The sequence below is a fragment of the Monodelphis domestica genome, chromosome 8, assembly GCF_027887165.1.
Source record: "Monodelphis domestica isolate mMonDom1 chromosome 8, mMonDom1.pri, whole genome shotgun sequence".
NCBI classification, from domain to species: Eukaryota; Metazoa; Chordata; class Mammalia; order Didelphimorphia; family Didelphidae; genus Monodelphis; species Monodelphis domestica.
Window position 1 is genome coordinate 214,172,233 of NC_077234.1, and position 144,179 is coordinate 214,316,411.

General features: G+C 36.6%; 2 protein-coding genes and 1 pseudogene across 2 annotated transcripts; 1 reads left to right on the forward strand and 2 right to left on the reverse strand.

Moving 5' to 3' along the window:
- Positions 1 to 16,036: 16,036 nt before the first annotated feature.
- LOC130455973 (translationally-controlled tumor protein-like) lies at positions 16,037 to 16,527 on the reverse strand (annotated as a pseudogene).
- A 7,485-nt stretch (positions 16,528 to 24,012) lies between these two features.
- On the forward strand, positions 24,013 to 75,047 carry ASMT (acetylserotonin O-methyltransferase). The gene is made up of 8 exons (XM_056808290.1): positions 24,013 to 24,415; positions 25,949 to 26,120; positions 35,086 to 35,215; positions 46,942 to 47,010; positions 47,927 to 48,045; positions 66,869 to 67,009; positions 72,839 to 72,961; positions 74,191 to 75,047. The coding sequence occupies exons 1-8, from the start codon at positions 24,347 to 24,349 to the stop codon at positions 74,400 to 74,402; spliced, it is 1,035 nt and encodes a 344-aa protein (XP_056664268.1). The 5' UTR covers positions 24,013 to 24,346; the 3' UTR covers positions 74,403 to 75,047.
- On the reverse strand, positions 37,413 to 39,011 carry LOC100619435 (grpE protein homolog 1, mitochondrial-like). The gene has a single exon (XM_056808291.1). It carries the CDS (start codon positions 38,965 to 38,967, stop codon positions 38,314 to 38,316), a length of 654 nt encoding a protein of 217 aa, XP_056664269.1. The 5' UTR covers positions 38,968 to 39,011; the 3' UTR covers positions 37,413 to 38,313.
- Positions 75,048 to 144,179: the final 69,132 nt, after the last annotated feature.

Here is a 144,179-nt window from a genome sequence, read left to right on the forward strand (position 1 = left end):
CGTTCTGCCTTTTGAAGAAAATGAAAAATGAGTCAAGATTCGAAAAATGTACTGTCACGATGAGAAATGTGCTGTAATTCTTTGCAAAGGTTCGTAACTGTGGATATGAAACACTGAATATATTTGCACAATCTGTTAGTATCCTCCTTAGTTTTGCCCTTTTCCTTTTATTTTGTTACAAGTACATCGGATGATTCACTGGACTTGGGAAGGGGAAGGACAAGTTCAGAAAGGAAGAAGATATGAGAACAAAATATATCAATAAAGTTAATTTTTTAAAAATTGCATTCTCTTGTTTAAAATTTAGTGTGAACATTCCTAACTTAACTCTGTCTTTCTTCAGGGGTTTCCAGTTTTGCTCACATCCCCTTGTGAAAAAAATGAACCTTCTTTTACTTTGAGTAAGTGTAGAACTAGTGTTGTACATAAACACTTGACTTTGAAAGTTGATGGAGACCAGAGGTTATCAGCAGAGAAATGAAAAGAATCAGAGTTCAACTAGACACTGCTAGTCATTAGAAATCAATAAATATAAATCTGGTTTTAGATACTTATTAGTTGTATGACTGTGGACATGTCCTATGCCAATGCTTGCCTTAGTTTCTTCCCTGTAAAGTGAATTGGAGAAAAAGTAATGGCAAACTACTCTAGTATTTTCTAAGAAAATCTCAAAATGGGTCAGGGAAAGTTGGACACGACTGAAAAACTGATTCAACCATAACAATGAACGAAAGGGCGTTTACTTAGCTATAGTAGCAGGGAAAGAATCTATCCACCAAGGATATAGCATTGATTTAGTTTGGTGAAACTTTTTCTGTCTCTATATTAGACCATGTCAGTATACACGTTAGAAGCTTAAGGACTTCCATACTTCTGTTTGGCTGAGATTTTGTTCTGAGACTGTCAGGAAGTTGCCAATGGACATTTTTTAGACCATTGAACCAGTTGACTAAAAAATGGATTTAATGTCTTTTAAGGAAACTGGTCCTGTGTAACCAAGGCAGCTGACAAAGACACAAATTTCTCCAGAATAATAAAGTGGCTGAGACAAGCGGCACTAAATTTTTAAGTGTCCACGACCCCTGTAGCCCATTTATTGGTGTGTCACCCAACTCTGTGGTTTATGAATAGAGCACAGGAGTAGGAAGAGATGCTGTTGCCTCTACGGGAGCACCATTCTCTTTACTTGATGTGACTGCTTCTCTTCTCTAGCTACCAGTCCTTCCAATGTGTATAAATTTGAGGCCAGTCATTTCAGAAAAGCCTAACTCTTCTTGACTGACTCCATTTTGGATTTTCTTGTCAGAGATATTGGAGTGGTTTGCCATTTCCTCTTCCAGATCATTTTACAGATGAGGAAATGTCACACAGTTAATATCCGAGGCTGAATTTGAACTCGGGAAGATGCCTTCCTGACTCTATCCTGATACTCTTTATCCACGGTGCCTCCTAGCTGCCCAGTGCTTAATATAGTAAATACTTAAGTAAATGCTTTTTAATTTGCTCATTCATTTGTATAGTCATATATTCACTTAATTTATTTACTCATTTATTCATGCCATTTCTATTCAATACTTAGCAAGGATTCCCCATTGCCTAAAATTGCTTAACCTAGCATCTAAAACTCTCCATTTTTATTTTATGTTGTTTACTTTCTCCTCCTCTACACTTTCAGCCTATCTATTACTTGCCAATCTTCATACCCATTGCATGTTTTCCTACTTGGCACAAAATAGTTATATAACAAATGTTTGTTGATGGAATAGATTAAGGGGAGCGTTTGATAAGCCCAAAGATCCTAGCTTTTAGGATAAGAACTCACTATTTGACAAAAACTGCTGGGAAAACTGGAAAACAGTACGATAGAAACTAGGTATAGACCAATGTCTCACACAAGCATTGGTGAACCTTTTCTGAGTTTGAGTGCCCAGAGGGCAAATTCAAGCTGTCTCTGAGCCTCTGCAATACTGGAGAAAGATGAGGGAGGAAATGCTTGCTTTTGGCAGCTGGACAGAGGGGTAGGGCATACAAAAAGTGTCCTTAGGCAATGGGAAGAGGGGGAATGGAGCAGATCAGTGAGGGCCAGTTTGGCACACGTGCCACATATTCACCAATGCTGCCTTATATAAAGATAAGGTCAAAATGGGCATATGATTTAGACACAAAGGGTGATACTATAAGTAAATTAGGGAAATGTAGAATAGTTTACCTATCAGATCTATAGAGAAGGAAAGACTTTATGACCAAACAAGAGATAGAGAACATTATAAGATATAAAATCAATAATTTTGACTATATTAAATTAAAAAAATTATGTACAAACAAAACCAATGTAACCAAGATTAAAAGGGAAAAAACAAACTGGGAATTTTTTTTATAACAAATTTCTTGATAAAGAATATATATGGTATCTTGATAAAGGTCTCATTTCTCAAATGTATAGAGAACTAAGTCAAATTTATAAGAAGACAAGCTATTCCCTAACTGACAAATGGTCAAAGGATATGAACAAGCAGTTTTCAGATGGAGAAATCAAAGCTAGTAGTAATCATATGAAAAAATGTTCTAAATCACTCTTAATTAGAGAATGCAAATTATAACAACTCTGAGATACTACATCACATCTATCAGATTGGCCAATATGATAGTAAAGAAAAGTGAGAAATGCTGGAGGGGATGTGACAAAATTGGAACACTAATGCATTGTTGGTGGAGTTGTGAACTGATCCAATTATTCTGAAGGATGATTTGTAACTGCCCAAAGGGCTATAAAGCAGTGTATACCTAATACTAGAGATACTAGAGCTATATCTCAAAAAAAAAAAACCAAAGGAAAGGATCTACTTGTACAAAAATATTTATAGCAGCTCTTTTTGTGGTGGCAAAGAATTGGAAATTGAGGGAATATCCATCAATTGGGAAATGGCGAAACAAATTGTGATATATGATGGCAAATGAATACTTTTTGCTGAAAGAAATGATCAAGAGGAGGATTTTCAAAAGAGCTGGAAAGACCTACATAAACTTATTGAGAGTGAAATAAGCAGAACAAGGAAAATATACACAGTAACAGCTATGTTATGGAATGATTAGCTGTGAAAGACTTATCTACTCTCATCAATATAGTTATTCAGAACAGTTCTGACAAAGAACACTATCCACCTCCAGAGATAGATTGTTGGAGATGGACTGCAGATCAAATAATATGATTTTTCACTTTATTTGGGATTTTGATTTTACATGAGTATTGTCTTACAAAAACTGAATAATATGGAAATGTGTTTTGCATGACAATAAATATGTAACCCAATCAAATTGCTTACCATCTCTGAGAGGGGAAGGGAAGGCAAGAGAAGAAGGGAGACAATTTGGATCTTATAACTTCAGAAAACTCATGAGGAAAATTGTTATTACATTAATTAGTAAAATGAAGCATCTCCCCCCGCCATCCCAATTACAAATAAATATTTGTTGACTGGCGCCATTTCCCATGCCTGAAATGCTGTTTCCACACTTTCTTCACAGCCATTTTCTGTATTTGATACTTCAAAGATCAATGATTCACATTGATATAGATATTTCCCACTGTGATCAATACAAACAACAACCTCTTTAAAAGTTAGAAAGTCTTTTAAAGTTGTGAATGAACCTGTGGTCAGGCCAGTGATTATCCTTTCTGAACCAGGCTAATTCTCAGGCAATAGACTGGACCTAAGCTCTAAATCGCTCCAGCTTGATAGAACCTTCTAGAACTTGCTATTTGAGAGCATTAGGTCCTACTCATGCCATAATATTATTGCATTAGGGCTTTAATGATGGTAGAAATTTGTATCCATCCTGAGTTTTAAACACAACACAGTTGAAGAATATGAAGTTGTTTAGACTTTAAGAAAAGTTTGTAATTCTGATTTTAATTGGTCTCCTTTTACTTCTCTTAAGCCTATCCATCTTAACAATGAATCCATAGTCCTTCATCTCTCCTTGTTTTCTAATCCTTCAACCTTTTCCTTGTCTTACTTTCCTTCTCAACGATGGCTCTTTCATTAACCTTATAGTTCTATTATCCACAGTCCCCAAGTTTTGACTCCTTTGCTTGTATGGCTTCTATTTATATATTGCTGGGTCATCCTCGTTATCTGTCTAATCTACTATTGCCAAGATTCTACATGCTACTGAAAGAAGTCATTCTGCTGTGATCACTGGATTCTCTAAAAAAATCATGTCTTAAGTGGGCCCTCACTAGCACAAAACCCTATATGTAGGAGGCTTTAATAAATGTTTATTAAATAAAATCAAATTAATCCAAGAGGAAAAGATTGTTCTTTTAAATTAGATATATGTTTCATTGGGGATTCATGGGGAATTTTACCAATCTTACTCTGCAATTTATGTTAAAAGATTAAAACTTCCTTAAGTTTTACAGGGAAGAATTACTAGACTCCTCCCTGGCACATCCTTTATAATCTCCCCCTTAAAATATTATAGTCTCTTCAAATTACACGAAGATGTCCCTGGGAGAATTGGCTTGCACACCAGTTCTGGATATCTGTCTGGAGACTTGAGCTTTCACAGATTCCAACAGCTCTTTCAATGCAATAGCTCCAGGGTCTTCTTTTCTGCAAGCCTTTCTCAATATTTTGTATACTTCTAAGGAGTCCACAACAAAGAACAAAGAGGGTCAGAGATGCCAAAACATGCATGACTTATAAAAGGAAGCACAAATAGCTATTCCTTGGTATTTGAAATACTTCAGCATACTTTTAATACCTTTCAGTATATTTTTTAATAAAGATATTTTATTTTACCAATTATGTGTAATAATGATTTTTTACATAATGTAATAACAATTTTCTACATAAGTATTATGAAGTTGTATGATCCAAATTGTCTCCCTCCCTCCCTTCCCTCTACTTTCCCAGAGATGGTAAGCAATTTGATTTGGGTTATGTATGTATAATCATGCAAGACATATTTCTATATTGTTAATTTTGGTAAGAGAATAATCATATAAAACCAAACTCCAAAATAAAACCCAAATAAACTAAAGTGAAAAATAGCATTCTTTGATCTACATTATGTCAGTCTGCTTCTAAGATGTTCATTCTGAAAGACTTTTTTTGGAAGGCCTAAATTTTTCTCAACCAGTTTGATTAAAATTATGTGTTGGTCCCTATGTTATTTCTTGCAATAAATGAGCTTCCTCTGGCAAGAAACATAAGCTATAAAAAATATTGAATTTGCAACATTTATGTTGTTTAGAGCAACAGCTTTATTTGATTGGTTGGGATATATGGTATCTTGCATAGAGATTTCATTCATTCATCTTGTAATGTACTTAAGAAGAGTGCTTCAGGAATGATAGATCCTCTGCACCTCAAATATTGATCTACAGTTTATATTGCTTGTCTATTCAACACTGAATCTCATTACTGGAAGTAATCTCCTTAGTTGATTATCCTGAATAGACAACAGCAACAGCTGTTCATTTAGCTACTGTAGAGCATTGCTGTTTATTTTTAATTAAATAAGTGTGATTTATTGTCTATCCCTTAACTCTTCCTGGATTGCTTTGAAATACTGCTCTTATTTTTAGGTAATTTTTATGTTGTCTTACAACTACAGTTTCCTGAATATAATATTTGAATTAACATAACCCAATTAACTTAAATATTAATTGCTCAAAGATTTTGCAATTCTTTTCCTCTCTATAGGTATAAATGAAAAAAATATTGGTGGTAAGCTTCAGCATTTAATGGAAATTTTAAGCTTTTGACATGAATAAATTTGTTTTTCTTCAAGGTTTATCTCATGATAAATATATCTGATTTTTCACAGCATCCTAGAATATCAGAAAGGATCTCAGGGGCCATATACTTCAACCCATAACTAAAAAAAGTGCGTTCTTTCCAATATTTCCAGTAAGGGATTATTGAGCCTTCACTTGAAAACCTTCTCATTAGATGTCCATCCTACCTTTGGGCAGCTCTAATTGTTAGGAATAATTTCTTATCCTTAGCCTAAATTTGTCTCTTTGGAACTTCTACTTATTGCCCCATGTTCTACTCTCTGGTGTCAAAAAACAAACAAAACATTAACCTAACTCCGATTTATTTCCTCTTCTATATGAAAGCCCTTAATATTTTTTTAAACCCTTGCCTCATAAGAATTAATACTGTGTGTTGGTTCCAAGACAGAAGTGCAGTAAGGGCTAAGCAATGGAGATTAAGTGATTTACCAGGGTCACATAAGTAGGAAGTGTTTGAATCCACATTTGAACCAAGGATCTCCCATTTCTAGACCTGGCTTTCAATCCACTGAGCCACCTAGCTATCCCCTTAAATTCTTGATGATAGTTATCATGTTCTCTCTGAGCTTTCTTTTTTCTCCAAGTTGAATTTCCTTCTACTGATTATGATATAGCATGGACTCAAGTCCATTCACCATTTTGGTTGCCTTGCACTAGATGGTTTTCACCTCATGATGTCCTTCCTAAACTGAGATACACAGAAATGAATACAGTTCTCTAGATATGGCCTGATGAGGCTGGAATACAGAAGGGAAAATGGCTCATTTAACTCAAGGTTACATTACCATTTTTGGCTGCCATTTCACCCTGTTGACTCACATTGAGCTTGCGTTTGCTAAAACACTATTGACTCATTTGGATCTTGTTGTCTAGATTTTTTTTTCAGGTAAATTGCTGTCTAATCATGCCTCCACAATCTTATGTGTATAAAGCTGATTAGAATTAAAAAAATCAAAACAAACCCTTAAATCTAGGGCTGTGGATTTAATCCTATTATAGTTCATCTTATTAGATTTAGCCCAGTGATCTGGTCTGTCAATACTTTTTGAATTCTAAATCTGACATCCAGTGTGTTAGCTGTCCTAAGAGGGGAAAACTAGGAAGCTTTGTTTAAATTAGATAAGGATGCCATCTATGCCTTGAACCAAGTTGATAACACAGGAATTAAATAGCACAGGCCTATGCACAAATCTCTGGGCTACTCCACTGGAGACATTTTTTCAAGCTGACACCCAACCATTAATGACTACTCTGAGAATCTATCTGTTCAACTAGTTCTGAATCCATCTAATTGTATTATCATTTAGCCCACATCTCTCCATCAATTGGAGAATGACTAAACAAGTTGTAGCATATGGTTGTGGTATAATACTGGAAGATTGTGAAGGAAAACACAAGAAATTATGATTTGGATAATTTAAAAAAACCCATGGAAAAGAATACATAAAATTATGAAGAGTAAAATGAGGAAAACCAAGAGAGCATTATATGCAGCAACAGAAATATTATTTGAAGAATAACTTGTATATGTCTACCTCCAGAAAAAGAACTGATAAACAGAAACATGCAAAACATTTTTTATGTATATATATATATTTTTTTTATGTTGTTGTTGTTGTTAAATATTGCCTTCCCCCATGTAGGGAGGGGAGAGAGGGAGGAAGATACCTGGAAATTTTACTGTAACTAACAAATTAAAAAATTACTAACATTTAAAAAAATAAAAATCAATTTTCTCTACAAGAACAACATGAAACTCTTGATCAAAATGCTTTTCTAAAATCTAAGTAAGCTATATCTTCAGGATTGATCTGACCTATCAGTTTAACAAGTCTGTTCAGAAAGAAAATTAGTTGAGTCTGTCATGATTTTTTTGAAGACTGGTAAGCCATATTTTTTCCTACATCTATTTATTAATAAAATATTTTCTCAGAATTGAAGTCAACCTCACTGACCTAAAGATAAAAGATTTTTTTTTTTTAAATCAGGACATTACTGAAAGGATGTCACAATTGGGGAATGTCTGAACAATCAATAGTATATAAATATATTGTGCTATAAGAAATGATGAAGGGGGTGTTTTTAGAAAAGACCTGAGAAGACATATGAAATGGTGCAAAGTCAATTCTGAAGTATTCATAATTCCAGATAGAGACTTGAAGGACTCATTGTCCAGATTGAAGTATATATTTATCCTTCCTTCCTTCCTTCCTTCCTTCCTTCCTTCCTTCCTTCCTTCCTTCCTTCCTTCCTTCCTTCCTTCCTTCCTTCCTTCCTTCCTTCCTTCCTTCCTTCCTTCCTTCCTTCCTTCCTTCCTTCCTTCCTTCCTTCCTTCCTTCCTTCCTTCCTTCCTTCCTTCCTTTCCCCCTCCTGGATTACTGTCTTTTCATAATGGAGAGGCTTGTGTAGTTCAATGAAACTATGAGTATGTAGGGTTACTAAAGGTGGGCATGTCATGGTGGAGAGTTCTAGCAAAAGGTGATCCACTGGAAAAGGAAATAGCAAACCATTCCATCTTTGCCAAAAACCCTCCATGTGCAATATGAAAGGCCTGACATGCTATGGTCACAAAGAGTTGGATACTACTGAATGACTAAACAACAACAATGCAAACATATCTTTTGCATGACTTCCTATGTATAATGAGTATTTGTATTTCTTGCTCTCTCATTTGGCTTAGGAAGGGGGAGAAGGGAGGAAAGTAATTTTGACAGAAAATAAAAATAAATTGAATAAAAAATTTAAAAGGAAAAATCAGAATATTTGCTTTTTTCCTGGTTCTAAAAATTTCTTTTCCTTGAGATCTTTAAAATACCACAAATAATAGCTTAGTAATAATATCCATTGATCCCCTGGCCCCCCACCGAGTATTTGCAGATGTAATTCACTTAGGGCAAATTACTACTCTTTCAAGTGTAAAGGGTAAATTTAGGGTTGAGACTGAATATAATCTTAATTGGTTGCTAGGGATTTAATTAAATAGGAAGTATTTAAGAATGAGAAAGAGAGAGAGAGGAAAAAGAGTTAATTTAAACTGCTCCAGCATCTAACTGGCATCCAGGCCTCCCCACAGGAAGTGACGAGAACTCCAAAGGCCGTTCTCTACATCACTTCCTGCATCTCACATGGTGGCTCAAGCTTGGTTTAGGACAGCCCAGGAGACAGTCAGTCGTTTCTGATTTGTCACTTGCTAGCACATGCCAGTGTAATGTGGGTGTATACATTCTTGGGTGCTAGACTAAGCAAAATGGAGAAAATCTAAAAATCACATTCCCTCCTGATGATGATTGGGGGACTAGTCTCCCCAATTGGTCACTAAACATAGGCATTCTGTACCCCAAAATTTTCTAACTGCAGGTGCATACAAAATTTTATCTTCTAAGAGGAAAACTACAATAGTTAAGAGATAAGAGGGAAATAGAAGAGAGAGACTGGTGGTATTTTAATTTAAAATCCAAGATTTTTGATTTTTTGTTTGATTGTATTTTTATAAAAATCCAAGATTTTGAATTTTTTGTTTGAGAAAAGATCTTCAAGGAAGAAGCTTGATAATTCCTAAGTCCAGAGAATGAGCTGTTGCAGAAAGATGCCAGGAAACCCACACTATATTAAGAAGATGAAGAATGAACTTTTGGTGTGGTTGATTGAACTGAAGTTTGATTGAACATTTATTTGTAAATGTACACTTTTATGCCAAGGGGACTGCCCCTAATTTGGCTTTCTGTCAATGTGTCTAGGAAAACATTGGTTTTGCTTTCTTTATTTTCTATTCCTCCCTCACTACTGTAATTTCCTCTTAGAAAATTGAATATTGTATACATCTGTAGTTAGAAGTGCTTTAGCACTACAAGATGATTATGTTAAATGATCAATGGGGAGAGGGGGATGACTAGTCTCCCAATGATCATCAGGGGGGATTGTGAATCTTAAACACTGCTCAGACTGTACCTTAGAAGATTTGGTTAAGCTATTCCACATTTTGCTCAGAGTGTACCTTAGAAGATTTGGTTAAGCTATTCCATTTTATTCCATATTATTCCATAATATCCATATTATTATTCCAAGTACCTCCATTTTAAACAATGCAGGTACTTGGTCAGGAATGTATTGAGTACTTTAAAATTACTCCACCCTGCTCAAACAGTGCCTTAGGGGAAGATAAAGTTGTAAGATTCCTTACCGAACAATGAAAAGTCCCCAACTCATAGTGAAGCAAAAACCTTAAGCTAGGTCTATTTTTAGATCTAATACAAAAGGGTTGTAAGTACCTATAAAGGTTAAATTAATTAATTATAATTATAATTATAAAAATTAATTAATAAATTAAATTAATCACTAAAATGTCAAGCAACTTACAAAGGGCAAGCTTAGCAAAGAGATGTGATACTCAGAAATACTCAGAAGATGTAATCTAATCAGAGAAGGTGATAACAAAAGAAGATGTGAACTAAGAATGGACAGTCCTGGGAAAAAGCATCTACTGTGATTGGCAGATGTGAAAATTTAGGGGAGGTGACATAAGAGAAATTTCTCTTTAAAAAGAGCTCTCTGAACTTAGTTCAGGGAGTTCGCCATGGAGGTTGGAGTTTGGAGTTAGTTGGAGGAGCTGGGTCTCTGAACTCAGTTCAGGAGTTGAGGATTTCAGTGAAGGACTGGAGTTTTGCTTGGGACAAATCTTGTGGTGAGTGATAAAAGACTGACTAGTCTCTCTTAAGGCTCAGGCCTAGGCCATTTTGCCTAGGCCCTTCCTATTATTTCTCTCTCTCCCTTCCCTCAATTCCTTCATTTATATTAATTAAAATCTCCATAAAACCCAGCTGACGGGTATTTTTTTCATATTTGGGAATTTTCTCATGGCAACCACTTATTTTTAATATGAAATCAAGACACTAAAATTATCTTTACAGTTTTGGCAATTCACAGTCTTGAAAACCATATTTTTGTGGTCACAGACAGCAAAACCAATGTTTTGCTGGGCTCATTGACAAAAACCAGTTAGGGGGAAGTCCCCTTTTGGCATAAGAGTGTACATTCAAAATAAATGTTCGATCAACCTTCAGTTCAATCAACTGTACCCCAAGGTTCATTCTGGATCTTCTTGATGTAGTGTAAGGGTCTTTCTGCAAATAATTAATTCTCTGGATTTTAGGAGTTATCAAGCTTCTTCCCTGAAGATCTTTCTCGAACAAAAAATGTAAATCTTGGATTTTATGAAAATACAATCCCCTCTGAAGAGGGTGAACTGGGAGAAACACCCAGTTCAGCTCAGGATGCAAGGTTTAGTTATGAGGTGTGTGAGTTAATTATCAAAAGAATAAACAAAAAAAGACAAAAAAAAACACAAGAAAAAAGTAATGGAAGAAAAATTAAACTTTTTTTTAAAGGAAGAATTCAAAATCAGTATCAAAGTATTGAAAATCTATGTATACAAAATTTTGAGTAAGCAAGAATAAATTTCTAACAGACCCTTGTTTTAGGGCCCAATTAAAATAATTTCTAATCCTACAAGTCTGTAGGACAGAATGCAGTAATATTTCACTTACCCAATTGCAACCAAGGCTACAGGAAGTTGCCATACGACAGTAGAGAAAAAAGGATCAGATTTTTATTTTGATAGGGAAGTGTCATTCCCTGGTCTGATTTTACCTTCATTCTCAGGGATAGGGGGAGCCAGGATGATAGCCAAACTTTGGTACTTGTCGTATTTTTACAAAGTGTGTGGATACAAGGAAGGCCTACGTCTTAACACATGTCAAGCATTGCAACCTCGAGTCTCACACTAGGTTCATGTCCTTTGTATTGGCTTAGAAGTGCATGAATCCTACTGGATTGGTTTCTTTTTCTTTTTCTTTTTTTTGACCTGTGTGCTCTTTTTTGCACTATTCAGGTTAATTCTGTGCTCCTTTTTGATCCCGTTTCCTAGAATCAGACACAAACATTAATCACAGTCCCATAACAATTATCAATAAATGGCAGGTTCCCACAGTCTAAAGCTGTTTGGGTATATATTAATATTATAGCAAGTATATATATATATTAAACGTATATTATTGTAGAATAAAGTTAATATTGATTGTATGTACCTTAAGTACAAGAAATGAGAAAAGGGAAAAATCAAATATTCTAATCAAAATAAAAAGCAATACTAAAAATAAGGAGAAAGAGAAAAAATTCAGGAATTCAATGTGTTAAAAAACAGCATCTACTTGTCAATGGATTATTATCTCCAATGCATTTATAGGATATAGTCAATCAGTCTCAATAGAAGATGCTCTCTTTACATGTGAGCAATGAATCTAAGAGTCCTTCTCTCCAACCTTTATGGATGTTGGAGTCATTAACAATATTTGGAATGGCCCTTCCCAGGAAGGCTGAGTTGCTCCAGTACACTGGAAGTTCTTTATACACACCTTGTCTCCTGGGTTTAGGTCATGAAGTGAAAAGTCTAGTGGTCTGGCTTATACTGCAGCTCCGGATTCATGTAGCTCACGCAGTTTGTGCTGTAATTCCTGTATATAGAAAGTAATAGAAGTATCTACCCCTAATAGTGATGTATATGCAGGGGAGAAAGGCTTAGCCTGTATAGGCGGATGTCCAAAAAGCATCTCAAATGGTGAGATGTGTAGGTCTCCCCTGGGCCTGCTTCTAAGATAAAATAGGGCCACACTCGGAATTGGAATGAAGACAGACACTCAGATAGATGAAGGGAGTCACTTGGAGTGAATACACTTGGAGTGAAGAGGGACACTTGGAGTTTGAAAGAGATACCCTTGGAGTGGAGCCTCCTGGAGTTGAAGCTGATAAAAGAATCTGCTGATTGAACTGACAATGTGAGTATAAAGACTGACTTCCTTCCTTGCCCTTTCTGGAAACATGAGCCTCTGGGAAAGACCAGGAGTCTTGAGACTCCTTTCCCCTGGCTGGGGCCTTAGAATTTCTACCTGGTGTAGAGAAAGCTAGAGCTCTCTCTCTCTCTCTCTCACTCTCTCTCCCCTTTTCTCTCTTCCCTAATATCTTCCCTCTATTGTAAAATAAACTACCATAAATTCCATTTGACTTTAGTAATTCATTTTTGTGATTTAGTAATTAACTCTCTGGCAACCAATTAAATATTCAGTCTGACCATAAATTTAACACTACCTATTCTGTTTCTTTCTTCATTGATATTTATCTAAACATTCTCCAAAATGCCTTTTCTATCCAGAATTTCCCTGCATGAGTGTCTTCTTGGTGTATAATATGACCATGGATCTTTTCATCATCATAATTTTTAAATTGTTTGATGTTATGGTTTGGTGATAGCATTCTAATATGAAATCACATGGGCTAAGTGATACTAATAACTACAAAACATATAGACAAAGAGACTAGATTGTCTTTTCCCACTATTCTGAACTATGTTTAACTCTACATCAGGCAGTTAATGTTCACAGCTTCTGAACTTGTGGCCAACTCTTGGTAACTCTCCTAATTTCTTGTCCTGAAAAAGAAACTCCTTCTACCTTTACCAAGTTCAGTAATGATAAATGACTCTAAGAACTTCATTGCATCTTGTGGTGGTTATGATTTTCCCCTTCCAAATCTGGCCCTGATTGTTCTTCAAGCCTATTTTTAGGGTAGGTGACTTCTCCATGTGAATCCCAACTTTGAACATGTTCTCTCCCTGACATGTTTCCTTCCCTTTCATGTTGGATGAGTTTTGGGAATCTATATTGTCATATAGTATATGGTTGATTATGCTTCTTCTCCTCCTCCTCTTCCTCTTCCTCCTCCTCCTCCTTTAGTTTGTATGTGCTTCCCAAGTACTGATTTTGTGTAAAATTATCAAATTTAGGTTTTTCCTTTAACTCAAGCCACAAGACCATACAAAGCGGGTTTCCATTTGCTCTTCCTACCTTTTACCTATTCGGTTTCTAGAAATACAAATTTCATTTTTTGACATTACCTACTTGACCAGCTCTTTATTCACTTCCAAAATCAGACTTCATAGTTTTAAGCAACATTTTTTGGTTCCTTTGGTAAGTATAATTTTTTAGCTTTATAATTCACCAAAAACAGGCCACATTTATCTTATTCTATAAGTTTGTGGAGATTTTCTAACAAATGTGACTTGCAGGTAAAGACTCCTATATGTGTTATTTCCTCTTAATATAGAAACTGTGTTGCTTTTCTGTCTGCATCCCTGGGACTTAACACAGTACTATGCACATAGTGTATGAAGTGATAAATTCTTTGTTTATTCGCTCATTTTGGAAACATGCCATAGGATGAAAGGAGATCCTTCTATTATCATTTCAACAAATAACTGACACAATATCATTTAGAAGATTATGATTAACTGTCATTCACTATTCATCTTCTTCCTCTGGTCCATTGGATGATATCTTATCAGATAGCAGGAGAGAATGTAGAACAATTATTGCTTCCTTTTCAGAACCAATTTATCTTTTCTTCTAGGAGAATGTGGAGGTATATATAGAGGCACTTGCTATCTTCCCTCACTTGACCTGAGAAATTCCATTTTTATATGGTTTCCATTTTGGTGTAAATGAGGAGATGACCACTTCTCTATGTCTATTAGATCTCTTACTCAAGTTCTTTCATTAAGATTGACCACATTGCAAAACAAAGTTGGCCTGTTTTCACTACCTTGAGGTTAATGACAGTCTAGCAACCCTCTATGTTCTCTCTCCTTGTACAAAACATAACTACTGTCTCTCTTATTTAAAGATCATCTGCAGACAGATTGTGATCCAGAAAAACAATCCTTATTTTTCTCTTCATTTTGTGTGTTTATGTGTTTATAGCTCACTTGGATGAGAGAGAAAACTATTAGAAGATTTTGTCAAAGGAAACTATCAACCAGTGCCTATCTCTACCATGACTTGTTAAAAATATGAATAAAACTTTTATTTAATTCATGCTCTCAACTTGAACTGTGGACTTTTAAAAAAAGTGATTATCAGAAAGGAAAACAGCCTAGTCTTTGAGCATATACAGAATGCTAAGTTCAGGGCATTGCAAAATTCTCCCTCTTTTCCAAACTTACTCAGAGGTCCCCAGTCATTGTTTTTTCCTTTTAGAGCTTTCCTACAGGACTATTGTGGCAAATTGCTCTTGGATGATTTTGGCCCAAGAGTTGCTATTCTCCTCTCCTCTTTGACTCCTTTTTAGCACTTTGATAGCCCTCTTTAGAATTCTTGTTGTTCAGTCATATTTAACTTTTCATGACTGCATTTGGGGTTTTCTTGGCAAAGATAATAGAATAGTTTGCCATTCCCTTCTTCAGCTCAGGCTTATTTTATAGATGAGAATCCTGAGGGAAAAAAAGATCAAGTGATTTGTCCAAGTTCACAGAACTGGTAAGTTTCTGAGGTTGTATTTGAACTCAGATCTTTCTGACTCCAGGTCTAGTGCTCTATCTGCCATACTACTTTTCTTGATACCTTGACAATTATATCAATATTGCCTTCCATTAAAACTTATTTTTTATCTTGTTTTATGAATTACTCACTCCACCTCCTTGAGACCTTATCTTGGTCTTTCAAATCAAGTCTTCCTCTTCTTTTTGAAAAATATTTAATATATCTTTTTTAATCACTTTCATTTCCAAATAGATTCTTCTTTACCCCTTCCCCAGAAAGCCATCCCTTATAACAAGAATAAAAGAGAAAAAAGAAAAAAAGTTCAGTAAAACTCTCTCTCTGTGTCTGTCTCTCTTTCTAATAAAGGCAAATAGATCAATACAAGTTATCATTTTGGAGATATTGACCCATAGAATGCCTTGCTCCTGAAGTAATCATCTATTTAAGGACCTGCGCTGTAAGCAAGAGCTCAGGATTCACTCAGGTGTTATATAAGTGTAACATGGGGCAAATATGCATAACAGGCAAGATTGCTTATTTTTATACAGCAGTTGGTTAATAATGTGTCTACCTTGCACAAAGGTCTTCTGTGAATTGTCCTTTAGATAAAATATTTAGCTTTAATTTTAAAGCCCTTTATAATCTGACTCCAATATCGCTTTCTAGATTCATTTCACATTGCTCTCTTTCCCACATTCTTATTCTTGTTCTTCTTTTTGGAGGGGGAGTTAAATATGTTTTATTTTAGACAACCTATGTGACATTAAAAAAAAATAATGCCTCAACTCCAAATAAGTTCAAGATGACATCAATTCAAGTTAGTCCAAGTCCTAGTGTTGTGTAAATGACAAAAAACAATAGCCATTTATGATGACAGGTGATCCAAAGTAATCAGCTGAATTTGTAAACATTTCTTCATTTCTAAACCATCCTTAAAGAAAATCATGTGAGTCAAATCATCTTCACAGAAGTCCAAGAGAGTCACCATAACATCTAGATTCATGTTTTCCCTTATGAAGAGCTGATAGTTATTAAAATTAGCAAGGATGTTCAATTTGTTCTATAGCTTCTGTCATTCAGTTTTAATCTATCTGACAGAGTCCACCTTTTGACAGATTTGATGTAGTCTTTGATGTACTTAAAAAAAAAACTTTCTGTCTTAGAATCAATTCTGTTGGCATCAATATTACCTTTAGCAGAGGCATTTCCACTGATGAGTGAATCATCAATGGTACCTTTTGTCCTGCTATCCAGATTCCTCTCCATGTCCAGGTACAGACTGTTTCTGATCTCCCAGATCTTGTAAATGTTGGGCAACATCTCAATAAGGCTGATGAGATCCAGCTAATTGATCATGGCAGCAGAAGGAGGGAGACAGCAGGGGTGGCTCTGGTTCTATTGGTGCCAGGAGCTTGTGTGAGCCTGAAGGAGCCTGAGTAGGACTTGGCTGGGAATGGGGGTTGATAGAATAAAAAGTCTTTCTTCATATATGCTATGGTCTAGGAAAACTGGCTTACTAACTGTTCCTCTAAGTCAGCATCCCATGTCCCATCATTATCCCCTGTACTGGCTTTCTGGAATGCCTGGAATTTACCCCTGCCTACTTGGGCTATTTAGAATCCTTAGCTTCCTTCAAGGCTCAGTCTAGGTGTCACTTCCTATTGGAAGTCTTTCTGATCCTCTAGTTATTAGTGTTTCCTTCTTCCTCAAAGCATATTAAATTTTTAAAAAATCTGAAATCAGACCATTCAGAATTGATTTAGTACTCAAAATTTGCTAAAAATATTACTGAAGTCTAGACATTTTAAATTTTGTTCTGCATGGTAATGTGATTTGTATGATTTGTTACAATTGAAAGTGATGTTGTTTTGTCTTTATCTATAATATTTATTTCAGGTACAAGTACAAACTGTGAACTCCAAGAGTTCAACAAATTCTAACTATGTCATTGTTGGTGAAACATATAGGTGGAAGTTAATGATAGCAGCTATTATTTTTAACTCTTTGTAGTTGTTATTGATCTTGTTAATCATGGCTATAGGAATACAAGATTTAGAACAGGAAGTGAATTCAGAGATAATCTAATATATTTCTGTCATTTTACGGATATAAAAAGGGAGGTTGAGAGAAGTATAGGGATTATTGCCATGCAGGTAGTAACTGGGATTCAGGTCCTATTTATCTAAACGTCCAATACAATTTTCCAAGATACTACATTGGAACTTATAGTGTATAAATACTATATTATAAAACATTACTTTTATTTTGAATTTAACAATGACCAAAAAAGAACATTTCTATATTTAAAAGCAGGACAGAAAAAGAGGACTATCTGTAAAAAATCTTATTATATAAAGCTTGCATATCTATATCTATATCTATATATCTATCTAGCTATCTCTATATATATACATACATATCTATATCTCTCCAAGATGATGGATTAGAGGCAGCCATCCATCAGAATTTTCCCAATGTTTCCTTCTAAACAGCTTGAAAATGAAACCTCAAATAATGGTTGGAATGAAACATTGTTCTGGCCTAAGAAAACTTAAGAGATCAGTAGGAGAAGTCTGTTATACAGGATGGTGATTGGTCCGAATCTCACATAGATGGTGGTGGCAACATGGCCACAGTGGAAGCAGCAACTTTAGCAGCTTTCACACCAAAGGTGGTAAGAGGCCCAGACAACTGGTCAGAAAGAGACTACAAGAAGTCCTTTGTTGGCACTGGGTATATCTGACACTGATTGGTGGCTCTATTACCTGTAGGCAGTTCTGTGCAGTTCCAAGGAGGAGAGAGTGAGGGATGAAAGGGAGCAGGGGATCTCATCATTGTTTCAAAGAGAAATATACCTAGCAGGTACAGGGATTGAGGGGATTTTCCTGACGAAAGGCCAGAATTCAGACTAGGGGATCAGTGACCACACCTTCCCAAGATCACATCACCTTGGAAACACCAAAAACTTGCCAACCACTAGAATGAGCTTTAAAAATGAAAAAGCCTGAAGCTTGGGATAGTGCCTCCCCATTCCAGGTGAGCAAAGCCCAACTTAGCATGAAATTCAAAGTAAAAAAAAAATAGACTGGAAAAAGGAGCAAATAACAATACTAATAATAAAAAAAACTTGATCATAAAAAGCTACTACCATGATAGAAAAAAAACAATGTAAATATAGCTATAATCAAAGCTCAAAGAAAAATCCTAATTTGATCCAAGTCCAACAAGAATTTCTGGAAGACTTAAAAGAAAAAGATAATAGGGTAGAGAAAACACTGGGAAAGGAAATGAGTGATTTAAGAAAATTATGAAAAAAGAATTGATAGTGTGGTAAAAAAAGGTACAAAAATACTGAAGAAAATAACTTCTTAAAAAACCCATAATTGGCCAAATGGCAAAAGAGTCACAAAAATCTACTAAAGAGAAAAAAATTTTAAAAAGACAAATTGGTCAAATGGCAAAGGAGGTTAAAAAAATCACTGAGGAAAGGAACTCCATAAAAAACAGAATTGGCTAAATGGAAAAAGAGGTACAAAATCTCACTGTAAAAAATAATTTCTTAAACATTAGAATTTTGAAAGTGACAGTTAATGATTTCATGAAACATCAAGAAGCAATAAAACAAAATCAAAATAATGAAAAAATAAAAGAAAATATGAAGTATCTCATTGCAACAATAACTGATCTGGCAATTAGATCAAGGAGAGGTAATTTGATAATTATTGAACTATCTGACAGCCATAACCAAAAAAAGAGCCTCGGCATCACATTTCAAGAAATTATCAAAGAAAATTGCCCTAATACCTTAGAAACAGAGGGCAAAATAGAAATTGAAAGAATTTACTTATTATCTCTTGAAAGAGATTGGAAAATGAAAACTTCCAGGAATATTATAGCCAAATTCTAGAGCATCTAGGTCAAAAAAGGAAATATTGCAAGCACCCACAAAGAAACATTTCAAATATCACAAAGCCATAGTCAGTATCACACAAAATTTAGCAACTTCCACATTATAGGAGTGGAACACTTGGAATATAGTATTCCAGAAGGCAAAGGATTGAAAAAAAAAGAATAACCTATTCAGTAAAACTGAGTATAATCCTCCAGGGGAACAATGGATATACAGATAGAGGACTTTCAAGTATTCCTGATGAAAAGATCAGAGCTGAATAGAAAACTTGATATTCAAACATAAGACTTGAGAAACATGAAAAGGTAAACATGAAAAAGTAATTATAAAGGACTCAATAAAGTTCAAAACTATTTATATTCTTATATGGGAACATGATACATGTAACTCCTAAGAAGTTTATCATTGTTAGAGCAGTCAAAAGGTATTTACATAGACAGATGGCATGGATGTGAGTTAATGATATTGGAATGTGCTCCAAAGCAAAGAGTTGAGAAATAGTGATGCACTGGGGCAAGAGGAAAGGTAAAGGTAAAGTGGAGAAAATTTTCTCACATAAAAGAGTCATGCAAGGAGGAACTTTTACAATAATGGGAAGATGAGGCCAGTGGGCAATGCTTGAACTTAATTCTCATTGGAATTGATTCAAATTTTTTTTCAAATTAAAATTCAACTTTATTTGTCCAATGTGTTCAGTTTCAACATTATGGTGGAAATGCTTAAAGTGTTATCAAATCTGATTGAGTTCAAACATCCTTAACCCATCCTCTCACAAATACCCTCCCCAAATACCAATAATAATGTGTCCTTATTTACTGCATCAAGTAGGCTTTGGACTCCACCTTGTATGCTTGGAAAAGAACCCACCATTCACAGAGTTATGTGCATTTTTAAAAATTCTAATAATTTTAATTACAGTGCTTGCTTGACAAAATGAAAACTGAAAACAAATATATAAAATAGTTGATTACTAATTGTGTATTGAAAGCAGTAAGAGTTTCCACAGCACCAAACAAATCAGTTCTGAGTTTTTCCTGAGGTAAAGTTTATCAACTTTAACAAGAAGCTAGAGCTTCTTTATTATTTATCAAAATACAAAAGAGTATATACACACATTCACTTGTGTATAGAAATTTAACTTAACCAATAGGAAAGTAGGAGAAAGGTAAAAAAGAACAGGAGGGATATTAAAAGTGAGGGCAGATTAAGAGGGGCAGTGGTTAGAAGAAAACGTCTTTTGAGGAAGGACAGGATAGAAAGAGAAAGAGTAAGGAGAAAAAAGAAAATTGGATGAGAATAAATACAGAGTAATCCTAACAGTGAATGTGAATGGAATGAGCTCACCCATAAAATGGAAGCAGATAGAATAATGAATTAGAAAACAGAATCCAACAAAATGTTGTTTTCTTGAAACAGAAAGGCATATACAGAGTTAACAAGCTAGAACAAATCAAATATGAAGAAAAAAAAGTAGGGATAGTAATCATGATCTCAGATAAAGCAGAAGCAAATATAGACCTCATTAAAATTGATAAACAGGGGAATTACATCATGGACTACATTAAAGGACTAATAGCCAATGAAGTAATATTAAACTTTTTTGCAGCAAGTTTCTCTGACAAGACCTGATTTCTCAAATAAATATTGAGTATAGAACTGAGTCAAATTTATAAAAAATAAGAGCCCCTCCATTGGGAAATGGGCAAAGGATATAAACAGGGAGTTTTCAGAAGAAATCAAAGCTACAGTTTATAGACATGTAAAAAAAATGTTTAATTAACTCTAAAAAAATAAACTTTATCTTTTGTCTTAGACTCAAAACTAAGTGTTGGTTCCAAAGCAGAAGAGTGACTTGCTCAGGGTCACACAACTAGGAAGTATCTGAGGCCAGTTTTGAATCCAAGAGCTCCTGGATCTTCAGGCCTGGTTCTCTAACCACTGAGCTACCTAGCTGCTCCTCTAAATCATTCTTGATTACTTATCAAAAATGACAATATTGAAGGGGATAAGAGGAAAATAGATACAGTGTGAAGATTGGATTTAGCTCTCCCCTGATGGTAACAATGAAGGTACTTAGCTCTTCCTTGATTGTGAAGATTAAATTTTAATCCTCTGTCTATTTTTAGATTTTAATCCCCCCAAATGTAAGCACAGTACTTAAAGTTTAGTATGAAGATCTACCCATTTTGGATTTTAACCACAAAAGGTGTGAATACCCATTTCATACACTAAGTGGGAAGTCTGTGACCCACATATTGTTAAGATTAAAATTGCCAAACTATGGCAGGTAAAAATTAGTTTCTCTGCTAGAAGTATTATATTTTATGAGGTTTATTAAAAGTTAAGAATTAAAGAAAATACAGAGTAAGAAAGCACGTGTCTAGGCCCAGAGAGCCCATTCACAATCACTCACATTTTGCCTGCTAGGTGGAGAGCCATGTCTGCTCTGAAGAGGAAGTAGGAAGAGAAATCAGTAGGCTTTTACAGCCAGTTAAATAGAAATTTTGATCTTGCCCAGGTGAAAATCTCAGTGAGATTAGAGGGCATCTTGGGAACTAGAGCAAGGACTTCTGGGGATTGAAGTCCAGGGTTCAAATCTCCATTTTTACAATATGAAAGAGTGGATAGTCCTGGAGTGGAGCTGTTAACTGTGATTGGTAGACATAAAATTTAGGGGAAGTGATACAAGAGTAAAAGGTCTTTAAAAGTGGAAATAGAGACACACAGAGACACATGGAGTGATGGCACTTGGAGTGAAGAGGGACACTGGGAATGAAGAGACACTTGGAGTGAAGAGACACTTGGAATGAAGAGACACTTGGAGTGAAGAGACTCACTTGGAGTGAAACCTCCTGTAAGAAGCAGTTCTACTGGAATTGAGGCTGATAAAGAATCTGCTGATTGAACTGACACATGGTGAGTGTAAAGGCTGACTCCCTTTCCTTGACTCCTTCCCCTGGCTGGGGCCTTTAAATTCCTACCTGCAGAAGCCAAAGCCCTCTCCCTCCCTCCCTCCCTCCCTCTCTCTCTCTCTCTCTCTCTCTCTCTCTCTCTCTCTCTCTCTCTCTTTCTCTCTCTCTCTCTCTTTCTCTCCCTCCCTCCCTCCCTCCCCCCCCCTCTCTCCCTTAATATCTTCCCTCTATTGTAAAATAAACTAAATTCCATTCTGACTTTTGTAATTCATTTTTGGGAATAAGTAATTAAATACCTGGTGATCAATTAAATATATTCAGTCCAAACATAAAATTAACAACAGTAATGAACTACTGATGAGGTAGTGAACTGGCCCAACCATTCTGGAGACCAAATTTGGAAGTATCTTCAAACATACCCTTTGACACAGCAATACCATCAGTAGGTCGGTAACACAAAGAGATCCAAGAAAAATGAAAAGGACCTATAAGTACCAAAGTATTTATATCAGCTCTTTTTTTTTGTGGTGGCAAAGAACTAGAAATTGAGGGGATGCTCATCACATGAGGAATGAATGAACAAGTAGTGGCATATGATGGATTTTTATGGAATACTATTGTGCCATAAGAAATGAGGGAGTGGTTTCAGACAAATACAAAAAACATTGCAAGACCTATATGAACTGAAAGCAAAGTGAGGTGAGAAGAATAGGGAGATCATTAACAGCAATTCTTATACTGATGATCAATAGTGAAAAATTTGGCTATACTGATCAATACAATGATCCAAGACAATTCCAAAAGACTCATGATTAAAAAGTGCTATCTACCTCCAGAGAGATAAGAGATAAATTCTGAAAGTAAATTGAAATATAATTTTCTTCATTTTTCTCATTTTTGGTGGTGTTAGTAAATAGGACTAGAATGGAAATGTTTTGCATGATTTCACATATATAATTGGTATCATATTGCTTGCTTTCTCAGTGGGTGAGAGAGGGCATGAGAGGGAGGGAGAGAATTTGAAACTCAAAATTTAAAAAGAAAAATGGAAAAAATAAATAATAGATGAAAATGCTAAAAAGGAGTATATGATAAATTGAATATACTATTTCCAAAGTTGTCCTGCTTGTCTCAGTTCCCCCTTTAGCTTAATTTTGTTTTCTGTTGTTTAAGGAAAAAATACCTTCACTTAATCCAAATCTTCTATTTTCTAATGAGGAAACTGAGTCCCAGTGAGTTTAAGTGATTTAGTCACATAAGTAGTAAATGAAAGTTAGAATATGAACCCAGGTTCTGGCTTCACATCCAGTGATCTTTCCACTATGCGTTCATAAGGTAAATAAGTTCAAATAGAGCAGTGCTTAATGAATACTATTTATTTTTTCATTTATTGTCTATTCAATATACCTTGAATCAGTCCTTTGTTTTTCTGTAGTACTTACAAGAGTTTTCATCAGAGGCTACTACTGTCAATTAGACTCTTGGCTTCTGAAGAATGATCAACTCTATTGGTTTCTGGACAGAACAGAGGGTACTCTGGATTTTTTACCCCAGAGGTTTTATATAATTTTAGTAATTACCAGGAAATGTACTGCATCTTTAGAACACAATGTTTGACTATTGTCCCTTTTTGCACAGTGTTGATTTGTTAGTGGTCAGTGGTACTTCCTCCCTCCCTGAATGCAACCAATACATATTTAATCAGAAGTTGCTAATGATAAGATTTTTGCGTATCCATGTCCTTTTCTTCCTCTCTTCTCTTTTTCTCTGCCAATATTTTGACTAGTTCTCTCTGCTTGTTAGCACATTCCCCATAAGTGGCATCCTCCTCCCCTCCCCCCATTAGAGAGGAGGGATGCCAATATGTCAAATGCTGCTTCTGATTAATACCTCGGTTTAAAGCTAATGACTAAAATGAAGTTGGAGGATTATCAATGGATTTCATTTATCCCTGTTATCCCTAAGCTTTGGAGGACATCTTGGCTGCTGTGACAGTCTCCTCAGTCTTCAGACTGTTTTCAAGAACTTTTCTCCTTGCGTAACTTTCCCTCAGGGAGCCAAATTAATTCTGCTAATGAAGCAACAACGTTATATGCATGATAGCTTAAAGGACACAGAAGCAGAAAGGACAATTGTATTGTTGGAAATTAGTTCAAGGAGAGCCAGTGTGTGCCCCTTATTAAGGTACATGGAATCCTCAGAATTATCTGCTTATGACTAACCCCCATGTGTCAGTGGGCTTTTGGAAGCAACCACAAAACATTTTGCTGGCACGTAACCTTCTCATTCCAAGAAACTTATTGAAAGAAGGACAAACAGGGCCTTTGCAACCCTGGCTAGTTCTGAGAAAAAAATGAGTTTAGCCGAGGACCTTGACTATAGCCTTTTCAATGACTACATAAATGGTTTCATGATGTCTAAGGTAAGAATGTTACATAATATAACAAGTTGTTGGGTTTGTAACCACAGATTTGCTAAGATGTATCAGCATAACTGAAGAGTTAATGATAGTCATTCTATAATGATGATCTTGTTATTTACTACAAATAAAGCAGATATGTGCTTAGTCAGCTTTGGAGCCTTTACTCAGATAGTGAGGCATGTTTTAGCTATTATCTGTTCCAAGGGCCTTCAGTAAATTTGACTCAGTTACGGTGATAAGACCAATTTGTTTTACTATGGATGCCAGAAAATCTGTAAATATTTATTAAGTGCCCACTATGTGCCAGGCATTGTACTAGGCACAAAGGATACAAGGAAAGTCAACAGACAGTCCTTGCCCTTGGGGAGCCCCCAATCTAATGGGGGAGATAACATACAAACAACTATGTACCCACAAGAAATAATAAGAATAAACTGGAGATAATCAACAAAGGGAAGGCACTAGAAGAATTAAGAGGGATTGGGAAAAGCTTTTCATAGAGAGTTGGGTCTTCAAGGAAGCTAGGGAAGCCAGGTTGAGGAGGGAGAGCATTACTTGTATGAGGAATAGCCATTACACCAGCAGTCCTGAAAGTTGTGTATCCCTAGGAGTCCACAAGGTTAAACTCATTTTCACAATAACACAAGGCCTTTAAATTTCTAATAGAGAAAATGTTTATAGACATAGCTCTTTGACATAAACAAAGGCTCTTTGGGATCCTTCATAATTTTTAAGAGTGTAAAGGCATCTTGAGACCTTTAAAAACTTGAGAAATGCCATCTTAGATGGTTTCAGGAATTAGTTAAATGCTACCAAGGTTGAAATATAGAGGGAAGGTGACAGGAGAAAATTTGCTTCTTACGACTCCTTCAGGCAGGGGGTGTCTGGATATCTCAGACACTTCCTAGCTGTGTGACCCTGGTCAAGTCACTTAACCCCCATTTCTTAGCCCTTACCACTCTTCTGCCTTGGAACCAATACACAGTATTGATTCCAAGATGGAAGGTAAGGTATTAAAAAAAAAAGACTCCTTTAGCTGCTTAAACTTCTCTTTGCTTCTCTTTTCCTGTCTGTCCCTTCTCTCCCACATTTATTACTGCAAAGGTTTTTATTAGAAAGATAATAGTAAATAAACTTCTCCCTGATCTTGGCCTTCACCTATCCCTGTTTTCAGTTCTAGACATTAAAAGGTAGCAAGATGTAATGGAGAAAATAGTAAACTTGGAGTTGGGAGACCCCTATGTGACTACTGTCTTTACTACTTGTTAACCATATAACCAAGAACTGCTATTACTTAATCCCAAAACTAAGGATGACCATCGTTCTGCATAAATAAGAAAAATTGTTGAACATTTCTGTTACCTCCATTATTCACCCTCCCCACTAATTGATAACCCCATACTTTATGGGACTGATTCGTTCTTGGAGAATGTAAGAGAGCTTTTCATTGCATCTCTTATCTAAACTCCCATTGCATATTTTCCTCAGAAGAATAAACCATCCTAACTCTTTTTTTGCTTTGCTTGTTATAAGGTTATGTTCACCGCTTGTGAATTAGGAGTGTTTGACCTCTTGGAATCTGAAGAATTCCTCACCTTTGATGTCATTGCTGAACGCTTGGGCACCAGTTCCCATGGAATGGAGCAATTACTTGATATCTGTGTGACTCTGAAGCTACTAAAGGTGGAAATGAAGAGAGGAAAAGGTAATCAGAATAGAAATAGGGTCCCCAAAGGAATATACTTGTCATTTTAAATTATAGTGCCTTAGAATTGGAGAAGCAGCATGGTACATCAGAAGTACAGGTTCAGGAGTAGGAGGGTAGAGTTTACATCCTTTGACTATCTGTGAGACTAACAAATTCACTTAGCCTCCCTGTGTCTCACTTTTTAAAAACTATTATATGAGGGAATTAGACTACATGGCTGAGGTTCCTCCTTTTCTGATCTATGATCCTATCATTTGGAAGGGCAATTTTTGCTAAGCCAGAAACCCCCTCTACTGAATCCCCAATGGGTTATCATTCTACTCCTAGTTTGGCATCAGTAGTTTTGGGAAATTAAAAATCTTTAAAAGAAGTGGAATAGATGAACTAAAGTGACACTTTTTTAAGTTTTAGGAACCCCTACTAAAAGCTTAGAAAAGTTCAGATGAGGTTTAATATTGGTGAAAACAAGATTATTTAAAATAAGAAATCAACACATACTCAAGTCTTAGAGAGATCTCAAACAAATGGGAGGAATGATGAAATCTGCTTTTTAGCAGTAGCAATGGGAATCTAGAGCTTAAAAATGGGGCTTATAGTTTTTGAGTTACTTATCTTCTAATTGCTGGACTTAGAACCAAGATAATTTTGGACAGGATGCAGATGGACTAGCTTAGACAATTGTATATTATAGGCTGAATTTTCATTCACTTAAATTTCACATTATCAAAGAATGCTATACCTAAAAGTGGCAGGGCTATCTTGAGGTAAGTTCTTAAAACATCCTTTGAAAATATGTGTACAAAGTATGGGGCCGAATTCTGTGAATTCTTGCATTATTTGCTTTACAGGGTAGTTGTTGGTAGAGTGTTTTATATTCTTAAAAGTAGATTTCATTTTCTTTTTTCTTTCTTTTTTCATTTTTTCATTTTTTCAATAAACAAAATTCTGTTTCCCCTACCCCTCTTTCCCCCCTTTTTCCCAGAAGGAAAAAAGGAACAAATCCCTTAAAATATACCTAATTGGGATCAACTAGATGATGGCTAAAATATATATGTTTCATTGTTCATATTGAACATCCTCCTCTCAGAAGATCTTCATCCCTAGTCTTCTGAGATCAAGGCTGGTCATGGCTTTGAGTAGGAGCAGCGTCTTTGTGAGAAGTCCTTATTTGAGTCCCTCAGAGTAGGTTATTGAGAGATATTTCTTGAAATTGAAAAGGATTAAAATAGCAAGGTTCTATTGGGATGAAGGAACTCAGGAGAAAATGTGAGAAGTTCTTAATTTGTTTGGTGGCAGCTGCTCTCTTAAGATAAAATAAATCCATATTACTTGAGTGCTGGGTGGTACCAACCAAGCACTCATTCTACTACATTTCATCTTCTTCTACAGGTTTCCTAGGTTTCATGGATGTAGATAGAATGGTGATTTCCTCTTTTTGCCTTGATGCTTATGCTTATGCTGTGGAGCTACTTGACCACTGTTATTGTAAGAGTCCCTAGAATCAATTGGGCTCCGAGGAGAATTCTACCCAGGGACAGACAGAATGGTGCCATATACTTGGCCTTCTTGGACTTTGGCTTCTACCTTTTAGCCTTCTGCTTCTACCTTCTGGGCTCCTGTCCCTGTCAGTTTTGGCTTTGGCTTCTGCTTCTGCTTCTGGGGACTCTTCTGCCTTGAGGGACTCTTCTTTTGCCTCTTCTTCATGTCCATATTGTTCCGTTTCAATGAGATCACTCATATTTCTATGAGTACTTAAAACTCCCTGCAGCTATGGCAAGTGCTTGCCCAGTAAAGTATTTTATAAATTGTAGAGTAGCTAGGTGGTACAGTGGATAGAATGTCAGCCTGAGTTCAAATCCAGCATCAGGCACTTACTAGCTTTGTGACCATGGGCAAGTTGCTCAACCCCATTTGCCTCAGTTCCTCAGCTATCAAATGAGCTGGAGAAGGAAATGGCAAACCAGTCAAGTATTCTTGCCAAGGAAGGCCCATGTGATATCATGAAGAGTAGGACATGATTGAAAAATGACTGAATAACAATATGTGTGAACCAATATATTTTAAATAGGAAGTTGGTTATTTGATATCTGAAAGACAGCACAGTAGTTTGGTTAGAAAGACAACTTTGTCCTTCGGTGTTTTTACTCCCACCGTTTGTCCTCTGCTTGTGGATAGTGTTTTTTCTCCTAGATCCCTGCAGGTTGTTCAGGGACATTGCATTGAGACTAATGGAGAAGTCCATTACTTTCAATTATACCACAGTGTATCAGTCTCTGTGTACAATATTCTCCTGGTTCTGCTCCTCTCACTCTGCATCACTTCCTGGAGGTCGTTCCAGTCTCCATGGAATTCCTCCACTTTATTATTCCTTTTAGCACAATAGTATTCCTCACCAACATATACCATAATTTGTTCAGCCATTCCCCAATTGAAGGGCATCCCCTCATTTTCCAGTTTTTTGCCACCATAAAGAGCGCAGCTATGAATATTCTTGTACAAGTCTTTTGCCTTATTATCTCTTTGGGATACAAACCCAGCAGTGCTATGGCTGGATCAAAGGTCAGACAGTTTTTTAGCGCCCTTTGTGCATTGTTCCAAATTGTCTTCCAGAATGGTTGGATCAATTCACAACTCCACCAGCAATGAATTAATGTCCCCACTTTGCCACATCCCCTCCAACCTTCATTACTTTCCTTCACTGTCATGTTAGCCAATCTGCTAGGTGTGAGGTTCAAATCTTTTGATTTGCACCTCTCTGATTATAAGAGATTTAGAACACTTTTTCATGTGCTTATTAATAATTTAGATTTTTTTGGCTGAAAACTGCCTATTCATGTCCCTGCCCATTTATCAGTTGGAGAATGGCTTGATTTTTTTGTACAATTGGTTTTGCTCTTTATAAATTTGAATAATTAGACCTTTGTCAGAGGTTTTTATTATGAAGATTGTTTCCCAATTTGTTGCTTCCCTTATAATTTTGGTTACATTGGTTGTATTTGTACAAAAACTTTTTAATTTGATGTAATCAAAATTATTTATTTTATATTTTGTGACTCTTTCTATTTCTTGCTTAGAAAGATAACCTTGGAGTCAGGAAAACCAGTAGAGTTCTATCTTTTTGTCCCAGTAGTTGAATTATGATGGTAGGCCACTTTATCTATTAGAGCCCCAGATAACTCTTTAAGACTATAAGTTATAAGTAACTTGTTGATGTACATAGACATGTAAAGTTGTACAGGTCCAAAAAGGAGAGAAAGATGAAATTTAATATAAAGATACAGTAAAAAAAAAACAACAAAAAACTTCCCACTAACTGTCTTTGATGAATTCAAGACATCTGGCTCAGATGAATTATATCTTCAAATACTGAAAGAAATAATTGATATGACTGCTAAGTCATCATCAGTGACATTTGAAAGATCATGCAGAATTAAAAAGGCAACCCAGGGTTGGAGATGGGCACATTTCTGATTTTCAAAAAAAAAAAAAAAAGAGAAGAGAATACAGTTTGCAAAATGTGGGCTATTGAATTTGACTTCAATTCCTGGAAGAATTCTAGGTAGGTAAAGAGATAGTGAACTATTAGAAACAGAAGTGGTGCTTCAGCAAACATAGATATATGTGAGACTAAGCTGATTTCCTTTCTAAATTGGTAGTCCAAGGCAATGTTAAATTTATGTTTTATCTAGTTTTTAGAAAAGTATTTGATAAAGAATATCATGCTATTCTTATGGAAAATTGGAGTGATATTGACTGGATACTCTAAGATGCATTAAGAACCAGCGGGATAGTCAGACTCTGAAATAGTCATGAAGAGATCAATGCCAACTTTGAAAAAACTTGTCAGAATTCTGAGGGAGCCATGCCTGACTCTCAGCTTTTAAACATTTTTTATTAGTGACTTAGATAAAAATATAATTGGGATAGTCCTCACATTTTCAATGTCACAAAATCTGGAGAAGCTTTGAATGGTATGACATAGGATAGTAATGGTGAACCATTTAGAGACAAGTGCCCACACTGCAACCCTCATGCCACATGTGAGCCCTCCCACCTTACCTCAGACAGGAGAGAGAGAAAGTGCTCCTATTTGGTTGTTGGGCAAGGTGAAGTGAGAAGTATACTCAGCCATAGAGAGGGGGAAGGGAGCAGCCCTTTCTGATACACGTGCCATAGGATTGCCAACACAGACATAGGATGACAGGGCTCAAAAAGACCTTTACTAACTATAATTTGGGGTTAATCTAATGAAATTAAATTAAATCCCTTAAGTTTAATAAGGCTAAATGTAAAGTCTTATAGTAATGCTAGAAAAATCAAATTAATAAGTACATGATGGGAGATCTATGGTTGGACAGTAGTTTGTCTAAGATATTGAATGTCTTAGTAGAATAAAAACTCAGGAGGATTAAAATGTGATATGGCAGTCAAAAAAGAAAAGTGATATTGGGCAATATTAAAAGATGAATATATTTAAAAAATAAGGAAGTGATAATCCATATTTTTTCTGGCGTGGTCAGATCAGATATGAAGTGTTGGATTCAGTTTCAAGTACCATATTTTTGGAAAGGCATTGATAAACTGGAATGTAACTAGAGGAGAGCAACTAGACTAGAGCATAGGCTAAGGTTCATAGCACAGGAGGACTTCTTGAAGGAACTATGGATGTTTAGCACAAAATATAGAAGACTTTTGGGTACATGATAATTTTCTTCAAGTAGTTGGAGTGTGATAACATGAAAAAAGAGTTATATTTGTTTTTGTTTTTTTTCTAGTTCCAGAGGAGGAACCAGAAACAATAAGTGAAAGTTGCAAAAAAAAAAAAAAGATAATTTAGCCTTTATGTACCAGAAAATTTTGTAACATTTAGAGCTACCCACAATTGTTCTGTGTTGTCTGGAAAGGTGGTGGGTTCTCCCTCACTGAAGGTCTTCAAGTAAAGTTTGGATTTTCACTTTTTTGCCATGTTGTCTTGGGGCTTATTCTTTGTGGGTATGATTTGGACTACATGTCCACTAAGGTCCTTTCCATATCTGAAATTCTCTATTTGATAATAATATAAAGTCATTATATGATTAATTGGTTTCTGTTCTAATCCTGTGAAGACATACTTCAATTCATTATGATAAGCATTTAAGAGAAGTTTTCTTAAAAATCATGCCTTCAACTTTATAGTGAATTTATTAAAGGACAATTATTAAAGCTCTAGTAAGAGCTAGAATGTATGGCCACATGGCATAATGGAAAGAATGAAGAATTTAGAATCAAATCTTGCCTCTGATATTTTTGAGGTGTTTGATCATAGCCAAATTATTTATCCATCTGAACCTCAGTTTTCTCATCTTTAAAATGGGAATAATAGAGTTAGTTAAGGGGCCTTAGAAATAATCCAAAACATTAATATCTATAGTCCTGCCTCATAGGGATATTGCAATGATTAAATTAGATGCAAATTGCTTTGCAAACCTTTAAATGTTCTATAGTTGTCTGCTATTATTATTAATCTTCCTTTCCTCATTCTTTAATCTCTACAGCTAGTACACTTGCTGGTTCAGTCTTTGCTAATTCTAAGGCACTTAGTTTATTCTTACTTCACCCCTTTTTTTAAACCCTTATCTTTTGTCTTAGAATTGATACTGAGTATTAGTTCCAAGACAGAAGAGAGGTAAGGATTAGGCAATTAGGATTTAAGTGACTTGTTCAGGGTCACACAGCTAAGAAGTATCTGAGGTCAAATTTGAACCCAGGGCTTTCTACCTCTAGGCCCATCTCTTTCCACTGAGCCACTTAGTTGCTTCTCTACCCCCTTTGTAGAACTTGAGGCTCTATAAACATGGGAAAAATCTTTGGGTTGAATCTTGGTCTTTATACTTAATTAAGCTGACAATATTCAACACTAATTATGGGCACTTGATTACTTAGTTTTGTAATAGTTAAAGATACTTTTGCTTCCAAAATAATTTCTAATGATCTCCAAAGCTTCATATTTTCTTGGTATTTTGAAATATTTCAGTTCACTATGTCCAGTGGGTTCAGATAATGGCCTTAAATAATTTCTGCTCATAACTCCTTTCCACACCAACAAAAATGTTTCTTTACATTAAGCAGAGACTATATTCTTCAGAATTTTTTAAACATTCCTATTTATCCCGAGGAAAGTTAATGTTGAATTACATTATTTATTAGTAATATTTCCTTGTGAAATCATTTCCCTAAGCTTCTTAGCTTCACAAGATCAGGCTGAAACAGACAGTTTTCTGATTTATTCCCAGGCCTCAAGATTTAACATTTTGTCTTTTGTTAAAGCTTTGAAAAAACTTACAGCTTTTCTTTATTTGTAAACAAGAACTTTCTCTAAGATATCTGAGAGCATAAGCCCTCTTTGTCCTGACTAAATATGTCATTTAGATTTGGGGTGATCAGATGCCTAAATAGGGAAAAGTTTCTGAAAACATGCTCGAGTCAACTTATATTTTTAAACCAAAGTTTGCTAGAAGAAGCTATGCTTCATAAGTTCCCTAACATTCAATTTCTTAACATGCAAGAGAAGTGGCCATGTTTCTCTAGCTGTTAAACTTTGACCCACTTGAAAGTAAGGTAGGTCAGTCACTTTACTTTGGCTGATGAAAGGGGTGTGTGTGTTGACATTTTCCTCATTTAGGCAAAGACCCACTTTCCCTATGATGAAGTTGAGATTTCTAAGTTCACCTCCTCTTTGAAATATCCACCAATGGGTACTTCTAGGGGAAGTCTATGGGAAGTATTTTCAGGACAATCAGAAAGAGGACACATCTTCCTATAAAGGCAAAAGTCAGGACTCACTTGGGGTCTTTTGCTTAAGGAAGAGGCAGGAAAAAAATCCATTCTTTATTAATGGGCATGCATGCTCCCGTTAAAAAACAATGTTATTCTCAAGGAAATGGCTTCATATTCTTTATTGGTTAAATTCCTGGTGCTACAATAATTTGCTCTATTACTGATATTGTACAGATGGATTTCCCACAAAAAGTGTTCCTTCAGACCCCAATCATGACAGCAGTTTTGGTAAAACATCTCAGTATTAAATCTTTTCTATAACTATATCTCCAATAAACATCAGAATACCTTTCCCAATTAGTACAACAAATGTTAGTAGTTAATACTATCTAGAAAGACAAAGTAAACATTTTTTTTAAAAAGAAGGTAAGCAGATATGCTCAGAGAAAAAAAGTTTGAGTCTCCCATCAAGGAGATAATTATGGTAAGATGAAATGCCCACCTTTGGATCCAGGAGTATGTTAGCTCATAGCTTCTGTCCCAATGCAGACCATATTGATCAGTTCAAGCAGTCTCACTTACAGAGGCATAGCCCCTTTCTTTTTGGTAGTTTCCCCTTTCTGTACTTCTCTGCATCTTGCCTGCTCCCTGAACTCAGCGAACTTTTCAAAGTCATCCAGTGCTGTGGCCTATCATTCTTTATCCTTTATTGCTTTCTTTCTAATTCACTAAAGGATCTAATTTGCACTTCATAAAGGGATCACCTGGTGAGGCTAAATTTTTATAGTTAATTTAACAACTCATTATCTCCTTTCTTTTCTGTGATTAGGTCTGTGAAAAATAAACTTCTTACAGTTACATCGAGGTTCTTCTACCAATTCTGTTTCCTTATAGGTTCATAGAATTTTAGATCCGAAAAGGACCTCAGATGTCATCTAGTCCAGTGGTTTCATTGTTCAGTTGTTTTTCAATCTTGTCCAATGCTCTATGATCCTGTTTGGGGTTTTCTTGGCAAAGATACTAGAGTGGTTTGCCATTTTCTTCTCCAGCTCATTTTACAGATGAGGAAACTGAGGCAAAAGGGTTAAGTGATGTGCCCAACATCACATGACTAGTAAATGTTCAAAGACAGATTTTAACTCAAAAAGATGAGTCTTCCTAATTCCAGGCCCAGTGATACTAAATCGGGGCCATTAAGCTATATGAGGATCTCAGTGTGTATATTGAGTTGTAAGAACCACATATTAAAATAATCTATGCTTTATTGTTTTTTTATTTATTTTGCTAAATATAGTCCAATTCCATTTTAATCTGGTTTGAATAATAGGAGTGTCGGGAGCCACATTCAACCAATGAGATATATTTTTACCCTTATGATCTCTTCCACACTTCTTTAAAGATGAGCAAATTGATGTTCAGAGCATTTAATCAATGATTCATGGTCACACAACTAGATGATATCAGAGCAAGAGCTACGTTCCTGGGCTTCTTACTCTCAATTCAGTGCTTTTCCAAAATGAACTTATTACTCTATATAGACTTCTGCTTCATAAGCTTGACAATAAAAACCAGAAGAGTTGTGCTACCTGTAAGACTGAGATAAGCACTTTCTGTCTTTAAGATATTTTATATAATTATTAAGTATCTAGCTACTCTTATCTAGAAAATATTTATTTTCTAATTTAAATTTCTTATTGATACATGTTAAAATGCCTTTCTTTTTTTAAAAATAACTCTTGCCTTCTGTCTTAGAATTGATACTAAATATCAGTTCCAAGGCAGAAGAGCTGTAAAAGTTAAGCAATTGGGATTAAGTCACTTGGCCAGGGTCTAATGTACACTCAGGACCTCTGATCTGCAGGTCTTCATCTCTATCCATTAAGCCACCTAGCTGGCCCTATTGGTTTTTATTCTTGAGCCAACCCATTTCATTTTTTAGAAACAGTTTTTTAAAAATTAAAAAAAAGTTAAACCCATTAGTTTTAACTTGTTTGCCTGTTTACTTACCCCCTCTTTAGAAAGTCTAATAAATTGATCAGGCATGATTTTTCTGCTAAAACTACAAAACTATACTGTTGGTGCTAAATTATCCTACTCTTGTACTATGTCAGCTTGCCATTTGAGGTCATCTAAATGCTCAATAGAGATAAATGAACACTATGTACTTATGATGAGCCTAAGGGTAATAATTTTGTTTCCTTTTCAGCTTTATATCAAAACACAGAACTTGCCACCTTGTATCTCACCAAGTCTGGCAGTAAATCCCAGTACAATATGTTACTTTACATGTCCAAAACTACTTACTCATGCTGGAATCACTTAACTGAAGCAATAAGGTAAGTTCGACACAACACTTCAAGTAGCTTGTATAACTTATTCTCCAATGTTTTATTCAGGCTGATTTGAAAATACTTGGAAAGAGAAAAAAATTGCTAGGCTTCTTTCAGAAATAACCTATTAAACCTTTTAATTTGAATTTGATTTTTATTTTTTTCAGTTACATGTAGAAACAATTTTTGACAAATGTTTTGTGATTCAGATGCTCTCCTTTCATTCCTGCCTTCCTGAAGTGGTAAATAGTCTGATATAGGTTAAATCAGTGCTTTCTTATAATACATATTTTCATATTTCCCTTGTCGTGACTGAAGATACATGTCGCATATAAAATAAAAGACTGATGAAAGAAATAAAGTGAAGACTAGCATGCTTTGATCTGCACTCAGATTCCAACAGTTCCTTCTTAGCCTGTGGATAGTTTTTTTTTTATCATGAATTCCTTGGAATTATCTTGGAACCTTGTTTTACTGATAATTCTTTAGTCCTTCACAGTTGATCATCATACAATAGTTCTGCTGTTGTGTATACACTGTTCGCCTGGTTCTGCTCACTTTGCTATGCATTCCTTCATATGACTTTCCAAATTTTTCTGAAATCATCCTGTTTACTATTTCTTATAGTGCAATAGTTTCCCATTATAATCATATACCACAACTTATTCAGCCATTCCTCCATTCCATCCACCCTCTCAGTTTCCAATTTTTGTCACTACAAAAAAGAGCTGCCAAAAATATTTTTGTATAAATAGATAAATTTAATAAATAAATATACAAAATAATTTTGTATATAATATATTATTATATTATCAATTCATTGAAAAGTAATAAGTAATATATTATATAATGGCATATAATAAATATATAATAATTATATATTACAGTTTTCAAAAAATAACCTATTAAATTAACTTAAGTTGATTAAAAACAATAGTTTACTTTTTCCTATAGTGGCACTTTGATGGCATTCATTAAACCAAAACTAGAAGAAATAGGACACAAATTAAATATAGAAACATTGGCATTACCTGTCAATAACTAGAAAGCTATGCTAGTGGAAGTGAGTGATGATGCAGTAGTAGTAGTCTCTCGGTAACCAAGGATGACGATTGTCTTTGTACGTTTTTGTGCACAAAGACACTTTTGGGTGAAGATTTAAGTGGAAAAGTCGATGCACAGAGACAGTCCCACTCTCTCGGTGTTGGAAGCCTGGGTCCATTGGCACGAAAAGTCGTTACACCTGGAGACTTCCTCAGCTTCATTGGATGGCTGTGTTGTCTTTTGTGCTCCAACACACCCTAAGCATTCCACAGTGCCTTGCTGCATCGCCATCTCAGCCGTTGAACCTTCTTGTTGGTTTCTTTTGCCTGTTCCGCCAAAACAGTCTTCACATGCTGGGTGAGCAAAGCCCTAGTTCACCAGGGGTCCACGACAACCCGATGGCTACCCTCACAAGGTTTAGCCGGCTTGTCAAAGCCGTTGCCTAGGGTGTGGCCGCTGCCGCGTGCTAGCAGCTACTAGGAGCCACAAGTGAGAGCTGGGTGTTAGGTGGGGGTCAGAGGCTGGAGAGCTGCCCTAGGAGGGCACGACAAGCCCTCCATACCAAAGATATTACTCCTCCCTGAGTAAAATGGGGTGGGGTGGGAAGAATCCTAAAATATTGCGTATGGGCTTCTTAATTATTTTGTATATGCGGCTAGATCATGTAATGGATAGAGTGTAAGACTTAGGAGTCAGAAAAATCTGAGTTCAAATTCCACCTTGCTTACAAGTGTCTTACTAGTAAGACACTTACTTTCTGTGTGATCCTGAGCAAATCACTTAACTCCTTACCCTCAACTTTCTTATCTATAAAATGGAGATAATAAGGTTATTGTGAGGATCAAATGATATAACATGTGTAAAGCATTCTAAAGTTCTTTATAAACTCTAGTTACCCTAATTCTGATTCTATCATAGTTCTTTTTTAATTTGATGAGTTTGTAAGGAAATCTTGTCTCATCATGGTATGGAGGTAAGCCATGGGTTCAAATTATGACAAATTATGTCAGCAAAGCACAATATCTGGGATTTTATTATGCTGGAAAACTTCAACTACAATTCTAACAGATGGAGCATTTTCTGAGGACCAGCTTAGCTAAATATAGAGAACTACAGTAGGCTGACCCTTTGGCGATGGATTCTATGGTTATTGCAATTCTTTTTTTTTTTTAGCACAAGTTAGGGCTTTAATTCTTTTAAATAATAAATCCAAACAATGTTTTAAAAAGCACATCCAGCACTTGGTTCAACTCTGGGAAAGCAGAGCTTACTAAGGAATGTAAAATTAAATACATTTGTTGAGACTATTTCAGACACTGATTTCAACATACTGCTTTAAAAAATAACACTCCAAAAAGCTGCAACCATTTCCCCAGATTTTGAGGGCCAAATCAAATTACTTAACAGAAAATGATAGCAGTAAAAATGAAAAGGACTACTAAACTGAAATAAAATCCAAATCTTGGGGAAAATAGTAGTGGTCACTGGATTATATATAGTACCTGGATACTGTTTAAATAATTCCTTTTTTGAAGTTCACATAATGGTTCAGAATAAACAGCACTGTATACATACCAATGTATCCCAAGGAAAACTTTTTGTAAATTTCAAAGAGCTTTTCTCATAACTTTTTTCATAGTAGAAAAGAAAAAACTCCAGGAGGAGAAACAGTAAAAAACAAAAACAAAAAAAACCAAACCCATAAATCTTTCTGGACAATCACATTGTAGAATTCCTGGAGACATTTTATTCTTTGAACACAGCTTTTAAGTAGCCAGGGTTTTTAAGAGATAAAACATTATTCAAGATACTATACATGTACAATAGTGCCTCAGAGGCTCTGTTCTTTAAGTATCCAATACTAAAATCAATTTGCAGACCTTCCAAATTATTCAGTTCATTAAATAATGCAACTTTGAGACTGGCTGAATTTTTCTGTTGAGCCACTGGTTACTTTAAGTCTTCCACGAAGGGTGGGGGAAATGTGACAAGTGAAGGAGAAAGTATCCGTTTAATAGCTGAATGGCATTTGAGTGGAGGGGAAGAAATGAGTTAGGTTGTTACGGTTCTTTAACAACACCCACCAAAGCAGGTCTCAAGGTTCGCCCGTGTAGCTTATACCCAACTTTGTTTACTAGTGCAACAGTGCCAGGCTCCTTCCCCTCTATTGGAGTATGGAACAAAGCTTCATGTTCATAGGGATCAAATTTGTCACCAAGAGGATTTAATTTGAGCAAACCATGTTTTTTGAACACTTTTTGAATCTGGACTTCAGTCATAACAAGACCCTCATATAGGTTCTTCAAATGAGGATTTTCTTCCTTTATTTCATCTTTTGGGACACTTTCTGTAGCCTTTTCCAAAATGTCAGCAACTTCTAGTAAATCCTTACAGAAACCTTGAATACCATATAATTTTGCCTCTTCTACCAATTTTTGGCTCCATTGCCTCAAGTTCTCTGTATCTGCTAAGGCTCGCTTATATTTCTCCAAAGTTTCTTTCAGCTGTTCTTCTAATTTGACCTTTTCTTCAATTAATGTCTTCTCTGTAGAGGTACTGTCTATCTTCTGTTCATTTTGACTAGAATCCTCTTCTAAGTTCTGGCCATTATTTTTCTGTTTTGTTGCTGTACAGAGCCGTCTAGAAGAGGTTCGGAGGGAGAGGGCTATGGCTGGGAGAGTCCGTCGCACCAAACCCGAGCACTGTGCCGCCATGACCACCCCTCAGTTCAGCGTAACCCCTGATAGTGAGCACGTGCAATGGCACGCACGCTCTTACTCGCAATTCTTGAAATAAATGTAAATATAAATTGTTTCCCATTCTTAGGTTTCTGCAGTGATAATAGAAAAGAGGTGGAGAAAAGGGTCAGGGACCACTTCAAAAGTAAGGAAAAGTTTTTAGATTGACTCCAAACTTTAGTAGTTGGTGTTCCACATGTGATTTTTGTCCCATGACTGAGGGAATATAAGGAAGGGGATTTAAGGAAGTAGGAAGGCCTAGATCATAATAATTCTTGACATTCTCACTAGAAATAAAAAAAAGAAAGAAATTGAAGCTGGTTGGAAGGATGAATTTCAGCTTCTCATTTTAGAGGCAAATACAAAAATTAATTGAATTGCATTATTGGTGTGACCAAAGATAAGAAAATCATTTCATGGATATTTGTTAATTCTTTATTGCAAATATACAATAGCTATTTGTGAAAAGCTCACCATGAAAATTATAGTTCATGAACTAATATCTTTTGCAGAGGATGAGGAGGTAAAGAAATTCCATGAAGAACTTTATAGAACCTACCACATTAAATCAACATATACTTTGATACTCACTGCTTCAAAGCAAAGATAGGAATAGGAGAAGATGACAAGAAATATTTTGGAAAACAAGAGTATTGAATCAAGTGTAAGGAATGAGGAAGTCCAAAGACTCGTAAACTGCTTAGTAACCTCTCATACTTATGTATGGTGAATACCTTCTTCCAAAAAACAAAACAAAAACAAACAAATAAAAAATTGGTTGGTGAAGAACATGGAGAACAAAAAATAACATCATAAAACTTTGATTACATGTTTAAATTATTTTCATGATTTTGAACTTAACAAGGTCTTACAATCAGAAATATTTTAACATAAAAAAGAGCAAAAGAGCATAGTCTGAAACTATGAATCTCCATTTCCTACAGTTTGCTTTTTAAGTATATAATAAATCCAGCATGGATTCAAAGCTGTTTCTCTTGCCTGGGTTTCCCTTTTGAACTTCATATCCATTAATGATGTCCACTTCTTACTTTTATTTTTTTGGGTGGGATGCACTATTATAGCACAGGTGTGGCATTGGGTACTAACTCACAGATGCAAGCAATATAGCTTTCCAATATAGTATCCAATTTGGCATCCCCACTCACTTTGACTTTCTCTGGGATGGCTCACTCACTCCAACCACCTGGATACTAGTACATCTTGGAGTTTTTCCCAGAATGAGACCTACCTGAGTCACCATGATTTAACTACAGTTCATATCCTGTCAGGGTGCCAGGGGCATTCTGGGTATGGGAAGGAAATGCTATTAGTACTCAAAACTAGAACGCCTGAGACCCCAATAATATAATTTCCAATTACACAGAATCAGAAACAAAGATACCTTTCACTTTAAAAAAAAAAAAAACACTTACCGTCTGCCTTACAAGGTAGAGAGTGATCAGAGCTAGGAAGTGGGGGCTAAGTGACTTACCCAGGATCACACAGGTAGGAATAAGGCCAGATTTGTACCCTGGACCTCTTGTCCCTGAACCTGGCTCTGTATCCACTGAGTTAGCTAATTGCCTCATACCATTGACTTAGTAAAAACCCCTTACCTTCTGTCTTGGAACCAATACTGTTTATTGGTTCCAAGACAGAGGAGCAGTAAGGGCTGGGCAGTGGAAGTTAAGTGACTTGCCCAGGGTCACATAGCTAAGAAGTGTCTGAGGCCAGATTTGAACCTAAGATCTCTTATCTCCAGACTTAGAACTCTAGCTACTGAGCCACCTAGCTGTCCTTACATATAATTTTTAAGAAAACAATTTCCTTTCTTTTTTTTTAACCCTTACCTTGCATCTTAGAATCAATACTGTGTATTGATTTTTTTTTTGAAACCCTTACCTTCCGTCTTGAAATCAATACTGTGTATTGGTTCCAAGGCAGAAGAGTGGTACGAGGTAGGCAATGGGGCTTAAGTGGTTTGCCCAGGGCCACACAGCAATGAAATGTCTGAATCTAGATTTGAACCCAGGACCTCCCATCTCTGGACCCAGCTCTCAATCCACTGAGCCACCCAGCTGCCTCCTAAGAAAATAATTTTTGCATTTATTGAAGAAAGCTCTATTTGAGGGTCTTAGGAAGGGACATATTGCCTTCAATATTACATAACACACTACATCTTTATTATCAGGTAATTTTGGGAAGTTGTAGAGAATACAACAACCCTTTGTGCTTATTTAAAAAAAAATTATTTAATTAGTCAATTCAGAATATTTTTCCATGATTACAAAAATTGTGTTCTTTCCCTAACCCTCCCCCCAACCTCTCCCATAGCCGACGTGCAATTCCACTGGGTCTTACATGTGTCCTTGATCAAAACCTATTTCCATATTATTGATGTTTGTACTAGGATGATCATTTAGAGTCTAAATCCCCAATCATATCCCCACCAACCCCTGTGATCAAACAGTTATTTTTTCTTCTGTGTTTCTACTCTAATAGTTTTTCCTACTTTGTTCGCCATTCTGAACACAGTGTTCATGATGGTGAGTTCGAACTCTGAGCATGTGCTGAGTAGCAGTAGGCTGTTGTTCATTTTGCCCACGCTGTGTTTGCCGAGCACTCCTTTCCATCTTTCATGGTCCTGGCCAACACGGGCGTTGAAGTCTCCCAGTAGTATCAGCTTGTCATTTGTGGGCACTGAGTGCAGGACGGCACTCAGGTCAGAGTAGAACTGCTCGATGGTCTCCTCTGTGCTGGTCAGTGTTGGGGCATATGCGCTGATGATTGTGGCATACCATTCTTTGCTGAGAGGCAAACGGATCTTCATGAGCCTCTCGCTGATGCCCACAGGCAAGTCTGGCAGCTGTTTGAGCAAACTGGTCTTGATGGCCAGGCCAACACCATGGATTCTGCCTTCATGGATTCTACCTTTCCAGAAGAAGGTGTATCCAGTGGTGGGTTCGTTGAGTGATCCCTCTTCTGGTAAGAGTGTTTCGCTTAGGGCTGCGATGTCGATGTTATATCGCGCCAGTTCTTTACCGATTAGAGCTGTTCTTCTCTCAGGTCTTGGGGTATTCTCTCTATCAAGTAATGTTCTGATGTTCCATGCTCCTAGTAGGAGTTTCTTTGTATTTTTAATTTGATTTCGACCGCTTAAAGGGATGACCCACCAGCTGCGGTGTGCTGACCGGGTGTTTGTAGGGCAGGCAATGTTTGGGACACCTTTTCTAGTCCCCTCCCTTGATTAGGGTGAGCAGTGCTGTCCGAGGGAGGGCTGCTCAGTCGCCCAGTATGCTGCCAAATATCCCTGCTGCCCTACAGGGCTGAGCGATCACTGGTCCATGGGCCGCCTATGTGCAGGATCGTGACTACAACTGCCAGTGGTCACCTCCACCTGTTGCGTCGCCACTCCCCCAACGCTGCAGGTATCTCATTGACTACATCATTGTATGCCAGCGAGACATCCAGGATATAAAGATCACCAGAGCCATGAGAGGAGCTGAATGCTAGACAGACCACCGATTGGTTAGAGCGACTCTTCAAATGCGCATTGCGCCTCGCCATCCAAAACGTGCCCAGACAGTTCGCGCATTTTACAACATGAGTCGTCTTAGAGATTCATCTTATTTGCAAACATTCCAGTCCTGCCTGGACGACAAGCTGTCTGCCTAGGGACCACTCACTGGAAGCTCAACTGAGAAATGGAACCAGTTCAGAGATGCAGTGAAGGAAACATCAAAGGCAGTTCTAGGCCCAAAACAACACAACCACCAGGAGTGGTTCGAAGAGAACAACACTGCAAGAAGCAAGAAGAACAAAGCCTTTATGGAGTGGCAAAATAACCCAAACTCTGCTCCTAAAAAGGACAGATTCAAGTCTCTCCAAGCCACGGCGCAGCGTGAGATCAGGAAGATGCAAGACTGATGGTGGGAAAAAAAGGCAGAAGAAATCCAGCGCATTGCTGATACGAAAAACTACAAACAATTTTTCAGTGCCCTCAAGACTGTCTATGGGCCATTAAAACCCACCACCATTCCCTTGCTATCCTCTGACGGTGACACTCTCATAAAAGATAAAAAAGGCATCAGCAACAGGTGGAAAGAGCACTTCAGTCAGCTTCTCAACCGACCCTCTTCAGTTGACCAAAGTGCCCTTGACCAGATCCCCCAAAACCGCACCATTGAACAACTTGACATCCCTCCTTCAATAGAGGAAGTCCAAAAAGCCATTAAACAAATGAGTGCAGGCAAGGCACCCGGTAAAGACGGGATCCCAACCGAGGTGTACAAGGCCTATGGAAAGGCGCTCCAGGCATTCCACATAGTGCTGACTAGCATATGGGAAGAGGAAGACATGCCCCCAGAACTCAGAGATGCCTCCATCGTAGCCCTATACAAGAACAAAGGCGCACAAGCAGCCTGTGACAACTACAGAGGCATCTCACTACTCTCCACTGCTGGAAAGATCCTCGCCCGTGTTATACTCAACAGACTCCTGTCATCTGTTTCAGAGCAGAACCTGCCTGAATCACAATGTGGCTTCCGACCAGATCGCAGCACCATCGACATGGTCTTCACGGTGAGGCAAATGCAGGAAAAATGCCTTGAGCAGAACCTGAGTCTCTACATTGTCTTCATAGACCTGACAAAGGCGTTTGACACAGTGAACAGGGATGCATTGTGGGTGATCCTCAGCAAGCTCGGTTGCCCAGCAAAATTCGTCAAACTGATCCAGCTCTTTCATGTCGACATGACAGGGGAAGTCCTATCTGGTGGAGAAACTTCTGATCGCTTCAGCATCTCCAATGGCGTGAAACAAGGCTGTGTCCTCGCTCTGGTACTATTCAACCTATTTTTCATCCAAGTATTTCGACATGCTGTGATGGATCTAGACCTGGGCGTCTACATCAAATACCGACTGGATGGCTCACTATTTGACCTTTGCCGCCTGACTGCAAAAACAAAGACAATAGAGAGACTCATCCTGGAAGCTCTCTTTGCAGATGACTGTGCTCTCATGGCCCACCAAGAAAATCACCTTCAAACCATTGTGGACAGGTTCTCTACCACGACAAAACTGTTTGGCCTGACTATCAGCCTCAGCAAAACAGAGGTACTGTTCCAACCTGCACCAGGGAGGCCAACTAACCAGCCGTGCATTACAATCGATGGCACACAGCTTTCTAACGTCAACACTTTCAAGTACCTGGGCAGCACCATCGCCAACGACAGGTCCCTAGACCACGAGATTAATGATCCAAAAGGCCAGCCAGGTACTCGGGCGGCTGCGCTGCAAAGTCCTCCAACACAGCAGTGTAAGCACTGCGACGAAGCTCAAAGTGTATAACTCAGTGGTCCTCAGCTCGCTCCTGTACGGCTGCGAGACATGGACACTGTACCGGAAGCACATGAAACAGCTGGAGCAATTCCACCAATGCTCTCTCTGGTCAATCATGAGGATCCGATGGCAGGACCGAATCACCAATCAGGAAGTCCTCGACAGAGCCAACTCCACCAGCATCGAAGTCATGGTCCTCAAAACCCAGCTACGATGGTCTGGACACGTCCTCCACATGGACCCACAGCGAATACCAAGACAGGTATTCTATGGTGAACTGTCAGCTGGACTCAGGAAACAAGGCCGACCAAAGAAAAGATTCAAGGATCAGCTAAAGTCCAACTTGAAGTGGGCTGGCATGACACCAAAGCAACTAGAACTCTCTGCCTCTGACAGAAGCAGTTGGTGAACCCACATTCACCATGCCACCACCACCTTTGAAGATGAGCGACGCCGACGTCTTGTTGCTGCGCATGAACGCCGACACCAGGCCACAACCGCACCTCCCATAACAACTGGCGTCCCATGCCCCATGTGCCACAAACTGTGCGCCTCAGTCTTTGGACTCCAAAGCCACATGAGAGTACACCATAGATGAAACTGCACAAAGACAATAGTCATTCTCGATCACTGAGAGACTACCACTACTATAGTTTTTCCTATGAATGTGGAGAGTGTTCTTTCTCATAAATCCCTCTGAATTGTTCAAGATCACTGCACTAATAGCGAAGTCCATTACAACTGATTGTACCACAGTGCATCAGTCTCTGTGTACAATGTTCTCCTGGTTCCGCTCCTTTCACTGTATCAATTCCTGGAGGTTGTATCAGTTCACATGGAATTCCTCCAGTTCATCATTCCTTTGGACACAATAGTATTCTATCACCAACATATACCACAATTTGTTCAGTCATTCCCCAATTGAAAGGCAGCCCCTCATTTTCCAATTTTTTGCCTCCACAAAGCGTAGCTATGAATATTCTTGTACAAGTCTTTTTTCTTATTATCTCTTTGTGGTACAAACCCAGTAGTGCCATGACTGGATCAAAGGGCAGACAGTTTTTTAGCACCCTTTGGGCATAGTTCCAAATTGCCCTCCAGAATGATTGGATTGATTCACAACTCCACCAGCAATGCATTAATGTCCTGACTTTGCCACATCCCCTCCAGCATTCATTATTTTCCATTGCTGTCATGTTAGCTAATCTACTAGGTGTGAAATGGTATCTCAGAGTTGTTTTGATTTGCATTTCTCTGATTATAAGAGATTTAGAACATTTTTTCATGTGCTTAATAATAGTTTTGATTTATCTGAATATTGGCTGTTCATGTCCCTTGCCCATTTATCAATTAGGGAATGGCTTGATTTTATTTGTACAATTGATTTAGCTCTTTATAAATTTGAATAATTAGACCTTTATCAGAGGTTTTTGTTATGAAGATTTCCCCCCTAATTTGTTGGTTCCCAATTTTTCCAAAGCATTTTCCCAATGCTTTGTTGCACTGGTTCTGTTTGTACAAAACTTTTTAAATTTAATATAATCAAAATTATTTATTTTACATTTTGTAATGTTTTCTAACTCTTGCTTGGTTTTAAAATCTCTCCTTTCCCAAAGATCTGACAAGTATACTATTCTGTGTTCATCTAATTTACTTATAGTTTCCTTCTTTATATTCAAGTCATTCACCCATTCTGAGTTTATCTTGGTGTATGGTGAGATGCTGATCCAAACCCAATCTTTCCCACACTGTCTTCCAATTTTCCCAGCAGTTTTTGTCCCAAAAGCTGGGATCTTTGGGTTTATCATAGACTGTCTTGCTGAGGTTATTTACCCTAAGTCTATTCCACTGATCCTCCTTTCTGACTCTTAACCAGTACCATATTGTTTTGATGATCACTGCTTTATAGTATTGTTTGAGATCTGGTACTGCTACACTACCTTCCTTCACATTCTCCCCCATTATTTCCATGGATATCCTTGACCTTTTGTTCTTCCAAATGAACTTTGTTATGGTTTTTTTCTAATTCCCTAAAAAAGTTTCTTGGTAGTCCAATTGGTATGGCACTAAATAAGTAAATAAGTTTGGGTAGGATTGTCATTTTTACCCTCTGTGCTTATTGTATGATTGATTTGAGTTATAAGAAATGCTTTGGTAGGGCAAATGGTATCTGAAAGGCTATCTTTCAATAATAAATCTTTCATCCAAACATCACAATTATTCAAGTATCCTTAAAAGGTATGGTAATTGAGATCAGCAGCTCTCTTTTCATAAATATCAGGTAATGGGTTAAACCAGAAGTGTACCTGCCAAAGATGTTCATGACAATAATAGAGATATCTCCCATGACTTTCCATTCATCATATGTTTTCTTTAGATTGTTCTTAAGAATATTTTTAAAACTCTTTTATTTTTTTTAGTGGTCTCTTAATGAGTATGTTCCTTGGGTCAAATGGAAGAACAGTGCTTGTTCAGGGAGCAGACAGTTGAGCATGTGTATTTATGAGCTCATTAAGAAAGGGTTTATATGTACTTAGGACCTTGGAACATCTAGTAATATGCTGATGCTTAGTAAGTACACATAAGTAATAATAGATTTTTCTCCCTCAGGGAAGGAAAAAATCAATATATGAGGACATTTGGTATTCCATCAAATGATCTCTTTGAAGCTATCTACAGGTAAAATTAACCACTTTAATGTTCTGTTCTTCTTATTTATAATTACTATAAGGGTGAATAAAGAAGTACAAGAACACAAAGTGAAGCTGAGACTTGTGTGATCATCCAAACAATTTCAGCAACATAGATAGCCAACCTTATAATTCATATAATATCAAATCATATTTGTGTCCTAAGTCATGAATATGTACACTAATTAAACCCCTAATTGCTTCATTTTCAGTTTACAGACACATTGTCTAAGACCTAAGTAAACAACTGAGACAGCTAGGTAACTTATTTGGAGCTAAATAATCCCTAATATTATTCCCTTTGTTTTGACATGAAGATCTACCATTAGTGTTTGATTAATACTTTGATATTAAACTTCTATAAAAGTATTTAGTCATTTGATGAAATGGAAATAAATCTTTTTCAATGGTAATAAATATGTTTCATTATATAAAACTCATCAGGAGAAAGTTATGGAAGGTCGATTATATCATAAAATCTAATAAGACTAACAAATGGATTTTTAGAAAAAAAATGATTAAGGTTTATTCCCTAACCTAGGCGAAATCCAATCCATTACAATGGATTCAGAGATTCCATTTTTAAAAAGTATATTAGTTAGGGATTGCCTTTAATTACTTTTCACAGTAATTTATAGGGTAGTTAAGATAGCTTTTCCTTTTTCATCTTGTGTGATTTCATCAGTTCAGTATATGACACTCCTGAAAAAGAACATCCTCTTTGTTGATAGTCTTTGATAATTATTTGGGGGCACTGAAAGATTAAGTGACTTCCCTAGAATAACAAGGCCAGTATTATTAGAGGTGAGATTCCAGGCCTTATTGACTCCAAGGTTGGCTTTCAATCCACTACTCCATATTGCCTTTAGATTTAACATTGACATAAATATTATTTCAACTAATAGGTCGGAAGAAGAACTGACAAAATTCATGCATGGCTTACATGAGATTTGGAGTATTAATGGCAGAGATGTGATTACTGCGTTTGACCTTTCAACTTTCACTCTCATTTATGATCTTGGTGGTAAGTATTAGTTAAAGAATTAAGACTTGCTTCAGGGGAGTCTTGAGAACCAAGGCCTTTCAGGAAGGATGAATAAAAATTATACATGAAGATTATAATGATTCTATGGAAATGTAGGAAGAAAATAAGTATTTGTGTAATTCCTACTGTAAACCTCAAAATTCCTTAGACTTATAAATGTTGGAAATTTCACCATTGGGATATTTCATACTTGGAAAATTTCTTACTGATAGTCTATTGGAATGGGAACTCCATTGGCATGGGAGGTTCCTTCTCTTCCCTTCTTAAGATTACTTTAGGACAGAAACCCTTTGCTGAACAATGGAAAGGGCTTTGACCTATGCTTGAGCATAGAACAGGAATTTCTTTGAGTCTTGATTGATTTTAGAATTGATACAATGGAGATACTCCACCCTATTCAGTCCTAATAGGATTGAGTAAGGGCTGCAGCCTAGATCAAAATTTAATTATTCCAATCTCTACCATACTCAAGTTAACAGGATTTAGAAAGGGCTGTAGCAAAGGAGTATAGATTTAATCATTTGAAAATATGACCTTCAACAGACATGTGCAAAAGCCAGAAACCTCTGGGCGGTCCTGGGTTAAGCTAGAGCCTCCATTGACAGGGAAATTGATGAAGAGTGATTGGTAGATGTGAGGACTGAGGGGAGGCAACTTGGATGGTGTCCTTAAAGATAGGAGGGTCTGGAGACAGGGAGGGGATTTTTTTTTTTGGTCGGTGTGGTTCCTGGGCTCTGAGGAAGCTTGCTCTGAAGGAAGCTGAAGGTGGGGGCCTCTGAGACTGTTTCTCCATTTTGGACACGTGAGTGAAAGGGACTGATCTCTTTTCTTTGCCCCAGCTATCTAAGGGCTTGGGCCTTTTGGCCCAGCCTAAACAGAAGGGGTATTTAAGCCCTATTCCCTTCTCTCCCCTTTCTCTCTCTCTATATATCTCTAATTCCTTTCTTACTCCTATTGTAATTAAACTCCAAAAAAAGCTGACGGCTGACTTGAGTTTTTCATTTAGGAAGTACATAGCTGATTCCTTGGCGACCTTAAATTAATATATATCAGTCTTTTAAGGTGATTCCCTTGTAACATTGTGGCTGACCACACGGGAGTCTAAAGAATCCTCTCAATAAAACTTTTCCCTTGCCTTTTTACTATACTGTTTCACCACTTAGTCCTTTTTTTTAAAAAAAAAAAAACTTGGCTTAAAGACACAGCTGCTAGAACACGTGAGTATAAAAAACTTTTTCTCTTTTCTCCTTAAGTTAAATTGGAATCAGCAGTTTTTTCTTTTTCTTCCCTTTAATCTTAAGGGACAGCTGGGTAGCTCAGCGGATTGAGAGCCAGCCCTAGAGGCAGAAGGTCCTGGGTTCAAATCGGACCTCAGATACTTCCCAGCTGTGTGACTCTGATAGACAGAAAACAGCTGTTTTTAAATCTCAGCAACAGGACTCTAAAGTCCTGGCTGGAAGAACTGTTTCTAAATATCCTTTCCCTTAAGGAACAACTTCCTGGATTAAAAAAAAAAAAAAACCCTGTGGAAAGTTTGTTGCTTTGCCCTGCTCCCCACGTATTTTGTGAAATTACAAAATATACATATAAAAATGAGTACTACATTCTTTGACAATTATATGGCAGCTGAAGAAGTAGGGGCATTGAGGAATGAAGGATACCTCCAAATTTTTATATTAATAGGTACTGTCATTTTTGTACTCCTCAATACTATATTTAGAGATGAAAAAATAAAAAATATTGAGGATAAAATAAAACAAAATGAGGATAAAATAAAACAAAATGAGGATAAAATAAAACAAAATGAGGATAAAATAAAACAAAATGAGGATAAAATAGAAAATATTGAGGATAAAATAGAAAATGTTGAGGATAAAATAGAAAAAAATGAGGATAAAATAGAAAATATTGAGGATACAATAGAAAAAATTGAGGATACAATAGAAAAAATTGAGGATACAATAGAAAAAATTGAGGATAAAATAGGAAATATTGAGAATAAAATAGAAAAACTTGAGGATAAAATAGGAAATATTGAGAATAAAATAGGAAATATTGAGGATAAAATGGGAGATATGGAAGATAAAATAGGAAAAATTGAGGAAAAAATGCAAGCCCAATTAGAAGATCTAAAATGTTTCTTACAGGATCAATGGGCAAACACCCACTCTACCAGAAACAGACCTGTTTCTGAACCTTTGAATGAGGAAATTTCCTTCCCTGAAATAGAGATGGAAAACACCTTCCCTATAGCCCAGTTAACAGACTGCTTCTCTCGTGCAGTGCAAATCTTGTCTGAATTTAATCCCCAAAACCCTTCCCCTGCAATCCCAGCTTCTCATGTTCCTTCTCCTACAGAAAACCAAATTCCAATGCAAGGGAGATCTTGTCCTCCTAGAGAAACCTGTCCTTGTCAAACTGACCCACAGGTGCAAAATTCAACTAGAGGCCTGTTTCCTCTAAGAGAAGTACCTGAAATAGGACGAAATGGGGATGTGGTGACTTTAAGACATAGGATACCGTTTACTCCCCAAGAAATAAATGAATTTACACGAAATATCCCCACATATGAACAAGATCCTTTTCTAGTAACAAAAAAGATGGGAGACATATTTTTTCAATATAATCCGTCTTACAAGGACGTTGAGAGCTTACTACAGGCTTTTTTAAGTGAACGTGAAAAAAATAAAATAATTGCTCATGTCAACAAAACCCGGGGGCGTAATGCAGCACATTGGCCATCTCAGGATCCCGAATGGGACTATAATAATCCTGAGGACTATCTACAACTATACCGTTGTAGAGAGGCCATCCTCACGGCCATGAAGGAATGTGCGGACAGTACAGATAAGTGGATGGAACTGGAAAAAATTAAGCAAAAGGAAAACGAAACACCCTCCAGATTTATGGACAGAATTATCGAGTTTGGGGACAGATACTTAGATTGGGACTTAAATAAAGAGAATAGTTTAAGACAAGTTAGAAGAATCTTTGTAAATAATTCTTGCAAAGTAATTAAAAATTATTTTAAAACACAATGCCCAAGATGGTCAGATATGGACCTTGAAGAATTGCGAAAAACAGCTATATATGTTTTTAAGGGAAACGAAGAAAAGGAGAAAGAGAATAATGATGACATGGAGGAAATGAAGAAAAAAATGAGATGTGTAATAGATAGGATAACTAAATTAGAAAGTGGGCATGATAATGAACCAACGACAATTGCCCCTCTCCAGAAATCCAATTATCAATCCATTACTTGCCACTTCTGTGAGAAGAAGGGCCACAAAATGATGGAATGTAGAACCTTTCTTAAGATGTTTGGAAGGAATACACAGTTTAATAATGGTTTTAGAAATAATAACTATAGAAATTATGATAATGGTTATAGAAACCAGAATTCTAGAAATTATAATAATGACTATGGAAATAACTATAATGAATATAGAAATAAGAACTTTAGAAACCAGAATTATAGAAATAGGAATTGGGAAATTAATGACAATGCTCAAATTGAAGAAAATTTTAATGATAATACTCAACAATATATGAGAAATGGCGCTCGTCCAAAAATTACTCGAGGTGCTAATGATCCTCAGAGAGGTGCCCTTCAGGAGGGTGCCCAGGGAACTTCCCAGTATAATAAAGATGATTCTTAGATTGTATTGATTTTGTTGATATTAATTAACCTTTTTCAGTTTTTTTTCTCCTCTCCAAATAGTAGGAAAGATGAATAAAGAACTTAAGACTATGATTGGCAAATTATGCACTGAGACCCATTTAAAATGGCCTGAAATTCTCCCTCTGGCCCTATTTTATCTTAGAAGCAGGCCTAGAGGAGACTTACATATTTCACCATTTGAGATGCTTTTTGGACATCCGCCTATACAGGCTAAGCCTTTCTCCCCGGCTTATACATCGCTATTAGGGGGAGATATTACTATTGCTTCCTATATACAGGAGTTACAGCACAAACTACGTGAACTTCATGAATCTGGAGCTGCAGTACAAGCTGGACCATTAGACTTTTCTCTGCATGACCTGAACCCAGGAGATAAAGTTTATATCAAGAATTTCAAGCGAACTGGAGCAACTGAACCTTCATGGGAAGGACCATTCCAAATATTATTAACTACTCCAACATCTATAAAGATTGGAGAAAGAGACTCTTGGATTCACTGCTCACATGTGAAGAAAGCATCTTCTGCTGAGACTGATTAACTCTATCCTATCATATGAATTGTGACTCTATCTTATCATATGAATTGGAGATAATAATCCATAGACAAATGGATGTTTTTTTTTCAAGAATATATTGAATTACTGATTTTTTCCCTTATTTTTTCTTATTTCTTTTCTTTTATTTTTTATCAGAATATTTGATTTTTTTTTCTCATTTTTTGTACTGAAGGTACACATAATTAATATTAATATTTTTTTCCCTGCAGTAATACAAGTTAATATATATACTCTTGCTATAATATCAATATATGCCTAAAAGCTTTAAACTATGGGAACCTGCCATTTATTGATAAAATATTATAGGACTGTGATTAATGTTTGTGTCTGATTCCAGGAAAAGGGATAAAAACAAGGAGCACAGACTAAACCTGAATAGTGCCAATAGAGCACACATGAAATATTAAAGTGAGACTCAAGGTTGCGACGATTAACTTATGTTTAAGTCGTAGGACTTCCTTGTATCTACACTCTTTTCGAAGTACTCAAACAAGTAAAAAGCTTGACTATCATGCTGGCTCCCTATATCCCTGAGGAAAAATCAGACAAGGGAATGACATTTCCCCATCAAAATAGAATTCTAATTCTTTCCTTCTTATATTATGACAACTTCCTGTAGTCTTGGCTACAAATGGCTAAGTGAAATATTACTGCATTCTGTCCTACATACTTGTGGGATAGAAATTACTTTAAACTGGACCTATACAAGGTCTATTTTGAGTTTTTCTTATGTTTTTGATGATTTTTTCTATTCTTTTGATAATTGACACATACAACCCCATAACTGAACATTGCATTCTGAGCTAAACTTGATATTTTTTTTTAAATACTTACTTCAGGGGGGATTGTATTTTAATTTAAAATCTAAGAATTTTTGAATTTTTTTTGTTTGAGATTTTATTTTTATAAAAATCCAAGACTTTTGTTTAAGATTTTACTTTTATAAAAAAAATTCAAAGATTTTGATTTTGTTCAAGAAAAGATCTTCAAGAAAGAAGCTTGAAACTTTTATATCCAGAGAATGAACTGTTGCAGAAAGATGCCAAAAACCTACACTTCATCAAGAAGATCAAGAATGAACTTTGGATGTGATTGATTGGACTGAACTTTTGATTGAACATTTATTGTAACATTTATGCCAAAAGGGACTGCCCCTAATTTGGCTTTCTGTCAATGCGCCTAGCAAACATTGGTTTTGCTTTCTTTTCTTTTCTATTTCCTCTCTCACTATTCTAATTTCTCTTAGAAATTGAATATTGTGTATATCTTTAGTTAGAAGTGAATTTAGAACTACAAAATGATTATATTAAATGATCAATGGGGAGACTAGTCTCCCAATGATCATCAGGGGGGATTGTAAACCTCAAAATTCCTTAGACTTATAAATGTTGGAAATTTCACCATTGGGATATTTCATACTTGGAAAATTTCTTACTGATAGTCTATTGGAATGGGAACTCCATTGGCATGGGAGGTTCCTTCTCTTCCCTTCTTAAGATTACTTTAGGACAGAAACCCTTTGCTGAACAATGGAAAGGACTTTGACCTATGCTTGAGCATAGAACAGGAATTTCTTTGAGTCTTGATTGATTTTAGAATTGATACAATGGAGATACTCCACCCTATTCAGTCCTAATAGGATTGAGTAAGGGCTGCAGCCTAGATCAAAATTTAATTATTCCAATCTCTACCATACTCAAGTTAACAGGATTTAGAAAGGGCTGTAGCAAAGGAGTATAGATTTAATCATTTGAAAATATGACCTTCAACAGACATGTGCAAAAGCCAGAAACCTCTGGGCGGTCCTGGGTTAAGCGAGAGCCTCCATTGACAGGGAAATTGATGAAGAGTGATTGGTAGATGTGAGGACTGAGGGGAGGCAACTTGGATGGTGTCCTTAAAGATAGGAGGGTCTGGAGACAGGGAGGGGATTTTTTTTTTTTGGTCGGTGTGGTTCCTGGGCTCTGAGGAAGCTTGCTCTGAAGGAAGCTGAAGGTGGGGGCCTCTGAGACTGTTTCTCCATTTTGGACACGTGAGTGAAAGGGACTGATCTCTTTTCTTTGCCCCAGCTATCTAAGGGCTTGGGCCTTTTGGCCCAGCCTAAACAGAAGGGGTATTTAAGCCCTATTCCCTTCTCTCCCCTTTCTCTCTCTCTATATATCTCTAATTCCTTTCTTACTCCTATTGTAATTAAACTCCAAAAAAAGCTGACGGCTGACTTGAGTTTTTCATTTAGGAAGTACATAGCTGATTCCTTGGCGACCTTAAATTAATATATATCAGTCTTTTAAGGTGATTCCCTTGTAACACTACTATGTGTCAAGCACTGTATCAGGTGCTTTTACAAATATCTCACATGGGTCACAGTGACCCATGAGATCCATTTTACAGTTGAGGAAACTGAGGCAAACAAATTAAGGGATTTGCACAAGGTCACACAACTAATAAGTGTCTAAGGAAGCATTTGAGCTCAGGTCTTTGTGACTACAGGCTCAACATTGTATCTACTGTATCACTAGCTACCTCCAGAAGTCAACAAAAGGTAACTTTTGGCCTTCCAAAGGAAATTATTTCCAAATCCTCGAGCCCAAAACATTTCTTCCACTTGGTTGACTCATTTATTAGGAATTTTAGACAGGATAGGGTGAACAGAATTTGGACTCTGGAGACCTATATTTGAATCCTAACCATACTACTTCCTAGCTATATGATATTGAGCCTTAGTTTTCAGCCTCAGTTTCTTCATCTGTAAAATGATCTGGCTTCAGATCTGGAACTGGAAGATCCCTTCCAGTTCTAACCTCTATGCTCCTGTGATAGCTTACCTTAGGAACTAAGGCAGTATCTATGATTTTATGATCCAATGACCTTACCCAGAGTGACTCATAGGCAGTAACATTTCTCCATGGAAAATTTCTTTTTTTTTTGTTTTTTTGTTTTTTTTAAAATATATTTTATTTGATCATTTCCAAGCATTATTCGTTAAAGACATAGATCATTTTCTTTTCCTCCCCCCCAACCCCCATAGCCGACGCGTAAGTCCACTGGGCATTAGATGTTTTCTTGATTTGAACCCATTGCTTTGTTGATAGTATTTGCATTAGAGTGTTCATTTAAAGTCTATCCTCTGTCATGTCCCCTCAACCTCTGTATTCAGGCAGTTGCTTTTTCTCGGTGTTTCCACTCCCATAGTTTATCCTTTGCTTATGAATGGTGTTTTTTTTCTCCTGGATCCCTGAAAGTTGTTCAGGGACATTACACCGCCACTAATGGAGAAGTCCATTACGTTCGATGATACCACAGTGTATTAGTCTCTGTGTACAATGTTCTCCTGGTTCTGCTCCTCTCGCTCTGCATCACTTCCTGGAGGTTGTTCCAGTCTCCATGGAACTTCTCCACTTTATTATTCCTTTGAGCACAATAGTATTCCATCACCAACATATACCACAGTTTGTTCAGCCATTCCCCAATTGATGGGCATCCCCTCGTTTTCCAGTTTTGGGCCACCACAAAGAGCGCAGCTATGAATATTTTTGTACAAGTCTTTGTGTCCATTATCTCTTTGGGGTACAGACCCAGCAGTGCTATGGCTGGGTCAAAGGGTAGATATTCTTTTGTCGCCCTTTGGGCATAGTTCCAAATTGCCCTCCAGAATGGTTGGATCAGTTCACAACTCCACCAGCAATGAATTAATGTCCCTACTTTGCCACATCCCCTCCAGCATTCATTACTTTCCTTTGCTGTTATGTTAGCCAATCTGCTAGGTGTGAGGTGATACCTCAGAGTTGTTTTGATTTGCATCTCTCTGATTATAAGAGATGTAGAACACTTCTTCATGTGCTTGTTAATAGTTTTGATTTCTTTATCTGAGAACTGCCTATCCATTTCCCTTGCCCATTTATCAATTGGAGAATGGCTTGATTTTTTGTACAATTGATTTAGCTCATTATAAATATGAGTAATTAAACCTTTGTCAGAGGTTTCTATGAAGATTTTTTCCCAATTTGTTGTTTCCCTTCTGATTTTAGTTATATTGGTTTTGTTTGTACAAAAGCTTTTTAGTTTGATGTAGTCAAAATTATTTATTTTACATTTTGTGATTCTTTCTATATCTTGCTTGGTTTTAAAGCCTTTCCCCTCCCAAAGGTCTGACATGTATACTATTCTGTGTTTACCCAATTTACTTATGGTTTCCTTCTTTATGTTTAAGTCACTCACCCATTTTGAATTTATCTTGGTGTAGGGTGTGAGGTGTTGATCTATTCCTAGTCTCTCCCACACTGTCTTCCAATTTTCCCAGCAGTTTTTATCGAATAGTGGATTTTTGTCCCAAAAGCTGGGATCTTTGGGTTTATCATATACTGTCTTGCTGAGGTCGTTTTCCCCCAGTCTATTCCACTGATCTTCCTTTCTGTTTCTTAGCCAGTACCAAATTGTTTTGATGACTGCTGCTTTGTAATATAGTTTGAGGTCTGGGACTGCAAGGCCCCCATCATATGTGTTTTTTTTCATTATTTCCCTGGATATCCTTGATCTTTTGTTCTTCCAAATGAACTTTGTTATGGTTTTTTCTAAATCAGTGAAGAAGTATTTTGGTAGTTCAATGGGTATGGCACTAAATAGATAAATAAGTTTGGGTAGGATGGTCATTTTTATTATATTGGCTCGTCCTATCCATGAGCAGTTAATGTTTTTCCAATTGTTCAAGTCTAGTTTTAGTTGTGTGGCGAGTGTTTTGTAGTTGTGTTCATATAGTTCCTGTGTTTGTCTTGGGAGATAGATTCCTAGGTATTTTATTTTGTCTAAGGTGATTTTGAATGGGATTTCTCTTTCTAGTTCTTGCTGCTGAGCTGTGTTGGAGATATATAGAAAAGCTGATGATTTATGTGGGTTTATTTTGTATCCTGCAACTTTGCTAAAGTTGTTGATTATTTCAATTAGCTTTTTGGTTGAATCTCTAGGATTCTTTAAGTAGACCATCATGTCATCCGCGAAGAGTGATAACTTGGTCTCCTCCTTGCCTATTCTGATGCCTTCAATTTCTTTATCTTCTCTAATTGCTACTGCTAGTGTTTCTAGTACAATGTCAAATAGTAGAGGTGATAATGGGCATCCTTGTTTCACTCCTGATCTTATTGGGAATGCATCTAGTTTATCCCCATTGCAGATGATATTAGCTGTTGGTTTTAGATACATACTGTTTATTATTTTTAGGAATGACCCTTCTATTCCTATGCTTTCTAGTGTTTTTAATAGGAATGGGTGTTGTATTTTATCAAAGGCTTTTTCTGCATCTATTGAGATAATCATGTGGTTCTTGCTAGTTTGCTTGTTGATGTGGTCAATTATGTGGATGGTTTTCCTAATGTTGAACCAGCCCTGCATCCCTGGTATGAATCCTACTTGATCATGGTGAATGATCCTTCTGATCACTTGCTGGAGTCTTTTTGCTAGTATCCTATTTAAAATTTTTGCATCTATATTCATTAGGGAGATTGGTCTATAGTTTTCTTTCTCTGTTTTTGACCGGAAAATTTCTTTTGAGAAAGTAGAAGGAAAAGGTTTTTTTTTTTTTGTTGGTTTTTTTTTAAAGATATCATAAGGTAGTAGAAGTGCCCACTCAAAAGAGTTAGCATCCAAATTCAAATGCCCTGATATCTTTGGCTCTGGAAATCTCTCTGTCATCAGGGAAACTAAGTTAATGAATCAATCAAACAAATAATATTTGTTAAACATCTCTATGTACAAAACATATTTCCATATTCTTCTTCTTGTGGAAGAAGACACATCTCATAAAAAAGCAAAAACAAAATAAAGTGGAAAATGGTATGTTTCTGTCTGCCTGAAGATCTTTCCAGATTTTTCTGAAAGTTTCCTGCTGGCCATTTCACAATAGTTTTCTATTACAATTGTATGCCACAACTTCTTCAGTCATTACCCAATTGATGGATATCCCCTCTATTTTAAATTCTTTGCTAACATAAAAAGAGCTGCTATAAATATTTTTGTACAGTTAGGTTCTACCCCATCCTGATTTTCTTTTTGGATCTCTTTGAGCCTGAGCTGTTTCTTAAAGGAAGAAAGGGAATCTATGAGGAAACAGAAAGGAGAGAGTGCATTTTAGGAAGGGAGGACAGCTAATGCAAAGGCACGGATTTTGGGAGATGAAGTTTTGTGAGTGAAGAATAGAGAGAAGGCCAGTTTAGTCAGAGTGCAGAGTATCCTAAATAGAGTAAATCTCCGATGAGGTTGAAAAATAGGGTGAATTTGTTTAGGGTTTTAAAAACTGAAAAGGAATTTAAATTTTATCCTATAGGCAATGGGAAACCCCTAAAGTTGGTTGAGCAGGGGCTCACACTGTCACATCTGTGCTTAAGGAAAATTACTTTTGGTGCTAAAGGGTAGAATGGCCCGGAGTGAGGCAAGATGGTCAATTGGGAAGCTGTTACAATAATGAACAGAAGAATCTGGATGAAGGAGATGTTATGAAGGTATATAAGATTTGGTGAATGATTGGATATGTGGGGTGAAGGAAAATGAGGAGTACAGGATAATACTGAAATTATGAACCTGCAACACTGGTAATGATAATCACAGCAGAAGAAACAGGGAAATTTGGAATAGGTGAGAGCTCAGGGGGGATAATAGACTCCTTTTTAGACATGTTGAGTTTGAAATGCCTTTGGGAGATTTAGTATCTATTCTCCAGTAGACAATTTGCTACCTGGAACTGAAGTTTGAGAGAGACTGGGACTAGATATAGAAATCTAGGAATGATCTGCAGAGAGATGATACCAAATAAAATAAAAAAAACCCCATGATTAAGGAGCATCACAAAACATAGTGTTGAATCCATTTTAAAACCTCCAGTATATTCTTCCTAGTTTGTAAGTTCAACTACTACATGTTTTGACATTTAAAATTGCTTACAAAAGAACTATCCATACTGCCAGCAGAGGGCCCCTTACACTGACTGTCAATAATCCTTAGCAAAGGAAACAGCTCCTTCAATTGTTTACCAAATAGCTTGAACTGAAGAACTTTCAGAGCAAAGTACTCAATGAATGGCAGTGAGAAAGAGGTGGTGGTGGAGAAGCTGATCAGGAACCTTCAATCAGTTTATTTTCCACCAACTTAATACAAAAATTTCCACCAATTTAATACAAAAATTTTTAAATTTAATATCATCAAAATTATTCATTTTAATTTTGTAATGTTCTCTATCTCTTGCTTGGTCTTAAATTCAGAAGGGATTTCTTTTTTTTTTTGGTGAGAATTTGTTTTTCTTGAATAGGCATATGGTTTATTACATATTTATAACAAATTATATATTATATTTTTTGTTACAGATTACATACATATAAAAAAGGTAACAAAAACCATTGGAAAACAGCCTGTAAAGTTCTTCATGAATGAATTTCATTTATTTTCTTTTAACAAAATAATATGTTTTTTGCCACTATACTTTATTTATTTATTTGTTTAAATTAATTTATTTAGTCAATTTATAACATTATTTCTTGGTTACAAGAATCATATTATTTCCCTCCCTCCTTTGCCCCAACTCTTCCCATAGCTGATGTGCAATTTCACTGGGTATTACATGTGTCCTTGATCAAAACCTATTTCCATGTTGTTGATGTTTGCACTAGGATGATCATTTAGAGTCTACATCCCCAATCATATCCCCTCAACCAATGTTGTTTTTCTTCTCTGTTTCTACTCCCACAGTTTTTCCTCTGTACGTGGATAGCGTTCTTTCTCATAGATCCCTCCAAGTTGTTCAGGATCACTGCATTGCCATTAATGGAGAAGTCCATTACGTTCAATTGTACTACAGTGTATCAATCTCTGTGTACAATGTTATCCTGGTTCCGCTCCTTTCACTCTACATCAATTCCTGGAGGTCATTCCAGTTCTCATGGAATTCCTCTAGTTCATTATTCATTTGGGCACAATAGTATCCCATCACCAACATATACCACAATTTGTTCAGCCATTCCCCAATTGAAGGGCATCCCCTCATTTTCCATTTTTTTTGCCACCACAAAGAGTGCAGCTATGAATATTCTTGTACAAGTCTTTTTCCTTATTATCTCTTTGGGATACAAACCCAGCAGTGTTATGGCTGGATCAAAGGTCAGACAGTTTTTTATCACCCTTTGGGCATAGTTCCAAATTGCCCTCAATTCACAACTCTACCAGCAATGCATTAATGTCCAGACTTTGCCACATCCCTTCCAGCATTCATTACTTTCCATTGCTGTCATGTTAGCCAATCTGCTAGGTGTGAAGTGATACCTCAGAGTTGCTTTGATTTGCATCTCTCTGATTATAAAAGATTTAGAACACTTTTTCATGTGCTTAATAATAGTTTTGATTTCTTTAACTTAAAATTGCCTATTCATGTCCTTTGCTCATTTATCAATTGGAGAATGGCTTAATTTTTTGTACAATTGGTTTAGCTCTTTATAAATTTGAATAATTAGACCTTTGTCAAAGGTTTTTGTTATGAATGGTTTCCCAATTTGTTGCTTCCCTCCTAATTTTGGTTGCATTGGTTTTGTTTGTATAAAACCTTTTTAATTTGATGTAATCAAAATTATTGATTTTACATTTTGTGATTTTTTTCTAGCTCTTGCTTTTTAAAATTTTATTTATTTTATTTTATTTTTTAAACTCTTACCTTCTGTCTTGGAGTCAATACTGTGTCTTGGAGTCAATACTGCATATTATCTGAAAGGCAGAAGAATGGAAAGGGCTAGGCAATGGGGGTCAAGTGACTTGCCCAGGGTCACACATCTGGGAAGTGTCTGAGGCCAGATTTGAACCTAGGACCTCCCATCTCTAAGCCTGGCTCTCAATCCACTGAGCTACCCAGCTGCTCCCTCTTGCTTGGTTTTAAAGTCTTTCCTTTCCCAAAGATCTGACATGTATACTATTCTGTGTTCACCTAATTTGCTTATAGTTTCCTTCTTTATATTCAAGTCATTCATCCATTCTGAGTTTATCTTGGTTTAGGGTGTGAGATGTTGATCCAAACCATACTCTCCCATACTGTCTTCCAATTTTCCCAGCAGTTTTTATCAAATAGTGGGTTTTTGTCCCAAAAGCGGTGATCTTTGGGCTTATCATACACTGTCTTGCTGAGGTCACTTACCCCAAGTTTATTCCACTGATCCTCCTTTCTGTCGCTTAGCCAGTACCAAATTGTTTTGATGACTACTGTTTTATAGTATAGTTTGAGATCTGGGATTGCAAGGCCTCCTTCCTTTGTATTTTTTTTTTCATGATTTCCCTGGATATCCTTGATCTTTTGTTTTTCCAAATGAACTTTGTTATGTTTTTTTTTTTAATTCAGGAAAAAAAATTGGTAGTTCAATGGGTTTGGCACTAAATAAGTAAATTAATTTGGGCAGCATTGTCATTTTTATTATGTTAGCTCATACTACCCATGAGCAATCAATGTTTTCCCAATTGTTTAGATCTAGTTTTAATTATGTGGAGAGAGTTTTGTAGTTGTGTTCATATAGTTCCTGTGTTTGTCTCAGGAGATACATTCCTAAGTATTTTATATTGTCTAGGGTGGTTTTAAATGGAATTTCCCTTTCTAATTATTGCTGCTGAGATGTGTTGGAGATATATAGAAATACTGATGACTTATGTGGGTTTATTTTGTATCCTGCAACTTTGCTAAAGTTGTTGATTATTTCGATTTTCTTTTTGGTTGATTCTTTGGATTCTTTAAGTAGACCATCATATCATCTGCAAAGAGTGATAGCTTGGTCTCCTCATTGCCTATTTTAATACCTTCAATTTCTTTTCCTTTTCTAATTGCTACTGCTAGTGTTTCTAGTACAATGTTAAATAATAGGGGTGGTAATGGGCATCTTTGTTTCACTCCTGATCTTATTGGGAAGGCTTCTAGTTTTTCCTCATTGCAGATGATGATTGCTGATGGTTTCAGATATATACTGTTTATTATTTTTAGGAAAGACCCTTCTATTCCTATACTTTCTATTGTTTTCAATATGTGTTGTATTTTATAAAAGGCTTTTTCTGCATCTATTGAGATAACCATGTGATTTTTGTTGGTTTGCTTGTTAATATGGTCAATTATTTGGATGGTTTCCATAATATTGAACCATTCTTGCATTCCTGGTATGAATCATACCTAGTCATAGTGGATAACCCTTGCAATCACTTGCTGGAGTCTTTTTGCTAGTATTTTATTTAAAAATTTTGCATCAATATTCATTAAGGAAATTGGTCTATAGTTTTCTTTCTCTGTTTTTGACCTGCCTGGCTTTGGAATCAATACCATATTTGTGTCATAAAAGTAATTTGGTAGAACTCCTTCCTTGCTTATTCTGTCAAGTAGTTTGTATAATATTGGGATTAGTTGTTCTTTGAATGTTTGATAGAATTCATTTGTGAATCCATCTGGTCCTGGGGATTTTTTCTTAGGGAGTTCTTTGATGGCCTGTTCAATTTCTTTTTCTGATATGGGGTTGTTTAGGTAGTCTATTTCTTCTGCTGCTAGTCTAGGCAATTTATATTTTTGTAAATATTCATCCATATCACCTAGATTGCCATATTTATTGCCATATAATTGGGCATAATAGTTTTCAATGATTGCTTTAATTTCCTCTTCATTAGAGGTGAGGTCTCCCTTTTCATTTTGGATACTGTCAATTTGGCTTTCTTCTTTCCTTTTTTAAATTATATTGATCAGTACTATGTCTATTTTATTTGTTTTTTTAAAAAGTATCAGCTTTTAGTCTCATTTATTAAATCAATAGTTCTTTGACTTTCAATTTTATTAATTTCTCCTTCAATTTTTAGGTTCTCTAATTTAGTCTTCATCTGAGGCTTTTTAATTTGTCCACTTTCTAGTTTTTTAATTTGCATGCCCTATTCCTTGACCTCTGGTCTCTCTAATTTGTTAATATGTGAACTCAAGGATATAAATTTCCCCCTGAGTGCTGCTTTGGCTGCATCCCATAGATTTTGAAAAGATGTCTCACCATTGTCATTTTCTTCAATGAAATTATTAATTGTTTCTATGATTTGTTCTTTAACTAACTGATTCTGGAAAATCATATTGTTTAATTTCCAATTAATTTTTGGTCTGACTCTCCATGTACCCTTACTAAGTATTATTTTCATTTCATTGTGATGTGAGAAGGTTGCATTTATTATTTCTGCTCTTTTGCACTTGTTTGCAATGTTTTTATGACCTAGTACATGTTCAATTTTTGTGAATGTACCATGTGCTGCTGAAAAGGTGTATTCTTTTTTGTTCCTATTTATTTTTCTCCACATATCTACTAACTCTTATTTTTCTAAGATTTCATTAACTTCTCTTACCTCTTTCTTATTTTTTTTTGTTTGATTTATGTAGTTCTGATAGAGGAAGGTTCAGGTCCCCCACTAGTATAGTTTTTCTATCTATTGTATCCTTGATCTCCACTAGTTTCCTCTTTAGAAATTTAGGTGCTATATCATTTGGTGCATACATACTGAGTATACTGCCTTTTATCAGGATGTAATTACCTTCCCTATCTCTTTTAACTAAATCTATTTTTACTTTGGCTTTTTCAGATATCATGATTGAGACTCCTGCTTTCTTTCTATCAGTTGGTGACCAATAGATTTGGCTCTATCCTCTTACTTTTACCCTATGCGTTTCTACCTTCCTCATGTGTGTTTCTTGTAGACAGCATATGGTAGGGTTTTGGTTTCTATTCACTTGCATTTTATGGGTGAGTTCATTCTGTTCACATTCAGAGTTATGATTACCAGCTGTGTATTTCCCAGCATCTTGATTTCTACTTCTAGTCTTGCCTTTTCTTCTTTCACTATTTCCTTCTACACCAATGTTTTGTTTTTAATTAGTTCTGCTAATTCCCACCCTTATTTTACTTCCCTTTCTACTCCCCCTTCTTATTCCCCTCTTATTTTCATGACAGTCTTTTAAAAACTATCCTACCCTCTCCCTCCTTTGTACTCCTTCCCTCTCCACCAGTCCATTTGTTATCCTTCTACTTCCCTATAGGGTGCAATTCAATTCTCTGCCCCAGTGGAATGGGTTCTTCTTCCCCCTTTGAGTCAATTTCAATGCATGTAAGAGTTGAGTATTTCCTGTCTCCAACCTCTTTACCCTTCCCGTGTATTGATGTTCTCCCCTCTCCCGCCATGAGCTTTTTTGTGACATATAAACTTACCCCCTTTGTTTCTTTTCCCATTTATTTTAGTATTAACCTCTATTTTTAGCTCTAGTTGCATATACATATATATACACACACATATATATGTATTTATGCATACCTATATCTCTTTACATATTTATGTCTTGGCATTTCATCCCATATAGTTTGTCACTGTTCCCTTTAAGTTCTGGCTGCCTAGGTGGTAATAACAATTTTTAAGAGTTATCAATGGCCTTTTCTTATAGGGATACATATCATTTTAATTCATTGGGTCTCTTTAAAAAGTTGTCTTTGTTTTTGGTTTTGTTTTTCTTGTTTCCCTCTTTCTTAATTACCTTTTGCTGATTCTCTTGAGTTCTATGCTTTAGTTTTTTTCCAGAATTTTCTGTTTAGGCTTGGTCTTTTTTTTACAAATGCTTGGAATTCTTCTATTTTGTTAAATGTTCATACTTTCCCCTGTGAGAATATGATCAGTTTTGCTGGGTAATTGATTCTTCGTTGTAGACCTAGTTCCCTTGCTTTCCAGAATATCACATTCCATGCCTTTTGGTCCTTCAGTGTAGATGCAGCCAGATCCTGTGTTATCCTCACTGTGGTTCCATGGTATCTGAATGACTTCTTCTTAGCAGCTTGTAATATTTTTTCAGAAGGGATTTTTTTTAAATGAATCATGATGGATCGATTCTTCCATTGGATAGAGACATTTACATTGCATCCATCAAAGAGCAGGACCTGTCAGTCAAGGCATGAAATTGGAAGTTTATAAGTTGAATAGTGTTATACCTGGCCTGCAGAGAGGAACAGTCCTAGTTTACCTAGCTGATCGAGTTGTCTGTCAGAGGGTTTTCACAAGAGGAACAGCAAGAGAACACCACTAGAGAAAGAGCATTAATGGGTATAGTACTGGAGGAAAAATTTTCCTTGGCTATGTTCTCTAAGTGTATGCTTCTGAAATAGTTCACTTTATGAATGAATAAATAAAAATCATTTCTTAAAAATTATTACGCACCAAGCTTTCTATTTATAATAGAAAAACCCCCCAAGATATTTCAAGTATTTCACACTGGGGCAAATAAAATATGTGAGAGTCCAGTTGCAACAGGGATGAAACAACTTAGAAGCCCCAAGAGTCCAGCAGCTTGTAGGATGAATAGCCAGACCATGGGGGAATTATCAGGTAGGATGGCCTGGAGAATCTGGAGGGCAATAGTAAAAGGCCAGATTGTAAGAAATTTTAGTTTTTTTTTAGGGTTTTTCGTTTTGCTTTGTTACCAGAAGGATTTCTAATCATCCCATTATGGACTTTAAGCTCATCCAAGGAAGGTTACATGTGCTGGAGTTTCTACTTTTTCTCATTGATGCAGTATGAAATTGTGGGAGAATGCAGCTATAGGTTTATGAGAGGAATTCATTATTATTGCTTATATTATGTCATCTCAGCAAATACTTTTGGTTTGAACTAATTCTGCCTACTGACTAATTAATTAAAGGTAAACCAACTGTAGTATTTAGGAGTGTGGATCCACAGAATACAGTGTGGGTCCATACTGTACCTAAAACCTGAGGTACTTGTCTCCCAGAAGACTTAGCCTGTGAGTGAACATGAGTTAGGAGAGATAACCCAGAAAGATGCTACAGGAAACTAAAGAGAAAAAAAAAAACCAGAAATTTACACCTTTCTAAAATTGCGATTGTTTATTGTATATTATAATATTATTCTCTTTGCAGCTATAACCTGCTTTAAATTCATACACAGAGGTTGGATCACCCAGAGGACCTAAGTTTAAAGCATTCTGTGGGTCCTCCACCAATATATTTATCTCAAATAGTCTTTCAATGGACAGTTACTTCAGAGAGCAGATATTTACTATGGTATGCAGGGTGAAAGGATATCAGGGTTGGGAGTCTGAAGATGGATTCTAAATCCAACTGTGGTAGATACTACATATGTGGTATTGATTAAGCCATTTGATCTTTCTAAGATCTCAATTTCCTTATCTGAAAAATGAGAAGCGTTGAACCACATAATCTCTGATGTCTTTTATGGTTTTAAATACATAATTCTATGAGGAGGCATCTATGAAAGCAAGGGAAAGATATAATTAGGCAGGGATGGGATGGGGGCCAGGAAGTACATGGATAAGGAGAAATTTTCTGTATCCTGGTGCTAGTGAGATATAAAATGACAAAAGAAAAAAAAGAAGCTAAGAAAAGGGAGAAGGTAAAGATCCTGGATAATTAATATCCTAAATGAAGGGCTCTTGGGGTCTGTGATACTGATTAGTGATGTCTGTGATACTGATGTGACCTCCATCTTTAGCTGGAAATTTTCCTTGGTTTTTGTTTTTGAGGGTGTTCAGGTGCCCTAGCCAAGGAATGTATCACCATATATCCTGAATGCCAAGTGACAATCTTTGAAAAAACAGAGGTGGTTCAAGTGGCAAAGAAATACTTTCCATTCCTAGAGGAACCTCGTATTAACTTCCACATAGGTAGGTATGTATGTGTTATTTTAGTCTATAAGTCTCTTTCTTTCTTTCTTTCTTTCTTTCTTTCTTTCTTTCTTTCTTTCTTTCTTTCTTTCTTTCTTTCTTTCTTTCTTTCTTTCTTTCTTTCTTTCTTTCTTTCTTTCTTTCTTTCTTTCTTTCTTTCTTTCTTTCTTTCTTTCTTTCTTTCTTTCTTTCTTTCTTTCTTTCTTCCTTTCTTTCTTTCTTCCTTCCTTCCTTCCTTCTTTCCTTCCCTCCCTCCCTCCCTCCCTCCCTCCTTCCTTCCTTCCTTCCTTCCTTCCCTCCTTCCTTCCTTCCTTCCTTCCTTCCTTCCTTCCTTCCTTCCTTCCTTCCTTCCTCCCTTCCTTCCTCCCTTCCTTCTTCCTTCCTTCCTTCCTTCCTTCCTTCCTTCCTTCCTTCCTTCCTTCCTTCCTTCCTTCCTTCCTTCCTTCCTTCCTTCCTTCCTTCCTTCCTTCCTTCCTTCCTTCCTTCCTTCCTTCCTTCCTTCCTTCCTTCCTTCCTTCCTTCCTTCCTTCCTTCCTTCCTTCCTTCCTTCCTTCCTTCCTTCCTTCCTTCCTTCCTTCCTTCCTTCCTTCCTTCCTTCCTTCCTTCCTTCCTTCCTTCCTTCCTTCCTTCCTTCCTTCCTTCCCATATGCACCATCTGCCCAAGCCTTTTGTATTAAAGAAAAGGAAACTGAGGTCCAGGAGTTAAAGTAAAATGTATCCTACTGTATTAATTAATTAAGTAAGTAATTAAGTAAGTAAGTAACTGCTGAGGTAACATTCCAACTCAGGTCTTCTAACCCCAGAGTCAGCACTTTTGATAAGGCTGTCTCTTTTAGAAGGTTTTGTTTTTTATCCTAGATGAAACAGGAAGCCATAAAGATTTGTTTTTTTCTTAATACGTTTGGACAGGTTTTACTTCCCCGAACATCTTTTTACCTGTAATGAACCCAAGATTTCCCTTTCCACCTTGATGAAGGAAGAAATTCTGGAGAAGACACTGTAAATTGAGTCATCCTGTAGTAGTAAGACCAGTAGTAATGACCCCAATCCTCTTTCCAGTCTGAATATCAGCTAGTGGTCCATTCCCTAGTATTCTTTTCTTCCTTCACCTCTTACCCTCTCTGTCCTGGCTAGCAAGAATTAGCAACAGTTCCCCCAATGCCTAGTCTTACTGGATCCATATAAGAATTCTATGAAAGCACAACAAACTCAACTAAGGACAGGGTGCCTCATTCCCTCTGAGGCCCTAGGTATCTAGCAGGGCTGACTTGTCCCTTACTAACTTCATATTGTTAGCATGTCCCCTTATAAAACTAGTTTGTTTGTTTGTTTGTTTTTTACTATCTTATATGTTCAATCTTGCCTTGTATTGGGCATTTGGCATTCAGAATCTTCCTAAGAATATAGTAAAACACCGCCACATACATTTCCTAGAGCCTTTTGTTAAAATAAACAAACAAACAGAAATGTACTATAGAATGATTCTCTGGATAGGATAGAATATGGAATCAGCTAAGTGGGAACTGGGCTGGAAGTCAAGAGGACCTGAGTTCAAATTTGGCCTCAGACACTTACTAGCTACGTAACCCTGGGTAAGTCACTTAACCCCATTTGCCTAAGCTTCCCTTAGCTGAGAAAGAAATGTCAAACCACTCCAGTATCTTTGCCAAGAAAATACTAGATAGGGCACAAAGAGTCAGATATGAATGAAATGACTAAATAGCAACTGGATAGAATATGAATCCACTTCAGGAAGGAACTATTCTGCCCTGGGCACAGTGCTTTGCATATGATAAGAAGTTACCAAATTTTCATTAGGTTTATTGAACTTCAAAACCTGTCAAACTTTTTACATTTGCATAAAAATGGTTAATTCTCTGAGTTAAGGTAAGCACCACTTATAACTGGAATCAACAGATTCCAGAGGATACCATGAAAGCAAATCACAGAGGAAAGAACCAGTGATCTTATGCTCGGGATTGAAGTTATATTCAGAAAGTTTACAGGGCTCCTAATATGATTTTATATCATCTATATTGTTGCCTTATTAATTTTCTGTTGTCTTCCCTAATGGCTATAAAATCACAAAATGGGGGTGGGACTAGATTTCATGGGAGATTAGGGAGAAAATGATGGTATGGTTATGAACAGGGCTAAGAAATATTTTTCATTGTTTTGTGCTTGAAAATCAAGCTGAAAATATAAGTGAAATTGAATAAAAACTTCATCATTTAATCATCAGATTATGACTTTTCAGTTTTGAAATTATGACTCAAGGGATAAATAAAAGTAATGATATCTTACATTTATATGATACTTTGAGATTTCCAAAAATACATTCCTTAGAAGTGAAAGTAGTTTAAATATTATTATACCTATTTTATAGATAAGGAAACAGAAAGCATAGTGCAGTGAAAAGAACAATGGATTTTGAATCAGAAGGCCCAAGTTTGAGTTCCTTTTGCTGTTATTTATTTCTTGTGTAACCAAAGGTAAATTACACACTCACTATGGACTTCAGGTTCCTCCCTTATGAAAAGAGAGGGTGTACTAGTTGGTTTATAAGGCCTCTGCCAGTGCTAAATCTCATGATTATCTTCCTAAGAACAGAATAATTAAACAATTTACCAAGGGTCTGATGGTCAGTGGGTGATCTAGTAGGTACATATAAACTACATGAATCTTCATCTACATTTAGAAGTTGGAATTTTAATGCATGAAAGCACTGGTATAACCTATATCAGTCTATTTACTGCCTTGGGTCAGGTGAAGAAGGAGGGAGGGAGAGAGAATTCTAAAATGTCAGAAAACACTTGTCAAAAATTGTTTCTACATGTAACTGAAAAAAGAAATCAATTTAAAAAAGAAACTCAGAAATGCACAAAATATATGTATAGTATGGTATAGTAATAATAAAAAAAGTTGAAATTTAAGTACCTTTTTGAATCCCCAGCATCTTGGATAGCGACTGGCTCAGAGTAGGCACTTAATAAATGCTTATTGATTGACTGATTTCTTGAATTGGAGTAATTTCTTTGGAGTTGACCATGTCCTCATGCTCCTTCTGATAGGCCAAGTATTTTTGTTCACTTGCAAAAGGACATGGTCTACTTATATCCTCATAGTTAGGGATAGTGACAAAGAGGATTGGCTACTAATCCAGAAGGAACCAACCCCCAGCAAGCTATAAGAACTGTAGAAAAATTCCACCCTCTCTCTTTGTTGAGTCCTTCCTAGCATTGTTAGAAAAACAAAAGCTGACTTGTTTTGAGTTACCTATCTATTTCAATAAACTCCAGTCCCTTTCTGCCTACTTCTCAAAAGGACCATATTTTTTCTTCCCCCTCCCCATCAGTTACAATTTTAAAAGCATAGCAAGTAGTTTCTTCAGGTCCTAAATACTAAAGTGTTTGAAAATATCAATTGTGGACTACATCAAAATGGAAATTTATTGAGAAAAGATAGGGGAGCATTTTAATGAGAATTTACTACTCTTCTCTTCCTCTACCTTTACTTACTAAAACCCTAGAAACACCTTCTCTTTTCTTCCCTACCCCCTTGAATCTTCCATGTTAACCAGGGGTTTTAATAGGGAGTAGAGATAGTATTGAGGTTTCCCATAATTGGGTGTGTCTACATCTTTCTATTATGAAATAAAGTTCAATTTAGTTTGTACCTGTATCTCTGGCCATCACTCTCTGCTTCCCCCTTCTGGGAAAATTAAGTACCAGCCAAAGAACATAATATACCAAGGACTCCCCTACAGTTACAAATGCTAGCACTCCTCTTGGTCCTGGAATTGTGACTCGATCCCCTGTTTTCCTGCAGCCACAATGCTAGTGTTCCTTTCTGCATTGGAGCTGAGCCTGGGGTCCCTGCTCTCTTTTGACTGGCCATATGCACTCTTTTCTGTCTTGGAACTGAGCCTAGGACCTCTGCTTTTCTGTAGCCACAAATGCTAGAGTTCTTCTTGGCCTTGGACCTATAAGTAAGGTCCCTACTCTTCTACAGTCACAACTGCTAGTATTCCTCATATTCAAACTCCAATCCAGACCTATGTATGTGTAATTCAAAATAGTCTTTTGTTCAGTGCCAGCAAAGGGTCCCTTGTAATCTATTTCTCACCAGTTGTCTGACACCCTTTACCATCTGTGGACTGAAAGCTCCTAAATTTGTTGCTGTGGCTGTTGCAGATGTCTCTAAGGCCTATTTGCTAACATGCTCACTGCTTATCTGAATGCCTTTACCAAGTTCCTCTAACATATGATGGCAGCATTTATATAGATGGAGAATTTTTGCATCTACATACATTAATATTTTCACAATTTTGTATGTTCAGATGCTGTAAAAGAACCATATTAAATTACCACCCTTGGACTTTTGTGTCACTGAATGTCATCATATTTTCTAGTATCTAATTTAAGAATTTTCAAATGGATCCCTTTGTTTAAGAATACTAGGAAATACATGATTTCTAGAATCTGAGACAGTATTTAAGAAGACATTGAAAAGCAGTCCAGTGTGAGGTCCAGTAGACGGGGAACTGGGCTGGAAACAATGAAGAATATGGGTTTAATCTCTTAGTACTTTAGGTTTCTCATGCATAAAATTAGGGGGTTGGATTAAATATCTCTATAGAGTCTCTTCTAGTTCAAAACTCCTTTAGGTCTTCATGGTTGTCTTGGAAGAGTTAATGAGTTTGAATAGCTGACATTACAACTTTGTGGCTTTGTCATTGTTCTTTTCCTTTTCTTCACTGCAAAAAAGGTTCAATGTGTAACTGAACTAATTTTGAAATAAGTTCCCTTAATATAGTAGGGATTGTTTGCCTTGAATGATATAATAAGGTGAGTTGGTTGTTTATAAATGCATGTTATTCTGGATATGATGGATGTATGAATCACAGTTGTGATTTGTGGGCACTTTTGTCTTAAAAAGTCTTCTATTTTATTTTATTTATATATTTTAAGCCCTTACTTTTCATCTTAGAGTCAATATTGTATATTGGTTCCAAGGCAGAAGACCTGTAAGAAGTAGGCAATGGAGGTCAATTGACTTGCCCAGGTTCATATAACTAGGATGTGTCCAAGGCCACATTTGAACCCAGGAACTCCTGTCTCAGCCTGGCTCTCAGTCCACTGAGTCACTTAGCTGCCCATGAAAAGTCTTCTGTTTCAGATAGAGAATTCAAATTCAAGTTCTGAAGAATACTCTGTCTCACACATTTTCCAGCAGTTTTCCGTTCTTAAGGAAAAATAGTCTTCATTAGAATTTTAACTTGTGCAGGATGATTGAGACTTTGCCCCTGCAACTGAAACTTAGAGAGCACTAATAGAACTGTCTTAGAGTTTTATCTCTTCACAAGCTCCTTCCTCTTCTGTGACCACACTCCAGGTGAACTCCTTACCACCGAGTCCCACCTGCTAAATGATTTTTGTCTCAGGTACACTTTGGTCTCCTCCACCACCTTAGCAGTCCTTAAGCAAAATAAAAATCTGGTGGAGTCATGTGATGCTTTTTTCCTTCTGAGTGGCAGCACCCCAAGTGATCTCTCCCCTCCAACTACTTCCTCTTTCCTCAAGGTACAAAAATTCCTAGTTATAACTCTGATCTTTATACTACAAATAGCTTTATTGTTGCTCAGTATTTTCAATTGCATTTATTGAGGGTTTTGACTCTTCCTCAGCAGAGACATCTCAACAAAGAGTTATATTTCCCATGTGTCCATGTAGTTGCTTTAACATAAGATTCTTTGACATAGTTCAGGTTTGTCCAAGTGGAATTGAATTATTTACTGGATGACTTCAGACTATTTGCTTTGTATTTCAGGGGATTTTTTCAGAGATCCTATTCCTGAAGCTGATCTGTATATTTTGGCTCGGGTCCTCCATGACTGGGCAGATAATAAGTGCGTACAATTGCTAAGGAGCATCTACCAAGCCTGTAAACCAGGTATGTGTGTTTTTGTTGGTTTGTTGTAGATATTGTGAACTAAGACACATTTATATTCTGTATGGTGTCCTAAAAATAGCATTGGGACTTTTAGGCAGGAGGCATAGGTTAAGAGATAGCTAGCCTCCGACATTGAGCAGTCCTATGATCTGGGGCTTATCAACTCTGATAACCTTAGTTTCCTCTTCTTAGGGTAGTAGAGGAAAATTAAGGGAATTTGGAGTCAGAGGACCTGAGTTAAAACTCAACCCATTGAATCCTTATGTGATCTCTGACAAATCACAATCTGTAAGTCTCTGCTGATGAGGTTGAACTAAATTATTTTATGCTCTTTTGATCTATTAAAAGGGATTATTATATTGTGAAGTCTTTATACAAGCCAATCTTTCTGAGCCTCAATTTCTTCACTTATAAAATAGGAATATTGAAAGTACATTAGGTCAATATAGTTCACTAATATAATTGTTTTTTTAAAGGCAATATATTATGTATTGTTATATAAAGGCAATTTGTTTAAGTAGAAGGATCAAATAAAGTACAACAAAATAATACAGATCCAACAATAGGGAAGTCTTATCACAATCAATAGTTGAATAAAATCAATAGTCAATTATTCATTATCAACAAAAGGTAATCATTTTATATGGCTACAATGAATCCATGAGTCCCTCTCCTCAATTTTAATCACTGTTGGTATAGTCAATAGGACTTGGAAAGGTCTGTCATAAGCAGGTTCAGTTGACCCAGTACATTTGAAATTCTTTATGTAGACGTGATCATTGGGGTTTAAATCATGAAGTGAGAAATCTATGGGGCCTGCCTGAACAGCAGCTCCAGTGTCATGGAGTAGACATATTACCATGTGGAGGACTGAAATAATATGCAAGAAGAGGAGTGACCTGAAATTGTCTCTTTCTAGATAGAACTAGTTAGTATGGGCAATATATTCTTGTTGTGTTGCTGATTGAAAGAGCTTAGGCCTTGCAAGTACTTTAAGTTCATTGTTTTATTTTCATGCTGAAAGGAGCTTGATATTTTCATTGCATCCAGACTTAGAATATGGGAAGGACTGATGCCTCTGTTCACCTGAAAATTGGTGCCTATTCCTTGTAGTTAGCTCTGGAAATGGTCCCACTAAAGGGAAGGTGGGAGGTAAGAACAAGAGACAATGAGGAAGAAATTTGTTTTACTCTTTTGCCCAGTTAATACCTACTTTTGTTTCTTTTTAGGCTGTGGTGTTTTAGTGGTTGAAACCCTTTTGGCTGAAGATAAGAGGGGGCCTTTGACAAGTCAGCTCTATTCTATGAACATGCTGGTACAGACTGAAGGAAAGGAGAGAACTCCAACAGAATACCACAAGCTCTTCACTCAGGCTGGTTTCCAAGATTTTCAGTTCAAGAAAACTGGAAAAATCTATGATGCTATTTTAGCTAGGAAATAATTATTTCCTATTCTACAACTATTTTCAAATATGTTAAATAATTTAGTCTTTGTGAACATGCAATATAACCTACAACTTGTTTAGTGAATGATGGCAAAACTCTGCAGGAACCAAAGGGAAGCAATATAATAATATAATCTCAAATAATAGATTTTCAGAGTTGGAAGAGAAGGTGGATATTATCTAGGTAAATCATTGCCTGAAGAATAGGTACATTATTCTTGATAGGAAGCTACCCATTCTTATGTGTATCCTGTTTATCTCTCCTCTACCTCCTACAAAGATATACAAATAAATGGAAATTTAAAGGTATTATAGAAAAAAGTGAAGTCAAATTCTAGAGTTGGAAGATCTCAGAGGCCAGTCATCCAGTCCAATGCATACCTGAATAAGAATACTTTGTGCAATTTATCTGAGAAATCATTTATTCTTTACTTTAAGACCTCGAATGAGAGGAAACCCATTATCTCCTAAGGCAGTCTATTTTACTTTCAGATAACTCTGATTATTGGGAATCTGGTCTTTAACTCTTTTATTTAATATCTTCTATACTTACAATTAACATCTTTTTTGATTTAGATCTCTCATTTGGAAAAAAAATCTTAGCCTATTGAATAAAAAACAAATAAAGCATTATAGGTACTATGGATTCTTTCCCTTTAATCTTCCTTTGTACCTGTAGTAGAGAAAATTAAGGCAGGGTTCAGAGAAAGTTCAATAACAGAAGATATAATGCATATGTAAAGGAAAATCTGTTTCTTGCTTGTTTTTTACTCAGAAATCAGGGATAGCCAATTTGAAAGAAAACTCCCCGGTGCAAAAAATTGTTTTTCCTTCAGTTTTGAAGTGGGTCAGTGATATCATGGGATGATATCTTGACTTGTACAGGAATTGGATTTAAGCAAGGCAGAGTTGTACAAAGTCATCACCCTCACACTCTTCCAGATTCATGGGAGTCTAGTGATAAGACAAAAGTCAGGTGATGGCCTGGGATGCACTGGATGACCTTGGCATCTTCTATGTCTGATCAAGGTCTAAGCTTTCCACAATGCCTACTTTCTCTGTCTCCATGGCTATTGGAACAAATTGTTCTCATCTGCCCATTCTGCAGGAAGAAGTCTTCATATGATTGGGGTAGATATCCCCTTAACTCATTGGAAGATTTTTGACTATTGGTCACCCTCAATGTGGTTTAGCACATCTGCTGAGTTGGCTTACCAAAGTACCTGCTGTTTATACTACGGTTTCTTAAAGCCATAGGTTGAGAGTTTAGTGCCAGGTAGACACAGAAGGTAGATAAGCAGTTCTAAAAATGGATCTGCAAACCCTCATACTAGAAATGTAGTCCTCCTTGAATACACATACAGTTTTACATATATACATATACACACACACACACACACACACACATATATATATATATATATATATATAGTGAAGGGTGACAATATAACTTACAAATATGAACTTGTGGCCATGAAGTCTAGCCCCCTTATTTTACAGATGAGGAAACAGAGGCTGAGAGATATTAAGTAACTTGTCCAAGTTCACATAACTAGTAAATGTCCAAGATAGAATTTAAACTATGGTCTTCATCTCTCCAAATCTAACACTCTTCATTGCTTCAACTACTTAGGGATGGAAGGATAGGAATTGATCAATAAGCATCTTTAAATGTGCTATTTGCCAAATACTGTACTAAATATTCATGTTACAAATACAAAGAATGAAATAATCTCCACTCTCAAGGAGTTTATAATGTATAAGTCATTTATTTACCAAAGTCATTGACTTAGAGAAAGATAAGAACTATGAGGGTCAACCTACCTCACAATTCTAGAATAAGAATTAGAAAATATATTTAATTCAAAAACCAGTAAGCTCAAAACTGGAATAAGGGGAAATGATATTGATTTAAGGATGGGCAGATTACCTAATATCTAGTTAAGTGTTGTTTGAGAATGTTAGAATCACATGGGAGGTAAAATGGGCAACTTTGTTGACTTAAACTTAAAAATGTTCCACACAAACAATTCCAGTGCAACCAAAAGCAGTAGAAAATCAGGAAGGGGGGGGGGGAGGTTGCAGCAGTTTTCTCTGATAAAGGTTATATTTCTCAAAGATATAGAGAACTGAGTCATCTTTACAAAGTTAGGAGCCACATTCCAATTGATAAATCGTTAAAGTATATACATAGTCAATTTTCAGAGGAAGAAGATTAACCTATCAAAATGCACATGGAAAAATGCCCTGTATAACGAATAGAGAAATTCAATAAGAACAACTCTGATGTACTATGTCATACCAATCAGATTGGCTAAGATGACAGAAAAGGAAAATGACACAAATACTAGAAGGAATATAGGAAAATAGATATTGTTGATACTATTGTAAAGCATTTTTGGTGGAGTTGTGTGTTCACTAGTCCAATCTTTCTGGAGAATCATCTGAAATCTCAAAAGACCAGAAAACTGTGTGTATGCCCTTTGACCCAGCAATACCTCAGAGAAAAAGGAAAAGAACTTATATATACAAAACTATTTTTGTGGGGGTAAAGAGTTAGAAATAGTGGGGATGTCCTTCCCAGCTGTGTGACCCTGGGCAAGTCACTTAATCCCTATTTCCTAGCCCTTATCACTCTTCTGCCTTGCAACCAATACACAGTATTGATTCTAAGATGGAAAGTAAAGGTTTTAAGAAAAAGAGAAAATATCTATCAATTAGGAAATGTATGAACAAGTTATGGTATTTGAATATTATAGAATTCTGTTGTGTGGTAAGAAATAATGAAAGGGACAATTTCAGAAAAAAACTGGGAATATTTATAAGAATTGATTCAAAGTGAGTAGTATCAGGAAGACAAATTACATAGTAATAGCAATATTGTAAAGATTGTAAATGGTGAAAGACTTAGTAACTCTGATCAATATCATTATCTACCATAGCTCCAAAGGATTCATGATGTAAATTGCTATCAAGCTCCATATAGAGAACTGGTGGACACAGAGTACAGATTGAAGCATATTTTCCCCTTTCTGAATTTTTCTTGCTTTTTTGGGGGGAGGGTATGGCTAATGCAGAAATATGTTTTATATGACTTCATATTATATATAGGGTATTATGGTTCTTGCCTTTTTAAGGAAGGGACAAGAAGGAAAGGGAGAAAGAAAACTTGAAACTGAAAATAAAAATTAAACAAAATTAAAAAACAAAGTTCCCAAATTAGGTTTTTTTTAAAGGTAATAGTTTTTCTCTGTTCCAAAATTCAGAGCTCAGATTTAAACTAATTTTTTATGAAGTTATCCAGATGAGATCACGCTTTGGTGAATTGATTCATGAAATCTAAACACAAAGAAGCTTATTTGTAACAAAGAGTGATAATTTAAATTTATAGTTAGAATTCTTTCAAGCAGATTATATTCTTTTGTTGATTGCTAGTCAACACACTTTCTTCTTAGGTGAGAAAAATACTTGCAATACAAACTATGATTAGAAAGGCTTAATGCAACAACAGTAGCACCATCATCATCATCAACAACAATAAAACAACCAATCACTTGAATTAAGAACTTGGAACTCAGATCTTCCTGGACTTTAGATCAACTCCCTGCTTTATTAATTTCATTAAGTGTCTAATATGAATTACTATGGAGAAGACTTATTTTTTAGTGGGGTGGAGAGTTTCTGAAATAGTAGTTTTCTTAGTGAATTCTTCAGTCTCTGAGAGACAGACAGGTTAAATAATTTGCCCCTTATCATATAGTCAATATGTGCTAGAAGCAAGATAATCTTTCTGTCTCTCCCTCTAGCTTCTATACCAAACTAGTTCACATCAGGATATGTACAAAAATAAAAATTTACCCACTGTATGAGTTTGTCTGCCCCTAAGTTTATGAGCCAAGATGATAAAAATAGGAATTTAAAGGCTTTCTGGCAAGATTGATAGAATACAAGTGAATCTGTACCAAATAAACACTAAATAAACAAATGCACATTGATTTGCTGATTGAAAAGGCCTTTTTAATTGATGACCCATGAGTGACATAGACCAGAGGATGAAGGAATAGAAAAATCTTGAGGATATGAGTTTAAATATAAATATGTCCCATTTCTTCTCTTCCTGCTTGGAAATTCATGTGTCCTGGACAATATAGTTTTATTCTTATTTTCATCACTGATTAAATATGGAACTGAATTTATGCCCTCAGTGGACATGTGTATGCCTTATTTAAATAATAGGAAAAAGAATGCCACACATAGATTCCATGAGTAATACTTGATAAATGTAACACATTAAATATAATTTATATTTCTATATATGTGTGCTTGATGTTATTTTCTTGCTCATAAATTTCTGGTAACTTCTTATCTCTAGGACATGATCCAAGTTCTTCAGGTTAGCATTTAAAGGTCTCCACTATTTAGATTTCTTTTATCATTCCAGTCTTACTTCATGCTATCCCCTGTTCTATACTCTATCTTTCTAGCATTCTACCATTCTAGAAACCATCTTTGGAACTTTGCAAAATCTGGGTCCTATGCCTGAAGTATGCTCTCCTTTCTCTCTTTTACCCCTTAGAATTCCTACCTTCCATCAAGGTTTAACTGAGGAGCTAACTTCTACTCAGTCTTCCCTAAGAACCTAACTCCTTGCTAGACCTTTTCATATTGCTTTTTAAATTATTTCTGTATATGTTATACTCACGTCATCCCCTGAGGCTGAAAATTCCTTGAGAGCAAAGATCATTTTATTTTTGTTTGTTTATCTTCAGAGCTAGGCAGAGGAATTTGGATATAGTAGGCACTTAAGATTTGTGGTTTTGGATTGAATATGAAAATGACTTTGGGTTTTTCAAAAGCTATGCCAATAGAATACTAATTTTGGTATATTCTATTTAGTTGAAAAGAATCTGAGGAATGGACCAAAAGTGTCTCTTGTTTGGAGACTAATCATATGAGACTATCACTAGCAGGTTGGCCATGAGTTAATTTTTTTTCATCTGCAAATGCTAAAATCTTTCAATTATGGCATAGTGAATGTCTTCACAATGATATAATCATTAATCCTTGGAGTTTTAAAGTGTAGTTCTTATAAATTCTGAGGATCCTCATCTTAACTCCTAATTCTAGGTCCCCCCCCCCCCCCCAGCAAGGCTAGTTGTATGTCTTCTCAGGGTTCTAGGAGTATCTCTACCAGATTGGGAGATATTTTCTCTATATTATTGTCCTTAGCTTCCATTTGGGTAGGTTCTTTCTAATATCAATCACCCATGATCAGAACCAATTAATATCAATTAACCAATGAGTATCAATTAACTTTTGTAAAGGGATATTTATTAAGAAGACATAAAAAGAAGAGAAGTACAAACATTTAAGCCATACTCTTCTCTATCTTACCTCAGTTCCTGGGGAGAGTAGGCTTTAACTTAAACTATATAATAAAGACAAAGGTGGGTTCTTCAAGTAGAAAAAACAATGAGGAAATATCTTTACTCAATATGTATGCACCAAATGACAGAGCATCCAAATTTTTAAAGGAGAAACTAGAGGAGCTCAAGGATGAAATAGATAGAAAAACTATACTAGTGGGAGATCTGAACCTTCCCCTATCTGAACTAGATAAATCAAATAAAAAAATAAATAAGAAAGAGGTGAGAGAAGCAAATGAAATCTTAGAAAACTTAGAGTTAGTAGACATATGGAGAAGAATAGGGACAAAAAGGAATACACCTTTTCAGCAGCACATGGTACATTCACAAAAATTGAACATGTACTAGGGCACAAAATCATTGCAAACAAGTGCAAAAGGGCAGAAATAATAAATGCAATCTTCTCAGACCATAATGCAATAAAATAATAATTAGTAAGGGTACATGGATAGATAAATCAAAAATTAATTGGGAATTAAACAATATGATTCTCCAAAACCAGTTAGTTAAAGAACAAATTGTAGAAACAATTAATAACTTCATTGAAGAAAATGACAATGGTGAGACATCTTTTCAAAACCTATGGGATGCAGCCAAAGCAGTACTCAGGGGGAAATTTATATCCTTGAGTTCATATATAAACAAATTAAGAAGGGCAGAGGTCAATGAATTGGGCATGCAAATTAAAAAACTAGAAAGTGAACAAATTAAAAATCCTCAGATGAAGACTAAATTAGAAATCCTAAAAATCATTTAACTTCTCTTTATCTATTTCTCATCTTCGAATTGATGGCATAACACCTCTTATAACCTTCCTCATCACTGACTTTAGAGTTAGAAGAACCAATTCAACTCAGTTCGACTGAGTGTAACAAATATATTTTAAGCACGAATAAGGTCCTAAAGTCCTGTACAATACCTTTTGGCCTTTTAGTATAGGAATATGATGTGTAAACACTGAGGAAGGAAAGAAGACAATATTAACATCAGCTATTATATTACCATGACAGAATAATCTAACACAATAAGGCTGCCATGGTTAAGAGGTTAAAGTTTTGTTATCTTCTAAGTATTTGGAGGTTGGGTAGAAAGAAATGATAATAGGAACTCTCTTCTCCAACTTTAGAAAAAATTAGGTTTTTGCTAAAAGCAAAGTGTGTCCCATAAGACTATAGTAGAGAGGCAACATTTTTTTCTGGTGTTATCAGAGTATGACCATATCCAGTTCAAAGCAATATGTTCCTTAAAACTGGACATCATTCCCAATGACCATGAAATCTGACATAGAACTTTAAATACAGAAGATGTAATTTTGTCTCCTATTCTCATAAGGAACTGAGAAACAGGTAGTAGAGAGCCATGCAAGTGGGAAAGTAATTTTTGCTATACTCTTACAGATGACCACACTGGAAGCAGTAGGAATGATATAGGGACAAGGCACACATGTCTTCCCTTTTTTTCCTCGGGAAGGCAGAAGAGAATCTCAGCTCTGTTTCTGTTTCTCTAGCTTTTTTTATTTCTTTCACTCACCTTCTTCCCACATGCACAAATTTATATCACGTAAGCATCATGAGTTCCAGGAAGGGTTCTAATAGATCATATAATTCTGTTTTGAAGGAATACTTCTGTGTCTATTTTTAGTGTTATTGTTAAAATCATGTCTTAAATGTATAGATACTTTATGATTGTTGTTCAGTTGTTTCAGTTGTGGCTTAGTCTTTGGGACAGCTTTTGAGTTTTCTTGGCAAATATAATGGAGCGGCAAACTATTTCCTTCTCCAGCTCATTTTACATTTGAGGACGGGAGGCAAACAAGGTTAAGTCCAGGGTCACATAGTAAATTTCTGAGGCTGGATTTGAACTCAAATCTTCCTAATTCCAGCCGTGTACACCACCTACCCACTCTGCCTTATGATAGACTTCCATATTTGTGTGGTGCTAAAAATTTTCCTGAAATTCCATGTGCTTATAAGTTTTTATGTAATATCTCATTCCTTTCTTCATTCTCCAGGAAAATCACATATATTTTATTGTGTGAGATGTATGTGTTTAGTCAAAATGATCTTGTTTGATTTGGGCATCAGATATTTATTTTTCTATAGGTGAATTTTGAAATGAATTAGCCAATTGGCAAATTATATAAAATAAACCCAGCCCAATGACAGCAATAATGAATTATAGAATTATATAATTCTAGAGTTGGAAGGAATCTTAACTCTCTAGTCCAAAGTATTCCTGAAAAAGGATTCTTATTATAACATTCTCAAAAAGTGATCATTCTCTCTCTGCTTAAAGATCTCCAGTTCAGGGAAACCTATCCCCTATAAAGGTAACTCATTCTACTTTTGAATTAAGATTTTTTTAAAGTCAAGCTTAAATTTGCCTTATTTGCCTGGTTCTACTCCTCAGAACCAAACAGAACAAGTATAGCCCAACAAGAAAGCCCTTCAAAAAATTGAACAGAGGTATCATGTTTCCTAAGGCTTCTCTTCTCCAGGCTAAATATTCTTTGATTTCCTTCAGCCAATTACCCTATAGCACAGACTCAAAATCTTTTATTTTGGTTGCCTAACTCTGCCACTCTCTAGTTATTAATGTCCTTCGTAAACTTCAGAATCCAGAATTGACTCCAAATGTGGTGTGACTAGAGCAGAGCACAAAGAGAGGGTCATCTCTTCATTCTTGTCTCTCTAAATGTCATCCTGAATTCCATTAGCTTTTCTGTCTGGTGCATTACACTATTAATTCATAGTGAGCTTGTAAAATTGATTTTTGAACCTGAAGTGTAAGGACTTACTTTTATTACTATTTTCTGTCTTTTAGTATATTAATTTTTCCCTCTGAGCTTTGCATCATATGCAGATTTTACAAGCTTGCCATCTATACCTATATCCAAGTAATTGACAAAAATATTAATAAGCACAAGACTTAGAAAATATCTGCAGAGTACTCTACTATTGATCTCTTGAGAAGCTGACCCTGAAATGTTAACAACTGTTTCTTAAGTTTGGCCATTTATCCAATTCTGAATTAATTTAATTATGTTACAAATAAATGTAGAAATACCTGGATTGGACCATTACTAAACTGTACCTTCATTCTAATTAGAAGCTGAGTGAGAATTTCAAATTATAATTCACAATTAAATACATAACTGAATCATGTTTTCTTGATATTGTTTATCCCATTTAAGCAGTAGTGTGCTCTCAATTTTAGTATCTTTCTCAACGGAATTAGACTGTATTATTTGTTTGATTACAAGACCCATTTTATTGTGCTCTTTAGAGAGTGCTTAGCAGAATTGTTTCCTCCACTCCTTCCCTAAATGGATATGAACAGGAAAGAGATGCTTATTTGTTTATTCACACCTCAGGATTTCTGTAAGGAAGGCTATTTGTTGATGCATTGATTACATTGGGTCCACTAGGCTTGATGTAAAATATTTCCCCAGGATACATTTATAATTTTTTTTTTGGGAAACTATGATATAATTTGATGGTTACTTCAGGAATAAAAACTTGGAACTTGAATGTTGATGAAGAAGGCTTCCACTATTCAAACTCCAGGGAAATCTACATTTCTACCCAGTTTAATATAATCAAGGTGGAATATGGGAGAAGGAAGATGAAAATATAATATCGCATCCAGGTAAGAAAAAGTTGCAGAAAAAGATCACATTAGCCAAGAAATATGCACTAAGTTACAATATCCAAAAATTGTCTGGTAGAATGTGCTTAGCAGACTGTCATCTAGGTAAATAGTATGACTCTTTTAATCCTTCTAATTAGGAACTGCCTGCTTCATTTTGTTGAAGACCAGTTCTAATTTTATTTTATTTTTCTGTGGTTGGAGTGCAGGTGGGGGCAGGGGGTGAGTGGGAAGGAAGAAGGGTCTTTTTTTCTGGGACTCTATCATGAACTCTACAGCACTAGTTTGGGAAAAGAATACAGAACCCAACCAATTTCCTTCTAGCAACTAGATAACCACAGATATGTGATTTGATTCTGATCTGCTAGATAAAATTATTGTCCTTAAATGACCCAAGAGGGGAGGATAACAGATCTTTTCACACTGAGGAAAACCCATTCAGACAAAAGGCATATCCTGGGCTTTCAGAGGGTTTTGGCCAGTGATTAAGAAGTGACTGACAGTATAGTAAGGACAAAAATATCTTTTGCTGTTTCTTTATATAAAAAGAAACATCCATTATCTGACTGACTCCTCTTGGATTTACCTTTTGTAACTGGCCCATTTTATTTACTGCTGTTCATTGGCAGATTATAGTTGAACCAAGCAGAAATCTGGAACAAGGCTAAATACTGAGCATTCAGAAGTCACTGTTCAAGCTCTTTTTTTTTTTTTCAGGGATATTCACACATGGAGTCTCACTTTTCTCTGCTGTTCCTGAACACTTTATTAGAAGATGGGGATCTAGTGGTCTTTGCATTTTTAATGTAGAAAGGATCTGGTCCCTCACAAAGTAAATTTAATTCCTGCTTGTGTAATTCAAGGAAAAAATGTATGCTCATTCAGTCAACCACTCAATAAGTATTTCTTTTTTCTCTTAAGCTAATATTTCTTATTTCTTAAGAATCAATACTGTATATTGGTTCCAAAGTAGAAAAGTAGTAAAGGCTAGGCAATGAGGGTTAAGTGACTTGCCCAGGGTTACACAGTTTGAAAGTGTCTGAGACTAGATTTGAATGCAGGACCTCCTATCGTTAGGCTTGGCCAGTGGATAGCTGCCCTCTTGGTCTAGATTATTTTCAGCATCTTTTCCTGCTTTAATATTTTATGAAGCTATTGTTGGATCACTTTTTTTTTTTTGACTTGGGATTAACGTGTAAAGTACTCCTTAAAGAAATCATCTTCTGAATCAATTTTTATTCATATGAGAGAGAGAGAATATTGGCATGAGTATAAGATAAGAAATGAAAACCTATTGTTTCCTTAGTTAATTCCTGCATTTTTCTCATAATGTGACCTTCTCACCCAGTGTTGTTCTAGAACTTCCTCTTCTTTATACTCACAGATGGACTTCTGCTTAAACTTGTAGAGCTTGTAAGAGGGACAGTCTTGCTCAATCTTCCTAGTATTCCTGGTCAATCGTTCAATAAACAGTTTTCAAATATGAGCCATATGCCGGGCACTGTATTAACTGATGGGGATACAAAAAGACTTGAAAGACAGTTCCTGATCTCAAGAACTTACCATCTATTTGGGGAGACAACAAATAAGCAAACATGTATAAACAAGCTATACACAGGATAAATCAGAAATATTTAAAAGAGAGAAGACACTAGAAGGCCATCTAGAATCTTTCTATGTTCATTTGCATCTCCTTGTGTTTGCCTCATGATAGAGCAAACAAGAAGAAAAAGTTATTTAGTAGGATGACCATCAATATAACCCCCTCCAAATCATCATTTTCCCTGCCAAATAAATCTCCACCCCTTTTTGTTTTCCATTTGAGAAGTTATGTTTCTTCCCTACCTTCTGATGTATAATTTAACTGGGGTATAGGGAAAAACCAAATGAATATTCAAGTGTTTCCATAGCAATTATTACAGATTCACATGCTTTCTGATAGAGATTGCTGTCATTTAAAGAAACCATAGCCTTTTTCTAGCTGTAACTATTTAAAATGCTTTTCCTTATGGGTCATTTAAAAGTCTTCTTAAGGGTAATTATCATTATATGTGATTTTAATCTTAAATGCTCATTGACTTTAGTAACCTAACTACCTCATAATGGTATAACTCCCTCTGCATATATGATGAGAATTAACAAGGAAGTATGCAAAATATGTGGTTTTTGGGTGTAAGGGGAGAATAGGAATAAGAGGAAGAATAAACTGAATTGAAAAATAAATTAGAAAGTATAAAATGTTGACCAGTAGAAAACCCATAACCAGACTTATAAAATCTAGTCAGGGAATGTCAGGTTCCTTGGGTTTTACCAGAACATCAGATTCTAAGGCATATCCAACCATTTTGTGTGGCAAGAGGCAAATAATTTAATTGCCCCAAGACCAGGTGTTTTCACTTGTAAAAAGGGTGTGATATTATCTGTAATCTCACAGGGCTGTAGTTGCTAGGAAAATGCTTTGTAAACTTCAAAAGGACATAGAAACAAAAGTAGTTTTAGTGTTGTTATGAAATTTCAAAGAAGTAGTCCTACTCAGGAAGTTAGCAGTATTATGAAGGAATAGTCAGATAATTTACTACATTAATTATTGGCAATCAGCAATACTAATTGGGTATATTTTAATAGATATTCAACTTTACTCTGTAATCACATATTACTTGGGTTCAGTTGGGAAGAAATATGGCTTGAGCTTCCATTCAATACCTACTGTACCAAATAAGCAAGAAAGAACCATAAATCATAGCAATAAAAATAGCAAATTATCCAATTAGAACAGAATAGTGGAGTAAATGGCAGGAAAAATCCTAAAGTATGATAAATCTCAGTCCCCCATAATGAAATATATAGATTCTTACACTAAAGAGAAAGAAAATAGTTTTCTAGAAAACTTCTTTGTTGAAGTAAAAAAATGCTTCACAGAACCACAATTATAGAATTTCAGAGTTGGAAGGGACCTCAAAAATCAGGAAGTCCAAACACATATACAAAAATAATTTCTTTAGTATTCTTGAAGAGGCTTCATCTAGCCTTTCCTGGAAGACTTTTGTCAAGAAGGCAGCTTATTATCTCCTGAGGCAACCCATTCTACTTGTGGATAGTTCTGGGAGGAAGATTTTTCTTATATAAAAGCTAAATTTGCCTCTTTGCAATTTCAGCCATTGCTCTTATATCTTCCTTTTGGGGTCAAAGAGAATGAGTCTGATCCTTCTACATGATAGCTTGAAGAAAGTTATAATCTGTTCCTCGAGCCTTCAGTCAATCTTCATTTGGTCCATTTTCATAAACCTCTACCATCCTAGTTACTCTTTTCTAGGTACTCTTTAATTTATTAGTGTCCTTCCTGAAATGTGGTTTTGGGAACTGAACATAATACTCCAGATGTAGTCTGATTAAAGCAGAGTTAGAACAGGGCCATCCACTGCCTAGTCCTGGATAATTCTGCTCTTTAATCCCAGTATTTAAATGGATCTGTGATCTGATTGATTTGAGAGTCCTATTGAGATACAGATTACAACCCATCAATACTTCTAATCACAATTAAATGTTGTCCACGGTCTCCAAAAGATTCACTACAAGAGGATCCACCATTATATGCTGAAGACTTTGAACACTTATTTCTGATTATTGAGAGGGTACCACTGGATCATTGTGACCTTTTATCTCTTACTTTTGCTATATAAGTAGCTCATCTTCTTTTCCCATTATATAATACCTTGACTACATCCTTTATTCCTGTTCTTCAGAGTTCTTCATTAGTTAGGTTTCACACAAACGTTGCATCTCTCCATTACTTTCTATGTGATGCTCATTTTTAGTTCTTCATAGGCAGGGGTGTTCCCTGTTTTACTGTCCTATAAACACACCAGTAAAATACTGTGATTTAATTTTGCATTAGTCTTTTTTTTTTTGCAAAAATATTCTGTTGAATCATATTGAGATTGCAACCCACTAAAATTCCCGGATCTCTCTGTTAAACTTTCTTTTAAATTTATTGTGAAGTTAAGAATAACAGCAATCACACATATTCCAAAATATGTAAAACAAACAAATATATGAAGCCACAGATTTTTGTTGCATATGATTCCATTTATTCATTTATTTATTTATTCATTCATTTATTTATTTGTTTGTTTGTCTGTTTATTCATTCATTCATTTATCTATCTATCTATCTATCTATCTATCTATCTATCTATCTATCTATCTATCTATTTAATTATTTATACCCTTACCTTCTGCCATGGAATCAATATTGTATATTTGTTCCAAGGCAGAAGAGTGGTAAGAGCTAGGCATTGGGAGTTAAGTGACTTGTCCAGGGTCACACAGCTGGGAAGTGTCTGAGGCCAGATTTTAATCTAGGACTTTCCATCTCTAGGCCTGGCTCTCAATCCACTGAGCTACCCAGCTGTCCCCATATATGATTTATTTTTAAAGATTGTATGTTGGATTTAACAAGGAAGTTACAAAGTGGCTCTGTTGTGTGCTCCTTTGAATTTCTTTTTGTTTCATTATGTGCATTTTAAAACATTTTATTGATTCTATTTTCTTTCTTTTGAATCTATTATTTCCCTCTATCTTCCATCATCTACTCCACGTAAAAATCCCTCCTTGTAACAAGGATGGAATCCTATCTGAGTCTACTCACTCAAATTGCAATTGAACTTGCTGATTGATTACCTAAAAATGAACTGAATGCTTGTTCCCCTCATCATTTTTAGGGCTACCCTGAGAGGTTGTGGGTTTCATGACTCATCTTCAGTGTTTTGTTCAGTGATTATCAGACTAACTTAATAAGCTTTTATAAAAGTGCTGTCAACCTCTGCAGCAATCTTGTTCTTGTTCTTGTTCTTGTTCTTGTTCTTGTTCTTCCTCTTCCTCTTCCTCTTCCTCTTCCTCTTCCTCTTCCCCTTCCCCTTCCCCTTCCCCTTCCCCTTCCCCTTCCCCTTCCCCTTCCCCTTCCCCTTCCCCTTCCCCTTCCCCTTCCCCTTCCCCTTCCCCTTCCCCTTCTTCTTCTTCTTCTTCTTCTTCTTCTTCTTCTTCTTCTTCTTCTTCTTCTTCTTCTTCTTCTTCTTCTTCTTCTTCTTCTTCTTCTTCTTCTTCTTCTTCTTCTTCTTCTTCTTCTTCTTCTTCTTCTTCTTCTTCTTCTTCTTCTTCTTCTTCTTCTTCTTCTCCTTCTCCTTCTCCTTCTCCTTCTCCTTCTCCTTCTCCTTCTCCTTCTCCTTCTCCTTCTCCTTCTCCTTCTCCTTCTCCTTCTCCTTCTCCTTCTCCTTCTCCTTCTCCTTCTCCTTCTCCTCCTTCTCCTTCTCCTCCTCCTCCTCCTCCTCCTCCTCCTCCTCCTCCTCCTCTTCCTCCTCCTCCTCTTCCTCCTCCTCCTCCTCCTCCTCCTTCTTCTTTCCCTGTCTTCAATTCCAAGGCAGAAACTTCTGGAAACTTCTACCAAAAATTGGTAGAGGTGGCCATGTTTTCATAGTCTCTCACAGAGGTGAGAGATAGGGCAAAATTGTTCTCCTTTGACTCCCTCAAGGTATTAGCCATGAATCCATTTTCCAGATAGAAGGCAGAAAATCAGAGTGATGTTTCTCCTTTCTTGGGTGGTCTTCAGTTTGCTTTTGTTATGTCTCTCTAAGTTATTAACTGGATGATTTATATTCTACTGATTCAGTCTCTCCACTAACAGGGTCAGTGGGGGAGAGATGGAATGTAATATCTACTCCTGACTTCACTCTCCCCACTTTCCTTGCTACCCTCTGGTAAAGGTGTAAAGGGTTTGGCTCTTGAGCTCCTGAAAAAAAATATGAATTTCCAGATTTGGGACATTATACTAATGGATTGAATGAATGATGGACTCAATTGGTGTCTTTATATATTGACTAAGGGGCATGGATGACTCTTAGCCAGTCACCAACTATTTCCTATGTGATGTGCTTTGAAAGCTCTCAGAGCTCTATCATTTTCTCAATTTATTTAAGGACTTAAAAAATTCATCATTAAGAAAATTCTTAAAAATTTAATTTTTAAAGTAGTTTTCCTTACTGATTCTATAACTATCCCTATTGAAATTTAGGGTTCATAAATTGAAGTGGGAAAGGTGGAACTCCATCCCTTACAATATTTGAGGAAAACACATTTTTAAAAAATGGTCATATCTCAAACTCCAGAGAAAGAATGCTAGAGTTGGAATGTACATCAAAGCATACTATTTTTCATATTAGTTTGTGTTTTTATGTTTTGGTTTTATATGAGTATTCTCTTACAGCAATGACCAATATGGAAGTATGTTTTGTATATAATACATGTATAACCTAAATCAAATCGCTTACTGTCTCCAGTAGGGAGGAAGGGGGGAAATTTGAATTTTATGATTTTGTAAACTCATTATTACATGTAATTGAGAAAATAAAATATCTTAAAAAAGAAAAAAAGAGGGAAGCTAGGTGGCTCATTGGATTGAGAACCAGGCCCAGAGACTGGAGGTCCTGGGTTCAAATCTGACATCATTCACTTAACCCCCATTGTCTAGCCCTTACAACTCTTAGGCCTTAGCAATACCCAGTATTAATTCTAAGATGTAAGGTAAGGGTTTTTTTAAAAAAGAAAGAAAAAAAAGGCTATATGTGAAAATCTGTCTTTGAATTTCCTTTCCATTTTTTCTTTGCTAGGAGGTGGTGGGTAGAATGCTTCATCATCAGTCTTCTGAAGTCATTATTGGTTGTTACATGATGAGAGTTCTTTAGCCTTTCAAATTTGTTTTATTTTACCTTATTGTGACCATTCAGTAAATTGTTTTCCTGGATTTGGTATCAGTTTATACAAATCCTTTCAAATTTCTCTGAATTCTTCATAGCTGTCATATTTTCTTGGTATATTCATACTCCATAATTTATTTAGCTCTTCCCTAAATGATTAATACCTACTTTATTTCTAGTTTTTTGATACAAAAAATGCCAAAATAATTTTTTTATACATATGGATTTTTCTCTATCTTTGATCTTTTAACACAAAGTCTTTTATAGATGAACTGATGCTTATATGTAGAGCTCCAGGTTTGTGTATGTGGAATTGGATTTCTGATTCCAGCATAAGACTTTTTATTTAACTCTATTAAATTTAATCCCTGCATAGAGTTTGGTGAGAACTTTTTGTATCTTGTCTTTGTATTTGCTATCCTTTCTTGTCTCTATGACATATATAAATTAGATAAATATGACACTTTTTCTTTGCATTAAGTAAGTATAGTATAAGTAGAGATTCCTAAGCATCATATTAAAGTACCGTTTCAAGCTGACATTGATCCATTAATGACAATTCTTTTGAACCAATAATTCAGATCAGTTTCAACTCTGTCTAATCACACAATCCCATCACCTCCATCTTATATTTTTTTTTAATAAGAATAGCATAAGACATTGTCAAATACTTCACTAAAATCTGGGAAAACCATAATTGTAGCATTCTTCTGACCTACAGTTTAATAACCATGTCAAAAATGAATAATTGAGGTTAGCCTGGAACAACCTTTTCTGGATCTCTTTGGATCATCTCTACTTCCTCTAGAAGTTCACAAATTTTCCTCATAGGATTTTCCCAAGGATTGAGGGAAAGCTTGCTAACCTCTAGTTTGTAGTGTAATCTCTTTTCTCTCTTCTTTTTTGAAAAATCAGGATGTTTGCCTTTAGATTGTAGGAAAATCTATAAAAAAGTATAAAAATCCCCTCTTCTTCTTCATGCTTTCAAAGATCACTGAAATGACTCAGCAACCACATATTCCAAGCCTTTCCATACCTTACGATAGTTAATTTGAAACTGCTGACTTAAACTCAGAGAAGACAGGTAATGACTATGTAAAGCACTGGATTTGAAGTCAGGAAGCCCTTATTTCAAATCGTACTCAGACACTTAGTAATGTCTGACCCTAGGCAAGTCATTTCAATTTGGTCTTCTTCAGGGTCCCTCATTTATAAAATGGAGGTTAACAATAGCATCTGCTTTCCCAAGTTTTTGTGAGGATGAAGTGAGGTATCTGTAAAACTCTTCAAATAGAGAGAATAAGATTTTCTTGAGAGGCTGATTTTTCTTAATTTTAAAATAATTTATTAATTGACTGGTCAAGACATCCTAATTATGATCAAGTGATTTTCATAAAAAAAATGGAAACTTCTGGTCCCAAGAACAAATATACTTTTTTGGGAGCTCATTATTTAGCTCCTCCCTTGAACATCCAAGACATCTTAAATTGGTGATAGCTAATTAGGGGGGGGGGTCCATCAGACCCTCAGCCCATCCCCAAACTGACAGGTGAGGTTTCATATGCTGATGTATTTTTATAGAACTTTTCCTGTCAGCCTGAGTCTGGGAAAGGAGCACATTCCTCAGGACAAGGAGAATGCACAAATCTATAGACTGAATGGAACCAGGTCTGAGACCTGGCTCAGAAAGTCTCCTTAATGTAGTTTCTATAACCCAGGGCTTTGATATAAAAAATAATACAAATTTAAACAAATTTGTTAAACAAAGACAATATTTAAATGAATAAATTCTCATAGAACATAGTAGGTGCTTAATAAATGCTTATTTCCTTTCTAGATATTATTATTGACTTTCATATCCATATTATCAATTTTTATTTTATATTTTGTGGTTCAAAGATGACTTTCCTTAGTGAAGAAAATACAAGTGAGATAGGAATTAAACCATTTTATCTTTAGTTCCTTGTATTATTATTGTCTCATCCTCTTTGATCAACTCTGCAATGTAGTTTAAATGTATATTTATATAGATGTATTTGCATAGTTTTCTTTGCTCATCTTAGCTCATTCTGAGTTCCTACCTTTTCTACTATCCTTTGAGGCATTTGACTGGTTGGATCTGCATATGAAAGATCCAAAAATATGACTGATTAACAGGCAAAAAATCTTATTCCATAGAATCTTCTGCCAAGCCTCAAAGTTAAATAGCATCTGACATGCTCCAGTAATGCCTGCTCATATTGTGACTGGGAAGACCTTGTCTCACATCTCAGGCTTTTGGCAACCCACCATGTCTTTCTTTTGCCACTAACTGCCTATTCCAGTCCTTTCAGTTCCTAAGGTCTTCTAGTTCTCTTGCCATTTCTTCACCACTCCTATCTCCTTTTGCTCTTTACAGCCCAAACTTTATCCTCTGCAGCCCCTTTCATGCAAGTTTTATCCACTGCTTCTTCACCAGGCTGCTGCTATAGTTTTTTTTTTGTTTGTTTGTTTTTTGTTGAAGTGACTCTTTTAAACTTAGCTTCATCTTTCACTGGTTCTGCTGCTTTTTTAGGGAAAAATCCCTTGTATTTTTTCAGACTGTCTCTGTTTGCTTTTGGCTTTAGGGAATATCATGCTTCTGCTAGGATAAGCTGATCACTTAAAAACTTATCACTTTGCAGATTGATTCAGTATTTGATACTCAACATCTTTTCAATTCCCTCAATTGCCCCTGGAAGGAGGACTAGAAGGTAAAGCATTAAAATCATACTAAATCCTTTCTTTATAGAGAGCTTAGGACTTTTCCAACAACTTTCCTTTTTCCATTAGTGGCTCTGCTTCGTTTTGACTTCATGGCACATCATTCCCTCCCCTTCTGCCTCAATATAGTTCTTAACATACAGCAGGCAGTAAAATGCTTATTAATAACAAGAGAAATCAAGCTGCCCATGGGTATACACTTTTGTTTAAAGATCAACAACAGAATGAAGAAGCAAGACAAAAACCATTTCATCCGTGGAAGTGAATGTCTAAATATTTTACTTTTGTTAATGAGAAGCTCAAAGAATAGACTATATCTCTATTATAACAATGCTTTTCTTTATAAACTGTAGTTTCAATATATAAAAAGCAAGTGAGCTTTGAAAGAAAAGTTCATTTTAAGACTCATTATCATGGCTTAAAGGAATACAAAGCATGTTCAGGCCACAAAAAACAATGAGGTATTGGGTAGATGGTAAAATCTTGGAGATGAGAAGTAAGACAAAATATATATGATTATTTGAAATTAAAATTCACACCAAGATTGAGGCAGATGGTCATATTCAAACTTGCTAAAGTTGAAACCAAGAAAATATGATTGGTCAAAAGAAAACCAATAATATACTTTAGCTGGTCTGTCATTGTTACTGTTTGGAGGCTCACTGCCCACTATACTTTTTTTGCTTGGCTGAAATGCTCCATTTGTACTAAATTTCTTGACAAAGGATGACTAATCTAGCTTGTATTAAAAGAAATAGTTAGTATGAAGTAGAAATAATCACCTGGTTTCTTTGGTAAAGATTGGAGTTGAAGAACTAATGTAATTCAAAACTTGACAGTCAAGGAGTAAGCCCAGTACTTGGCAAAAGTATTAATTCCCTATACTTTCATCTTTATCATGTATGAAACTGGTTCCTTGAAGTTATTAAGCCACACTAACCAATCACACATTTAGGAAGTTTCAAGGTGGGATCAGAAGTCAATCTTCCAGGATGGAACTCTATCCACTGTACAACCCCAGTCTCCAAAAGTAAGAATGAAGGGGATATAAGACTATAAGGTTTCAAAACATACTACAAAGCAGTAGTTTTCAAAACATCTTATTCCTTGTTATATAGGAATTGATCAGTGGAATGGATGAGACTCCTTCCATGAGTGTAGATTTAGGAAAGAGAAAAAAACCAATGCTTGAATATTTGATAACTGGGAAACAAAAATATATAATTTTAAACAAAGAAAAATTGAAGAAATAGGAAGAATAGCCAATTATGTACATATTTGTGTTCTGGATTTATGGTCAATGTTTATAGGACATATTTTCTGATATAGTCTCATCTGTTATACCTATTGGCTTTACTTGATTGAGTGTATGAGAAAAAGAATTTCCAAAAAGAATTTAAAAAATCAAATCCAGTCCATAGAAATTGAGATCACTAAAAAAAGAAAGAAAGAAAGAAAGAAAGAAAGAAAGAAAGAAAGAAAGAAAGAAAGAAAGAAAGAAAGAAAGAAAAGAAACAAACTTTTTGGAGGAAACTGAGAGAAAATGAATCAACTGGGCAGTTCCAAAATTTCAGGAAATATAACCTGAAACAAGGTATAATGGATTTCAAAAGATTATAAATATAGTGGTAGTAGTGACCTCAGAAGAGAAGTATTCTAGTCTAACCCCTTCATTTTACAGATATGAAAACTGAGTTCTAGGGAATTTAATTAACTTGTCTAAGGTCATTCAGCAAAGGTGGAATTTGAATCTAGGTCCTTTAACATTAGAGTTAGTGCTTATTCCACTGTAACTCCTTTGATTTCATCAAGAGTAGAAGGAAAAATCAGCCTTGGACAAATCCCTTAAGTCTTGAAGTTTTTAACCAGAGATTTGTTTGAGAAGATCCTGGGTCACAATCTGATAGTAGATTTGCAAATAGCCAAGGCTTGGGATGGTATATTCCAAAGGGCTCTTTCTTCACTCTTAATAGATAAAGTAGGAAGATGACTTACAGTCCTGCATCAGTAGTGTAAGGCACATGTAAACACAGAAAATAACTATTAAGTCTAGCACGTGAGCTGAAGAGAGCTCTAGAAAGGAAGGACCTGAGAGATTACCAAGTCTAAAACCTTCAGTTTTATAGATGAGGAAACTGAAATCCAGAAAAAGGAAGTAAGTTGCCCATGATTGTAGAGGTGGCAAATAACAAAGCTGAGAAGGAACTGCTGTCTAATATTAAAATATTATGGAAAAAAACCACGATAGTCTTTTTTGTTACTATTTTAAATATGTATAACATAATATGTAACAAAATTATAAAAAAGATTTATGATAAATATGTAATAAATTATAATAAATATGCTTATCCAAGAAAAACAAAGTCTCATATTCTCTCACAGTTATGTCCAAAAATCTGCTTTATTCTTTTTTTCCCTTCCCTTCCACTCCTCCTTTCTGCTCGATAAGGCAGGTAGTACAACATAGAGTTAGACCATAAGTTGATGAAGAAGTGAACTCACTGTCATGAACTCATGCATTTTCTTCTTATTGTTATCTTATTATCTCTCTGTCATTCCTCTGACCCAAGCTGATTTAAAAGGTCTAATTCAAATGCCCCACTGTTGATTTCTATTAAAAAATGCACACGCTAAATCACACTCATATTTCTCCACAGCACATGCTTTCACAGACTAACATCTTTCAGTCTCCCTTTATAATTCTCTCTCTCTCTCTCTCCATTCTTTTCTAAGTCCTCTGAAGTGATGACCTAGGATGATGGGAAAATATTTTCTTAATTCATTGAACATTACACTGCTTCTGTAGTTTCTGCCCAAATGGAACAACTGTTCTAGAATGAACCTCATAAGGGTCACTTCATAGAAGGCTGGTTCTGTTCTGGCTACACTATATGTGTGTGTATTTGTCTATATCTATCTGTATATGATATGTGATATATATGTATATAAACACATTCATCTACCATATATTATATAACATTAACTTCTATAGATGCCAACCACACATATTATATAACACATGATGTTATATAATAATATATAATATAATATGTATACTCTGTGTGTTTGTATATAACATGCTGTATATCTGTATGTGTTCATGTGTATATGCACACAAACACACCTTATGCTATCTGTTTATAGGCTCTTCTTTTTATGGGAAATTTGGGTTTGCCTAGGGTATAATTATAGTACATCTTTTAAACATGAAAAATCCAGGTGAGATTAATGTTTACTTCTCTCCTTAAGCCTCAGCTCAAACTGAAGGGGAAATAATTTTACCTGTTCCTTTAAAGCAGAAATTTCTCATATGTGTAGTACTCAGGGGTGGGTGTGGGTGTTGTGAACTTGGATGGGAAAAATATTTATTTTCATCAGCCTCTCTAGCTGAAATTTTACATTTCTTTCTCTTATATATGTAGGAAATGGACATCATTTTGGGAAATGGTCCATAGGCTTCTCCAGACTGCTAAAGAGATCCAAGAGGCAAAATAGTTAAGAAACCCTGTTAAAAAGCTTTGTTCTTTAGATGATGTCATGATCAGTCACACCAGACAAGTATTTGGTAACTGTATAATCGTCTTATTTACAGACCAATCAGTATGTGGAGTGGAAGGACAAGTAGATTTAGAATCAGAGGAACTGGGTTCAAATCCCAGCTCTCTGGTCTTGAAAAAGCAATTTGTACTTTCTGAGATTTAAGTTTCCAAAACCAAAATGAAGAGTATGGACTACATGGTCTCCAAGACAACCACCAGTCCTTAATAAAATAATCTAAACTTCTTACCTTTTTGTTAAAAAAAATAATAATTGTACTCAGGAGAACAGGGTGATGTTTTTTCATGACCACAAGAATAAAATAATGATGGATGCGATTTTTATTTGTACTTTTTTTAAATTTTTATTTGTATTTTGTATTTGTGTATTTGTATATTGTATTTTTATTTGTGATCCTTAAAACAATCCATTGAGTTAAGTAATCTTATTATCCCCATTTTATAGGTAAGGAAACTGTAACTCCAAGAGATTTTTACCTGCTCAGGATCACACATAGTAAATGTTTGAAGTGGCATTCAAACCAGATTTTTCTAACTTGACTCTTAACTCCTTCCCAGAGGAAAATGCCTCTCCTCTGATTCCTGGGAGTTCTGAAGAACAAACCAATCAATGTTTCTTTAAGCTGGACTTGGTGTTAAATAATGGGCAGTTCTTGGATTTCAGAAGGCGAGGGCTCCCAGGACTCAGAGCAGTGAATAGATCCCAACAAATTAAAAATCCAGTTTTGTCCTGATTTGCTTTTTATTAGTCTACTCTGCTTCTGAGAAACTGCTTCACCTCAATAAGACCTGAAAACCTGGTATTAAAAATGTTTGTTGAAAGGACCCATTGGTACAAAAATAGTTATTGCAGTACTTATAGTTGTAGCAAAGAGAACCCAATTAGGTACCTGGAGAATAGTTGACAAAATTTTGTAATATGAACATCATATAATTGTGACATAAGAAAGATAAAAATGATAAAATGAAGGTACTCTTCATTTTAGAGTTTTGAAAACTTAGTCTGAGCTGATGCAGGGTGAAGTGAAGTGAAAACCAGGAGGGAGAAGTTAAGAATGACTGTGATATAAATGTTAAACAACTTAAAAAATTTAATTCTGATGAATTTAGTGACAAGTGATGACTCCAGGGGACTGATGAAGCATGCTTTCCATCTCTTGGCAGAGAAGTAGTAGATCATAGGTACAGAATGAAATATACATTTTTAAGTCATGTGAATTTGTTTTGCTTCATTATACTTGTTATAAGGAAGGGTTTTAATTTTGGGGGGGATGGGGGAGCATTAGAGGGAGGATGATATTAATACAAAAAAGGAAAGAGAAGACTATCAGGAAAAAATTTAAAATACATTGAAGAAAGAAGAAGGAAACTTACAATGGAACACATGAGCAAAGCAATTTTGATTCTATCTAGTTGAATTTGATAGACATTTAAGAAAAAAATGAAAGTATTATACAATAAAGATTCATGGTTTCATTCACAAGCCTCTTTTTCTATTTTTCATTATATATGGACATGTGTTGATATTTGTAATGTTTATATTAAAATGAAAATATATTTATTTTTTGTTATGAAAACACAATGCATACACATTCATCAAAATACCCAATAGCATTTCTCTACCTTTTAGTACCACTCATCTATTATATTTTTAATACATTTAGTACCATTCACTTATTGTTGCTTTTGGGGGGGGGGGCGTGGTAGGTTTAGTATGTATTACAAGGCAAGATCAGGAAGGAGTAAAAGGAAAGGAAAGGAAGACACCTTGGCTGCCAGGACAAAAAGATCACCTCAAGATCAGGACACTGTCCAAGGTCAGGTCAGATGGGGGAGAAGGCTAAATATTTAGCAGCTAAGGAAGGAGGGCAAAGGAAAGGAGGGAAAAGACAAATGGGTACAATTAATCTCTTTCACTTCTTCTCATTCTCCCTTCATGTAAATTCAAGAATTTCACAAAAACCATTGGTTTCTTGCAGTCAAATTCTTCCATTGTCTATTATGCAAGTACTACTTTGACAAGGGTTTTTAAAAAAGTCAAATGTTTTTTGTTTTGTTTGTAAAGCACTTTCCCATAGAAAATGCTATATAAATGCTAGCTATCATCATCACTATTATTATTGGTTAATGCTTACTGCATGAGGGGAGGAGTTGGTGAGAGCTAAAAAGAGGAAAGATGTTGGGGCTGCTGGCTTCCACCTTCAAGAGAGAAGAAACTGCGTTCCAAATTCTCTTTTGGGAGATGTCACTGAAAGGAAAGAAATACTCCAGGGCTAAGTCAACATGCAGAGGAACCAATGTTTTAATCATGTCTCTATCCCCAGCTTACTACACTAGAGACTTCAGGAAACTTCCCCTTGGGTGAGATTTGAAACTTTCTCTCATAGTCAAGTTGAGATATTTCCCTTCTAAGGAGACTCTTTCACCTTGTGTATTGTTTGCAATATATAAACTTGTAGAACTTCTCTGAATTCTGTTTTTTTATCAGCTTAGAAAAATAGCTTTTGATCCTATTTGCCTTTGTGTAATTGGAATTTGATGAGGAGGAATTTAAGCCCTTGCCTCTATAACTTGGAGCACTCCATTTCATTTAAAAACAGGGATTTTAAGAATGGCTTTGAATTATTTTCTATACATAAATAATATTTAAAGAGACTTAGCCCACTACTCCTCTCTGGGAGCATCAAAATGACCAGCCTTGTGGCCTTCATCTTCTGCTCCCCTCCTGGCAGGAAGTTTCCTTGGGAGAAGGGTAAGCATAGGAGGCTAGAGATTTCTATTCATGCCTTTGGTGAGCTACATCTAGACTCGTGTTGGCAAACCTATGGCATGTATGCCAGAGGGGGCTGCTCCCCTCCCCGTCTCCAGGTATGCCGAAGGACATTCCTTTCATCACCCACCCCTCTGCCTAGCAGCCCAAAGGGAGCACTTCCTCCCTGCCCTGGCTGGGATAAGTGGGGCGGGTTACATGCTGCTTGAGGGTTGCAGTTTGGGCACTCAGTCTCTAAAAGGTTCACCATCACTGATTTAGACATATCCATGTGTACTACATGGTCACACAGACTCAATATATAGAGAAGAGATTCTTGAAGGTAATGGGTATGTGTTCATCTCATTTTTCCTTCATTTTTATTGTCATGCAAAGCACAATTCCATATTGGTCACTGTTGTAAGAGCAAATTCATACATAACTAAGCCCCCCAAATAAAACCATAAACACTGTATTCATTTCTACTCTCAAAGTCTCCCACTCCTGACTTTTCTCAATCTTCTCACACATCTACCTTCACTCCATATCCATCTCCAGGCTGCCATTGCCACATGAACTGGACTTTGACCCAAAACAATCAAAAGAACTTTTGGTGACTATATTATGCCAAGGAAAAGAATCACTGAGAAAGGGTTTGACAATGGGTTGCTGGTTCCCTGGACTTCTTTTATGAATTTGTTAAGATATCTGGAAAAATTGATGCAATTTGGGGCCTGTTGACTAGGAGAATTTGGGAGGGAAGATGTGAAAGTTTAGACTTTGTGATCCAAGTAATGGAGGAAGGAGAGAAAACAGAGGAAAGGAAGGTTAGCGTCATCCTCAACCTTGGAAAGGAGAAACAAACCAAAACAGTTTTAAGATCTTGTTCCTGATAGCTACTTTTTCTTCTTCATCTTTTTAAAACCCTTTCCTTAGGTCTTAGAACTGATAGTAAGTATTTGGATTAGGATTAAGTGACTTGCCCAGGGTCACATAGCTAGGAACTCAGATTTGAACTCAGGAACCCTCATCTCTAGACCTGGCTTTTTATTCCCTGAGCCACCCAGCAGCCTCTGACCTAATTAAATATTTAGAGTTGTTTGTTTTCCATAGCTTTAAATGGTGCAAGAGTTCTTTGATTTACACATGGCTCTTCAACTCTTAAAGCTGCTATATGTGCTAGGAACAACTACTCTGAATTATAGGTGTTATTGAATGCACAAGGTCTGAAATTTGCAAACCTAAATTCAAGGGTGAGATGACCTAGAAATATGTCACACATGGGAGAATTTTTCAAGATATAGTTCCTGGAGCAGAACATCCTGACTAGTATCCTCTGAGGCATGAAAGATGGGAAATATGAACAAGTGCCAACAAAACTTTAAAGTGTGCAAGTTTTGTATCCTCAAAAAAATGAAATTAATTCTTGTAATCATCTATTACTTTTATACACACTTATTTAAGAATAATTTGAAGGTAATGGAGTCAACATTCCTTCATTTTAAAAATTTGTTTATTTTCATAAATCCTTACCTCCCATCTTAGACTCTATACTAAGTATCAATTCCAAGGCTGAAGAGTGGCATGGGATAGGCAACTGGCGTTAAGTGAATTGCCCAGGGTCACACCATTGGGAAATGCCCCAGGGAGGATTTGAACCCAGAACCTCCAGGGTCCAGGCCTAATACTCTATCCACGGAATCACCTAGCTGCCTCCAATATTTTTTTAAATTTAAAGATCTTGTAATACAACCCAATCTTGAATGAAACATTTTAGTGTTTTGAATATATATGCGTATCTATAAATATAGGTGTATAATTTCTATATATGTAAATATAGGTATTTGTTTATATATAGGTGATATATGAAAATGTAGGTGATATACAAATATAGGTGATATATAAATAATGGTGATATGTATATAAATATAGGTGATATATAAATATAGATTATATATATATATATATGTTGTGGGAGAAACATATCCAAGTTTGTAGTAGTAGGCTGTTGACCCAAGGATGGGAGACTCAAACTCTGTTCAATGCAGAAGTATGAAAATAATTTTCTTGGCAGAAGAAGAGATTTAAGGTTGGGAAATAATCTGGGGGCTAATTAGGTATCCCTAGAGCTGATGGATTAGCCCAGGGGCTAGTAAAGCATCCTCTCTGAAACTGATGGACTAGCAGCTCTCCAGGCGTGGAGTGGTAGCTCCAAGTGTGGAACAGCAGCTCCATGTTTAGAGTAGCAGCTTCCACAGTCTGTGGATCAGGTTGGCATATTTATTAGGGTCTGAAGGATAGCCATGTCCCATTCCAGAGGAATCTTCACCTCTCTCGAAAACTCTGGAAAATGGCCAAATTCGGTGAAAATATGTATGCCATAGAGAATAAGGAGCATGCACAGGTTTGGGGGAGTCTTCGGAATGGCAGAATCCCCAGTGCGCAGGTCCCTTGCTCCCTATTGTCTATCTTGTCATCATTTCTCAGTGTGGGAGGGGACTTACTGCCCTTGTGGGATGACACAATGGCAGGGTGGGGGTGGAGGGGCAGAATGAGGATTAATTATGTCTTACAGTTCCGAACTAAAGTAAGTACAGAACAATACGAGTCATCAATAAAACAGATTAGGCACAAAGCTGATGTCCAGTAAGGAATATTATAGATCCAGTACAGGTGATTGATGATAACTAATCAATAATACAGCTTTTGCAGTTCATGCTTGACTAATGCTGCAGTTTGTTTCATTAGTGCTGACTAGTGAGAAGTGCAAGACTTCAGAGCATGAGGGTCTTGTTCCTTTTACTGTTTATTGTCTCCATCATATACACACACATAAACACACAGTGTGTATACACACATGTAAACACACACATGTGTATACACATATACATATACACATGTGTATATATGTATATATAGGTATATATGTGTATATATGTAAACACACATGTGTATACACACATATATACATATACACATGTGTATATATATGTATATATGTATATATATGTGTATATATAAATATATAAAAATATATAAAAAATATATAAATATATATATTTATATATATATTTATATATATAAATATATATATATTTATATATATAAATGTATATATATAAATATAAATATAAATATAAATATAAATATAAATATATATATATATATATATATATATATATATATATATATATATATATATATATATATATATATATAATCCAAGGCTCTGTTAACCAGTCTTGAACTCATCACAATGCTGGCCCATCTCCCCTCCCCTTTTATTTCTTATTTTAAGAAGAAAGAGAATTCTGGAAATAATTCACCGGGATTTATACAGGGCTATCTAGTTTCCAAAGCATTTTACAGATATTATCTTGTTTGAACCTCACATCAATCCTTTAAACTAAGTATATATGTTATTATATCCTTTTTGAAGATGAGGAATGTAGTGGAGGAAGAAGAGAAATGGGTTGCAAACAGGTGAAAGAGGGAGGTTTTGAAGAGGGTTGCGGGCCCTGACGGCCTGCTGTGGAACGGATGAGGCTGTGTTCTGGAATGCGGGGAAGGGGGTAAAAGTGAGCACTGTCAGTGAGTGGGAGCTCCTAGACTGGGATGGTCTGCAGCTGGGACTTCCTGTCCATCTCGGTGAACTGAGGAGGTTCCGGTTTCCGATCCCCTGAAGCCAAAGATCCCAAATCTGGTGTTTCTGTCGGGAGAAAGCCTTCGTTACTTGAGATTCCACAGTGTTTCCTGCAGCCTGAAAGTGTTCCCGACTGCTCTGAATGTGACAGGTTGGCCTCTACAAACTGCTGTGGTGGGAAGGCCAGAAGCCAACAGAAGGCCTGACTCTACTAGGGTTGAACCCTGACATAAATGGTTCACCCTGAAGCTACTCCGAAGACCTGTTTATCCTTCTAATGTAATCTGGGAGGATTAAGTAGTGTCAGGTAGCCAGTCAGCCTGAGGAATTCAGATAGAGAGTAGGGATTAGGGAGTTTGGAAGAAAGGAAGATATCTCCATGTGGTGATTAGCTAGAACCCTTAGAGCTAGGGAATCCTAATTCCTTAATCCTCCCCTCCTTATGACCATGTTTCCAAAATAAATCCCTGTCCTGTTTTTAAAATCTGTCTGGGAGTCTGAGCAGCGAACTGGTCTGTGTGAGGAGGCTCCCAGGCCTCCTACACTGTGGGGTGCCAAAGAACCAACCCAACCTCGGTATCTTGGCATTATCAACCTCATATCATTGAGGATCTGCATCATTTCAGGAAACCACCTCAGAGTGCTTAAGTGATTTGCTTGGGGTCACACAACTAGTAGATGCCCAGGCAGGATTGGAACCTAACTAAAAATTGAGTTGTTCCCAGTGGTCTACCAAGCATCAGGAAGCGGCTGAATTCTTGAATTTCAGGAAGCTTTAATGGCCCAAACAAAATAACTGACTCAGCCCTCATGGAGGGGGACTTTGGACTTGACTCTGTTTAACCTTGTGGTTTATGCCTTAATAAAAAAGCATCCAGTGGGAGGCTGAATGGCCATCATTTCTGTGAGGTTCAGGAAGCTTCAGCAGTTTTAAGGACAGTTCATTTTGCTTAGCATTTCCTGGCTACTCTTCCTTCATAATGATGAGTTTGATGATGATAGTAACAACATTAAATAATTATATGTGTGCCAGGCATTGTGCGAAGTAATTTACAATTACTATCTCATTTGATCCTGACAACAATCCTGGGAAGCAGGTCCTATTATAATCCCCATTTTTACTGATGAGGAAACAGAAGCAAAATAAAAGTTAAGTGACATATCCAGGGTCACACAGCTAGTAATTATCTGAGGCAGAACTGAAATCATGTCTTTCTGACTTCACACCTAGTGCTCTACCCACTGCACTACCTAGCTGTCTCTTGTTCTATGCATTATAGAAGGGTGGATAATGTGAAGAACCAGCTCCTATTCCCTTCCCTGCCCCCCCCCCCATAGAAACCCTGCAGGCAAGTCATCACATCCTGACATATGCCAGGAGCGATAATGACCCCAACTCCAGAAGTTCCTGTCACTCCCCCTCCTGATGTATAACAGGAACTGATAATGGTCCCAGCCCCAGAAGTTCCTGTCAAGTTTCTGTTCACTCCCCCCACCCCCAGAATTCCTGTGCAGAAGTTCCTGGTCACTCCAGTATATAAAAGGACCTTCAAGTCCCAGAATCAGGGCTCGAGCCAGTTTTAGAGTGCCAAGCCCAGGCTGCAGTTTGTTTAATAAACTCCCTCTTGTGTTTTACATGTTGGTCATTGTTTCATCCTTGGGATCGATTCACCGAGTACTTCAAATGCAACACGATTATTAGATAATATTTGACTCAGGCTATCCAGCAGAGTCCATCATCAGGTGAAGACTCCTGGTCTCTGCCCTTGGTAATCAGTCATCAGCTTCTCCTCTCTGTGGCATGGAACACAAGTCTGGCTACAGACTGAACCTCCTAAGGGTGATGCTTTTGCATGAGGTGCCCATTCACTGGCAGAGAGGTCCAAATGCTTCTCCTGGCAGCCAGCTCATTGCTTATGGAAAAGGAAGAGTGAATGAAGCAATACAAAATTCCACAGATGAAGATCCACACAGAACAAGCACTTGCTATCATTCCATGCTGGTTTCCTCTCTGACTCTTGAGTTGTTAGGTTCCTGTATGGATGGTCAGAATATTCTTTTAGTCTCTGAGCCCAATGACCTTGTCTCTTGCTTCCCTGTTTGGCTACCTCTCTTTGCCCACTTCCTCTCTTATTCTCCATCAGCAGCCATAGCAGAAGGGAAAGAAGAGAGGGGTTATAGAAGCCTTACATAGACAAATAATTCTAGAACAGATTTTCAGTTAAAAAATAAAAAGTCAATGAGGAAAAAAAAATCATGAATTCCCTTTATAACCCAACCTCCCATTTGACCAGTGTGTGGAGTTCTCACAGGAAATAACTGATAGATGTAGTAATACACATCAAGGAACTGTTTCTAAAGTGGAACGAAGTGGATCATTGTTTTTAAAAAAATATTTTCTATAAAGTAACAACGAGACTTTGGACAGCCTTCATCCTCTCTCATCTCTGAGCATTTTCCCTGGCTGTCCTCTCTGCCTAGAACCGTTTCCCTTTTCATTTCTGCTTCTCAGTTTCTCTTTCTTCAGAGCTCAGCTGAATTCTCACTTTCTGCAGAAAGCCTTTCTCAGTTCTCATTTACCTTACTGCCTTCTCTCTGAGATGATCCTCAATAGATTCTACAAATAGCTTGTCTATACATAGTTGTTTGCGTGTTCTCCCTTCCATTAGACTGTGAGCTCCTTGAAAGCGGGGATTCATTTTTTAAAAGTGTTTTTTCCTCTGTATTCCCAGTATTCAAAGCGGTGCTAGGCACATAGAAGACCCCTTAATAAATGATTGTTGACTGACCTTGGCTTCTTTAAGGAGTTGGGAAGAGTTGAAGTTTTCATTCTGGCCATTAGATGGAGCTATGGTTTAGCGTTATAAAATGAATTCATTTCTCACACAGTTAAACAGACTTGAAGGGATATATTGAGGTCATTTTTGTCCAGCTTTGAAAGAACACAAGGAAATAATCCCAGATAGATGAGGAGTTACATATATTAATAAATATTTATACAAATCTCTCTGTGTATATACATATGTATATATGAATCTCTATATATCTGTGTGGTTGTTTTATTTAAAAAAATTTTTTTAAATAAAGGACTAATCTGGAAATAGATTCTATACCCTTCTTCAATAATCCATTACAATGCTTCTCACTATAGGGCATTTTCACCAGTATCCTTCCCAAGTCCCTGATCCCCCTCAGTTTCTGGAATTTACACTGCATGGTAATCTGCATGGAACTTGCCTTCTTGAAGATTATTCTCTTCATGAGAGACAGTTTTTGTTATCACCTATTACTGTGTCAATATTTTCATTTAGTCAGCGAAATGACCGAATTCCTGATTTTCAAACATATTTGAATGTGCTTTCATAAACTTCATACATAGATATTACATTAAAAATGTAAAATGACTGGATCTCTTTTTTTCTGGAGGAGTTGGAGAACTGATGATTCATTCCTGCCAGACAGAGCCACAGACTAGGAAAATGAAAGGCGATAAAACAGATGGACAAAACTAAGTTCATTTTTAAAAAATGGATTTTTATATTATTGGCTCAATTCACATTCCTTCTCTGTTTATTCCTAGATTTATGAGAAGTCACAGCCATTGTGTTCCCAAATATAGTTCATATATGATATATATAATGTAAACACATTAAATTGCTTACATATGATAAATGATGCATACACTACACATACAGCTTAATATTTATATGTCTGTATTATGCATATTTAATTTTAATTGCTGCTGTAAAGTCATTTTTTTTTCAGTTGTGTCTGACTCTTTTTAAGCTCATTTGGGGTTTTCTTGGCAGAGATGCTGGAATGATTTGCCATTTCCTTTTCCAGATCGTTTTACAAATGAGGAACTGAGGTAAATAAGGTTAAGTGACTTGCCCAGGGTTGCACAGCTAGGAAGAGTCTGAGGCCAGATTTGAACATCAAGCCCATCATATACAATTTCTTGATTAATATATGAATATACGATTCATATTATATATTATGCTTACAGTATTTTCATTGCTGTATATTCCTTGAAAGGATCATTGTCCTTATCTAATAGAAAAGAATAAGACAAAGAAAGTAGTTGCCAAGTAAGTGTTCCAAGGTGGGGTTAAAGACTTGGGAATTTTTGCTTCTTTATATATATATATATAGGGGAGCTTGAGGCAAACTTCTTAAAATAAAAAGTTTATCTTCCCTTTTTTATCCCCTTAGATTGGCATTAGCTTTCTGACATGAATGTTCTCCTGTCCAGAACAAAAATTAGTATGGAGAAACTGGGGCTTTGCTTTGGGGAACTGAAACTTAGAGTATCTCACAGCCCTTATTTTCTTTTATTAACATATAAACAGGTTTGGCATACATTTAGGAGGAATTATTCCTTAAATGAACAAGTTATTAGATGCTCTAATTCTACTCCATTCCCTAACTCTGTATCCCCTTGATATGTATCCCACCTAGGAGTTTTTCTCACCCTCTATATCCCATGTAGGAGCTTTACATCTCTAGATCCTTATCAGCCCTTTCTTATCAACTGAATTATTTTTTAAAATGTAGATTTGAACCTATAGCTCAGTGACGGTGAGCCTATGGCATAGGTGCCAAAGATGGCACACAGAGCACTCTCTCTGGGCATGCAGCCACTTTCCTATCCACTGGAGTTCATTACTAGAAAGGTAGAGAGTCTCTGGCAGAGATGCTCCCTTCTCCCTCTCCATTGTGTCTGGCAACATTTTTTCACATTCCCCCACCCCTCTGCCCAGCAGCCCAATGAGAGTACTTTCTCCCTTCCCTGTGTGGGGTAAGGGGGGTGGGGCAAACCCAGCACACAATGGCAGGGGTGGGGTGGGGGTGGGGTGTCCGGCACTCCATCTCTAAAAGGTTTCCCATCACTGCTATAGCTCATGTAACCTTCCTCAGGCACCAAAATAACTAGTTACATTGATGACTCTCATTGTCCTATACTTCTCTCTCTGTCTCTCTGTCTCTGTCTTTCTCTCTGTCTCTCTCTGTCTCTGTCTCTGTCTCTGTCTCTGTCTCTGTCTCTGTCTCTGTCTGTCTGTCTCTCTCTCTCTCTCTCTCTCTGACTCTCTGTCTCTCTCTGTCTCTGTCTCTCTCTGTCTCTCTCTCTCTCTCTCTCTCTGACTCTCTGTCTCTCTGTCTCTCTCTCTGACTCTCTGTCTCTCTGTCTCTCTGTCTCTCTGTCTCTCTCTCTCTCTCTCTCTCTCTCTCTCTCTCTCTCTCTCTGTCTCTCTCTGTCTCTCTCGGGATTAGATTCCTCAAAAGGAAACTACTTCATCAAGGGGAACCCAGATCTATATGTTCTTAGTGAAGTTATTTTCTTCTCCACATGTTGATAAAATGAGGAGGTTGCAGAAGGTGATTGCTAAGGTACCTTCCACCCTGAAATTCTCTGACTGTGCAGAGCTCAAATCTCCAGTGAGGGTATTTCAGTTTCAAGCTTCACTTCTAATTGTGGAATAAACTCCACTCAATTCACAATGCACCAATCAGGTAGAAGGCACTAAATTAGGACCAAGAGTTTTAGACTTAAAAAGGAAAATTTAGGGGAAGGACCACCCTTGAAATCACTTTCTCTACATAGTCAAGAAGCTCTGTTTGCACTCAGCCTGTCCTTCAAGCCCAAGGCAAAGCAGTGGCCTCAGAGGCTGCAGTGCATGCTGGCTCCCTGCCTTGAAATATAGGATTTGAAAGCTTCACTATGGGGCCCCTAGGATTCAGCAGCATGTTAAGCTCGAGCAGCGATCCTGCTCGTAGCGATTTAATTAGAACAGTGATGGCTCCACATGCTGCCTGGCATATTTCAAGCCCTCTCCAAGTGCCAGAAGAGAGATACTTGTGGCTTTCTGGAAAGCATACTTGGACAGGCAGGCTTTGCCACAGTTTGGATTTTGATCAGAGATTTCTCTGGAGTACTCAATCCCTCCAGCAGTGGTTATGCATGAGACTATGTTAATCACAGAAGAAAGGAGCACTGTCTTTTGGTCTCTTTCCTAGATTCCCTTTTAAATTGTCTTGTTTTGATTAACAAACTTTTTTTCTTCCCTCCCATCCCCATCTCCATTAGAAAAAGAACTATGTGCTGTATACATATTTACATAGTTTTTGAACTATGTACTTTTGAGTGCTTTCTAGAATGGTTGGACCAGATCCCAATTCTACAAATATTGCATTAGTGTCCCAATTTTCCCACATCCTCTCCAATATTTATCATTTTCCTTTTCTGTCAAATTGGCCAATCTGATAAGTTTAGGGTGATACCTCAGAAATGTTTTCATTTGTAGAGGAAGTAGCTGGTAACAGAAGATTTTTAGCATTTCAAGGAGTGACTGGGAAAGACTGCCACCAAAAGATGGCATTTTAGCTGAATCTTACGGGCAGCTAAAGATTCTGAGAATTGGAGGTGAGGTGGTCAACTATTCTAGGCACAGAGCAAAAACATGAGCATTGAAGATGAAATGTCTTGTAAAATGAACCATGAGTAGCTCAGTTGATTATGATGTGTGGGCAGGAGTAAGGCATAAGACTGGAAAAGTTGTCATCAACAAACATAAACAGGATCATCAATCTAAACTCCAAGAGACCTAAGGTTAGAGACCATCTAATCAAACTTCCTTTAATTTATAGATAAGGAAACTGAGACTCAAAGAGGTTAATTGACTTTCCCAAGGTTACACAGTCAGCAAGTTGACAGAGTTAGTATATAAACCTATGGCATCTGAGTCCAAATCCATCACTTTTTCCATAGCCTTTTGCCACTCATTTGAAAGATAAAGAACTGAGGTATAGATAGGTAGGCATATGACCTGCTTAAGGTCACAAAGCTAATGATAGAGGTAGACCAAAACTGAGTTTTGTGACCTTATCCAGTGCTTGCACTGACTTGTGATCAAAGTTAAGTTCTAATAAGGAAACATGGATTTAGGGAGCTGGTAGGCATACTCATATTAGACTAGCAATAATAAAGCTAGAAGGAAAATTTTTTGATTCTTAACCATTAAGTGACCCAAGGGTACTGAAATAAAATTCTATTCTTGGCGCAATTTTAAATATTTCAAGGTTTCAAATAAAAGCCTTGTTCTTCTTTTAGCTTGTTCTAGATGCCATGGAGTTGGACAATGTTTATTCTACTCCTGACAGTTATTTAATTTTTGAAATTATGCTTTTTTCTTAAGAGAAAGATTTGGATTAGAAGTAATTTGAGATAATAGGAATATTCCAAAGAGTACTGCATTTAGGGTCTCATGAAATCATTTTGAAAGTCTGCTTTGCAACTTATTACATGTATATTTCCTTGGGCAAATAATTTAACATCTGTGGATCTTTCTTTTGAACTATGCTCAAAGTATGCTAAAACTGTCCATACTTTTTGAGCCCACAAAGAGATAAAAAAAGGAAAAAAATAACCTATTTGTACAAGAATATTTATTGCAGATTTGGAAATTGAAAGGTTGTTCATCAATCAGAGAGTGGCTAAACAAGTTGTGATATATGATTTTAATGGAATATTATTGTGCTGTCAAAAATGAGGGACAAAATAATATCAGAAAATCCCTGGGTCTCATCATGAGAAATGCCATATGCCTTCGGAGACAGAACTGGAATCTGAATGCACACTAAAGCATACTATATTTCCTTCCTCCTTCCTTCCTTCCTTCCTTCCTTCCTTCCTTCCTTCCTTCCTTCCTTCCTTCCTTCCTTCCTTCCTTCCTTCCTTCCTTCCTTCCTTCCTCCCTCCCTCTCTCCCTCTCTCCCTACCTCCCTTCCTTCCTTCCTTCCTTCCTTCCTTCCTTCCTTCCTTCCTTCCTTCCTTCCTTCCTTCCTTCCTTCCTTCCTTCCTTCCTCTTTCCCTCTCCTCCTCCTCCTCCTCCTCTTTGTCCTCCTCCTCCTCCTCCTCCTTGTCCTCCTCCTCCTCCTTCTTCCTTTTTCCTTCTTCCTCTCCTCCTTTAAAATCTCTTCCCAAAATGACTATTGGAAAATGTTTTATGTGATTACTCATGTAAAGTCTATATCAGATTGCTTACTGTTTTGAGGAGGGAATATGTGGGTGGTGGGAAGGAGGGAAAGAAATTGGAATTAAATTTTTAAAAAATGAATGTTAAAAATATTTTTACATATAATTGAGGAAAATATTAAAAAAAACTACTTTCTTTCCAATCTTTGTAGATCTAGCTTGTTGTTTTTGTCATTCAGGCTTTTCAGTTGTGTCTGACTCTTTGTGGTCCCATCTGATGTTTTCTTGGCAAAGATATTAAAGAAGTTCAATATTTCTTTCTACAGGTCATTTTACCAATGAGAAAACTGAGAGGAATGTCTAACATGACTCCTTAGGGTTACAAGGATGAGGTGGTACAGTGGATAGAGTTTTGGGTCTGGAATCTTTCAGAGTTCAAATCTAGCCTCAGATACTTACCAACTGTATGTGGAGCAAATCATTTAAAGCCTTAGTTTCTTTAACTGTAAAATGGGGATAATAACAGCACCTACTTTACAAAGTTGTTGTGAGGACAAAATGAGATATTTGTAAATCACTTTACAAACCTTAAAATGCTATACAAATGCTAGCTACTATTATTATTAATATGATAATCATTAAAAAGCAGTGAGCCTAATTGTACATGGTGCTGTGCCAGGAACTATAGAAAGTATGTTAAATGGAGGGAATGTCTCCTCTCTCTTTATGCTCATAATGAAATCTAATAGTGACCCCCCCCCCAACATACAAAAAGACAGATAAAGAATAAAAACATGAAGTCAGCATAGCAGCAGGCAACATATATGATCTGTGGTCATAAATAATGAGACTGATTTTTAAAATAACTTGTATTTTCTGCCTTAGTATCAATTCTAAGACAGAAGAACAACAATGTATGGGCAATAAAGGTTAACTGATTTGTCCAGTCACATGGCTAGGACATATATGAGGCCATATTTGAACCCAGGTCCTCCTAACTCCAGGCCTGGCACTCAATCCACTGTGCTACCTAGGTGCTCCAAGACTGACTTCTTAACAAGTACACAGAACCACAGAATCCTCAAGCTTGAAGGGAGCTTAGAAATCGTTTTTTGCCAATACTTCTGCTATACAGATGTGAAAACTGAAGACCAAGGAGGTTCACAAACTTGTTAATGAGTTACTTAATGATACCTATTTAGTGGCACAGCCAATACCTCAGCCCAATTTTCCTAACTTAAGGGACAGTGCTCTTAGAATCCAGCATATCCTAGAATGAATATAGCCAAATGGTTGTCCTTCATCTTTGATTTCTTAGTCCCTGTAGAAAAAGATGTCTATTTATTCTAGCAGAGTTGCCACTTTTAGAATTCTAATCCCTCTTCTAGAATTGCCATCATAGCCAGTTTAGGAGTCTTACATAAAAATAGCCTCATTACTTTATACCCACCTTTTCCATACCAAGCAAGATTATAGAGTTTTATCATCTACTTTATTTGCCAGTCTTGGTAGAATTGTAACTAGGTCAGGGCCAACGGGCTTTTATCCCAGATCACAAAATGTAAAAAGCTCCAAATTTAGCAATTCAGTTCTCTAACAGAACAGACAGAGATCAGGGGATCTTGAGTTGAGGCTTTGATCAAATAGTGGAGAAAATGAAGTTTGGGTTCTGGAAAACTGTGGGGCTCTTAAATTGCAGTCTCTTCACTCTCTTTCTTTGATCCTCCAAAGAAATTCCCTCACTCCATCTTTAACCTATCTCTGATACTTCATTTCTCTTCTTTCTAGGTAGACCAGCTTATCACCTCCCTGCAGTGATACTTTCCCCTCTTCCTAGAGAGAGTCAGTAATAATTGCTGTGCTATATTCTGTCCCATATACTGTGTGGAAAGAAAATCTTGACAAGGCATCTCTGGTGGAATGTAAATAGTTTGTGAATCTAAATCCTATGGGATGGACTAAATGATGCCTTCAAAATCTGAGATTCTATCCCCTCGGCCACTATAGCAATTAATTCTCTGTCCTATTCAATGGAATCTTTCATAATTACTTGTATTAATTTTACTTCATGAAGTACAAAGTTGATTTGAGGGCATCTTTGATACCATATGTCTCAGTTGGTGCTGTTTGCCTTGGGTAACTCTTGCCATAGAATGCAAAATTGTTAGTTACACTTGAGTATCTTGGTTCAGAATAACTTCTGTCTGTTCCCAAACATCAAATCAGCCCTCAAAGGATAAAGATTTGCCACTCCAGAAGATATGTGAAGAATGTGCCTTGGACTCTGAAAGCACCTTTCAACGTTGAGCTTCAAAACATTGGGAGCTATATTCTAAGAATCAATGACTGATGTTAAAAGATGGCTTCTTGAAGGAGATGTTCATTTGGTTATAAATAATATCACTTAATACAAACACTTTAAAGTTTATAAAACAGTATAGGTACATTATCTCCTTTTGAGTCTCAAAAACTCCATGAGGTAAGTACTTATAAGCGTGGTTTTCTCCATTTTATAGATGAGGAAACTAAAATTCAGTGACTTGCTTAAGGTTGAACATCTGGTAAGTGTCAGATAATTTGAACAAAGGTCTTCTGGACTCCTACTCTATCTAGGGTGTCCATTAAACACAAAATAAATTAAAAACATATCATTACTTTAATAGCCAAAAACTATTTAATTTAGGCTAGATGGCATAATGAATAGAGTACTGGGCTTGAAATCAGGAAGACCCATTGTTCTTAGTTCAAATCTGGTCTCAGACACTTACTAGCTACGTGACCCTGGGCAAGTCACTTAACTCTGTTTACCTCAGTTCCTCATTTGTTAAATTAATTAGAAAGGAAAATGGCAATGGAGAATGGCTGAACAAGTTGTAATATATGATAGTAATGCAACACTATTGTGCCATAATGTGATAAATAAGGTGATTAAAAAGACCCCTACAATCTAGGAAGATTTGTATGAAATGATGTGAAATGAATCAAGAGGAATCAGGAGAACATTGTACACATAGAAGCAACAATGTATGATGATCAAATGTGAATGAATGAACTATGCATGCAAAGATCCAGGACAACTCAAAGGGACACATGACAAAAAAGGCTATCCTCTGCTAAAAAAAGGAACTGATAGAAATTAAATGCAGACTTAATCACATCATTCTTCATTTTATTTCCTCTGTGATTTTTTCTCTAGTGTAAGATATGTGTTTGCTTTCACAATATGATGAACGTGGAAATATGTATTGTATGCTAACACATGTACAACCTATATCATATTACCTGCCATCTTTGGGAGGGATGGGAGGGAGGGAGAGAACATGGATAGCAAAATGTCTGAAAATGATTATTAAATATTGTATCAAAATATAAAATTTTTAAAAAGAAGGAAATGACAAGCTATTATAATATCTGTGCCAAGAAAACCACAAATGGGATAATGGAGAGTCAGACATTACTAAAAATGACTGAAAAATAACATCTATATGGTACTTTAACATTTACAAAGTGCTTTACATATCTTCTCTCATTTGATCCTTACAACAACCATGTGAGCTAAGTTCTATTATGTATTTATTTTACAGATGAGGAAAGTAAGACTCAGGGAGTTTAAGTGATTTGACTCAGAGTCACATAGCTAAATGTATGAGGCAGAATTTGAACTCAGATCTACCATGTATTTAAAATTATTTTTTATTTTAAAATATTTTTTCATGTTACATGACTCATTTTTTCCCCTCCTCTCTTCCCTCCCCCTTCCCAGAGCCAACAAGCAATTCCACTGGGTTGTACAAATGTTATCACTTGAAGATCTACTATGTATTAGAGATGGCCTTTTCACATCTGTGAATAACAGGATCCCCCAAACTAAATATTTCTCTTGACTATTCAAGATTAGTGGAGATAATCCAGAATTTTATGTTTTCGATTCTGAGATATTTATCAAAGACCCCATGGTTCAGGTAATTCTAATGAGTAAGCCCAGGGGCTTACCATATATATGACGGAGAAGGGAGCTTCAGCCATGTCAACTAGTTTCTTGAATTTTGAGAGTTCAGTCAGACCTGATCTTTGAAGTTTTAGGAGTATCAGAGAGTTTACTATAGATCATTTCCCCATTTTCTTTGCAGTTTTGGCTGCTCAAATGGTATATTACAAATTAGTTTGGAGAGCCTCTGGATACCCTAAATATTTGATGATGGCTGAAACTGTGATACAAAGGATGAATGCAGGAAATAATCATGGGTAAAGACACAAGTTCACTTAAAAAGAAGTACTTTTATGACTCCATTTTGGCAAAACTGCTATGAGCAATAGAATAAAACAATCATCTTGGTTATATGCTTTTAAAGGACCTGTGATACTACTCAAAAGTCTAGTTAGTGAAGTCTATGTTTTCATAGGATTGAGGGCAGTGTCCAATAGAGAGGGGAAATTTTAACAAATTGGGGTTCTGAATTGTGAGATAATATATGACTCTTGGACAGAAATGAGGTGTGAAGAAAATAGAACCAGATATTTTCCCTTCCTTCCTTCCTTCCTTCCTTCCTTCCTTCCTTCCTTCCTTCCTTCCTTCCTTCCTTCCTTCCTTCCTTCCGATTGCATCCTGGTGTCTTCCATGCTATATGGATTAATTTAGAATTTTATAGGAGGCATCATTTTAGTAGTTGATTGGTTGGCATATTCAAATGCAGAGAGGATCAATGTCAGGTCCTCCTTTTTTCAACACAGTGACTACTTTCATCTTGGCTAATTTTCTAAGGAATTGACAGTTTTCAGCCCTCCATAATCCTTGATGAAGATATTCCCTTCACTGGTGCAGATTGTACTCTATTCATATTTTTTCTTCATGTGTGATTTTTATCCAGGTCCTTCTATAAGTTCCATCTTATGTGCTAAAGACCTCCCTCTAGATATTTTTGTAGTTTGTGGGTACCAGTGCTTCACTTGGGCTGTCCATCTGTTATGCCACACTCTCATTACATAACTATCTCACCTCCTTTACTGATAATATATTTTCTGGATGAAATACTTTTTACCCATCTTGAAAGTAGGCCATTTTTAGAAACATGTTCTAGTTTATGTATACCCACAATGTATCTCTTTCTTTTGCTCTTTGGGTACCCTACAACTTGGGTTTCTCAGATTCTGTGATACTTCAGGATTTGCAAATATACAGTATCACTGAAAGAATATTTGTATTAAAATGACGAGTTTTGTGTCAGAGTTAAGTGCTGGCACTTGAAAGTACCCTGAAGGTTTTCAGATTGAATTAATCTCAATTCAAATTTTCTGTTTCCATTCTGGGCTCAGGACTAGACAAACCAACAAAAAATTGCTCCATCAAGGCAAGTGAAGTCTAAATGAAATCCTTACCTTGGTCGTTAGAGAGGCTGACATACTTTATCATGGCCTCTTGCTCCTGCCTGAACCAAAAGATGCAATGGGTGGCTATTTTGAAAAAAATGGAGATGCATTTGAACAAAGAGTGAGTGCTTTGGGACTGATCCCTAGAATTACCTCTCTTGCAACCAAGTTCCTAGGCTAAAATTTGGATAGGTAATCTCAGTAATAGGAGATTTTGTATGGCACAGAGCTGTATTTGAATCCCTCTTTAATTTTTTGTTGTTGTTGTTCTGTGGCTGTAGACAACCTTTCTTAGCCTTCATTTTTTCCTCTTGTAAATTTGAGCAAGATACCTAGAGTGGTTATATCACAGGAGTCTTCAGAAGATCAAGTGAGATAAATAATGTAATTCATTTTCCAAACCTTAAGCTATATAAATGTCAGTTATTACTGTTACTCCAAAAGCTTTTATGTTGAGGGTGAGGATGACTGACTCCTCCTGGAGGAGATCTTCCCATCCCCACCCTCACATCCTCATTAAAAGGTACAGCATTTTAGACTAGAAGAAGCCTTAGGCATGAAGGCTAATGAGGGGTTCAGATGAATCATAAGATCTCATACAAATAAATATAATTAATGTAAACACTCAGGGTAAGAGGATGAGTTGGCTACAAAACTCTCTGGGATTTGTAGTTTGAGGAGAGATGAAGGTAATGTGCGAAAAGCCCTTAAACTGGGGTAGGAGAGAAGACATTTGACAGACTACTACAAATCATGGGGAATGTGCGGAGAGAGGGCAGAAAAGCAGACAGTAACAGTGTGACTAAGTGATCAAGATACCTGCAGTTTCCTTTTACAGAACTATGAGATATGATCTCTTTGTGAAACAAGTAGAGAAGTGTATGGCCATGGGAGGTTTTTGTAGGGTGCTCATTTCAGTAGCAGGAATGTTGAGGGAAAACCAGATAGTGGAAAAGGGGGGTTTCTTCCCTATCTTATTTCTAATTGTTTTTTAGAAGACTAAATTTGTTGGATTTTTAATATTAATTGTATGGGGTGCTCAGGGAGGGGTAGTATCTCTGGTAGGGAGGGCTTGTCGTGCCCTCTTAGGGCAGCTCTCCAACCTCTGACCCCCACCTGACACCCAGCTCTCACTTGTGGCTCCCAGTAGCTGCTAGCATGAGGCAGCGGCCACACCCCGGGCAATGGCTTCGACAGGCTGGCTAAACCTTGTGAGGGTAGCCATCGGGTCATCGTGGACCCCTGGTGAACCAGGGCTTTGCTCACCCAGCATGTGAAGACTGCTTTGGCCGAACAGACGGAAGAAACCAGTAAGAAGGTTCAACGGCTGAGATGGCGACACAGCAAAGCACTGTAGAGTGCTTAGGGCGTGTTGGAGCACAAAAGACAACACGGCCATCCAATGCAGCTGAGGAAGTCTTCAGGTGTAATGACTTTTCGTGCCACTGGACCCAGGCTTCCAACGCCGAGAGAGTGGGACTGCCTCTGTGCATCGACTCTTCCACTTAAATCTCCTTCACGCACAAGTATCTTTGTGCACACTCATCTATCCTAACCCTGTCTACCCTCTTCAAGACCTGCGGCGATGGGGGAGTGACGACACAACAGGTGGAGGTGACCACTGGCAGTTGGAGTCACGATCCTGCACGTAGGCGGCCCACGGACCAGTGGTCGCTCGGCCCTGTGGGCAGCAGGGACTTTAGGCAGCATCCTGGGCGACTGAGCAGCCTGCTCTAGGACAGCACTGCTCACCCTAATCAAGGAAGGGGACTAGAAAAGGTGTCCCAAACATTGCCTGCCCTACAAACACCCAGTCAGCACACTGTGGCTGGCGGGTCATCCCTTTAAGTGCTCGATATCAAAGAAAAAATACAAAGACACTCCTACTAGGAGCATGGAACATCAGGACATTACTTGACAGAGAGAATACCCCAAGACCTGAGAGAAGAAAGCGACATCGACGTCTTGCCGCTACGTGTGAACACCGACACCAGGCCACAACCACACCTCCCGTCACAACTGGCGTCCCAGGCCCCATGTGCCACAAACTCTGGGCCTCAGCCTTTGGACTCCAAAGCCACATGAGGGTACATCAATAGATGAAACTGCACAAAGACAATTGTCATTCTCAGTCATCGAGAGACTACCACTACTACTACTTGCAAATGATCTTGTTTTTAGGTTGCCTGGTATTCTTTATTTGCTTTTCTTAGAGCAAGGAAGGGACTTTTAATACTATTTTATTTTTTCCCTATTACATATAAAAATTTAATATTCATTAAATTTTTTTGAGTTCCAAGTTCTTTTCCTCCCTTTCACCCCCCCCCCCACCCCTTTTCCTTGAGATGGTAAGCCATAAGTTATGGACCTAACATGTAATCATATAAATATTTTTCTATGTTGAGTATTTTATGGAAGAAAATTCAAAAAATAGAAAATATGAAATATAATATGCTTTGATCTGCATTCAGATTCCATTCCATCAGTTCTACCTCTGAAGGCAGATAGCATTTTTAATCATGAGTCCTATGAGAATGTCTTGGATCACTGTATCACTGAGACTAGGTAAGTCATTCATAGCTGTTCATCATATAAATTGCTGTTACTGTGTATGATTCTCTCTTGAGTCTGCTCGTATCACTCTACATCAGTTTTTATGTAAGACTTTCCAGGCTTTTTTCTGAAATTTGTCTGCTCTAAGTTTCCAATAGTATAATAATATTCCATTATAATCATATACTATGTATACCAATCCTCGATGGATGGGCAGGGAACAGCTTTTTTAGTAACAGGGCTAAAAGTTAAAAACCTTGCCTATTGTTATTCTTCTATCTAATTGTAGCCATATGCATTGACCATTTCATAAGTATGGAATTGCTACAAATCTGAGCACCATTGCATAAATTTTCTCATAGATTTGAGCCAACATACAATAGGATCATAAATTTAGAGCTGGAAAGAATGAAAGGAAATAAGTATTTATTAAATACACTTTTCAAAATATACCTCATTTTATCCTCAAACAACCCAATGAGGTAGGTGCTCATAGGGAAGGATGAATACATATCTATGGAATTTTTGTTTCCTTCTCTTCAAGAAAGATTTTGATTCCTGCCTAGAGCAGAAGAGGGGACTAAGGTCAAAGGTTGACTCTTTGGCTCTCCTCAAAGAGAGAGGGTTATGGGCTAGAACTATTTCTATCTGCCCCTTCTAAAGATTTTATGTCTAGGGAAAATAAATTTGTTTCATGCTGCTTTCTTTGAATGGAAAGGACTGCTTCAGATTATATCTAAAGACTTGACTAATTTCTGACGAAATGCTAATTATGCAAAAGCCTATTGCAAATAGTGAATGGCAACAAAATCCATCTCTGAACAGATATTGAACTAGAGTCAGAAAAGTTATACAGATTAGACTACACCAGACAATTCAGAGTGAATAAGCTCTCCTGGGAGTGAGATATGTCAGCTTAACTGAGAGAAAAAGGCCTCTATCTCACCAAAGGTGAAATTTCCCAAAGTCCCTAGGGAGCACACAGGAAATTTTGGATATACTGAGGTGCTGGCTGCTCTATATATTGGTAACTTTCCAAAGTTTTTTCTTTCTGTTTCCAAGGATCTCTCCGAAGAGAACCTAGAATTATTTGTGTCCTCTAGAAGTTAGTAGGGAGAAAAAAACTCTTTCCTTTCCCATACTTCCTATAATTATACCTTTTATATAAGCACAGAGTGGAAAATAATTATTCTCTACACCAATGAGGAGAGTCTTTTATAAATGTACTAGGCTTCAAACCCAGGTTTTATTTGTTTGGAGTCCCAGAATTTAAAATAATAACACTGATCAAATTTGCTTTATTATTAAAAACATTTTTAATAATTATTCTACTTTTATTAGAAATATTCACTGCTATCATTAGTAAGCACACACCATTTTAACACAATTGAGAATGGGGGTAGGTTATGTGTGTTCTTTTACCCATTTCATTGAAGAATAAATGAATAAAAGAAGATGAAATGAAGAAAATAAAAAAGAATAAAAATGATTTTTACAACAGAATTATGAATGTAATTTTGAATCTCTAGGGTTGTCTTATTTTCGGGTTACATAACTGCCCTCCAGGGGTTTCCTATAATTCTCTTCCTGTAACACACACACACATATTACAGGTTAGAAAAGTTATATTAAAGATATGGTTCAAGTCTTATCTTTCCATGAAACTTTATCTGACATCTCTAGCCCTTTTGGATCTCCCCATCTCTTGAATCTTTGAAATACTTACAAAACAATTTACTAGCTAATCATCTACTATCTGATGGCAATAGCTGATATTTCATACTTTTTAGTTGAATTTGTCTTACAAACTAATTTGGCAGCGTCTTGGAGACATAGACCTGGGCTTATGCTGCTTCTTGATTCCTTAAAAGACATGCCACTATACTAAGGAACTAGCATCTATTCATCATTAGCTGTTAACTGGTTGAAGGCCATAAGGCAAATGTATGAGTCACTGAGAGAGGTACAGATTAAAATTTTAAACAGGAATAAAGGTCATCAAGGAAATCTTCCATTTTGTTACCCTGAGAATTCACCCTCTTTATTACACAACATATATGAACATATTATGATGGGATCATGCTAATTGGAGGGTCTTTTTCTGAGTCCAGAAATGATCAGTGCTGATTCGGTCTTGTCCAAAGAATTGATTGATGACTCAAACTGACTCCATTTTAAGGAAATAAGCGTTATTTTAAGAGAATATAGTGACAGAGTAACCAGTATAGTAATTAATTAATTAAGGTAAGGTAAGGAAGGTGGCATGGTGACTAAAATGAGGCATTTTCTCATACTTGTGAATCTAAGCAACTCATATGTCTTATATGAAATGTAGCTCCATTCTAATCAACTTGTTATTGTTTCTATGTTCTTTTGATTGTGTACAATTACTTGGCAGTGTTTGTGGGACATTTCAGCCCACATCAATCATACATATTCTCCACTGAAGTCCTTGCTGTGATCTAATGAGATGATCACAGAATCTACTCAGGGTCATTGGATAACTGATGTATTAGTGAGGTTGAAGTTCTATAAGGCTGGGAAGGTCTCAAGTACAGACTCACACAGAGTTATCATCTATGTACCAGCCTAATTTCGACAAGCTGTCCAGCAGAAGGTTGACTACCAGATGGTAACTTTTTTGACCATAGTTACCAGAGGAATTTCTATTCCTAAGAAAAGGACCACATACCACACCCAGAGTACAAAATGACACTCAGATTCCCTTGGCAAAAGTCCCAGCACCCAGAATGGAGACTACTTCCTGGGGAGTCTTACTTTGAGAGTAGGTATTGAACAATGATCTCTTTTAATTGATTATTTTTGCTAACTAGTTGTTAAGCTCAGTTTTCTATGCTGCCAATGGATGGATAAGTGTTGTTAGCACCCTCTAAATTAAACTTCTTTCCTTTTTCAGTCTTAGTCATATCAACCTATTTATGACTGACACACTCATGAAGACCATCTGCTAAATCACAATCACTCTCAGTGGAGAGACAATTCATTTGGTAGAAATTATGGATTTTTGGAACACTAAATTCCTACTCCTTTTATATAGGCATACCTGTTACATACAAAGAGATATGTATTATATATGAGGAATTAATGTTTCCAATAAGTAAAGGTGGTTTTTAATATCAGTAAACATTCATATCCCTATAATAAAGATGAGAGCTATCTCACTTAAAGTAGTCTTTAGTTGTGACGAGGACTTTCTACCCTAAATAAAAATTATAGATTGTTTAAATTTAATCCATAGTTTGTCAGTGGGTGAGTGATCAGTGAGATCCCAGAAACCCAGCTGCATGTCCCAATCTTCAGCTCTAAACAACTTTAAAGTAATGCCTCAAATTAAATATTGGAGGGACAGAGCCAACAAAAGGACAGAATGAGACATTTTTTCCTAGTCTAAGAAAACTTGGAAAATTTGCAAGAGATGTCTGTACATAAGGATAGGAGGACAGCAGGGCATCAGTGATGGGCATTTGAGGTGGCTGCCATAGCAGCAGCAACATCACCAGTAGCTACAGTAGCTTTCAAGTCAGAGACTGTAAGAGGATGAGACAACTGGTCAGAAAGAGATCACAAAGAACCTTTTGTACCACACACAGTTTCTGAAATGCAGTTCCAAGGTAGAGAGGAAGGCTGGTGGTTAGTCACAAGGGATCAGAGACCTTGGTTACAGTTTCAAGGAAGAGAGAAGAACTGCTTGTGTCTATAAAAGAACAGGGACCTGCTTACAGTTCCAGGACCAAGAGGAATGCTAGTGCTTTGGCTGTAGGAGAGCAGGGGCACTTCTTCTGTAAAGCCAGATTGTAGAAGAGTAGAGCAGTGTCTACATCTCTCCACAGATTAAACCAGTTTGGAAATATTGAAAACTTGTAGATGACCAGAACTAGCTCTGAAAACAGCAGCCCATGATAAAATTAGCCTAATGCTTGGGACAATGTGTTCCCCATAGGTAAGCAGAGCCAAACTTTAACATAACATTCAAAGTCAAGAATTAGGATAGAAAAAGGAGCAAACAACAAAAAAGGAACTTGACTACAAAAAGCTACTACTGTAGCAGGGAAGACCAAGACAGACTCAGAAGAAGACAATTATGTGAAAACAATTACAAGCAAAGCCTTAAAGAAAAATCCTAATTGCATTCAAGTTGAACAAAATTTCCTAGAAGAGTTAAAGAAAGAGATAAGAATGCTAGAGGAAAGATTGGGGAAAGAAATCAGATTGATGCCAGAAAATTATGAAAAGAGAATTAATAGCTTGGTAAGAAACACCAAAAATTCTAAAGGAAATAGCATCTAAAAATAGTATTTGCTTAATGGTAAAAAAGGTACAAAAATACACTAAAGAAAAGAAGTTCTTAAAAAGTAGAACTGGCCAATTGGAAAAGGAGGTACAAAAGCTCACTGAAGAAAATAATTCCTTTAAAATTAGAATTGGGCAAATAGAAGCTAATAACTCCATGAAATATCAAGAAACAATGAAACAAAGTTAAAAGAATGGAAAAAATGGAATAAAATCTGAACTATCTCACTGGAAAAAAACACCTTTATTTAGAAAAGAGATTGAGGAAATATAATTTAAGAATAATTGGACTACCTGAAAGTCATGATCAGAAAAACATCCTAGACATCATATGTCAAGAAATTTAAAAGGAAAAATGCCCTGATATCCTAGAACTATAGGATAAAAAATAGAAAATGAAAGAATCTACTGATCAACTTCTGAAAGAAATCCCTAAATGAAAACTCCCAGGAATATTATAGATAAATTCCAAAGTTCCCAGATCAAGGAGAAAATATATCAAGGATCCAGAAGGAAACAATTCAAATATAATGCTAGTAATGATAATGCTGGGTCAAAGAGCATGTACAGTTTTATAGTCCTTTGAGTGTAATTACAAATTATTTGCCAGAATGATTGGATTACTTTATAACTCCACCAACAGAACATAAATATCCCATTTGTCCATCTCCCTTTCAACATTTGTCATTTTCTTTTTCTGTTAGGTTAGCTAATCTGAGAAGTGTGAGATGATATCTCAGAGTTATTTTAATTTATGTTTCTCTAATGAATGAGTCACATTTTTATGTGACTATTGGTAACATATTTCTTTTTCTGAAAAAACTGCCTGTTTATAATCTCTGACCATTTCTCAACTGGGAAATGGTTCTTATTTTTATAACATTGTCTCGTTTCTCTAGATATTTGGGAGATGAGACCTTGATTAGAAAAAAGCTTTCTTGTACATACCCTTTAACTCAGTAATACTGCTGCTAGGTCTGTACTCCAAAGATATTAAAGAGAAAAGAAAAATATATATGAACAAAAATATTTGAAACAACTCTTTTTGTGGTGGCAAAGAGTTGGAAATTGAGGGGATACTCACCACATGAGGAATGACTGAACAAATTGTGTTATATGATAGAGATGTACTATTATCCTGTAGGAAATGATAAGGAAGATAGTTTCAGAGAAAAAACAACTTGACAAGCCCAATATGAACTGATTCAAAGTGAAATGATAAGTGGGAGATTATTGTGTATAGTAACAGAAATGTGTTCAATTGCTTAATGGTAAAAAAGGCACAAAAATACACTAAAGAAAAGAAGTTCTTAAAAAGTAGAACTGGCCAATTGGAAAAGGAGGTACAAAAGCTCACTGAAGAAAATAATTCCTTTAAAATTAGAATTGGGCAAATAGAAGCTAATAACTCCATGAAATATCAACTATGAAAAACTTGGTTGCTATGATCAATTCAATGATCAAACACAATTCTAAATGATTTATGATGAAAAAATGCTAACTACCTCCAGAGAGAGAAGTGAACTCTGAGTGTACATTGAAGTACAATTTTCTCACTTTATGATTTTTTGTGATATGGTTAATATTGAAATGTTTTGTATAATTTCATATGTATTACTAATTGGTATGATTTTGTTTGTCTTCTCAGTGGATAGGAGTGAGGGGGAGAAGTAGGACCTCAAAATTTAGAAAGAAAAGAATGTTAAAGATACATAAATAATACATTTATAAAAATTAAAAATGTAAATAAGATAAAAATTCCTTCATTCCCTAGAGAACACACCTTAATCACTATTTATAGTGATATTGCCTTGTTGAGGTGGGGAAGAACAAAAAACAAATAGGTTAAGTTAAATTAGATTCGCAAGGACAAAGTTCACACAGATCTGCTGCCATATTTTCCACTGGGTAGGTAGCTGCTCAAAGCCCATTTGGAGAAACCCCATTAGCTGGAGTGTGGAACAATGAAAATTAGAATTAAAATAGGAAGGTTACTCTAGGGGATTCATCATCCTTTCAGGAGTGCAAATAAGATGATCTATAAGACATGTAATGACTGAAATATTCATGTTGTGGATTTCTCAGCTCCCTTCTTTTTTTTTTTCTTCAAGAAGAGTAGTACATTTATACAAATAAGGAGGAATGGAACCCAACCTGGGAGTCTAGAGGCTGGGAAGTGGGAGATAATGACACCCACTTATCAATTTGCTGTTCTGAATTTACACTAATCACAAAAGCTGTTTTTCAGAATGACTTTAAAAATTTCTATGTCTTGTACTATTTAATTGTACTTTATCACATTCTAGGCTTCCTCACCTCCAAGACTCTGAAATATAGTTCCATCCAATAATAATTGCTAGACTTTATGTAGCACTTCAATCTTTGTTAAGCATTATATATATGTATATATACATATACATATATATATATATTTTCCATTTGTTCTACAAAATTGGAAAGGTTATAAAATTCAATCCATGCCTAAATAGGAATCTTCTCTTCAATATCCCTGCCAAGTGATCATTCAGCTTTTGCTTTAAGACCTTCAGTGATGAGGAATCTATCCCCTCCAGAGATATTCTATTTCACTTTTGGATAATTCTCATTTTTAGGAAAAATCAGTCTCTTTGTAACAATTGTATGAACCTGCTGTCCAGGACATTTCCATATCATATTCAGATTTTAATTGTCTAACCAAATACATATTCACTTTGGAGACAGTTCCTGTCTCTGTTATTCCTTCCCAAGGGGAATACATGCTGGAGAGTCAAGAGAGTATAATTTCCCAGCTCCATGTGACCCAAGGCAATTTAAAAAAATATTATACAATTGCCTTAGAGGTATTCTATGTAAATCCCAGAAATGCAAAAGGGGCCTTGATGGAGATCTGTCTTCTATCCTCTGCGAGGAGCTTCTGAGGACTGCAGGGAGATTCTTTGACTTCAGAGAGCCATTGTCACAAATCAAAGTGAGGGAGGGGTGATTAAATGAAAGGAAGACATTTGGGAGAAGGTCACTCATGGGGCAGGGTGGGGGGTAGGGGGTGAGGTTCTTTATTTTTCAAGAGACTTGTAATTTCTTTTTGTTTACTTTAACTATTCAGTTTAAATTTCCTTGTATGTACATGTGAGTAATGTGATTTGGGTAAGATAGTGATTTCTTTGGATGGGGGCCTTGAGCTAGAAAATTGAACCATTCCCCAAAGTGAACTTTAACCCTCCATGTTGTGAAAATTCCTGACACAATAGTTAAACATGCATTCAAACCAGAAAAATAATTATCTCACTTTTTTTCTTATCCTATATTTTCTCTTTTATTCCATGCTTTCCTTAGATTTTTTCCCCTGTTGATTTCTCTTTTTTCACTATACCTTATCTATGTTCAGTTTGATTGTCTCCTTCTTCCCTTCCTTTTATTTCTCATTCTCTGTGGCTTATAAAAAAAATGTCAAAAGTCACAGAGAAAAGTGTTGAGCTATCATTTCCATTATCCTGCCTAGCTCTGGTCACCTTGGTTTTCATCATCTCGTCTCAAAACCCTGAGAGTCTGTTGGAGAAGGTTTCACAAGGTCTGTGCAGATGAGTGAGCTGCCTAAAGGCAATCACCACCTCTGGGAATGTAGCCCAAGCTCAGCTCCCCTCAGCTGCCAGAGTGGGGAATTATGATTTGGAGATCATTCAGAAACTATGTCTTCAATTGCTTTTTACAGGAAAGCTTTCCCATTTTTTCTGCAAACATCAGTCTGCTTTACAAAAACACACAAAAATATTTTTTCAGGTCACAGAGAACTGGCAACCCCTCTCCCTCTCTCACCTACCTTTCCCTCAAATTTCTCAGGATTTTTCCATCTCTAGCAAGGAGCAGGCCTTTGCTGCCAACAGTACTGAGCATTGTTGCTGTTCAGTGAGTTTGATATTGTTAACATTGGCCTTGAGCTTGACAGCTCAGCAGAGCATGAAGTCCCCACGTGTGTCTCTTCAGCAACTTTGAAACTGACTTATTTCTATTTACATTTTGTTATATACAAGAATATCGCCTGGCAATGCAGAGTTTCCTGTGTTTCATCTAGCTCTGGAGGGGTAGAATTCCAAAATTATTCAGTCTTGTCTAGATTTCTGTAAGGACTACGGCAGGTATATTTTGCTTTTATTCTCCCCAATATAAGAGTACCTAGATTAATAAAAGGACTCTCCCTTTTGACTGACTTTGCTTTACCAAAGACTTCTTCTTGGGATTCAATTTCATTCAATCAACATTTATGGGGCACCTGATTGTGATAAGAAACTGTGCTAGATCCTAGGACACAAAGATGAACATTAAGTAATTCTTGCTCTTGAGGAGCTTACATTCTGATAGGCCTATGCCACATGTATATACACACATAAATATAGGAATATAGGAAATATATATATAAATATGCATATATAGGAATATAGGAAATATAGGAAAATATATATTCCAAAGGTAATTTGAAGAGGGATGACCAGAAAAACTTGGCAGAAGGAATCAGGAAAGACTTTATCATGGAAATAACAACCGAGCTGAATCTTGAAGGAAGGTATTACTGATTCAGTGAGGCAAAGATGCAGAGAGAATATTCCAGCCAGATGGAACATTTTATCCATAAGTATAGAAGCCTGAGATGGAATGTGGAAGTGGTTTGAGTGCAATTTGAATATAACATAGCCTGAAGATAAGTATGATGAAATAAGCCTAGAAAAGTAGATTGGAATCTGATAATGGGAAGTCTTTAAGTGCCAGGGTAAGAAATTTGGATTTTACTTTAGAGACAATGGGGTCTGAAGAATTCTGAAAAAAATAAAAAGGAATATCAAAATCAAACAAAGCAGTGCAGTGGAAAAAGTAATCGTTTTAAGAGTCAGTTCAAATTTTGACATTACTGTCTCTATGACCTTGGACCAATCTCTTTGCCAGTCTGTGCCTCAGTTTTCTCATCTGCAAAATAAGGAGATTGGACTAGATGTCCTCTGAGATCTTGTCTAGTTTTAAATTTATGATTTTGTGCTTAAGGAAGATTATTCTGTGGAGGACAGAAAACGGAGAAGGAAAGGAAAGGGGAGAGAGAGAGAGAGAGAGAGAGAGAGAGAGAGAGAGAGAGAGAGAGAGAGAGAGAGAGAGAGAGAGAGAGAGAGAGAGAGAGAGAAAAGGATAGGAGAAGGAAAGGAGAGAGGAAGAAGGAAGAAGGCAGGGGAGAGGAGAAGAGATAGGAAAGACTGGAGTCAGGAAGATTAATTAGAAGGCTTTTATATAAATATAGGCAAGAAGCTCCAAGGGCTTGACTGAAAGTTAATACTATGAGTGGAGAAAAGGGTACGTGTCAGAAATGTAGAGTTAGACTGGTAGAACTTGGCAACTGATTGAATATGCTGGAGGGTGACAGGCATAATTTAGGGTCTTCAGCACACAAATATGTTTTACATACATATATACACATATATATACATATATATATACACACACACATACATACATAGTACAAGTTGTAAAAATGGAGACTGGAACTCAGGACTCCATTTCCCAGGAGTCCTTGCTCACTTCCCAAAATGCCTTGTAACCCCGCCTGGGCCAAGAGTGAGATGGGGGTATTTAACCTGGTTGTAAAGGCTTCTGGCCCTCTTTCCTACTTCCGCTTTGGAGCAGACGTGTCTCATGATGTGAGTGAAACTTGAATGGGCCTCTTGGCTCATCTAGCACATGCTTCTCTTACTTCTATATTCTTAAATTCCTTATCTTAAATAAAACTCTAAAAATCTAATACTCCTTGCAGAGAGAAACTAATTTCTACCTGCCTCAGTTCCCCTAAATTCTAACTCTTACAAAGTAGAACAAGGCTTTGACTGTAACTAACTTAAAGATTCCCTTAAAAAGCAAGTTTAGTACATTTAAAATGCAATTAGATTTAGAATACCCAACTTTTCAGGAAGATCTGGATTATCTGAAGAATCCTTCACTAATGTGATGAAGAGGATGGACTAAGTACCCTAGGAAACTCCTTCCAGCTTTAGACGTATGATTCTATTGAACACAAAAAGTCAGACCAATTTAATCAGAAGATTCTTAATTGTCATTTCACCACTTATCATAGATGTGGATGCAAAGACATTTATTTTTCAGTGATACAATATATGTGAGGTGCCCACCCTTGCACTTTTGCTCTTACTGGCAGATTGCCAAGACTACAGTGACATAAAGTCCTTTTACATTAAGGAAACATTCATTGCTTGACTGTAGTTGCTGAGGTCGGTCTCAGAAGATTATAGATTTTTTTTTCAAAGTCCTGGTGTGAAATTCCCCAAGGCACTGGGACTGGTTTAATAAAAATGTAAAGTCTTGAACTCCAACAACTTACTCAGCCCTGCAGGGCTCTAATTTTAAGAGGTGCAATTTTCATTTTCCTTCAAGAGCCTTTCCTACCCCAATAAAAAAGTTAAATTGTAAATCATTGTGTCAAATGCCCAATTGAACTTCTCCTGCAATCGGCAAGTAACAATGAGAACTAAAGTGCTTCTCCCCACAAACTATTTCTCTTCTTAAATCACAGCCGAAGGAGGGGATGAGAGACTGGAGAGAGCGGAGTTAAGGAGTCCGGCTCCAAGATGGTTTAGGCGCTCTTCTCTGAATGATGCTACATTTGAACCAGGTCCAAAGAAATCTGGTCAGATACCCTCCCAGAAGTGAATGGTGATTAAGAGGTTTTTAGATTAAGACAAATCTAAATAATTGCCTTTTTCTTACATACCCCCAATTTATGGAAGAAAATAAAATGTCATTTTGCCATGACCTTGGTTGGAAACTCCATGCACAATGGAGTTTAAGTTAAGTTTTTCCCTGTCTAGGGTCAACTTTAAATCTTTGACTCCAAACTTATGACCCTGATTAATTTAAGGATTCCCTTCAAAAGTACGTTATCTGGGGGCAGCTGGGTGGCTCAGTGGATTGAGAGCCAGGCCTAGAGATGGGAGGTCCTAGGTTCAAATTTGGCCTCAGACACTTCCTAGCTGTGTGACCCTGGGCAAGTCACTTAATCCCCATTACCTAGCTGCCCTTACCGCTCTTCTGCCTTGGAACACAGTATTGACTCCAAGATGGAAGGTAAGAGTTAAAAAAAAAAAGTAAGTTATCTCGGTACACTTAAAATGCAATTAGATTAAGAAAACACAACTTGGTTTATATATAACTTTTTAGGAAGATTTGGATTACGAGAAGAATTTTTCAAGCATGCAATGAAGAGGTTGGGGGCCCAGAGTCATTTGGCAGAACCTATCCTCTTACCTGCTTCTTCCTTTCTACCTTAAAGCATCTGAAGCAAATCAATTTACTCCCCTCATATTTTTCTACAGTTACAATCAGAGGACATTTTTTTTTAAACCCTTGCCTTCTGTAAGCCAATACTGTGTATTGGTTCCAAGGTAGAAGAGTGGTAAGGGCTAGGCAATGGGGGTCAAGTGACTTGCCCAGGGTCACACAGCTGGGAAGTGTCTGAGACCAGAGGACATTCTTAAAGGAGAAATGAAGAAAGGAAAAAAAGAGAGGGACATTAATCCTTGTTTTCTACTATGTGACCCTGAGCAGCTCATTTAATTTCGGTTTACTAAAGTTTCCTCATCTGTAAAATGGAGATAATAATAGCACCTACCTCCCAGGCTTTCTTGTGAGGACCAAATAAGAAAACGGATGCCCAGCATTATAAACATGTTAGCTATTGTCACCATGAGCTGATTATGTTCCCCCCAACCTTTCCTCTATCCAGTTGTCTCTCTGGATCATTGCTCACCCAGTTTGCTTCCTCAATGATTAGCAGAGGGTTAGTGTAGTTGAAAGCATTATTTCAATTTTCCTTTACCCTGAGGAGAGTTCTTGTTCCTCCCACCACCCCCTCAGTTCCAATGGTCTGGGATAATGGAAATGAGTCTTACCATGATGGCTCAGGGAGGCATGGAGGAGGCATCTGTGAACAACCCACATCTTTTCAATCTAAAACTGCTGTTGAGGATGATGCAGAATTAATGAGGGCAGCAGCAGCAGCTGGTTTGCTGGCTATCCCATCTCTTTCCACAAGTTAAATGTCTGGGCAGGGGGAAGGTGTTTCCTGTAAAGTGGCAGGAAATCAGGCATACTTTATAGTCAAAGGAACCCAAAGCTAGATTACTCTGGCACGCTGTGTGGCCAGCATCTTTATAGGTCATGCATGGTGTTACAGATACAGTTCCCAGGGGGCAGCTGGGTGGCTCAGTGGATTGAGAGCCAGCCTAGAGATGGGAGGTCCTGAGTTTAAATTTGATCTCAGACCCTTCCCAGCTGTGTGACCCTGGGCAAGTCACTTAACCCCCATTGCCTAAACCCTTACCACTCTTCTGCCCTGGAACCAATACATAGTATTGATTCTAAGACAGAAGGTAAGGGTTAAAAAAAGTATAGTTCCCAAAGCTAGAGCAATGAGTCAGGTAACAAGAAGAATTAAAAGAAAAAAAATTTAAATTCTGATTAGCTGAAGTCATGGAGTAGTAGATAAGATGTTAGGTCTGGAGACAGCATAGACAGGTTCAAATCCTAGCCTCTGTGACTTTAAATGTCTTAATGTTTCAGGAAAAGAAAAATATTTTGAAAACATTATTGCACAGAGTATAGAATTGTACTTTATTGTTTTATTTGCAAGGGAAGGACTCTCTTTTTTGAAATAGTCCCTATAAATCTGGAGAAATTATCAACTTTTCCAAGGGGTGGGGTGCTGCTTTGAAAATTGTAAATTTTGTGTTGTAAAAATTGTAAAATGAAAGAGTGCTTTTTATTGAGAAACTCTGCAATATATAGTGGAAAGAAATTGGGCTATCTACCAACAATCTGCATCCTAGTCTTGGTTCTAACTCAGTGAATGATTCCATTGAATAAGCATTTATTAAGTATTTACTATGTTTCCATCGAATAAGCATTTATTAAGTATTTACTATGTACAAAGCATTGCGTATATATATATATATATATATATATACACACACACACACAGCATTTTGTATAGGGTGAGATGTTAAGAGTAATCTTTAAAGTATTTTATAACTCTAAAATGATGATTTTTTACTTAGTTCAGTCAACAAACATTTTTAAAGCTCTTAGCAAGCGTTAGGCTAGTGGGAGGAGGCACAGCCAAAGCTGCACTGAGGTCCATAGCTAAGATGGAAATGAATGATAGATTTAAAGCTTCAGAGACTTCTGTTGTTCATTTGTTTGTGTCTGAATCTTCCTGACCCCATAAACATTCCTATTCATGGGGCTTTCTTGGAAAGGGGACTAGAGTAGTTTGCCATTTCCTTCTCCAGTGAATCTAATGAATCCAAAGGATATCAGGCAATCAGAGGCTAAGTGACTTGCTCTGGGTCACACAGCTAGGAACTCTCTGAGGTTGAATTTAAACTCATGTCTTCCTGACTCCAGGCCATCCACTGCATCAGCTAGCTGCCTCCTGTCCTTAGAGAGGCCTTAGAGGACATGGAATAAAATTCTCTCAGTTTACAAGTGAGGATGAGGAAATTAAATAGCTTTTCTAAGGTCACATGGAAATAAGTGGTTGAGGGAGGATTTGAACTGAAGTCACTTCATCCAGAACCCTTTCCATTCTACCATGGACTATATGCCCAGACCCTGAGGAAATATCAGTGTCATAGAGAGCCTCAAGAATGATTTGGATTTAGCTCTTCTCCCGGGCTAGCATCAGTGGATTATCTGTACCTCAAGTATTACCCTGGAGTTTAGCAGCTGAATATGAGGGAAAAAACCCCACCAGTAATAACATATCCTTTCATGGAAATATACTAATTCACTCTTCAGTTTGAGGTTCTTAATTTCATAAAATATAGTTTTCTTTGATTTTGTGATGATGTATTTCTTAAAATAATTTATAATTTCCATTATACTAACGGGCCAGGTATCCCTCATTAAGTACACAACTTTGAAACTTCAGTTTCGGAGTTAAGTCCCTATTGTAACTCTCTGTGGCCTCATTTTGGGTCTTCTTGGCAAAGAGTTGTTATTTTCTTCTTCAGCTTATTTTATAGATGAGGATCCAAGGCAAACAGTGATTTGTCCAGTTGCATTTGAATAAAGTTTTGAAATTCCATAGTTTCAGCCATTAAAGCCATTTAATAAATTGAATTGTCTCCATGATTCTTCAGCAAAATAGAAACTCTTTTTGAGGGCAGGTATTGAAAAAATGTCATTAGATTTTCTAGTTAAGAGTTATTGGGTTTTTCTTTTGTGTTTCTACTCCCACAAAAGAAAAAAAAACTGCTTGATCACATGGGTCAATGGGGATATTATTGGGGTTATAAACCCTAATTGATCACCCTAGTGAAAATATCAATACAATGGAAATAGGTCTTGACCAATGACACTTGTAAAACCCAGTGGAACTGTGCATACGCTATGAGAGGGAGGAGGGAAAGAAAAGAACATGCTTTTTGTAATCCTGGAAAAATACTCTAAATTAATCAATTAAATACAATTAAAAAAAATAAATGTTAAAAAAAGAGTTATCATTGGCAACTGTGGAGAGATCAGTTTCTTTCTCCGAAGTTGCATTTTAACTCAGGAAGATGAGTCTTCCTGACTTCAGGCATAACATTCTATTCACTGAACCACCTTACTGCTCATGTCTCTACTGCTTTCTAACATTCTCCACATCTCTCCCATTTTTATTTTTATTTATTTTTTAAACCCTTACTTACTCTGTAATGGTTCCAAGGCAGCAGAGTGCTAAGGGCTAGGCAATGGGGGTTAAGTGACTTGCCCAGGGTCATACAGCTGGGAAGTGTCTGAGACCAAATTTGAACCCAGGATCTAAGCCTGGCTCTCAATCCACTGAGCCACCCAGCTGCTCCTCCCCCCCCCCCACAAGTGATCTCTTAACTACCAAATTTAATGACATTTTTTTGATACTTGCCCTCAAGGAGTTTATATTTTACTGGAGAATTATGGAGACAATTCAAATTTTTAAATGGTGTTAATGATTGAAATAATGTAATTTTAGTTTTATTCAAATGCAACAGTTCTCAGCTCCCCCAAGTCTCCAAAGTCAATGTGCTATTAATAAAAAAGAACAAATGATGAAATTCTGTTGCCTAATTTTCTAAAGAGTTTTCTGGTTAAAAAAATACTTTCCTATAATCCAGTGAAAAGGGTCAGGATGATTCTTTAGAAATAAATTCTTGGTGACCTCAGGCAGGAGATAAAATTCAGGAAGCCCAAAGCCTGTCAGACTCTAGAAGAATGAATTCTGGAATCAATGTTGCAGGAGAAAAAGAGATGGAGAGACATTTAACATTCCTATATTTTCACTAAATGGAAAAGATAAAAATTCAGTATAACTGATGGAAAGGAGCTGTCAGGAAGGAAATTGTCACCTGGTGAAAAATGACATAAAATGTAAGCAGAATTCAAAGGAGATGCATATTCAAGACAGATGATAGTTGCACCGATTAAGAGCATACGTAGGAGTAAAACCTATTTCTGTTCACAATTCATATTAAATAATCAAAGATAATTGGTGATCAGGATTTCATATGGAGCAAAGGGTAGACTGGGGACACTTCCACTAGCCTTACATGTTCTCTGGTCACGTTCTGACATGTGGCCTTGGGAAGATCATCATTCAATCCTTTTAGAAGCTGGGTCAATAGGAAAGTAAGATTTAGTATTAATCCAGCTTTCCTCTAAGTTCATTTCAGACATTCTCTCTCTGACATTGTGTTTTTAAAAAAAGTAAAAAAGAAAAGAGAAGGGAATGTACCCCCAAAGGAGGACTGGGCCATTGGTATGATAGAGAGGAGAACCCCCCTTCCCACAAAGTGGGGTTCAGGGGAGACAGCATATATAATGGGTTGGCTCAGAGAGAGGAGAGGGGGTTTGATGAATTTCCCCCTTCTGCCTCCCCTCTTTTGCTAAAGCTGCTCTCCCCAATTCCCTTTTGTCCCTCCTCCACTACTCAAGACCTTGATTCCGTTCACTCACATTCAGCTTGGGGAACAGATAACTTTCATGATTACTCAATCAGATAATACAAAAGGAATAATGGGTAGGAAAGAATGGGAAAAGGAAAGTGGGAAAAGGGGGTCCCTGTCTCTAACTAAACCCTTTTTCTCCCTCCTCAAGTCTGAGGGGAACTCAGGCCTTGGCAGCCTGAGACCCCTGAGAGAAAGTCAGGTTGACTCACCCTTGGGCAACAGGAGCTGAGGTAAAATCTGTTCAAGTTTCTCTTCAGAAAGTCTCTTCAATTGGGAAGTGTTGGGGGGAAAGGTTTCCAGTCACCATCAGGAAAAATGGATAACCCTCAGGAGAAAGTCTTTATCCACCTTCTCTCTTTGACATCTCAAGACAGAGAGACCCTCACTGCTCTCTAGCTAGAGTCTTCTCTCCTCCAGAAATTCACTCCTGGGGCCCCTCTCCCGTCGAGGTGATCAATTTCACATACTCTTCAGTTTGGCACGTTTTCTTTAGTGCCAGCCTCTATCACAATTGCAACCTGGAAATGTCCATCTCTCAGTCAGTAAGCATTTATTAAGTACCTATCATGTTCTAGACATCCTGCTAAGCCCTGAAGATAAAACAAAACAAAACAAAAAACATGGTTTCTGTTTTTCTGCTCACCTTTTACCTACAAACAATGATATACATATCAAATGCATGTGGCATAAAGAGGAGGTAATTTCATGGGAAGGCATGATCCTTGTCTGATGGGGATAGAGATGGAGGTGGATGGGAAACCAGAAAAAACATCTTGTAGAAAGTGAGATTTGAGATTGTAAAACTAAGCTCAGGGGAAAAAAATACCCAATTTTTTGGCAGCTAGGATCTGCATAACCATATGTTCTCATTGAAATGTGTTTTGTTATGGGCAATCATTGCTGCTGGTCAAGGATATGTGTTTGGGAGGGAAAGAAATCTTTTCTTTCTAAAGTCCAAGCGAGAGGGAACATTGAGTGTTCTCAAAGCAGGAGTACTCAAAGAGGGGAATGGAGCCTCTCTCCCAGATCCTTTTATAACCCACTGTGAGTTTGTTTATTTATTTGTTTATATTTATTTATTTATATTTTTTAGTTTAAATTTTTTTCCATGATTACATGATTCTTATTTCCTCCCTCTCCTCATCATTCCCCTTCCCAGAGTTAACAAATAATTCTACTGGGTTATACATATTATCACTTGAACCCATTTCTACATTATTCATTTTTGTAAAAGAGAAATCCTTTAAAACCCAAACTCTCAAATCACATATCCATATAAAGAAGTGATAAGTCACATGTTTTCTTCTGGATTTCTACTCCCAAAGTTCTTTCTCTAGATGCAGATGACATACTTTCTCAGAAGTCCCATAGAATTATCTCAGCTACTGTGAGTTTAGAAGGTTGTTTTAGAAGAATTTATCCCCAATGATCAGTAGCCAATCCTCTTTGATGTAACTCCTAGGGACCAATAAACAGTTGCTGCACCATTTATATCCTTTATCAGGGAACAAAGCACTTGTCAGAAAAGAGTCAGCTAGAATATCAACCTCATATTGCTTATTATTGGTGTTTAGTCATTTTCCAGACATGGATAACTCTCCATGATTCTGTTTGGAGTTTCTGGCAAAGATACTACAGTGGTTTGCTATTTCTTCCTCAAGCTCATTTTAAAGATGAGGAAATGGAGACAAAAAGGGTTAAGTGACTTGCCCAGGGACAAGCTAGTAGATGTCTGAGGTTGCATTTGAACTCATGAAGATGATAGTTCAAGGGAAGATAGCAGCGTAGAGGCAGTGAAAGTTCAGACCTCAGAAAACCCTTCTTCACCAATTAAAAACTAAATGCTCCTAGGGGACTGAAAACCAAATCTAACAACTGTACAGAGCTAAGGAACCCTCCTTCTGGACCCAACTTAAAAGACTGCTCTGAGAAGCCTTGCTAAGCTCTAAGGTTGAAGGTCAACAGAAAAGCCCAAACCCACAGATCCAGCACATAATGAGAGGAGCAAGAGTACAGGCAACTACAGGGGGAAAAGAAGGGACAAATATGAGCTAACAACAGAAAAAGAAAAAAGAAATTACAATTGATAGCTTCTATCCAGGCAATGAACAAAGAGCAAATGTAACAGAGAAGGATCAAGGATCACCAAGCAAAAACACAGAAACTCCAGCGAATTGGACACAGGCTTTGGAAGAATTCAAAATACAATTCAAAACACAGTTAAGAGAGACTGAAGAAAACTGGGAAAAGAACTTAGAAAGCAAGATAAGTCATCTGGAAACAGAGGCACTTGAACTAAAATGAAAAAATAATGTCTTGAAAGCCAAAATTAATCAGCTTGAAAATGAGGCAAAGGAGATCAAAGATAAGGCAAAAGAAATGAAAGATGACCTTGAAAGAAAATCAGACCAGAAGAAGAAGGATGACCAAAAAGCCAGGGATGAAATCCAGTCTTTAAGAACCAGAGTATAACAACTAGAAACAAGCGACTTCACAAGGCAGCAGGACAGTAAAAAAAAAATCAAAAGAATGAAAAAATTGAGGAAAATATGAAGCACCTCATTCACAAAACAGAAGATTTAGAAAATCCTTCCAGGAGAGACAACTTAAGAATCATTGATCTGCCAGAAGACCATGACAAAAGAAAAAGCCTGGACATTATCCTACAGGAAATTATATGAGAAAACTGCCCCTAATTCTAGAACAAGAGGGACAAATGGAGATTGAAAGAATCCACAGATCACCTCCTGTATTTAATCCCCAACTGACAACACCCAGGAATGTTATAGTCAAATTCAAAAACTACCAGACCAAGGAAAAAATATTACAAGATGCTAAGAAGAAGTCATTCAGATACCATGGAACCACAGTGAGGATAACACAGGATCTGGCTGTGTTTACACCGAAGGACCGAACGGCATGGAATATGATATTCCAGAAAGCAAGGGAACTAGGTCTACAAACAAGAGTCAACTACCCAGCAAAACTGACTATATTCTTACAGGGGAAAGTATGGTCATTTAATAAAATAGAAGAATTCAAAGCATTCATAAAGAAAAGATCAGACTTGAACAGAAGATTTGATGCCCAAACACAGAACTCAAGAGAATCATCAAAAGGTAATTAAGAAAGGTGGGAAAAACAAAAATAAACAAAAAAACTTTTTTAAGGGACCCAATAAGTTAAAATGATATGTATCCCTACAAGAAAAGAGGATAGTGGTAACTCTTAAAAATTGAACTCAGGAAGATAAGGCTTCCTGATTCTGAACTCAGGGCTCTACCCACTGTACCACCTAGCTGCCAATATAAGATGCTATCTTCTCCTAAATTCCATTTTATGTATTCTCTTTCTTTTTGAATAAGTATATACATATCTGAAGATATATTCTAGTTATGAGCTTCATCTCTATAATTTTCAGTGATTTCTTTCAAGTCAAATCTGTCTATGCACCTTACAGGTGAGCAAAACAAAGTTCTGAGAATTGAAGTAATTTATTCAGGGTCACATAACTAATAAATATGTAGGACCAATTCTCCCAAGTATAAGTCAATAATATGAGGCTACCTCATTGTTTATAGGCTTAAGTTGTACATTATAGACACTGCCTATGATCATTATCCCTTTCAAATCTGAAGGCTGATAGACCCTCATCATTGGATTCATAGTTATTCCTTTTCCTTCTAGCTATGCTGCATTCTCTTTTCCAGTCTCAGTGATCCCTGGAGAAATAGACTCAGTTCTTTGCTTTCCTAAATGTGACATGCTACTCTATGAGCTGTCTATTGCATGTTAGGTCTCTCCATGCTGTTTTACTGAGTTTTCTCCTTTGTCAGGAGTGAGGGAAGAAGATATCTGTACCGATGCCATCATCCATTTCAAGTCTGAGACACTGACTTCAAGTGTTCTGTTATTTAAGACTTTTATTCCCTTCCTACTTTGTTCAATTAGGCTCCTCTGGGAGTGTTGCTATGGCTGGACCATCCCCCCTACATTTGCAGTCTTTGGGCTCTGTGCCAAGGAAGTTCTCTCCAGTCAGGGGACATTCTATTAGACATTTCCAATGGAATGAGCAGACCTCCTGCTAGCTTTCACCCATGTCTCAGAGGCTGTCTTGATTCTGAATTATTCACTCAAACAGCGCATTTTTGCTGTTTTTTCCCATGTAAGCATCTCACTCTTGCATATCTTTCCTCTTATGCTCCACAGTAAGGCATACTCATTCTGGAAAATATCTCATTAAGTATGGAAAAATCTTTAGTGGCCTATTCTGAAGCTATTGTTAACTGGTGCCTTTAATATTTTAGCCAAAAAAGAAGCTTGAAGGAAAAAAAAAGTTAGATTACCTTGAGTAGGTTGGAACATAACTGGGAATCCTGTTCACTCAATACGTTTATCTTTGAAAAACATTATTCATAGTCTATATTTGGTGCCAGGGGAAGCTATGTGAGGCAGTCGCTAGATCCTTGCACCAGAGTCAGGAAAACTCATTTTCCTGAGTTCAAATCTGGCCTCAGACACTTACCAGTTGTATGACTGTGGGAAAGTCACTTAACTCTGTCTCAATTCCCCTTAGGTAAAGTGAACTGGAGAAGGAATGCATCATGAAAAATTGTACATGACTGATAAATGACCCAACTATACTTGGTGCCATAATTATCATGCTCACCTGAACTCAGGCATTATAAAATCTCATTGTAAATGAGACAGACTGATATAATGGATAGGGATTTGAATGTGGAATCAAATCTTGCCTCAGATACTATTTATGTAACTTTGGGCAATTTGCCTCATTTTTTTGTCTTAGTTCTCATGTGTCTCAGTTCCCCTATGTGAAAATAAGAGGGGTGGATAGAGTTGGGCATCTCAAAGTCTCTTTTCCCCACTCTGATCTGTTTCTGCCTCTCTGGATGTCACTATTATGCCTTGGCTCTTTATTATGTTGGAATATCTTTCTGCCTTTCCAGACCCCCTTCTCCCTTGGTGCCCACAGGCCTTTCTTTTGGGGAGGAGCCAACACAGCTATCCTTCATTTTGCTCTCAACATTATTTCTCATTGAATTTTGCTGGCATGTCCTCATCAAGTACCTTCCTTTCTTTCCTCCCAGAACCTCATTCCTTTCATATCTCTTTGTGGGTATTCTTCCCCCACTAGAAGAGGAGTTCCTTGAGGGTGGGGATTGTTTTTCTTTTTCTCTTTTAATTAAAATTTTATACCCAACACTTAGCACAATGCCTGGAACATTTTTGTTGTTGTTCAGTTGTGTCTGACTCTTCCTGACCCTATGGACCACACTAATATTGTCCATGGGTTTTCTTGGCAAAGATATTCAATGGGGTGCCATTTCTTTCTCTAGTGGATTAAGGCAAACAGAGGCAAAGGTAAAAGGCAAAACAAAGGTAAAACAAAAAAATGCAATTAATAAGTGACTGAGACTGGATTTAAACTCAGTCTTCCTGACATCAGGTCCAGTATTCTATTCACTGAGCCACTTTGATCTCTTTTAGCTAACTGGAACATAGTAAATGGTTAATATATATTTGTAGCCTGACAATCTTTTTCTAACTCTAAATCTGTGATCCTGGTGATGGATTATCTATTTAAATTTTGAGATACATGGTCAGTGAAATATAGTAGATTGTGAAAATGTTCTCCCAACTAGGGGAGGCAAGTGATTGAAGAGAGGATGAGAGATCAGAGCTAGATTTGAGAATCATTAGTATAGAGTAGCTGATGAAGCCATTTCTCTATATAAGTTCTATGAGAAAGGGCACACTGATATGCAAGGGTAGGGAGCCAAGGAGTCAATGAATTAAGTTTGAAAAATGTCCAGATTTAAGAGGTGGAAAATGAAATAGAGCAAAGAAAAGAGAGAAAGAATAACCTGAGTCATTAAATGGCAGCCAGGAGGGTAGGATATCAAGAGCTCTGGATTTGGAATTATGGAACCTGGGTTCATATCCTGGTTCTGCTACTTAATATCTATGTGTCCTTGGAAAATTCATTTAACCTTGATTGCCTTCATCTTCTGTAAAGTATGAGGGCTGGACTAGATCAAAGATTTCTTCCATCTCTACATACAACCTGTGTCCTTGTGAAAACAAAGGCAAGGATGGCAGTGTAAAATCGAAAAGATAAAATTGAAAGGATAAAAAAGACCTTAGAAAACAGTTCCGTATTTGATTAGAAGATCTTTGGAGAGGAGAAAAGAGAAAGACAGAGGAGTGACAGGGAGAGACAGAGAAAAAATAGAAAGAGAAAAAGAAAGAGGAGACATAAAGAGAGAGAAGAGATAATTTCCAGTGGCATGACAGGGATAATAAAGACAACATTTATATAAAACTTAGAAGGACTTTAAAGTCTACTTATATATTCTTACTTGATCCTCAGAAAATCCTGAGGTAGATACTATTATTATTATCTTCCTTATACCTTTGAGGAAACTGAGGCTGAGTGAGGCAATGATTTTCCACTAGCATCACCTTGCTAGTAAATTTCTTAGATGGGATTCAAATTTGGGGGTTCCTTAGAATGCTTTATCTAAATGGACACAAAGACTTGTACAAAAATATTCATAGCTGCGCTCTTTGTGGTGGCCCAAAACTGGAAAACGAGGGGATGCCCATCAATTGGGGAATGGCTGAACAAACTGTGGTATATGTTGGTGATGGAGTACTATTGTGCTAAAAGGAATAATAAAGTGGAGAAGTTCCATGGAGACTGGAACAACCTCCAGGAAGTGATGCAGAGCGAGAGGAGCAGAACCAGGAGAACATTGTACACAGAGACTAATACACTGTGGTATAATCGAACGTAATGGACTTCTCCATTAGGGGCGGTGTAATGTCCCTGAACAACTTGCAGGGATCCAGGAGAAAAAAACACCATTCATAAGCAAAGGATAAACTATGGGAGTGGAAACACCGAGAAAAAGCAACTGCCTGAATACAGAGGTTGAGGGGACATGACAGAGGATAGACTCTAAATGAACACTCTAATGCAAATACTATCAACAAAGCAATGGGTTCAAATCAAGAAAACATCTAATGCCCAGTGGACTTACGCGTCGGCTATGGGGGGTGGGTGGGGAGGAAAAGAAAATGATCTATGTCTTTAACGAATAATGCTTGGAAATGATCAAATAAAATATATTTTTTTAAAAAAGAATGCTTTATCTACTGCACCATTAAATAAATGAAAACAAAAGTTGAATCTTGCCATCAAAGACTAGCTAACATCTAAGAACCATATAGATGGGAAAGTAAAAGAGATAACTGATTCCTTTTTTTTTCCCCAGAGAAGGAAACTGAGTTCTTGGGAATTTAACAATTAAAAAGAAGAAAAAAAGAAAAGATGAATTAGAAAGAACAGTGAGGTCAGGTGAATTTTTTCAAGGCAGTGAATATTTGAGTCTGTTTAAAAGCTAAGAAAGATTAGCCAGAGGAGAGAATGAGATTAATTTGCTTCAACAATTTGCTGACCAATCAATCTCTTATCTCCAGGTGAAAATTATTAGATTTTAGAATACATGTAAAACTCAGAAAGGTTTTCAAAAATATAATTATGATGATTATTCTCTTGAAATAAGAGACTTACATTACAGGAAATCTTACCTCAATTTTGTTTTTTAATTTTTCAATTTTTCTTATTTTACTGTTTGATGGGCTATTTTTTCCCTTATTAGTCAAAACATTTTTTCAATGTAGAATAACTTCAATCAATCAGCCAAACAAAATTGATGAAAAGAAGTGTGATGTAATGAATAGAGGATTGGCCTTGGGGTTGGGAAAGTCTGGGTCCTAGTTCTACTTCTGACATATAAAGGCTTTATGACTGGGCAAATCTGGTCTCAGTGTCCTAAAATAACTCCCTATAACTATAACTGACAGAACAATTGCTCTGCATTGTTAAAAGAAATGCTCCTAGATGGTATACAGGATGGAATTCAGGGTTTGGAGTCAGGAAGACCAAATTTCAAATATGGCCTCAGATACTTACTAGCTGTGTAAATCTAGATATGTCATTTAATGCAGTTTACCTCCATTTTTTCATCCTTTAAATGAGGTGGAAACCAAGCAGGAGCTAGAAAAAATCACAAAATGTAAAATCAATAATTTTGATTACATCAAATTATAAAGTTTTTGTACAAACAAAACCAATGCATTCAAAATTAGAAGGGAAGCAACAAATTGGGAAGCAATCTTCATTATAAAAAACCTCTGACAAAGGTCTAATTACTCAAATTTATAAAGAACTAAACCAATTGTACAAAAAATCAAGCCATTCTCCAATTGCTAACAGGGCAAGGGACATGAATAGGCAATTTTCAGATAAAGAAATCAAAACTATCAATAAGCACGTGAAAAAGGGTTCTAAATCTTTTATAATCAGAGAAATGCAAATCAAAACAACTGTGAGGTATCACCTCACACCTAGCAGATTGGCTAACATGACAGCAAAGGAAAGTAATGGATGCTGGAGGGGATGTGGCAAAATTGGGACATTAATGCATTTCTGGTGGAGTTGTGAATTGATCCAACCTTTCTGGAGGGCAATTTGGAACTATGCACAAAGGGCGATAAAAGACTGTCTGCCCTTTGATCCAGCCATAGCACTGCTGGGTTTGTACCCCAATGAGATAATAAGGAAAGAGACATGTACAAAAATATTCATAGCTGCGCTCTTTGTGGTGGCAAAAAAATTGGAAAATAAGGGTATGCCCTTCAATTTGGGAATGGCTGAACAAACTTAGGTATATGTTGGTGATGGAATACTATTGTGCTCAAAGGAATAATAAAGTGGAGGAATTCCATGGGGACTGGAACAGCCTCCAGGAATTGATGCAGAGTGAGAGGAACAGAACCAGGAAAACATTGTACACAGAGACTGATACACTGAGGTACAATCCAATGTAATTGACTTCTCTATTAGTGGCAATGCAGTGACCCTGAACAACTTGGAGGAATCTACGAGAAAAACCACTATCCACAGTCAGAGGAAACACTGTGGGAGTAGAAACACAGAAGAAAAACAACTATTTGAA

Excerpts from the sequence above, each read along its gene's own strand:
- ASMT (XM_056808290.1), top strand. The coding sequence starts at position 24,347 with ATGAGTTTAGCCGAGGACCTTGACTATAGCCTTTTCAATGACTACATA. Across the intron at positions 48,046-66,868 it reads TCTCATTTATGATCTTGGTG|GGTGTTCAGGTGCCCTAGCC; the intron begins GTAAGTATTAGT and ends TTTGTTTTTGAG. Across the intron at positions 72,962-74,190 it reads CTACCAAGCCTGTAAACCAG|GCTGTGGTGTTTTAGTGGTT; the intron begins GTATGTGTGTTT and ends GTTTCTTTTTAG.
- LOC100619435 (XM_056808291.1), bottom strand. The coding sequence starts at position 38,967 with ATGGCGGCACAGTGCTCGGGTTTGGTGCGACGGACTCTCCCAGCCATA.